Source organism: Musa acuminata, chromosome BXJ2-2 (assembly GCF_036884655.1).
Source record: "Musa acuminata AAA Group cultivar baxijiao chromosome BXJ2-2, Cavendish_Baxijiao_AAA, whole genome shotgun sequence".
NCBI lineage: Eukaryota > Viridiplantae > Streptophyta > Magnoliopsida > Zingiberales > Musaceae > Musa > Musa acuminata.
In genome coordinates this window covers 903,067-1,047,245 of record NC_088339.1, presented here as the reverse complement: position 1 = coordinate 1,047,245, position 144,179 = coordinate 903,067, and the positions used below count along the sequence as shown (strand labels likewise).

The 144,179-nt window shown below is 38.4% G+C and overlaps 6 protein-coding genes and 1 long non-coding RNA gene across 13 annotated transcripts; 1 reads left to right on the top strand and 6 right to left on the bottom strand.

Annotated features, from left to right (window-relative positions):
- Positions 1 to 68,366: 68,366 nt before the first annotated feature.
- LOC103968793 (cytokinin riboside 5'-monophosphate phosphoribohydrolase LOG1) lies at positions 68,367 to 70,220 on the bottom strand. Its single transcript, XM_009382112.3, has 7 exons — positions 69,863 to 70,220; positions 69,638 to 69,735; positions 69,526 to 69,556; positions 69,320 to 69,419; positions 69,119 to 69,189; positions 68,886 to 69,029; positions 68,367 to 68,760 (listed from the first exon to the last, which is right to left on the bottom strand). The coding sequence occupies exons 1-7, from the start codon at positions 69,998 to 70,000 to the stop codon at positions 68,668 to 68,670; spliced, it is 675 nt and encodes a 224-aa protein (XP_009380387.2). The 5' UTR covers positions 70,001 to 70,220; the 3' UTR covers positions 68,367 to 68,667.
- A 2,135-nt stretch (positions 70,221 to 72,355) lies between these two features.
- LOC135604879 (uncharacterized) lies at positions 72,356 to 76,394 on the bottom strand. The gene is made up of 4 exons (XR_010484257.1): positions 76,226 to 76,394; positions 75,966 to 76,091; positions 73,700 to 74,194; positions 72,356 to 72,755 (listed from the first exon to the last, which is right to left on the bottom strand). It is a non-coding gene; the product is annotated as an uncharacterized LOC135604879 (long non-coding RNA).
- Positions 76,395 to 76,682: 288 nt separating this feature from the next.
- Positions 76,683 to 97,406, top strand: LOC135605110 (proteasome subunit beta type-1-like). Of its 2 annotated transcripts, none has more exons than XM_065094816.1 (7): positions 76,683 to 76,841; positions 76,923 to 77,030; positions 77,139 to 77,220; positions 96,556 to 96,685; positions 96,770 to 96,912; positions 97,005 to 97,091; positions 97,197 to 97,406. In XM_065094816.1, the coding sequence occupies exons 1-7, from the start codon at positions 76,801 to 76,803 to the stop codon at positions 97,269 to 97,271; spliced, it is 666 nt and encodes a 221-aa protein (XP_064950888.1). In that variant the 5' UTR covers positions 76,683 to 76,800; the 3' UTR covers positions 97,272 to 97,406. The 2 variants fall into 2 exon arrangements, with proteins under 2 accessions (XP_064950888.1, XP_064950889.1); XM_065094817.1 differs by having other exon boundaries at positions 97,005 to 97,145; positions 97,234 to 97,406.
- A 219-nt stretch (positions 97,407 to 97,625) lies between these two features.
- Positions 97,626 to 102,093, bottom strand: LOC135605109 (protein CDI-like). The gene is made up of 2 exons (XM_065094815.1): positions 101,156 to 102,093; positions 97,626 to 97,877 (listed from the first exon to the last, which is right to left on the bottom strand). The coding sequence occupies exon 1, from the start codon at positions 101,975 to 101,977 to the stop codon at positions 101,204 to 101,206; it is 774 nt and encodes a 257-aa protein (XP_064950887.1). The 5' UTR covers positions 101,978 to 102,093; the 3' UTR covers positions 97,626 to 97,877; positions 101,156 to 101,203.
- A 291-nt stretch (positions 102,094 to 102,384) lies between these two features.
- Positions 102,385 to 113,298, bottom strand: LOC135605108 (uncharacterized). 2 transcript variants are annotated; one of them, XM_065094813.1, is made up of 13 exons: positions 113,048 to 113,297; positions 112,831 to 112,927; positions 111,936 to 111,987; positions 111,596 to 111,678; positions 111,033 to 111,473; positions 110,466 to 110,910; positions 110,239 to 110,317; positions 110,011 to 110,141; positions 108,017 to 108,248; positions 106,975 to 107,110; positions 105,384 to 105,478; positions 105,167 to 105,290; positions 102,385 to 102,639 (listed from the first exon to the last, which is right to left on the bottom strand). In XM_065094813.1, the coding sequence occupies exons 1-13, from the start codon at positions 113,131 to 113,133 to the stop codon at positions 102,574 to 102,576; spliced, it is 2,067 nt and encodes a 688-aa protein (XP_064950885.1). In that variant the 5' UTR covers positions 113,134 to 113,297; the 3' UTR covers positions 102,385 to 102,573. The 2 variants fall into 2 exon arrangements, with proteins under 2 accessions (XP_064950885.1, XP_064950886.1); XM_065094814.1 differs by lacking the exons at positions 102,385 to 102,639; positions 105,167 to 105,290; positions 105,384 to 105,478 and having other exon boundaries at positions 107,022 to 107,110; positions 108,013 to 108,248; positions 113,048 to 113,298.
- Positions 113,299 to 114,576: 1,278 nt separating this feature from the next.
- On the bottom strand, positions 114,577 to 127,848 carry LOC103968748 (DNA-directed RNA polymerases II and IV subunit 5A). 3 transcript variants are annotated; one of them, XM_065094810.1, is made up of 5 exons: positions 127,821 to 127,838; positions 127,502 to 127,750; positions 120,500 to 120,679; positions 120,246 to 120,359; positions 114,577 to 114,994 (listed from the first exon to the last, which is right to left on the bottom strand). In XM_065094810.1, the coding sequence occupies exons 2-5, from the start codon at positions 127,694 to 127,696 to the stop codon at positions 114,767 to 114,769; spliced, it is 717 nt and encodes a 238-aa protein (XP_064950882.1). In that variant the 5' UTR covers positions 127,697 to 127,750; positions 127,821 to 127,838; the 3' UTR covers positions 114,577 to 114,766. The 3 variants fall into 3 exon arrangements, with proteins under 3 accessions (XP_064950882.1, XP_009380333.1, XP_064950884.1); XM_009382058.3 differs by having other exon boundaries at positions 114,577 to 114,892; positions 127,821 to 127,837; XM_065094812.1 differs by lacking the exon at positions 120,500 to 120,679 and having other exon boundaries at positions 127,821 to 127,848.
- A 1,716-nt stretch (positions 127,849 to 129,564) lies between these two features.
- LOC135605107 (probable auxin efflux carrier component 1b) lies at positions 129,565 to 132,964 on the bottom strand. 3 transcript variants are annotated; one of them, XM_065094807.1, is made up of 6 exons: positions 131,061 to 132,771; positions 130,512 to 130,809; positions 130,358 to 130,443; positions 130,121 to 130,278; positions 129,961 to 130,037; positions 129,566 to 129,864 (listed from the first exon to the last, which is right to left on the bottom strand). In XM_065094807.1, exons 1-6 carry the CDS (start codon positions 132,181 to 132,183, stop codon positions 129,798 to 129,800), a joined length of 1,809 nt encoding a protein of 602 aa, XP_064950879.1. In that variant the 5' UTR covers positions 132,184 to 132,771; the 3' UTR covers positions 129,566 to 129,797. The 3 variants fall into 3 exon arrangements, with proteins under 3 accessions (XP_064950880.1, XP_064950879.1, XP_064950881.1); XM_065094808.1 differs by lacking the exon at positions 130,358 to 130,443 and having other exon boundaries at positions 129,565 to 129,864; positions 131,061 to 132,963; XM_065094809.1 differs by lacking the exons at positions 129,566 to 129,864; positions 129,961 to 130,037 and having other exon boundaries at positions 130,139 to 130,278; positions 130,358 to 130,432; positions 131,061 to 132,964.
- Between the last annotated feature and the right edge of the window lie 11,215 nt (positions 132,965 to 144,179).

Below are 144,179 nucleotides of genomic sequence, written 5' to 3'. Positions count from 1 at the left end.
AGACATTCATCAACCAATTGACAAATCGATTCTCCCTTAAAGATCTAGGAACCTTGAGCTACTTTTTGGGAGTAGAAGCAACATATACATCTTCAGGTCTCTTCTTATCATAAAGAAAGTACATTCAAGATTTATTATCAAAGACAAACATATAGGACGTAAAACAGGTTACAACTCCCCTCTCTACTAGTGAATCACTCAAATTATATGATGGAAGTTTTGCTATGAAATCCACTTAATACTAACAAGTAGTTGGCTCCTTATAGTACTTATCTCTCACCTGCCTAGACATCTTATTTGTGGTCAATAAATTATCATAATTTATGCATCGACCATCTACTATGTATTGGTCTACAATTAAACGAATCCTGTGATATCTTAAAGGGACCCTCAATCATGGTCTCTTTTTCCGCAAACACTCTCCACTTCATTTTTATGCCTTTGCTGATGCTGATTGGGCATGAAACTTTCATGATAGAACATCCATGTCGGGATATATTATCTTCCTTGGAGCTAATCCAATCAGTTGGAGTTCTGAGAACCAAAAGACAATCACACAGTCTACAACTGAAGCTAAATACCGTGCCATTGCCATCGTTGCTGCAGAACTCAATTGGGTCATGAATCTGCTCAAGAAATTCAACATTGACTCCACTCTTACTTCTATAATCTATTATGATAATGTGAGAGCTACCTACCTACGCGCCAATCCAGTGTTTCACTCCACCATGAAACATATTGCCATTGACTTCCACTTTGTGCGAAATCAATTTATCCGACATCAACTATGTATTTCTCACATACATATAACTGATCAACTAGTAGACTCACTCATTAAGCTTCTTGCTTATAAACTATTTTCATTGCATCGGTCCAAAATCGACATCGTTGATAGGAGTACCATCTTATGGGGGCATGATAGCAGATAAGATTTTTTCAACTATACAAGAAAATCTCGTTACTTTGTTGAGGAAAATTCTTCCTCCTAACCTATATAAATAGGGAGAACATATCAATAAACTTCAATAAAAAACATATCTTTTATCAATATTATGGTGTATATATTATAAGAAGAACTACTCGACTTTAGATAGGTCATGGTCAACTACCATAACGATGTTAAAAGCAAATGGAAGACAACTTTGAACATTTTTTGAAATCAAGCTCTAAATCAAAACCCAACACCTACATTATGTTTCGAGAGCTTTGACAAAAGGTCTACTATAAGCAAGAAACATCAATTGACAACATCAACCTAAAATAACATAATTCACACTAAGAACTACTTTCTCTATTCCAAATATCTAATTTACAAAGAAGGTTGACGGTGTTGTCGCTAGTCATAGGTGCCCTGCAAGCCAATCACGTGAGTGATGGTATATGTGACATGATACATATTCTTTTTGCTTATTATATTTTGACAATTTATTTCTTTATATTGCTTGTTGCATATATGCAAATATATTATGATGTCCATGGATCTATACAATGGGAATCGGATCGTGATAAGATCACGATAATTAGATTGATTCACCTTTAAACATAAACCCTAAATAATTCTAGTCATAGATTACTCGAAAGGGACATCGAGATAATCGAACAGATTGGTGTGCTGTATACCTATCCATATGATGAAGGTAGTTGGTCTCATAGTTGCTCGTGTGGGGACACTAGGGCTACAGTGCAGATGCTCATTGGAGAATGAGTTCACTGATTGATCCGCTCATGGAATATTAGATAGTTAATGATAATACCATGCCTAGCATACAGTCTCTGAGATATTAGATGGATGAGGGATTATAGGTATATAGTAACTGAGGACAAACAAGTCCAAAGGATTAGATTCCCTTATATCATTTGGGGACTATGGCGTAGTGGCCTAGTACGTTCGCAGTTGATGAGTCAAGTAAATTATTATAATTCACTGAGCCAGAAGGAGTTCTGACATATATGACTCACAGATAGCTTGATATTGGGCCTAGAATGTCACATACATATGGTAGGCCAATAAGCCCTTGAAATATTTCGACGAGTAGAGGTTCGAATATGAGATATCCGTTGGAACCCCTATCTTATTGGATACCCAATAAGCCCTTGAAATATTTGATCCCATGGATGAGAATCCAATAAGAGCCAATGAGAGATTATTGAATAGAGATCCACTAATCTAAGAGGTTTGGGTAGTTGGATGGAGATCCAATATCCAATAGGGTAGGATTCATTAGGGTTAAGTTGACAAGGAAAAGTATTAGAGTTAGTTGAATGTATTTTCCAAAATTACCTAATCCTTTTTTGCTAAAACCCGCATAAAAATATGTGACTGACGTTAGTAAAGCTAAAGCAACAGTAGTATTTATATCATTCGTGGGCACAACTAACTCCCCATGAGGTAACTATATAATTTTTCAAGGTAAAAGAGCACCTGACCAGTTAGAAACAAAAATAAATACGAATATAGTTCCAATAAAGGGAACCCAAGAACCATATTCTTCTCCAATCTAGGTTTTGCTCAAGTCTCGAATAAATTCAAGGATATATTCGAAGAAATTCTGATCGCTAGTCGGAATGGTTTGTGGATTCTGACCAGCTAGGATCACCGAACCTAATAAGATATTAATTACTATCCAAGAAGTGATAAATACTTGGGCATAGGGGGCCTCTATAAATAGGAGGGAACTAAACACCCATAGGCCAGAGGTTTTTGGCTGCTACCTCCTATTCTCCTCTCCCCTTCTCTTCCTCATAAAGCAGGTGTGGAGTTTTGGGCAACGATTTGAAAAGCATAGTCACAACCCTGCTATGTGGATCACCATTCGAGAGGAGGGTGCTTGACATCCTTCATCCTCTCCTATAAATCTGTAGGGATTCAGGGATATACGATCTCCCTAGGTAAAACACAATCTTTTATATACGTAGTTTTCATTTATAGATTTTGCACACCAATCTTCGCACGATGACGAACACCTTTTTGGGAAATATGAAAATTTTGTCCATGGTACATTCTGGGGATATGCCCTAGAGATCGCAGCTTAACTACTAAACAGAGTTTCTAGAAAGTTGATAGTGTCTATACCATATGAGATATGGAAAGGAAAGCCTGATCTTATGGTTATTAAGATTTGAGGCTACCCTGCCCACATTAAAAGACATAACTATAATAAGTTGGAATTGAGGATGAAGCAGTGCAAGTTTGGTGGATACCCCAAGGAATCTTATGGGTATTATTTCTATCATTCCGAGGACCAAAATATCTTTATAGCTAATAGAGTAGTGTTCTTTGAGAATGAATACATTCTTGGTAGAGACAATGGGAGCGTGATAGAGTTAAGGAAGGTTAGAGAACCTAGTTCAAGCACCACTCCATAGCCTGAGTCTATTCAGGTACCTAGCACATAAGTTTTGACTTTACATAGGTCCGATAGAGTATTACATCTTCTTGAGAGATATGTGGGACATATTAGAGGAGAGGATATTAAGTATATTAATCCTCAGACTGATGAGGAGACTGTTAGGACCAAGTCATCACTAAGAGGGGGGGTGGAGTGAATTAGTGCAGTGACAAATTCGTCGGTTTTGGAAAATATTCATTCGTTAAAACTAATCTCGAAAAAGAGTGTTTAAACTTGACTTAGAGTAAATGAACTAAGCAATTAACTTAGAGAGTAATGACAATGATAATAAAAGCAGAATGGAAATGAGCACACCAGATTTATAGTGGTTCGGTCATCGTGACCTACATCCACTCCTGATTCCTCCTTGTTGAGGCCACTGGCGTCCACTAGTGGTCTTCCTTCAATGGGCGAAGACCAACCACCATTTTATAACTCTCTTCTCCTTTTCACGGGTTTAGAAGATAACCTTTACAAGCCTCATATCTCTCTTGAATGATCACAACACTAGAAAGGGAGGAGAAGGACTCTTTGCACTTTTATAATATTTTCACACTCTAAGACTACAATATTTTGTTCACACTTTCGTGCCCTTTCATCAGAAAAGGGTGGGATATTTATAGGCCCCAATGACTTTAAAATTGGAGCTAAAAAGTATCTCATCCCATATTTCTAGGGTACTGGTGGTACCACCGCCTGCAGATTGACACTAGGCGATACCATCACTCATTCTAGGCGGTACGACTACTTGATAGAGCTCGGAGACCGAGCTCTGGTGGTACCACCATCTGATAGGGTGGTACCACTGCTTGGCAACATTAACTACCGACGGTACCACTGCCCAGACCACCTGGGAGACTAAATCCTAGGCAGTGCCACCATTGGCCCTGGAGGTGCCACCACCAGCCATGACTCAGATGCTGAATGAGCTATTCAATCAGCCCAATTTAGCCCTGTTAAGGGCCTAGTTGACCCTTAACTAAGTTAGTGGGATTATCTCCCAATCCTAACTCAACTTACAGTCTAACTACGATAATTAAGACATTCAACTAAGTAATCTCTGTTTGGTATGTCAATTGTTCTCTCGACGAACTTCCAACGAACTTCTCGGCAAACTTTCGGTGAACTTCTCGGTGAACTTCCGACGAACTTCTGGCGAACTCCCGACGAACTCTCAGTTAACTCTCGATGAACTCTCGGTGAGGTTTCGATGAACTTCCGATGAACTCCTAACGAACTCTCAGCGAACTCCCGATGAACTCTCAGCGAACTCCCGATGGACCCTCAACGAGCTTCAGATGAACTCTTGGTGAGCTTCCGACAAACTTCTGGTACATTGACTGAATCTTCGACGTATCGTCTGATCTTTGACTTTGGCCCAACATCTTCTTTATGCCTTACTGCTATCGTAGTTAATCCTACACACTTATCTCAACATATAGATTAGATCAAACAATTTACCAATTGATTTCATCATCAAAATATGAGATTCAACAATGTCTCCCTTTTTGATGATGACAATCAATTGATGACAGAGTTAACCTTAACTCCCCCTATCAATATGACATACTTATGAAAAAATACTCTTGAATTCAAGGCCTTTTAATTCGAGCATCAAATTGATAAGATACATGCATTTAAAGCTTATTGGCATACTCATCATGATACTAGTCATGATTTATCATCTCAAAATATGATACTACGTATTTTATTACAATAAAAATGATGTCACATCCATTTTTAGGTCCAATATTTAATGATGATAGATAATCATCATTTTCAATTATGATACAAACTTCAAATATGAAATTTAGCAAGATTCAAATTTCAAGTTTGATAAATGATGATAATTCATCAATCCGAGGCATGATACTAATTGTAACTAGGAAATTAAGTATTATAAGTTCGATACCTTATCATAATGATAGACATTCATCATTTTGATACGAAATCAAGCATGATTTTAAGAATGAAACATTTTTAAGTATCCATGCCATATTACGATGCGTTTCAAGCATTCATGATAAATTCATAATGATTCATGATATATTTCAAATATTCATAATGCCAAGTTGTCATCAATTTATCATATTTCTTCCCCTTTGTTATTAACAAAAAGGAAATGAGCAATCATTTTAAGCAAAAATTTCACTTATTGTAATAGGATTCTTCTTGAAAGGGAAAAAGGAAGGAAAAGCCCATGAATAGTGCATTTATCAAGAAGAATTGAGATATTGAAAGTTGATGAATAATACAAGGAGAGTCAATAAATGATTGAAAATTCATTTCATCAAATGAGATTCACAATAAAAGCTAAAGATGTATCATTTCATGACATAGAATTCGTGAATGTTCTTTTATGAAAGAAAAATTCATGAATAAAATTCGTGAAAGCTGTTTCTGTCAAATGAATTCATGATCTTTGCAAAGATGACAATGATTCTGTTGTCCCCAATGGTATACACGATCCTTAGATTTAACATACCAAGGATGTCCTGTATGAGTACTTCATTCATTGATACTGGACTTATAAGCCTGGAAGTTCCAAATCTAGCACAACCGGTCATTGGATGTAGCAGTCAACCTTACGAGGACTATTGAGTATCGATAGAGGATCATCCACTCTTAGTGTCATGAGAGAAATATTTCATGTGTTCTTGCTTAGACAAATCCCTGGCCAGGGTCATTCGGATTGATAGAGAAAGAGTTCTCCAGGAGAATTCGATTAGAGCGAGACACAAGTAAAAATTGTATGGGTCTGACAGCATCATGTCCGGTATACAATCTCTAAGATATTAGATAGATGATGGACTATAAATACATGATAATTGAGGATAAATAAGTCCAAAGGATTGAATTCCCTTATATCATATGAGGACTACGACGTAGTGGCCTAGTACATCCGCAATTGATGAGTCGAGTGAATTATTATAATTCATTGAGCCAGATAGAGTTCTGACAGGTATACTTATGTCTAGCTCAATATTGGGCCTAGAGGGTCACACACATATAATAGATGTTGCTACGAGTAGAGGTTCAAATATGAGATATCCGCTAGAACCCCTATCTTATTAGATATCCAATAACCCCCTGAATTATTGGATTATATGGATGAGATCCAATAAGAGCTAATGAGAGATTATTGGAAGGAGATCCACTAATCTAAGAGGCTTGGGTAGTTGGATAAAGATCTAATACGCAATAGAGTAGGATCCATTGGGGTTAAGTTGACAGGGGGCCTCTATAAATAGGAGGGAACTAAACACCCATATGCTAGAGGTTTTTGGTTGCCAGCTCCTATTCTCCTCTCCCCTTCTCCTCCTTAGATAGTAGGTGTAGAGTTTTAGGTAATGATTTGAGGAGCCTAGTCGCAGCCCTGTTATGTGGATCATTGCTAGAGAGGAGGGCGCTTGACCTCCTTCTTCCTCTTTTATAGATCTGTAGGGATTCAAGGATATATGATCTCCTTAGGTAAAATATAATATTTTATATACACAGTTTTCAATTTTACGGATTTTGAGCACCAATCTTCGCACGATGATGAACACATTTTTGGGAAATATGAGAATTTTGTTTTCTGTTCTTCCATTGTGCATGTGATGTCGCCCCTAGATTTCCCTATAGTTATTGGAAATTATCTCTTTTATTCTCTCACATCGATGGTGTTGTTCCCTGGTTGTTGTCGACCATGAATTGGCATGGCTTGATTTTGTCCCGAAGGCATAAGAGTGTCCGAGTAACCCATGTGATAATTAAGCGAGGTTATTGGAGTCAAGAAAGGTTCAACTAAAGTAATCTCGAGGTGATAGTTGAGCATCCGAGGCGGCTCCTAAATCGGATCGAGGTTGGTTGCGGCCTTCTCGGGGTTCTAGGGCTAGGCTGAGGTCAACCTTGGTCTCCTTGGGGAACTTGCACAAGCAATAGGGGTGGGTGAAACAGTTGTGGATTTCTCGACTCAGATGCCTCCGATGGTAAAATTTGTTTTTTGTGAAGTGAAACAGTTGCGAATTCGAGTCTGATCCATGTTCAGGCCTTGGGGATCAACTTTTATACCTGAGTGGTCAATGAAGGAGGACTAATGGTTGATGAAGACTAGCATATACGTTCTTCTGTGGTACATTTATATGGATGGCCAATCTATCCATTTCTGTGTGGTGCATTCATGTGGACGACTGATCTATACAACCCCTTGTGGCATGTCATTAGTGAAGGACGCTTATAAGGGCGTCACTTGCCTATCCTGATAAATATTGGGGATAGCTGAATGACTATCATCTATGCAAGCCAACTAGGGGGGAGGAGGCGTCGGCAAGTTCGGTCACTAGGGGGCTATTGCCATCGGCAGTCGACTCGTATTGCCTTCTCCTAAGTTACGGTCTGCTTAGGACAGCAGGTTGACCACCCTACCATTTGCTACTGGGAAAGGATAATCCAGGCTTTACTTTGCCCACATTAGTGCCTTGGTGGTATCCAGTTGGTAGGTCAAGACTAACGCCAGCATATTTCTTATCATTCATCCCCTCGGAAGGCATGCTTCAAGACTCCGATGAGGGGGCTTGAGGTACGTCATTTGGCTTTTTTGTTAGTCGGGTTCTTTGATTCACATGGTTTGGTTATGCCTCGTTTGGTGGGCCTATCTTAATAGAGCATTTTGACATGGGTCAGGTTTCTCGACTCACACATTTTGAGCATGTCATGCTTGGCATCCTTCCGTAGCTAGCGTTGTGGTGTAGGTCGGATTTCTCGACCTGTATGCCTCGAGCACATCGTGCCTAATTTGCCCATTGTGTTGGGTGTTCATCCCTATCACCATGGGTTAGGGGCTTTTGCCATACTGCGCTTTCATCCCCACTACAGTGGGTCTTCATCCCCACCGTAGCAAGTTTTCATTTCTGTCATAGTGGGCCTTCATCCCCACCATAGTGGGTTAAGGGCTTCTACTATAGGGGTCTTTGTCCTTACCATAGCAAGTTTTCATTTCTATCATAATGGGTCTTTGTTCCTATCGTAGCAGGTTTTCATTTCCACCGTAGCGACCGATCAAGATGGGGCCTCCTCACCAAGCGAACCCTCCTACCGCTGGTCTATGTGTCGGTCCTTATGTCCTGGCCTACCATTCCATCACATCATGGTAGGCCTAATCAGCCAACAGGGGGGACATCCTGGTGGATTTTTCCTGCCTCAGATTATGGCAAGCTTTTTCTTGCCTTATCAAGGCTTCAACAGGCCTCAAGGCCCATGCCCTTCCCCTGGGTCTCGAAGCTTCACCCCTTTATAGCAGGGCTCAAGTTCCACTACTATCGAGAGCTCCCTCGAGGTGCTATCATGAAGGGAGCTTCCCACCCTTAGGAATCTTCCAAGCTGGGGCCACCTATCCCAATTATGGGAGGTGAGGGGGCAGTGGCTCCCTTTATATCTCTTTTGCTTGCTTAGAGGAAAGGTTTATCTTGTGCCTTAGCCCTTTTCTTTAGCTTCAGCATTCTTGGATTTCAAGAGCCTTAGCCTAGCCCTTCACCGTTGGTCAATCTCTCCTCATATCTCTTGGTAATCCTTCAATGTCCACAAACCAGGTCGAGATGTCTTTGCCCTCTCAAGCTAGCTTTGATTCGTCAAGTTGGTAGTTTGTTGAGGTCCATGTTCCATCCTCGAGTAATCTAAGGGTGGAGCGGGTTGATTTGCCCTCCTCAACGAACGAATCTCTAATGGACTCGAAAGTATTGAATCTCAATTTTTGATGATGAAATCAATTGATAAAATTATAATCTAATATATGTTTAAGTGACGCAGGACTAACCTCAATCAAGGAAAGGCAATTCAATTAAAGCAGGAAGAATCAGACATTAGGCCGGAGTGGAACATGTTAGAAGATTAGACATCGGTTCGGAGGAATGATCGACCTGTCGGAAGGACTTCGTGCCATGAGTTCGGGCGTTAGGCTGAAGAATCGGACATTGCGCCAAGGAGATCAGAAGTTACGGGAGTCAACATGCAGATTAGGCAATACACCAAAGGAGAGGATGATGCGCCGAAGGATCGAACGAAGCATCAGATAAACCAATGACATGCCAGACAACATAGTATTCAAGCTTGTAATCATGTGTCTAGATTGAGTTAGTTTAGGTCTAATTAAGTCAGTTTTGGGATGAAACAATGTCAACTCAATTAAGAGCCAATTTATTACGGACAAAACTATAAACAGGGTGTTTAATATAATGCTCATGTATGTTCATGTTTTTGGTTTGTTCATGCTTTGCACAATATGTAGAGGGATAGTAAAAGGCTTAACAATCCCAATTTAGTTGAGTTTGGTGGCTATTTTAGTCTTATAAATAAAGATTGTGTCATGTGGACACTTGTGTGAGATTTCGGTCTGTAGTTGATCATTTTGGATTCTTTGTTGTGTGACCGTTCAAAGCTTGTAAAGTCTGTTTGTAATTTACATTGGTTATGAAGTGTTTTCTAAAATGTTTGCTTGTAGATCCTGAGTGAGGCACTTTCTTTAACCCATTTTATCTTTTGTAGGTCCTAAGGGACCATGGGAGGTTTCAAGGAGGCTGACCTTTACGGACGGACATGAAAGAGTGCCGTACAACATAGACAAAACCATCTAAGTCCATGATAGATGGTATCAGAGTGGGACAAGCACTCATATAAATACTTGGTATGCAAACGTCGGGGACCTAGCGGGGCTGTGTTGAGGGCAACTAGCACACGTGACCGTTTGGGAGAAAAAGGGGCATGGAGAAGTAGGGAAAAGGAGTCGCCTAGAGGAGCGGGCATTTGAGATTGGCATTTAGAGGAATGACTAACCCTTTACACAAGAGGCACCACGAGAACAAGTAAGTTGGGAAGAATACGTAGCGCACAAAGGTTGGGATGGTTGAGTTTGAGTTATAGCTCAACGTTGGCAACTATACTTGATGGTGCTCAAGGCAAGCGAGGCGCTTGATAAAGGATGAGACAATGTAAGGTAGAATGGGTTGTTCAGCGACCGAAAGAGTTGTGCAAAGCTTACAAAGGTGAGGGGAATTGCCAACTTAAAGAATTCAGTACTCATGCAAAGGCTTGTATGTGAACGATGGAGTGTTTGTGGCCATCCCAAGGTGACCGAAACTTGGTGCAATGGAGCATTGAAACTTTCTCTTTAGCATAAGAAGGATACATTTATAGGAGGCTGAAGTGTGCAACAAGTTTAGCATATTGCTAGGCCTTAAGAGATGCAATAGGGACTATATTGACATGGAGTCGCGATCTAGCAAGTGCGTTTATGAGAGGTAGAACAATGCATAGTTTGTTCAGCAAGATGGAGTAGTCCAAGGGGATGGTGGTCTCCAAAACTTTCAAAGAGATGTAAGCGAAGAGAGAAGTTGCTTCAACGGGATAGATATCCAAGAGGGATAAATCCCGACTCTCTAAAGAGAGAACCATGTGCAACGGACTACACATGTTGAGGAGAAGTACCTCAAAAATAATTTCGCAAAGCTCAATGGACTGAGCGAGCGACGATGAGTCATCATATGATCTCACTTGAGATAATGCATTAGGGAATGCATTGCGAGATCAAGTGGGGGAGCGATCCAAGTAAACACAAATGACGACACACTTATAGTCAATATGGAGATCAGACTCAATGAAGGGCTAACCTGTAGAATGGTGGGCACAAGGGCCACCATCATCTCAATGCAAAACGAGAAGCAGAACAACTTGGGTATAACTTGGCGAAGTACCCAACCCGCATGAAAGCATGAAGGGAGCCAACATAGAAGATGGAATGTGGAGCGGAGGCACAGAGGTCAAGGACATGAACTCTTGCAAAGGCAAGAGCGGGTTCATGTCGTTCCATGTTGTCACGGACTTAGCTGGTTTTGCCTAAGTCGTGCGGCACCCTTGCGTATCCGTCTGCAAAGGTTAGCCTCTCCGAAGCCTCCCACAGTCCCTTAGGACCCACAAAAGAGAGAACGAGTTAGAGAAAATGCCTTATTCGGGATCCACAAGCAAACATTTCTGAAAACGTTTCATAGACAATGTAAATTACAAACAGACTTTACAAGCTCTTAATAGTTGCACAATAAAGGGTCAAAATGGTCTACTACAGATCGAAAATCTCTCACAAGTGTTCACATGACACAACCTTTATTTACAAGCTTAAAGTAGCTACCAACCCAACTAAAATGGGACTATTAAGCCTTCGGTCGTCCCTCTACATGTTGTTCAAAGCATGAACATACCAAAAGACACGGACATACATAAGCATTACATCAAACATCCTGTTTAGAAGTTTGTCCGTGACATTCTCCCCCACTTATTCCTTCGATGTCCTATTAGAACCCTTGCAGATTCTAAACTTGGGGTTGATCTCTTTAGGGGATCGGCCTCCTTAGAACTCTATAGGGGTTCCTCCCTCCAAGTTGCTGCTCAAAGGTTGCAGAAAAGATTCATCTATTGCTTATGAAAAGAGGAGGAATACATGACTATTTATAGGGCTTCTAAACCCTAACTCCTAATAGGACTCCTACTCAAGACTCATACTTCTAACCATCTCCTAATAGGACTCCTACTCAAGACTCCTATTCCTTTACAACTCCTAATTTTTCTCTAAGAAACAACCTCCTAACCCTAGCCGACCTTTTCATCTCTTTAATAGGGGTTGGCTTAGGTAGATTTTACATGAATGTCCCTCTCAATTAGGACTCTCCAAGCTAGAGGTCTAACATGTCCTCGTCGAAGCCTTTGCCGACACTATAACTCCTTGCCTTTACTGAGTCTTCAATCTTCTACTCTAGTTGCAATGCGCCTCCTGGCTCCCAGCTACTCTCTGTTGCTGTTTTTGAGTAGTCGAACCTTTGATCTGCCAAGCTGCTTCAACTCACCAATGACTTTGACTCTAGTGTGAGGTTGGGTGAGTTGTGTTGATCCCTATTGGTTCCTGTGGATCCTCCAGATGAAGAAAAAGACCATCCTTACTATACGCCAATCTCTCAAATGCCTCATGCTGCTTGAATTGGGTGTATGCTTGTTGGAGCTTTAACGAGCATCGCCTCACAAACTTCTGAAGTTTTGGATCCTTCCTCTATAAAATTTGCCCATTGACTCTTTTTTAACTTAGTTGTCACTTCCAAGTAGATTCACATCACTTCCGCTTTCAATTGGCATTTCGTTGGGAAATGAAGCGGACAATCTACTCTCAGTAGCACTGATCACCGTTGGTGAGGATTTGACAACTATTGTCTTCTATTATCTTTGAAGGGTCTTTGAACCTATGCAGAGCTCCTCTGGATAGGTAAGAGAATTAAGGTACTCAGTTTCGACCATTCTCTTAAGAGTTGAGAAGGCAAAGGTTACTTGATTTCGCTTGCTTCCTCGAGATTGTACTCCATGCATCGAGTTAGTTACTGGCCTTCGCCTGCTCCTTGCTCACACTTCTAAAGCACTTGAAGTGTTTGCACTCTTTGCCTTGAGTTAGTTACTGTGATTCACCTTCTCAATGCCATCGAACTTCTGGAATGCAAGAAGCTTTCACCCCAACTTGGAGTAATTCTCTTATAGATTTGGTCACCTCTAGGATTGTATTGTCTTCTCCATCAACCCTGCCACCTACTCCACTGAGTAGCAAAGGTATAGCACCATGTACTGCCTGCTTCATTTCTTGGTCGTGCACTCTTGCATGACCTGAAGTACTTCACTTTTGGCTATCTTGACGAGAAGCTCGTTGACATAGGTCTTACGAAGTTCCTTGGCCTCTGCCCTTCAACCTTGTCTCGGTACTTGGAGTTTGCCTCTGCATGCTCCACCTCCTTGGCCCCTTTCACGACCAAGCGCTCTCCCTCCATGAGAGCAAGGGATCAATGACTTTCACGGAAGTCCAACCTCTGTAGTACCATGGCGCTGCCATGCCCATGGCCCTACTATTCGTCGCCTCGCATCTGCATTCCTTTTCTTCACGATCAGTAGATATGTCTCTATGGCATTCCTCCGAGTCCACCTCCATTCTAACTGATGCTTGATTTTGGGTAGCTAAGTCCCTCTGGACTCGTTGTCACTTCCTTGCCCCTTTCAACCTCCTACTTTAACATCTCTGTGCTCTCCAAGTAGCTCCCTTTGGTCGATGGAAAGACATATTACAACTCCCATGCATGACCTCTACCATCGCATTATACGTTCGCTTACTCGACCTTGTCCTCTGACTTTCCAGGCTCCCTTAAGCGAATATAGGCCCTGGAGCAGTCCAACTCTCCAGCTGCTTCGATCATACCTTTGCATGATCAAGTCACTCCCATGGGACTCACTGGTACTTGCATTTAAACTTTTCCCTTGGTGGAACACAACCCCCATATGCTGATGACCAAGGCTTTCATCCGATGCAAAATTCAATGCACGAACGGAAGACTCGCCTCTGTGGTACCATGGTCTTCACTCATTGAATCCATAGCCCTTCTTGCCATCGTGTTGTTCACCAAAGTGGAGCTTCCAGTAGGTCCCGATTATACCTCCGTATGATCTAGTCCCTCACGGGACTATGTCGTGTGTATCGCATTGCCACGAACTGTTCCACTACGATCCGCTGCACCATGTCGCCTCCTGGTGACATCTCTATTGCATTCTGATCCTTGTGGGATGAACTTGAATTGTGATTCCTCCATGTGTGGCCTTTGCTAATACATCGCAGGGTTTCTTCTACCTTCGATTTTGTTCGCTCCTTTGGCAATCGACCTTCATCCACCCACTCTTGGGTCACACCTAGATGAAGCACCACTCTAGGATAGTCCGTCGCCTAGTAGCTCCCGAAGTCCCCCGACTTCGCTGCAATTAGTGCACCATTGTCAGGATCCTGGGCCTCTACCCCTACCAGCATAATCTTCACTGCGCACCGCTTCCTTCATGGCAACTTGAATGGCAATACTATGGCATATTCTTCAAGAGTACCCGCCTCCGCGTCCTCTTGCCTCGTGCCAAGGCCTTCTGAACCCAACTTCACCTCTGCAAGTTGAGTCGCCCTTAGTTCCTCCATCAAATGCTTCTTTGAGATAAGGTGCATGTGCCCAAAAGCTCCCTTCGTCTTTGACACCATGCAAGATGAGTCTGCTCCGTCAGAATGAAGGACCCATGGAACAACATGATCCTGCTCTTGCCTCTACAAGAGTTCATGTCCTTGACCTCTGTCCAAGGAAAGCACTGTGCCTCCGCTCCATGTTCCATCTTCTATGCTGGCTCCCTTCATGTGGCTTGGGTACTTCGCCAAATTACACCCAAGTTGCTCCGCTCCTTATTTTTGCATTGAGTTGATGGTGGCCCTTGCGCCCACCATTCCACGGGTCAGCCCTCCCTTGAGTTCGATCTCCATATCGACTCCAAGTATGCCTTCATTTGTGTTGCTTTGGGTCGCTCTCCCACTTGATCTCGCAATGCATTCACCAATGCATTCTCTAAAGCGAGATCCGTCCCACATGATTCTCCCTCTAGAGAGCCGGGACTTATCCATCCTGCATAACTATCCCGTTAGAGCAACATCTCTCTTCGTTTCGGAGACCACTATCCCCTTGGACTACTCCGATTTGCTGAACAAATTGTGCATTGTTTTGCCTCTTACAAACGCACTTGCTAGATTGTGACTCCATGTCAATACAGCCCCCGCTGCACTACTCAAGGCCTAGCAACATGCTGAACTCATTGCACACTTCAGCCTCCTACGGATGTATCTTTCACATGCCGAAGAGAAAGTTTCAATGCTCCATGGCGCTGAATTTCGGTCGCCTTGGGATGGCCGTGAACATTCCATCGTCCGTATATAAGCCCATGTATGAGTACCAAATTCTTTGAGTTAGCAATTCCCCTCACCTTTGTGATCTTTGCATAACTTTTTCAGTCGCTGAGCAACTCATTCCACCTTGCATGGTCTCATCCTTTACCAAGCGCCTCACTTGCCTTGAGCACCATCAAGTATAGTTGTCAACGTTGAGCCGTAGCTCAAACTCGGCTATCCCAACCTTTGTGCGTTCCTCATTCTTCCAAGCTTGCTTGTTCTCGTGGTGCCTCTTGCGTGAAGGGTTGGTCATTCCTCTGAATGCCAATCTCAGATGCTCGCTCCTCTGAGCGACTCCTTTTCCCTACATCTCCATGCCCGTTTTCCCCCAAACGATCGCACGTGTGCTGACTGCCCTCAACGCAGCCCCGCTAGGTCCCCCACGTTTGCATGCTAAGTGTTTTTATGAGTGCTTGTCCCGCTTTGATACCATCTATCATGGACTTAGCTGGTTTTGCCTAAGTCGTGCGGCACCCTTGTGTGTCCGTCCGCAAAGGTCAGCCTCCCCGAAGCCTCCCACGGTCCCTTAGGACCCACAAAAGAGAGAACGGGTTAGAGAAAATGCCTCATTCAGGATCCACAAGCAAACATTTTCAAAAATGCTTTATAGACAATGCAAATTACAAACAAACTTTACAAACTCTGAACAGTTGCACAACAAAGGGTCAAAATAGTCCACTATAGACTGAAAATCTTTCATAAGTGTCCACATGACACAATCTTTATTTACAAGCCTAAAGCGGCCACCAACCCAACTAAAATGGGACTATTAAGCCTTTGGCCATCCCTCTATATGTTGTTCAAAGCATGAACATACCAAAAGATACGGACATACATAAGCATTACATCAAACATCCTGTTTAGAAGTTTGTCTGTGATAATGTGTCCCTCATTCTGATGGAGCGGGCTCATCCTGCATTGTGCCAAAGATGAAGGGAGCTTTGAGGTACATGCACCTTACCTTAGAGAAGCATTTGACGGAGGAACTAAAGTGACTCAACTTGCGGAGGCGAAGCTGGGTTCAAAAAGCCTTGTCATGGGGCAAGAGGACGTAGAGGCAGGTACTCTTGAAGAATATGCCATAGTGCTATCATTCAAGTTACCATGAAGGGAGCAGTGCACAGTGGAGATTGTGCTGGTAGAGGTAGAGGCCTAGGATTTAGACAATGGTGCACCAATTTCAACAAAGTCAGTGGACTTTGGGAGCTACTAGGCGACGGACTGTCCTAGAGCGGGTGAACGAAGGTCGATTGCCAAAGGAGCAAACACAATCGAAAGTGGAAAAGGCCCTGCAACGTGTTGGCATAGGCCACACATAGAGGGATCACAATTCGAGTTCATCCCACAAGGATTAGAATGCAATGGAGATGTCACTAGGAGGCGACATGGTACAGCGGATCATGGTGGAACAGTTCATGGTAATGCAATACACACAAATATAATCCCGTGCGGGACTATATCATACAGAGGTATGATCAAGAGCTACTTGGAGCTCCACTTTGGTGAACAACACGATGATAAGAAGGGCTATGGATTCAAGGAGTGAAGGCCATGGTACCGCAGAAGCGGGTCTTCTGTGTGTGCATCAAATTTTGTATTGGATGAAAGCATTAGTCATCAGCATATGGGGGTTGTGTACTACCAAGGGAAAAGTTCAAATACAAGTACTAGCGAGTCCCATGGGAGGGACTTGATCATGCAGAGGTATGATTGGAGCGATTGGAGAGTTGGACTGCTTCAGAGCTCATATTTGCTTAAGGGAGCCGAACAAGTCAGAGGACAAGGTCGAGTAAGTGAACGTTACTACCAAGGAAGCTAAGGAGAATAGAATCGATGTGAACCCTGCAACATGATACTAGAGACCATGCATAAGAGTTGCAGTCTATCTTTCCATCGACCAAGGAGAACTACTTGGAGAACACAGAGGTGTTGAAGTAGAGGGTCAAACGGAGCGAGGAAGTGACGATGAGTCTAGAGGGACTTAGCTACCCAAAAAATAAGCATAAATTAAAATGGAGGTGGACTTAGAGGAGTGCCACAGTACCACAGAGGCAGATCTACCGATCATGAAGAAAGGGACGCAGATGCGAGGTGACGGATAGTAGAGCCATGGGCATGGTAGCGCCATGGTACAGTAGAGGCGGGACTTCTGTGGAGTCATCAATCCATTGCTCTCATGGGGGGGAGAGCGCTTGGTCGTGAAAGGGGCCATGGAGGTGGAGAATGCAAAGGCAAACTCCAAGTATCGAGACAAGGCTGAAGGGCAGAGGCCAGGGAACTTCGTAAGACTAGTGTCAATGAGCTTCTCATCAAGATAACCGAAAGTAAAGGACTTCGGGTTGATGCAAGAGTCCATGATTAAGGAACGAAGCAGGTAGTGCGTAGTGTTGTACCTTTGCTACTCTGTAGAGTAGGCGACATAGTTGATGGAGAAGATGGTACAATCCCAGAGGTTACCAAAACTATTAGAGACTTACTCCAAGTTAGGGTGAAAACTTCTTGTATTACAGAAATTCGATGGCATTGAGAAGGTGAATCACAATAACTAACTCAACGTAAAGAGTGCAAACACTACAAATGCTTCAGAAGTGTGAGCAAAGAGTAGGTAAAAGCTAGTAATCAACTCGATATATAGAGTGATAGGTATATAAAGCGGAATAACCTTTGTATATGAACAAATACTAGTAGGCCATGATATGCAGTAGAATTAAATGAAATCACAATTAAATAGAACACCAAGATATACGTGAAAAACCCCTCCAATATGAAGGGTAAAAACCACGGGGCAAACTAGAGATAATCCACTATGAGAATATTAAATATACAAATCTCAATCTCTTGCCCTAAACTCTAGCAACAATCACAAGAGAACAACTAGGATACAAGGATCACGTCATTGTCCACGATATCTAAAACCTCCCCAAGTAATCACAGCAAGAGTCTACTGTAGATTTGATCTAACCTGATATGAGAATACTGCTAGATGATTGAGAATAGTCTCTTTGCGTTGTCCTTGTTTTTTTCCCTTTCTTTCTCTTATTTTTTTGCCTTTTTCTTCTCCTCTTTGCTGTTGCGAAGATCACCACGGTGCTACCCTTTTCTGCCCAAAAAACGCAGCCACTTTCCTATCAAAACGTAGCCACCACACCCCCCTTATATTGATCTAGGGTTAGGTTAAGAGGGGGTGTGGGCTGTGGGCTAATAAAGCCCACATGGGCTGAATATGGGCTGTCAGCCCAACATAGAGTACAACCCTCGAGGAGGCGGACAAAGTTAAGTAACCTTTGCCTTCTCAACTCTTAAGAGAATGGGTAAAATCGAGTACCATAATTCTCTTATCTATCTAGTAGAGGAGCTTTGCACATATTCAAAGACCCTTTGAAGAAACCAAATGGAAGACAATAGTTATTAAATCATCACCAATGGTGATCAGTGCTACTGAGAGTAGATTATTTGCTTCATTTCCTAATAGAATGTTAATCAAAAGCGAAAGTGATGTGAATCTATTTGAAAGTGACAACTAATTGAAAGAAGAGTCGATGGGTAAATTTTGTGGAGGAAGGATCCAAAACTTCAAAAGTTTACAAGACAATGCTCGTTAAAGCTCCAACAAGCATCCACCCAATTCAAGCAGCAGGAGGCATTTGAGAGATTGGCGCATAGTAAGGATGGTCTTTTCTTTCATTCGAAGGATCCGTAAGAACCAACAGGGATCAACATAACTCAGCTAACCCCACACTAGAGTCAGAGTTATTGACGAGTTGAAGCAGTATGGTGGATCAAAAATTCGACTACTCAACAATAGCATTGGAGAACAGTTGAGAGCCAAGAGGCGCATTGTAGTTAGAGCAGAAGATTGAAGACTCAGCAAAGGCGAGGAGTTGTAGTGTCGGCAAAGGCTTCAACAAGGACGTCGAAGGAATAAGTGGGGGAGAATGTCACGAACAAAACTGTAAACAGGGTGTTTAATATAATGCTCACATATGTTTGTGTCTTTTGGTTTATTCATGCTTTACACAATATGTAGAGAGACGGTCGAAGGCTTAACAGTCCCAATTTAGTTTGGTTTGGTAGCCATTTTAGGCTTGTAAATAAAGGTTGTGTCATGAGGACACTTATGTGAGATTTTGATTTGTAATTAACCATTTTGGATCCTTTATTGTGCAACCGTTCAAAGCTTATGAAGTCTATTTATAATTTGTATTGGTTATGAAGTATTTTCTAAAATATTTGCTTATAGATCCTAAGTGAGGTGCTTTCTCTAAGTCGTTTTCTCTTTTATAAGTCCTAAGGGGCCATGAGAGGTTTCGGAGAGGTTGACCTTTGTGGATGGAAATGCAAGGGTGCCGCATGACTTAGGCAAAACCAGCTAAGTCCATGATAAATTTAGCATATATCAGGGCTGAATTGTGCCTACTATTATGCTCATTCAGCAACTTGTAGCAGGGTATGGCGATGGTACCGCCCATACACAATCTCCGAGATTATGTCAGGCGGTGGTACCGCCAGATTAGGTAGTGGCACTTCCTAGACATAGTCTTCTAGACTGTGTTAGACGGTGATACTACTAGACTGAGCGGTGGTACCGCCCAATGTTAGTGCCATATTGGGTGGTGGTACTGCTTACTATCAGACTAACAGGCAATGTACCACTAGTTTTCAATCTAGCAGATGGTGGTACCACCCAATAATAACGATGGTATTGTCAGGACCCGGGAAACCCAAGATGAGATTTTTTTTTTTGCTTTATTTTTTAATTCATTTAGGATCTATAAATACCCTTAGCTATTTGTACTTTGATAAGCAAAAAAAGTGAATGAAAACTTGGGGTTTAGAGTGTGAAAACTCTGTGAAAAAGTTGAGTCCCTCGTTGAATTTAGATGTTGTTCTAAGGGAGGTGTGTGAGGGATACCTTATAAAAGAGGGGTGTAAAGGTTCTCTCCTGAGTCTATCAAAAGGAGAAAGAGTTTTAAGGGTAGTTAATCTTCGCCTATTGGAAAGATGATCGGTAGTGGAAGTCGATGGCCTCAAGTGAAGAGGAATCAGGAGTTGATGTAGGTCATGATGACCAAACCATAATAAATCTAGTTTACATTTACTTTATACTTTTTATTTATATTACAAACTGATTTCTTACTTTCACTACATTTATGAATGTGTTTTTAAATTAACATCTTTCCGATACGGGCTTTATCGAACAAAGTTTTTCTAAATCATCGAAGTTCTACGAAAGCACTAATTCAACACCCCCCCCCCTAGTGCCGAAATGGTAGTAACATAAAGCCCTTTAGGACCTAGAGTCCATGCAGGGCACTCACGATTATGACTCGATCGTGACTGCGCGTCAATTGGATCGATTGCGGTCTCACTATTGCATCTCGGCTGAGTACGAGTTTCTTATCCCTCGACCTCGGCAACATCCCTTTGACTAAATCCCTAAGGGCTTCTACTTGTCTTATGAAACCCTCGAGGCAGGGCTCCATCTTCTTTTCAGTCGGTCATCCAATTAGGAAAAAATATTTTTAAATAAAATTTTATTTTATTTATTATAATTTTGAATTCTTTTATATCTTACTAATTAATGAGCCAAGTGGAAGATTGTTAAATTATTTGATCATATTTAATTGGATAGGATATATTATAGTTTTTATTAGATTCTGATTAGTATTATCAATCAATAAAAAAGTCTAATTATAATAGGATTGTGTTAGGACTCTAACTAGGAGAGTCCTGATTGAGTTTCATTGAAAGGGCATTTATGTAAAACCTACCTAATCGACCCCTATTAAAGAGGTGAAGAGGCTGGCTAAAGTTAGGATTAGTTTGAAGGTTACTTCTTAGAGAAGCATTAAGAGTTGGTTAGAAGTAGGAGTCTTGAGTAGGAGTCCTATTATGAGTTGGTTAAAAGTAGGAGTCTTGAGTATGAGTCCTATTAGAAGTTGAGGTTTAGAAGCCCTATAAATAGTCATATATTCATATTCTTTTCTTAATGAATAGAAGAATCCTTTTAGTAGCCTTTGAGTAGCAACCTAGAGGAAGGAACCCCTGTAGAGTTCCAAGGAGGCCGATCCTCTAAAGAGATCAACCCCAAGCTTAGAATCTGCAAGGGTTCTAACACTTGGTATCAGAGTAGTGTTCTTGGCATATCACTGCCCTTCCATAGCCATCTATCAGCCCTCCACAGTCGCCCAAAGCAATTCCCACAATTGCTTAAAAGATCATCGTTGAATTCTACCGTCATCTCCACCACCATGGATCATCATTTGATCTCCCCATGAATTGTAACAGGTTTTGGTTTCCTACCTTATTGCTGCTGGAATTTAGTTATCCTTATTCAAAAATCTAAAAAAAAAAATGTTCCTATATTACTGCATAAACTTTTCGTCGTAAAGTTTTCATCTCTACGACGAAAGATGCACTTGCAGAATTCCAACCACATAGTACTGTTTGATTAATCTTGCTACTATAATTTTTTCTGCCTAAATCTCTATGAAATTTTTACAATAGCTTTGACACTTACTAACAACAGATTTTCTTTTATTTTTGTCAAAAAATTCTTAATATAAACCACTGATCTTTTATGTCCAATCTACTACACTTTAGATGTAAAAATATGTTGCAGTACCTTTCCTTGATCCTCAATTTTTCTGAACCTTCTACCACGCTACGCCATTAACCCATCAATAGAAAAAAGATAGGGATATCTGTAATCTATAGGCATATGCTATGGCTTCTCAAGATCCAATTGATACCAAATTTGAAGCATTGGAATCTTGGATTGAATCACGCTTGGAGGACAAATTGTGCGCTTTGTTTATAGAATTTAAAATTGGAGAACCGTCGAGTCCAACAAAATTTTAGAGAGGAGAGAGTTCAGAGAGGCCTCTAGAGAAGGAGGGACAATCCTCGGATATGCTTTACCCATGCATGAGGGTGGACTTCCCATAATAGGAAGAAGGAGACCTGGCGGGGTGGATTTTGCGCGTCAAAGGTTTCTTTCGCTACTACCGAACATCGGATGATGCTATAGTGGAAATTACTGGCATCCACCTTGAAGGAGATGCTATTCAATGGTACAATTGGCTGGAATACAATCATGGGGCTCCAGCATAGAATCAATTTAAGAATGTACTATTGAATCATTTCGTACCTATGGAGTATGAAAATATCGATGGCCAACTCGCCAAGATTCGATAAGCCTCTACGATTCAAGAGTACCAAACCAGGTTTGAAAAACTATCCTACCTTGCTCATGATTGGACTGACCATCAATTGTTAGGAATATTCATCAAAGGACTCAAGCCAGAGATAAAAGTGGAGGCTAAGGTGCGACAGCTCCGTACCGTGATAATTATGATTTCTTTCGCCCGAATACAAGAAGAACGGCTCAACCAAGATGCTCGGAGGATGAGAACCTCTCCTAGGCCTATGGAATATAAACATCTTTCTGCTCCTAGCCATCCTTCGCAACTAAAAAAATGGACAAGAGAAGAACTACGTGACCGATCAGCAAAGAGTCTTTGTTGGCATTGCGACGAGCTGTGAAACTGTGATCATCGTTGCAAAAGGGGCCGCCTCCTACTAATTAAACCTCTTGATAACATAGAGGAGGAGGTCTAGGAGCATAAGAAAGAGGTCATGGATGAAGAATAGTAGCTGGTTGATATTATGATGCATGCCCTTGCCGGTTACGTGAACCCACAAACGATGAAAGTGGGAGGATTTCTGAAGCAACAACCTATCACTGTTCTTATTGACACTAGGAGCACTAATAATTTTATGAACCGCAAAGTTGCTGTCCAGATGGCCTTACCTATCGAGAATTGCAGTAGGTTTGACGTTAAGGTCGCCGATGGACGAATTTTGAAGTGTGATCGTAGGTGCCCGTGGGTGAAACTATTGCTGCAGGACCAAGAGATAATTGCATATTTCTTCCTCCTCCCTCTTGATTATTATGAGGCCATGCTCGGCATTAAATAGCTAACAATATTAGGTGATATTTTCTAAAATTTTGTGAAACTAATTATGAAATTTTACAGTAAGGGAAAATAGGTGATATTGCACGGGAAACGTGGGGGCGACGTAACAATGATTTGCACACAACAAATGGAAAAGGTTTTACATAAAGCATCCAACGGCTTTTTGGTATAACTTGAGCAGCAAACTAAGGGAGAGCTAACAAAATTTGAAGATCCAAACCTATTTCTTTTGCTTACTGAATTTTCAGATATATTTGATGAATCGTGCAACCTACCTTCTACCCGTCAATATGATCATTATATATCGATTCTTCTGGGCAAACCTCCAGAAAATACTCAGCCATATCAGTATCCACATCTCCAGAAGAATGAAATAGAAAGGATTATAAAAGAGATGCTCAAAACAGGAGTTATTCGGCCAAGTTGCGGCCCCTACTCTTCATCGGTGCTCCTCGTACGATAGAAGGATGGAACATGACGAATGTGCATTGATTACCGAACTCTCAATGGCATAACCGTCAAGGATAAATACCCTATTCTAGTAGTAGATGAATTGCTTGATGAATTAAAGGGAGCATGAGTTTTCACAAAGCTGGACCTTCGATCCAAGTACCATCAAATACGTATGTGCAAAGAAGACATACTGAAAATTGCTTTTTGAACACACAATGGCCATTACGAATTTTTGGTAATGTCCTTTAGTCTCACCAATGCTCTCTCCACCTTCCAGAGCCTTATGAATGATATTTTCTAGAATTATCTTCATAAGTTTGTGCTGGTTTTCTTCGACAATATCCTTATTTACAACCCTTCTTTTGAAAGTCATTTTCAGCACTTATGACTTGTTTTGACGATTTCGCGAGAACATGTTCCTTTTGTCAAAAAATTAAAGTATAACTTTCTTCAACAGAAGGTGAAATATCTTGGGCATATCATATTAGAGGAAGATGTGACGGTGGACCCCTCCAAAATTAAAGCAATGTAGAATTGGTCGACCCCAAGGAACATAAAATCGCTACGTGGCTTTCTCAGTTTAACAGGCTACTATCATAAGTTTGTGAAAAACTATAGAAAGATCAGTGCACCCCTTACTTTCTTGTTGAAAAAAGATACTTTCCAATATCAAACAAAGCCACCATTGCCTTCAACAAATTTAAAGTCGCAATGACGACAACACCCGTACTAGCGCTACCCGACTTCGATAAGACTTTTGTTATTGAAGCCGATTCTTCCGGAGTCTGAATTGGTGCCGCACTCATGCAAGATGGCTGCCCCCTCGCTTATACCAATAAGGCATTATCTCCTTCCCATCTTAAGATGACTATTTACGACAAGGAGATGCTCGCGATTGTGCATGCGGTGGCCAAATGGAGACCATACTTGATCAGGCGATGCTTTCAAATCAAGACCGACCATAAAAGCCTAAAATATTTCTTGGAGCAGAAGATATCTTCCTCGGAGCAGCAAAAATGGGTAACAAAGCTTCCTGGATATTATTATGAAGTAATTTATAAAAAGGGGAAAGAGAATGTTGTTGTAGATGCACTTTCACGGCTACCCAAGCAAGCTGAATTTTTGGCCATTTCACTTCCGACCAGTGACTTCCCTGAGATATTAAGAGGGAACGACAAGAAGATCCGGAGACCAGTAAAAAATTGGATGAAGCACCAAGCTCTGTGGCTTATTATAGTTGGAACTCAAAAGAATTACGCTATAAGGGACACATTGTGCTTGTGCCAAATTTTACTTGCATAAAGACTATCCTTCAAGAGATGCATTCCACACCTACGACCGAGCACTCCGAGTTCCTTAGAACCTATAAGAGAATTAAACAAAATTTTTATTGGGTATGGATGAAAAATATTATTGCTAAATTTGTGGCACAATGTGATGTATATCAATGACATAAAGGCGAGACAGTGGCAAGTCCCGGAAAGCTGCAACCTTTACCCGTCCCAAACTCAATATGGACTGATATATTAATGGACTTCATCGAATGACTTCCCTTATCACAAGAAAAAGAGTTATTCCAGATGCGTGGCACTAAATTGAAAATGAGTACGGTGTATCACCCACAAACCGATGGCCAGACTAAAGTGGTGAACATGTGCTTGGAGACATACCTCAGATGCTTCACCAATGACCGACCAAAAGAGTGGACAAAGTGGCTTCCCTGGGTCGAATGGTGGTATAATATAACTTATCATTTATCCACAAAATATACTCTCTATGAGGCTATGTATGGCCAACCTCCCCCTGTGATCCCAAAATATGTGTTGGGCACCTCTATAGTAGAATAAATAGACAGGGAAGTACAAGACAAAGATAAAATGCTGAAGTTGCTAAAAGATAATCTCACTGCAGCTCAAGAAAAGATGAAACAACAATATGATCAACATAAAGGCGAAAGAGAATTTTCAGTAGGAGATTGGGTCTTCTTATGACTCCAGCCAAACAAGCAAATATTAATCCAGACCAGAGCATCTATGAACCCTACCAAATTTTGGAGCGTATTGGAGCGGTAGTATACAGATTGGACCTACCCGACAACTCCCGAATCCATCCAATCTTCCATGTGTGTGTTTAAAGCTCAAGTTGGGACAAAACGAGACAGCCTAAAGCCATCTATCAAATATGACAACCCAAGGAGAACTCCAGGCCTAGTTGAGTGCCATTATTGATCGACGGATCGTGACTCGACGATGATGACCCACTATTGAAGTGCTAATACAGTGGATGAACCTACCAGTAGAAGATGCTACTTGGGAGAACTATGATGACTTGAAGATCAAATTCTCATAATTCATGGAGCGTCAGCCTCGAAAACAAGGCTGATTTGAAGAGGGTGAGTATGTTAGGACTCTAGCTAGGAGAGTCCTAATTGGGTTTCATTGAAAGGGGCATTCATGTAAACCTACTTAGTCAACCCCTATTAAAGAGGTGAATAGGCCGGCTAAGGTTTGTTGAATCTCGGATTTTGATGATAAAATCAATTAGTGAATTATTTAACCTAATCTATGTGTTGAGATAAGTGTGCAGGATTAACTATGATAGCAATAAGGCATAAAGCAGATGATAGGCCGGAGTCGAAGATTCGGACGATGTACCAGAAGTGTGTCAGGAGCTTGCTGAAAGTTCATCAGATGTTCGTCGAAGGCTTATCGGAAGATGGTTGAGAGCTCGTCGGAAGATCACCGAGAGTTCGTCAGAAGATCGCCGAGAGTTCATCAGGAGTTCGTTAGAAGCTCATCGAAAGTTTCACCAAGAAGTTCACTAGAGGTTCGCCGAAGAAAAATCGACATACCGAACTAATTGCTTACCTTAATCGTAGTTAGAACCGTAAGTTGAGTTAGGATTAGAAGGTAATCCCACTAACTCAATCAGGGGCCAAGTGAGCCCTTAACAGGGCTAATTTAGGCTGGATTGAATAGCTCATTCAACACCTAAAATCACGACCGACGATGGCACCGCTTAGCAGACCCGATCTCCCAAGTGTTCTAGGTGGTGTTACTGTCGGCAGTTAATGCTACCAATGGTAGTACCACCCCTGTCAAGTAGTGGTATCACCATAGCTTGGTCTCTGAGCTCTGTCAAGCGGTGGTACTGCCTAGACTGGGCGGTGTTACCACTCAGTGTCAGGTGTCAAGCGGTGGTACCGCCCAGTAATAGCGGTGGTACCGCCAGTACCCCGAAAAACTGGGATGAGACACTTTCTGGCTCCAATTTTGAAACCATTAGGGCCTATAAATACCCCACCCTTTTCTACATAAACGAGCATGAAAGTATTGGCATAATCTTGAGTCTTTGAAGTACTAAAGTGTTATAAAAGTGCTAGAGTACTCCTCCCTTTCTAAGTGTTGAGATCATTCAAGAGAGGTGTGAGACTTGTAAGGGTTATCTCCTAAATCCGTGAAAAAGAGAAAGTATTGTAAAATGGTGGTTGGTCTTCGCTTATTGAAAGAAGGCCATTAGTGGACACCAGTGACCTCGACGGAGGAGGAATCGGAAGTGGATGTATGCCACAACGACCGAACCACTCTAAATTCTAGTTTGCTTTTCTATTTGTGTAATTTACATTACTGCAAACTTCCTTAACCTTCTCTTTGCACTCTTATGAAAGCTTTCAAGTTTAGTTTCTTTCCAAAATGGATTGAATCGAAACAAATATTTTTTTCATTGCACTAATTCACCCACACCCCTCTCCCCCCCCCCCCCCCCCCCCCCTCCCTCTTAGTGCCGCTCTTGATCCTAACAATTGGTATCAAAGCCCGGTCACTCTCATTTGGTTTGAAACCTAAGACAGATGACATTTTTCGACAACTAAGTGGGTCATTCAATTACACGTCCGCCCATGTTCAATGGAACGGATTACACCTATTGGAAGACTAGAATGAGGATTTTTCTAATTTCTATGGATTTTAAGCTATGGAACATTGTCAAAAATGGTTTTCAAAAGTCTTCTCTTCGAATGAACAATTGGAATGAGTTGGAGAAGAAGACTTTGGCTTTAAACGCTAAGGCTATGAATGCCTTGTTTTGTGCTTTAGATAAAAACGAGTTCAATCAAGTGTCTATTTGTGAAATGATTTTTGATATTTGGCACACACTCGAAGTTACTCACGAAGACACTAGTAGAGTAAAGGAGTCGAAAATTAATCTTTTAGTCCATACTCATGAGTTGTTTCGGATGAAACCGAGTGAGACCATTGGAGACATGTACACCCGATTTACGGATGTCGTCAATGGTCTAAAAGGACTTGGTAAAAGTTTCTCGGATTTTAAACTTGTTAATAAAATTTTAAGATCCATTCTAAAGAGTTGGAACCCTAAAGTAACGGTCATTCAAGAGGCCAAGGACTTAAGTAACTTTCCTCTCGAAGAACTAATCGGGTCACTAATGACCTATGAGATGACTTGTAATGCTCATGAAGAGCTTGAGAACAATCTTCCAAAGAATATGAAGGATATGACACTAAGAACTCAAGAAGACTACTTGAAAGAAAATTCAAGTGATGAGGACTGTGATGATGATTTGGCACTCTTGACAAGAAAGTTCAAAAAATTCATCAAAAGGAACAAATTTAAAAATGACTCTAAAACTAAATTTGAATTCAAGAAAGAACAACTTATATGCTATGAATGCAAGAAGCCGGGATATTTTAAAAGCGAATGTTCTCGAGTAAAGAAGAAGCAACCAAAGAAGAAGAAGGCTCTTAAAGCAACTTGGGATGATTCAAATGCATCCGAAGAAGAGGAGCCAACCAACACTAAGCAAGTTGCTCACTATGCACTAATGACTATTGGAGATGAGGTAAGCAGTTCATTAGATGCAAATTTATGTTTTGATGAGCTTTTAAGTGCTTTTTATGATTTATTTGATGAATGTAAATTAGTTAGTAAAAAATATGAAGTGTTAAAAAGGAGCATGCTTCTCTTGTTAGTGATTTTGATAGACAAAAAATTGAGCATGATAATAGTTTAGCTCATTACACAAAATAAAACGAATTAGAAATGCTTAAAAAGGAAAACTTGCTACTCAAAGAAACCTTAGAAAAGTTTGAGGTTGGTAGCAAATCCTTGAATATGATCCTTGCCAATAAGGGTCACGTTCATAGAAAAGGCAGAATCGAATTTGTGAGTAGCTCTCACCAAAATCTAACCACATTTGTTAAAGGCCCTACCTTGCATGCATCACCCCACATCAAATGCAACTTTTATTGCAAACTTGGACATGTTGCTTATAAATGTCCACTTAAGAGATATAGTCCACAAAAATTGATTTGGGTTCCTAAAGGAACCATAAATAACTCTATGCAAACTGATAAGTTGAGTAGATCAATTTTTTAGATATCCAAGGTCAAAAGGCTACCTAAAAATCACCCTCTTTTGTAGAAATGTTTACCATGATAAGCTAGGAGCAAGAGATGGTACCTTGATAGTGGATGCTCAAGGCACATGACCAGAGATTCATCTCAATTCTCGAAGCTCACTAGCCTAAACGAAGGATATGTCACCTTCGAAGACAACAACAAGGATAAAATCATTGGCAAAAGAACCATAGGTAACAAATCCAATTTTTTGATTGAAGTGTTGTTGGTTAATGGTTTAAAGCATAATCTTTTGAGCATTAGTCAATTGTGTGATAAAGGATACATCATTATATTTGAATCCAATGCTTGCATTATTGAAAAACCACATCAAAACACATCTATGATTGCCCTAAAACAAAATAATATATATACTATTGACATTGATGATCCTTGTAATGAAATGTATTTTTTGGTTTTGAATGATGATGCTTGGTTTTGGCATAGGAGATTAGGTCATGCTAGTATGAAACTAATCTCTCAAATCTCATCTAAAGAACTTGTTAGAGGTATTCCAAACATTAAGTTCGTCAAAGACAATGTGTGTGATGTATGTCAACTAGGAAAATAAAAAAAAAGAGTAGTTTCAAACCAAATAACCAAATAAGCACCTCTAGATCATTGTAATTGATCCATATGGACTTATTCGGACTAATTGCTACATCAAGCCTAGGAGATAGCAAATACGCCTTTGTCATCGTAGACAATTATAGTAGATAAACTTGGACATACTTCTTGGCAAACAAAAGTGATTACTTTAGGTATTTTTCAAAGTTTTGTAAACTTGTTCAAAATGAAAAAGGCTTTATAATTTCATCAATTAGGAGTGATCACGGTAGCGAATTTCAAATCATGATTTTCAAAATTTTTGTGAATCTAATGGATACAACCACAATTTCTCTACTCCGAGAAATCCTCAATAAAATGGAGTAGTAGAAAGAAAAAAATAAAAATTTACAAGAAATGGCAAGAACCATGTTAAACGAACATAGTTTTCCCAAATATTTTTGGGCCGAAGCCGTAAATATGACATGCTATGTCATGAATAGGTAAGGTCGATACCACATTATTTATTAAAAATTTTAAAAATAATTTTTTTGTTGTTCAAATTTATGTTGATGTTATTATTTTTGGTTCTACAAATGAATCTTTATACGAATCGTTTGCCAAGAATATGAGCCTAAAATTTGAAATGAGTTTAATGAGGGAACTAACTTTCTTTTTAGGCTTACAAATCAAACAACTTAGCGATGGTATTTTCTTAGTCAAACAAAATATGTTGAATCTTGTATTTTGATGATGAAATCAATTGATAAGTGTTTATGATTTAATCTGCATTTTGAGTGACGCAGGATGCTTCGATCAGGGAGAGATAATTAAAGCAAGAAAAATTATGTTGGGTTGGGGGAAAACATATCAGAAGATTAGACGTCGAGCCGGTGGATCGGTCGACGTATTGATAGAAGGCTTCAAACCATGGATTCGGGCATCGGGCCAAGAAGAGCAGATATTGCACTAAGGATATCAGAGTTGTGGAGTCAATTGGCCGATTGGGCAATAGGCCGCAAGAGAGGATGATGCGCCGAAGAATCGGACGAAGCGTCGAGGGACCAATGACATGCCAAACAACATGATTAATGCTTAGTATTAATTGTCTAGATCGAAGTATATTTTTACATGTGCAGGATTAACTACAATAGCAAGGCATAAAGCAAAATGAAGTCTCGGAGTTAAGAATGCGATTTTGTTAGGAGTTCGAGAGTTCATCGGAAGTCCGGACGTTCGTCGAAAGTCCGGACATTCGTCGAAAGTTCTGTAGGAACCAGCCGAGAAGTCTCGAAGCTTGCCAGAGAAGCTCGTCAAAACTCGCCAAGAAGATTGTCGTGAAGTCCAGGAGCTTGCTGGGAGTCTGCTAGAACATTATCGAGAGATCGTCGGAAGTTCATCGGAAGCTCGTCGGAAGAAACTAGACTAACGAACTTGTTTAGCTTAGGAAATATCTTAGAATTCATAGTTAGCACATAATTGGGATTGGATTTGGGCCAACCCAATTATGGGCCAGTTGGGCCCATGTAAGGACTGTGTTGGGCCCAATGAAAGACCCAAACAATGACCCAAGAAGTGACACCGTCGTGGCATAGTCTTTGAGATTGTGTCAGGCGATGGTACCACCCATGGCAGGGTGTCAGGCGGTGGTACCGCCAAACTGGGCAGTGCTACCGCCCAGTGTAGAGTCAGTGTCAGACTAACACTGGCGGTGGTACCGCCCGAACCCAGGAAACCTAGGATGATATGTTTTTAGGCTCCAAGTTTGAATTAACTTGAGGCCTATAAATACCCCTCTTATCTTTGGTTAAACTACATAAGCACAGAGAGTTTTAAAGTGAGAAAACGCTATATAAATCACTTGAGAAATCCCTCATCTAGCTTAAACTTAGAATTTTGTTTAGAGATGAGTGTGTGTGCTTGTAAGGGTTGTCTCCTAAACCTAATAAAAGGAGAAGAGGGGTGTAAGAAGGAGGTTGATCTTCGCCTATTAAAGGAAGATCGATAGCAGATGTCGGTGGCCTCGACGGAAGAGGAATTGGTATAGTGGATGTAGGTCACGACGATAGAACCACTATAAAATCGGCGTGTTCTCTGGTTTGCATTTACTTCTTGCAATTTAAATTAACTGCAAACTGCCTTCAATATGCTCTTACTTTGCTTTCAAAGTTAAGCATTTCCAAGTTTGGTTTTATCGTATGAAAGGATTTTCCAAAACTGATATTTTATCTACTACACTAATTCAGCCCCCCCCCCCTCTCCCCTTAGTGTCGACCTCGTTCCTAACAGTCGGTATCAGAGCCTCATTTTCTCATTTGGTTTAACACCCAAAGAGAAATGGTTCATTTCGGCTTTCAAGAGGGTCACTCTCTCATTCGTTCTCCCTTTTTCAATGAGACGGACTATACTTATTGGAAAACTTGAATGAGAGTTTTCTTGCTTTCATTGAATCTCAATTTATGGCACATAGTCGAATTTGGTTTTTAAAGGTCTTCTCTTCCAATGAACCAATAGAATGATTTGGAGAAGAAAACTTTTCTCTAAATGCAAAGGCTATAAATGCCTTTTTTTACGCCTTAGATAAAACTGAGTTTAATCGGGTTTCTATGTGCGAAACGGCTTTTGACACTCTTGAAATCACACATGAAGGCACTAGTAAAGTTAAAATTTTGAAAATCAACTTTTTAATGCATGATTTTAAACTTTTTTGAATGAAGTCAAGCGAAACTACTATTGACATGTATATCCATTTTACGGATGTCGTCAATGGTTTAAAAGCTCTTGGTAAAAGTTTTTCGAATCTTGAACTTGTGAATAAAGTTTTACGCTCTCTCTAAAACTTGGGATTCAAAAGTAACGGTTATTCAAGAATAAAAAAACTTAAACTATTTTCCTCTCCAAGAACTTATAGTGTCTTTGATAACATATAAAATGACATACAATGCACATGAAGAACTCAAGAACAACCTTCCAAAGAACAGGAAGGATTTGACACTTAGAACATATGAAGACCACTCGAGCATAAGCTCAAGTGATGGTGAACATGAACTCTTCACTATAAAATTTAAAAGGTTCATGAAACAAGAGTTAAAGAACAAAAATAAACTTAAAAAGAATGCAACTACTTGCTATGACCGTAAGAAGAAGGAAGCTCTTTGGGATGAATCAAGCTCATCCGAAGACGAGAAGAAAATCAACAAAGGCGAGGTGGCAAACTATGCCTTAATGACTTTCGACGATGAGGTAATCAAAATGCCCTTAGTTTACTTTGAAATTACATAATGCCTTTCATGAGTTATTTTTAATTTAGTTTAGAATAATTATTTTTCTTAAAAATTATATGTTTAAAAATGAAATGAAAATGCAAAAATTATGATCATGTTAGTAATTTTGAAAATGATAATAAAAATTATATATTTTATGTTAATGGAATAAAATATTAGATTTAAATATAATGATCCTATGTTTGTTTTTCAAGAAATAATAATGTGTATCATATTGATTTCCGTATTGATTTCCGCTTTGATTGAAAACGCTCAATGAAATCATGCTTGTTGTTTTTAATAAAAGTTATGGTATAATGCTTGATGACTTTATTCTATGCATGAGATTTTGAAGTTATACATGATAGCCTTTGTATGGAAGGCTTGATGATTTTTGTGATGAATCTTGTCCTTGGTTTTTGATTTTAAATATAATGCATGGTTTTGATATAAGAACAAATATTTGGCCATGCTAATATAAAGTCAATCATACAAATTGAAACTAAAGAAGATTAGATATCTTTAAGAATCATTCAACATTATGTTCAATGAAGCCATACTTAATGTCTTAATGATAATGTTAAGAGATTTGATATCATGCTTAATGAGTTTCTAGTTTAAAATTGTGCATGTTATACCTTGAAATCCTGAAACTATGTTTTGGTATCATGCCCAAAGTAATGATGCATAATGATCATGCTTAATGAGTTTATCTTTCTAAATTATGCATAATGATTCTTACAATTTATGGATTATTGATTTTTACCATAATGAAAGTTACTTTTTCAGTTTTAAAAATAATGCATATTTTTTATTTGACATAAATGAAAAAGGTATGCTTATATGAAATCAATCACTTAAAATAAAACACATAAAAAGGAAAAAATATTATCATTGAAATTAAAATAATGAATCAATTTATGTTATGAATTTTGTGAACCATAAAATTGATTTTGATGAATCTATTTGGATCATTTTTATGAATCTCTTAAAAGTGACTTTGTTGATTTAACAAGTTTAATGATTTGAAGATAAATGATGATTTTTCTCTTGATTATAACTTGTGATTTTTTTTATGAATCATCATCTTAATTTTGAACTCCTATGTTTCATTTTACCATTTATCTAAAAAGGAGAGATTGATGAATCTACCTTTTTTTTTTAATCTCTTGAAAATGATTTTGATTTGACAATTTGAATATGAATGAGTTTTATCTTGATTTTTTTAAATTTATAACTTGAGATTTCTTATGCTTAAATCAAGATTTTATATGCGAAATCTTTTTCTCCTAAGTTTCTTTTACTATTTACTAAAGAGAATATCTTTTTCGAAATTTATGACTTAAAATTTCTTTTGAATATCTTTTATTATTTGATCTCCTAAGATTTTCTTTTGATTATTTAAGAGGAGATTTTTCAAAAGAAATCATGTCTTTTGGTATTCACATAATCTTATCTTTCATAATATGATTTTTATGCAATTCCTTGTATTCATGAAATGTTCATCTCATCACCCAATTAATTTTTCTTGATATTCTTCATATGATGATATGAAATTATGCATGAAATACTCATGATATTATGTTGATGTATACAAATGAGAATTTATGATTTGTATATCGCATAATATGATTGAATCATTGCTGTAAAAGAAAAAGGAAATTGTTAGCTTGCACATTGCAAAAGAGAATAAAAATATATGCTAGCTTGAATGATAAAACATGAGATTGTTTTTAAAATTTATTGTTCTGATATGTAAATTAAAATATTGATAGGGGGACTTAAAGTCAACTCTGTCATCAATTGGTTGTCATTATCAAAAAGGGAGAGATTGTTGAATCTCGTATTTTGATGATAAAACCAATTGATAAGTGTTTATGATTTAATCTATGTTTTGAGTGATGCAGGATGCTTCAATCAGAGAGAGACAATTAAAGCAGAAAAAATCATGTTGGGCCGAGGGAAAACATGTCAGAAAATTGGAGGTTGAGTCGATAGATTGGTCGACATATCGACAGAAGGCTTCGGGCCATGGATTCGGGCATCGGACCAAGAAGAACGGATATTGCGCCAAGGATATCGGAGTTGCGGAGTCAATTGACCGATTGGGCAATAGGCCACAAGAGAGGACGATGCGCCGAAGAATCAGACGAAGCATCGAGGGACCAATAGTATGTCGGACAACATAATTAATGCTTAGTATTAATTGTCTATATCAAAGTGTGTTTTTACATGTGCAGGATTAACTACGATAGGAAGGCATAAAGCAAAATGAAGTCCTGGAGTCAAGAATGCGATTTCATTAGGAGTTTGAGAGTTCATCAGAAGTCCAAACATTCATTAGAAGTTCTACAGGAACTAGCCGAAAAGTCTCAGAGCTTGCCAGAGAAGCTTGTCAGAACTCACCAAGAAGATTGTCGTGAAGTCCAAGAGCTTGCCGAGAGTCCGCTGGTGTTGAATCTCATATTTTGATGATAAAATCAATTATCATTTGGTTATCTAATCCGTATGTTGAGATAAGTGTGCAGGATTAACTATGATGGCAGTAAGACATGTAGCAAGTGTTCAGCCGGAGTTAAGACCAAGATCACGTTGGGGGTTCGAGAGTTCGTCGGAAGTCCGGACGGTCGTCGGAGGTTCTATGGGAACAATCCGAGAAGTCCAGGAGCTTGTCAAAGAAGCTCGTCGGAACTCGCCAAGAGGATCGTCGCAAGTCCAGGAGTTTACCGGGAGTCCACCGGAGCATCGCTGAAGGTTCGTCGGATGTTCACCAGAAGTTCACTAGAAGCTCGTCGGAAGAAGCGATTGACGTACCAGAACACGATCTGTAGTATTGATGTCTTAATTGTCATAGTTAGCATGTAGATTAAGTTAGGATTGGGAGGTGATCCTATGAACTTAATCTGGGGCCAATTAGGCCCTTGATAAACCCAAATTGGGCCATATGGATCAGCCCATTTGGACCCAAAATTCTTGGCCGGCGGTGGCACCGCCCAGGAGACTCGATCTCCCAGGTGTTCTGGGCGGTAGTATCACCCCTATCAGGTGGTGGTATCACCAACAGTTATTATTGTCAGGCGATGGTACCGCCCTTGTCAAGCAATGGTACCGCCTCTATCAAGCGGTGGTACCGCCTAAGCTCGGTCTTCGAGCACTGTCAGGCGATAGTACCGCCCAGACTGAGCGGTAGTACCGCTTAGTGACAGATGACAAGCGATAGTACCGCCCAGTTATGGCGGTGGTACCGCCAAGACCCCGAAAATCTAAGAATGGATACTTTTAAGCTCCGAATTCAAACTGATTGGGGCCTATATAAACCCCACCCTTTCCTGCATGAAAGAAAACCAAAATTTTGCTTTTATTTTGAGTATTTGAGAGCTTAAAAGTGTTGTAAAAGGCTAGAGTTCCTCTCCCTCTTTTCTTTCTAAGTCTTGATCATTCAAGAGAGGAGTAAAAACTTGTAAGGGTTGTCTCCTAAGCCCGTCAAAAGGAGAAAAGCTATAAAAGCATGGTTGGCCTTCGCTTATTGAAGGAAGGCCTCTAGTGGACGTCTATGACCTCGTCAGAGGAGGAAGCCAAAAGTGGATGTAGATCAAGATTGACTGAACCACTCTAAATCACGGTTTGCATTTATATTCTGCTCTTTATCTTAACTGCAAACTGCCTCCGTTGCTTTATATCAATTATACTTCTGTTTGCTCTCAAGTTAAAGAACTTTTGAAATGGTTCTCGTATTAAGTCTTTTTGAACCGATGAAAGTTTTTCGCTTCACTAATTCAACCCTCCCCCCCCTCTCTTAGTACTCTTGATCCTAACAATTGGTATCAGAGCAGGTTCACTCTCGGTTGGATTAAAACCCAAGAGAGATGGCATATGCCGGAAACCAAGAGGGTCACTCTATCACACGTCCGCCCATGTTCAATAGGATGAACTACACCTATTGGAAGACCTGAATGAGGATCTTCCTTATTTCCATGGATTTTGAACTTTGGAATATTGTTGAAAATGGATTTTTCAAAGTCTTCTCTTCCAATGATCAATTGGAATGAATTGGAGAAGAAGACTTTCGCTCTAAATGCAAAGGTTATGAATGCCTTATTTTGTGCACTTGATAAAAATGAGTTCCATTGTGTTTTGAATTGTGAAACTGCATTTGATATTTGGAATACACTCGAAGTGACTCACGAAGGCACGAGTAGAGTGAAAGAGTCAAAAATCAATATTTTAGTACATTCTTATGAACTTTTTTAACTAAAACCGAGCAAGACCATAGGTGACATGTACACCCGTTTCACGGATGTCGTCAATGGTCTAAAAGGACTCGGTAAAAGTTTTTCGGATTTCAAGCTCGTTAATAAAATTCTAAGATCCCTTCCAAAGAGTTGGGACCCTAAAGTCACACTACTATTCAAGAGGCTAAAGATTTAAACAACTTCTCTCTTAAAGAATTAATCGGGTCATTAATGACCTACGAAATGACTTGCAAAGCTAATGAAGAGCATAAGGGCACCCTTCCAAAGAACAGGAAGGATATAGCACTTAGAACTCAAGAAGACCACTTGAGAGAAAACTTAAGTGATGAGGTCTTTGACGATGACTTGGCACTTCTAACAAGGAAATTTAAAAATTTTATTAAAAGAAACAAATTTAAAAATGATACTAAAAATAAATTTGAACCCAAAAAGGACCAAGTTATTTACTATGAATGCAAGAAGCCAGGACACTATAAAAGTGATTGTCCCTAAGCCAAGAAGAGAACACCAAAGAAGAAGGCGCTCAAAGCAACGTGGGATGACTCAAGCGCATCCGAAGAAGAGGAGTCCAATACCAAGCAAGTTGCTCATTATGCACTCATGGTCATTGGAGAGGAGGTATCAAATTTAATTGATGCAGATTTATCATTTGATGAATTGTTAAATGCTTTCCATGATTTATTTGATGAATGCAAAACAATGAGTAGAAAATATAAATTATTAAAAACGGAACATGATATTCTTGTTAGTAATTTTGATAAATTAAAAATTAAACATAATGATAGTTTAGTTCCATGTACGAAATGCCATTACTTAGAAATACTCCAAAAGGAGAACTTGCTACTCAAGGACACCTTGAAGATATTCAAGGTTGGTAGCAAGTCCTTGAACATGATCCTTACCGATAAGGGTCATGTTCCTAAAAAAAGTGGAATCGGATTTATGAGAAGCTCTCACCAAAATCTAACCACTTTCATTAAAGGCCCTATCTTGTATGTTTCGCACCAAAATAAGTGTAATTTTTATTGCAAACATGGACATAGAACTTATTATTGTCCATTCAAGAAGATTAGTCCTAAAGGAACCGTAATAAATTCCATACAATATGACAAACAATTTAGATCGATTTTTGAGGCACCCAAGATTAAATGGGTACCTAAAAATCATCCTTTTTTGTAAAAACATATATCACCACAAGCTAGAAGCAAGAGATGGTACCTTGATAGTGGATGCTCAAGGCCTATGACCAAGAGATCCAAAATGACTCATAACGCTCTCTAGCTAAAATGACAAAAAGAGGATCAATAAAATTGAAACTATCAATTACAAAATGATACTGATACAATCCTGTTTGATCCCTCAAATTTTGAAACTCATGATTTCCCTTTCACACATCCTCTGGAATTCCGAATTCATCGGATACATTTCTTCTTCAAATTTTTTCAAATCCAACTATATCTTACAAGATCACTAACTTACGACTTGCAAGCTAAGTCTGCATACAAATCATGAACTAGCAAGACTTATAAGCTTGCATGACAAGTCATAAACATATTGAAAACTCTATCATAAACACATTTGAGTAGAGTATGCATTTCACAAGATCTATCATGAACATACAAAATTTCTCATCTGGAAACTTTTACATAATTAAGGTTGGCTGCTCCACAAATAAAAACCCTCTTCAAATTGAAAACACCCACATCTACCCACACAGCCCTAAAAGAAGTGCTCATTGCCTATAGGCGGTGGCACTGCCCAGCTGGCGGTAGCACCGCCGGCTGTCATGGGTGGCAGGTGGTTGCACCTCCCAGCTAGTGATGCCACCGCCCGCAACCTGCCCTCTTTTAAACCCAACTAGGGCCAACGGTAGAACCGACCCCAACTCATTTTCTTCTCCTTCTTGCAGCTCTAAACTCTCCTCCAACTCCATTCCTCTCCTTTAGCTACCCAAAACTGCCTATTTCCTGCAAGATCAAGAATCAATCCTACTTCCTCTTGAAGATCTCAACTAAGGTATTTCTAAAACCTTTGATTTCTCTTTTATTTGAAATGCTCTTGCTCATTATTTATCCTCCTAAATAGCAGTATTTATGGGTTCTAGAAGATCCTCTAGAGACAAGGGGAAGAGGAGATTAGAAGAAAACTTTGATTCCATATTTTTTGATTCAAATCTACATGCCCAAAAATTTGCTTCCATAGAATTTAGAAATGTTCATAAGGGAAAGTATGTTGATTTAGATGAACTAAGTGATTTAGAACCAATTCAATGGTTTACAAATATAGATCTTCTCCCAATCCTATAAATAAGTGAACCCATCTACCCTAGGCTTGTTATGTTGTTTTATAACAATCTATATATAGATGAAGAAGAAAGGGTGTCTACCTATCTTTTAGGATATCATATATCCATTATGGATATATCCCTTTGCGATATTATAGGCATCCCTGTAAAAGATAGAGACTGTTATTTTAGAGGATAATGAGATGATGAAACAGTTAGGACCACGTATGTTGATGCCTTATGAATAATTTTCGGTAATCCCAACTTAATGGTATTTCCTAAAAGCTGTGAACATCTATTACCATTAAACATCAAAATACTTCATCGCATTCTAATTAGTATCATTCTCCCTAAATAATATCATCATGATGAAGTAAGTCAAATGGAATTAGAAACCATGTATAGGATCATGAAAGGATATAACAACTGCTTTGGTTACCTTATCCAACAAAACATGATAGAAATATCTAAAAAAGACATGATGCTTCCATATGGTAGCATAATCACTAGAATACTTTAGGCCTACGATATTACAATACCATCCGACGAAGAGATTATAAAGGTAGATAGATTTAGCATCATAAATAAAAATCTACTTCGTCAAATGAGATGTATATTTAGAAATGGTATGTGGGTTAGAATGCCTAGAAGAACTAATCCCCCTCAACCAAAACCAAAACCAGAAACACCAATCTTTAGGGGTAATCAATCTCCTCCAACTGGTCCCTTTGAAGAATCACATCCATTTGAGCAAGCTCCTTCATCATATATCGAAAACATAGGGATTCGGATGGATTGCTTTGAATAAAGATAAGATCAGCTTGAACATCGCCAAGATCAAATCCTATCTGAGCTGCAGTAGATTCATCGACGGTTTTACACTATGTTTAGGCATTTTAATTTTCCATCACCTAAATAAGCATATGTATGTATTTAGAAAAAAGTGGACACAATTCCTTCTTGTTGTAAAACTATGTTGTTGTAAACTCTTTATGCTACTCACCTTGATCACAATACCACTTGCTTTGATATGCTTAAACTATTGGTATCTATGACTTGATGTATTATTTGGTGAGCACTTACAGAGTTAAGAATATTAATGTTGATTGAACTTCGTTTTCATATTTTCCTAATTCTTTGATCACTTAAATTTCATGCTGAAAATTTTATATGAATTTGACATAATTAAATGCTTCGATAATGTGTTTATTTTAAAGTTAAAAATTTTGTGCCTTGGTACTAAAAGTTTCCATGATGAGCATATTATACTCTCATTGTGATTTGAGAATGTTCATTCATATATCAAATTCTTAATCTTTGAGTACTACAAAACACTAATAATTTTGTTTCATAATTGTGATTGAAAGAATTGTCCGAATGCATGAATTTGTTAAATTTCATTTTCGGACTTTCTTGATCCTTGATCAATCACTTAGAAACTCAATGCTGAAAATCTTATTATACAAATTTTACATGATTATATGCTTCAATAACATATTGAAAATTGTGCGTCTTGATTTCCATTATGATAAGCATGTTTTACCTTCATGATTATGATCAAAAAGCTATAACAAAACATTGTCCGAATGCATGATCTTGTATTTCTCTTCCGGACTTAATAAAGCTTTCATGAGCCTATGTCATATTAAGCTTATTTCATATCAATGCTCCATGATTTTTGACATAAGGAATTAATTAACAAATGCGTCTCTCATGGATTTACCTTGTGAAAAATGATTTTTAATCGAGAAATAGATTTGATGAAATGAATTCCTTCTTAATGAAGGAAGACTTTTTTTTTAATGAACACTTACAAGAATTTAATTTCACATGTATATCTTAACTCTTGTAAAAATGAAGCATGATTTAATCTCTTATCATTTTTAACTTCATTCAAAGTTAGTTCACAATGGCTTTCCTCCTTCATGCAAAACGTTAATGACAAATAAGGAAGAAGTAATGAAAGCTATCTCTTTAATGGACTTTGAATGATATCATGTCATGATTGCTTGAAAAATAATTTATATGAATGGTATCTTATGGTTGAAAAATAACATGAATCTTTACCGCACTTATTACTATGCTTGAAATACGCTTGAATAGTTCTCCTTTTTGTTGATGACAAAGGGGGAGAAATATGTGATAAATTGATGATAGAATGAATTGCTATGATTGCCATATTTGCATTAATGATAAGATATCTAGAGGTTACATTGTAATTTTATAATGTTGATATCTTGACATACGATGAATTGCTATGATTGTCATATTTACAGCATGTTAAGATATCTAGAGCTTACATCGCAATCTTACAAATTGATATCTTGCCATGTGATGAATTGCTACGATTGCTATCTTTCACATATGAAATATAAGACTTGAAAATGGATGTCAAGCCTTGACATCATTTTCAGAAAGATACATCATGATAGGAATTATGATGGGGGTATTGATAAGTTTAAATGAACTTAACTTATCAATATGTCTCTTGAATTCAAAGGTTTTGAATTCAAGAATGACTTATCTCAAGTATGGCATATAGATAAGGGGAGTTAAGGTTAACTCCGTCATCAATTGATTGTCATCATCAAAAAGGGAGAGATTGTTGAATCTCATATTTTGATGATGAAGTCAATTATCATGTGGGTTCGAGAGTTCGTCGAAAGTCGGGACGGTCGTCGAAGGTTCTATGGATTGACGTACCGGAACACGATCTGTAGTATTGATGACTTAATATGGGGCCAACTGGGCCCTTGATAGACCCAAATTGGGCCGAATGGATCAGCCCATTTGGACCCAGAATTCCTAGCCGGTGGTGGCACCGCCAGGGTCGTAGTGGCACCGCCCAGGAGACTCGGTCTCCCAGGAGTTCTGGGTGGTAGTACCGCCCCTGTCAAGCAGTGGTACCGCCAGCAGTTATTACTACTAGTGGTGTCATGACCCAAGTCTGATGAGTCAACTGGCCAATAACTCCATTTTGGTCCTTCAACCACAAACAAAAATGCTTAAGCGGGAGTTAACGTAGTACACTCATCAGGCCCTTATAAGCTAATCATACACATTGCCCACTTCCGATGTGGGACTAATGGGATGTTACAATATCCCCAGCCAATAACTCCATTTTGGTCCTTCAACCACAAACAAAAATGCTTAAGCACGAGTTAACGTAGTACACTCATCAGGCCCTTATAAGCTAATCATACACATTGCCCACTTCCGATGTGGGACTAATGGGATGTTACAATATCCCCAAATCAATTAGCTTGACGTCCTCGTCAAGGCCCGACATATCCCAGATCGAACCCTAATATAGTGCATGTGAGGTTTAACTCAGTGGTGGCTCCACGCCGTAATGAGTTCTCGACTCCATCCACGGGTAGCCCTTTCCTACTCGAGCCCACTCACCCTGCCCAAATGCTAGGTCGACTCTGATACCAAATGTCACAACCCAAGTCTGATGAGCCAACTGGCCAATAACTCCATTTTGGTCCTTCAACCATGGACCAAAATGCTTAAGCGGGAGTTAACATAGTACACTCATCAGGCCCTTATAAGCTAATCATACACATTGCCCACTTCCGATGTGGGACTAATGGGATGTTACAAGTGGTGGTACCGCTCCTGTCAGGCGGTGGTACCGCCTGAGCTCGGTCTTCAAGTGCTGTCAGGTGGTAGTATCACCTAGACTGAGTAGTAGTACCGCTTAGTGACAGATGATAGGCGGTAGTACCACCCAGTTATAGCGGTAGTACCGCTAAGACCCCGAAAATCTAAGAATAGACACTTTTGAGCTCCGAATTCAAATTGATTGGGACCTATATAAACCCCACCCTTTCCTGCATGAAAGAAAACCAAAAGCCTACTTTTATTCTGAGTATTTGAGAGCTTAAAAGTGTTGTAAAAGGCTAGAGTTCCTCTCCCTCTTTTCTTTCTAAGTCTTGATCATTCAAAAGAGGATTGAAAACTTATAAAGGTTGTCTCCTAAGCCTGTCAAAAGGAGAAAAGCTGCAAAAGGGTGGTTGGCCTTCGCCTATTGAATGAATGCCTCTAGTGGACGTCAGTGACCTCGTCGGACGAGGAAGCCAAAAGTGGATATAGGTCAAGATTGACTAAACCACTCTAAATCTTGGTTTGCATTTACATTCTGCTCTTTTTCTTAACTGCAAACTGCCTCTATTGCTTTACATCAACTATACTTTTGTTTGCTCTCAAGTTAAAGATCTTTCCGAAACGGTTTTCGTTCGAAGCCTTTTTGAACCAACGAAAGTATTCCACTACACTAATTCACCACCCCCCCCCCCCTAGTGCTCTTGATCTTAACAGTTGGAACATTGTCGAGAGATCGTCGGACGTTCGTCGGAAAATCGTCGGAAGCTCGCCGGAAGAAACTAGACTAACGGACTTGTTTAGCTTAGGAAATGTCTTAGAATTCATAATTAGCACGTAATTAGAATTGGATTTGGGCCAACCCAATTAGGGGCTAGTTGGGCCAATGTAAGGACCGCGTTAGGCCCAATAAAAGGCTCAAACAGTAAGCTAAGAAGTGGCACCTACTAGTCATAGGTGCCCAGCAAGCCAATCACGTGAATGATGACACGTGTGACTTGATACAAAATCTTTTTGCTTATTATATTTTGGCGTATATTACTTTATAACTATTGCATAAATGCATATATATATATTGTGATGTCCTTGGATTTGTGCAATGGGAATCGGATCGTAATGAGATCACGATAATGAGATCGATTCACCATTAAACACATATCCTAAATAATCCCGGTCATAGGTTACTCGAGAGGGACATCGTGATAACCGGACAGACTGGTGTGCTGTATACCCGTCTATATGATGGATGCAGCTGGTCTCATAGCTGCTCGTGTAGGGACACTAGGGATACAGTACAGGTGCTCATTGGAGAATGAGTTCACTGATTGATCCGCTTACGGAATGTTAGATGGTTGATGACGCCTTATTGTAAGACAGTGATTCCGTAGTCCTAGTGGTGTATCTGGTCCTTAGACTTGAGACACCAAGGATGTCCTATATGAGTACTCCACTCTTTGATACCAGACTTATAGGTTTGGTTGTCCCAGATCTAGTACAGCTGGTCATTGGGAGTGGTAGTCGACCTTACGAGGGCTATTGAGTGTCGATAGAGGATCATCCACTCTCGGCGTCATGAGAGGAATATCCCATGTGTTCTTGCTCAGACAAATCCCTAGCCAGGGTCATTCGGGTTGAGAGAGAAAGAGTTCTCCGGGAGAATCCGATTAGAGTGAGACTCGAGTAGAAATTGTATGGGTCTGACAACACTATGCTCGATATACGGTCTCTGGGATATTAGATGGATGAGGGACTATAGGTACACGATAACTGAGGACAGACAGGTCCAATGGATTGGATTCCCCTGTATCATCTGGGGACTACGGCGTAGTGGCCTAGTACGTCTGTAGTCGATGAGTCGAGTGAATTATTACAGAGATAATAATTCACTGAGTTAGAAGGAGTTCTGACAGGTATGACTCACGGCCAGCTCGATATTGGGCCTAGAGGGTCACATACATATGGTAGGCATTACGATGAGTAGAGGTTCGGATATGAGATATCCAACGGAGCCCTTATCTTATCGGATGTAGATCTAATACCCACTAGGGGAGGACCCATTAGGGTTTGACAGGGGGCCTCTATAAATAAGAGGGATTCAGAGCCTCATAGGCTAGAGCCTCATAGGCTAGAGCCTTTGCTTGCCTTTCCTATTCTCCTCTCCCTCTCCACCTCAGAGCAGGCCTGGAGTTTTGAGGAGCGTCGTTGCAACCCTGCTGTGTGGATCACCGCTAGAGAGGAGGACGCTTGGCCTCCTTCACCCTCTCCTAAGGATCTGTAAGGAAACAAGGATATACGATCTCCCTAGGTAACACAATCTACTCTATACGCAGTTTTAAGTTTCGTGGATTTTGCGCACCAATCTTCGCATGACGACGAACATCTCTTTGGGAATCGAGGATTTTGTTTTCTTGTTCTTCCGCTATGCATATGATGTCGCCCCCAAGATTTTCCAACAGTGGTATCAGAGCCAGGTTGTTCGTGCGAATGATTGGTTTTGAACTGCGTGTGTTGTGTTTAGGAAAAACTTTTGACGTCAAAATCGTTGACGCAAAAGCGAGAAAGGGCCGCAACAGTTACTGCCCTCGATCTACGTGCGTGCAGCGCAACCGACGGCAGGCAGCACAGGGGCTGCGTTTGCAGCAGCCGGCCGGCGGCCTGCTTGCAGCAGGCTTGCGTCCGGCGGGGCTGGCAGCCCGCGGGCAGAGGCGCCTGCGGCCGCTTCTCCCGTGGGGTGAGGCGCCGTAGGGCAGCGGCGCCTGCCTCCGCTACTCCCGCGGGCGAAACGCCCCCACAGGGGCGGCCGCCCAGCGAGATAGCACCGCCTGCGGGCGTTGTCCCGTGGGCAGAACCGCCCGCGGAGGCGGCGGCGCCCGTAGGGGTGCCAACCTGCAGGGGCAGCCTGCGGGGGCGCCCACTCGCAACGGCAGCACCGCCAGCGGGCGTGTCGCCTGCAGGCGAGGGCAGCGCCCTCGCCCCGCCGCACAGGCCGCCGCCAGCAGGGTGGCGACGGTGGCAGCAGTAAGCAGGAATTAGGGTTTTGGGCAAAAAGATAGTTTTGGCCCTGTGAATTTGAGAAATTTCAGTTTCCGTCTTTTATCTAAATTATGAAAATACCCTTAGGAATTGAAAAATTCCCTATATGTCCCTGATTTCAGAAAAAATTAATTAATTAAAAGGTTTAGTTGATTATTATTTTTATTATTATCTAGTAGTCCTACATGATGATGATTATTTATACATGTGATGTATGATGTATAGACGGATGATCATGGACCGTGTGATGTGTGTACTTGTGATTATTATTATTGAGGTGTGCGAGCCTCCATTATATTTCTCGTTTATTGTCGGGCCTGCGTGCCTATGATTAAGTTGTAATCACATGAGGAGGCACAGCGGGAGCATGGATGCGATAGCGGGACCCACGAGACGGACGATCGTGATGCATGAAGATGCATCAAGATGTCGACGGAACCGACGAGGATGAGATAGACGATCACAGGGCATGGAGATGCACCGTTGCACACATAGATCTTGATGTGAGTGATTAGGCCTACTGGCTCGGGCCTAATCACATTAGGTTGTGGTCCATGATCATCTTGTGTGATTGCTTATACACATACTAGATATGTATATATATTTGCATGCGATGTAGATATATATTAAATATGTATATGTGTGACATGTCATATTAGGAGACCAAATCATAGAAACATCTCTCTCGATAATATTAAGTCGGTAAACGTGAGGCAATTAGATTGACCCACGTGGCCTTCCATCGTTATAAGTAGGAACCGATTCCCAGTGTATGTTGAGTTGGTCAAGTCCCTCGAGACTCACCTATATCACGATTCGCTATCTTGCTTACGACATAGAGATGTCACCGGTGACCTGAGGGCATGGTATGCTTGGTCGAGTCCCTCGAGGGTATATCATCAAATCAGACTCATCTTGTAACGAAGGTGTTGACTTAACCGAGTATCATGGTTGGTCGAGTCCCTCGAGACCATGGTGATTTGGAGGCCGAATAGGACGGGAATCACAAGGAGTTGTGATCGGCAAGAGTTGCCTACCTTTTAGGCTTAGTGTGATTGGTCGAGTCCCTCGAGGTTACACTAAGACACTGATTGGATCTTGATCCCCACTAAAAGTATGTTGGAGACTTCCGTTTCACGTGCTGAGGGTGTCGCATGACTCGTTAGTAAAATAGTGGGAGCATATTAAGATAGAAGTCCATATCTTGATAGTTTACTTCGTGCAAAATCTATATGTTATTTATTTCTACTGCATCTTTATTTTTAGAAAATGTCGCTTTCAAATCCCTTACGTGGTATACTTGATGTCAACCGCCTCACTGGTCCAAATTATATGGATTGGCTCCGTAACTTGAGAATTGTTCTCACAGCGGAGAAAATCGTGTACGTCCTTGATACAGTGATGCCTACGCCCGAAGAAGGGGCAAGCGAGGATGAGATCGCCCGCTACGTGAAGTACATTGATGACTCCACTCTAGCTCAGTACTATATGTTGGGCTCTATGACTCCTGAGTTACAGAGACAACATGAAAAGATGGATGCCAGATCCATTCTCCTACATGTCCGCAAATTGTTTGAGGAACAGGGAAGGACTCAGCGATATGAGATATCCAAGGGCCTCTTCCGCGTTAGGATGACTAAGGGGACACCGGTTTAGAACCATGTCCTAAAGATGATTGAGTGGATAGAGAAACTCACAGGTCTAGGAATGGTCCTAGAGGATAACTTGTATGTGGACATTATACTTCAGTCCCTACCATATTCCTTTTCATAGTTCATAATGAATTTTAATATGAACAAGCTTGAGGTGACTCTCCGAGAGCTCCTCAATATGTTGAGGGAGGCAGAGAGTACTATTAAGAAAGAGAAGCCAGTTCTCTACACTAGTGAGACTAGAAAGAAAAGGAAAGCAGAAAGGTCTCTTAAGAAGGGAAAGGGCAAGGGCAAACCAGGTAAAGCAAAGGTTGCTAAGAAAGACCCAGCAAAGGACAAAGGCCAGTGCTTCCACTGTGGTAAAGATGGGCACTAGAAGAAGAACGACAAAGAGTACCTTGCAAAAAGGGCGAAACAAAAGCTTGATGAAGCTTCAGGTACATTCATGATCAGTCTCCATTTGTCAGACTCTTATGATAACACATGGGTATTGGATACCGATAGTGCTTATCATATATGCAATTCGTTGTAGGTTCTGGCAAGGCCTAGGAGACTAGAGAGAGGCGAGATGGACCTTAAGATGGGTAATGGAGCAAAAGTTGCTGTAGTAGCTGTTGGCGAGGTCGCCCTACATCTACTTAGTGGAGCTTTTATTGCATTAGATGCATGTTATTTTGTTCCTTCTATTATCAAAAACATTATCTCCATTTCATGTTTAACAGTTAGGGGATATAAATTTATTTTTGAGAATAATGGTTGTTCGATATTATTAGATGATAAGATCATCACGAAAGGAACATTGCGTAATGGTTTATTTATGTTAGACACTACTCCACATATCATGAATGTAAATGTGTCCAAAAGGAAACGAGATGAGATGAACAGTGCATACCTGTGGCATTGTAGGCTAGGTCACATCCATGAAAGAAGGATTCAAAAGTTGCTAAATGATGGATATCTAGATCCATTCGACTATGTGTCATATACAACTTGTGAGCCTTGTATTCGTGGAAAATTGACCAACTCTCCATTTAGTGGAACTAGAGAGAGAGCCACTGAGCTGTTGGAACTCATACATAGTGATGTATGTGGACCCATATCAACTCATGCCATTGGAGGTTACTCCTACTTCATTACATTTACTAATGATTTCTCAAGGTATGGATATGTGTACCTAATGAAGTACAAGTCCGAGGCCTTTGAGAAATTCAGAGAGTATAAGAATGAGGTGGAGAACCAGACTGGAAAGAGTATCAAAACTCTTCGATCAGATCGAGGAGGTGAGTACTTAAGTACAGAGTTTACTCAGTTCTTCAAGGACCATGGGATATTATCCCAATGGATACCTCCTTATACACCTCAGCTCAATGGTGTCTCTGAAAGGAGAAATCGTACGTTATTAGACATGATACAGTCCATGATGAGTTTCGCTGACCTACCCATCTCATTCTGGGGATATGCCCTAGAAACCGCAACTTACCTTCTGAACAGAGTTCCAACTAAGTTGGTAGTGTCTACACCATATGAGATATGAAAAGGGAAGAAGCCTGATCTTAAGGTTGTTAAGATTTGGGGCTGCCCTGCCCACGTTAAAAGACACAATCCCGATAAGTTAGAATCAAGGACAGAGCGATGCAAATTTGTGGGATACCCCAAGGAAACTTGTGGGTATTATTTCTATCATCTCGAGGACCAAAAGGTCTTTGTAGCTAAGAGAGTAGTGTTCTTTGAGAAGGAACACATTCTTGGCGGAGACAGTGGGAGAATGATAGAGTTGAGCGAGGTTGGAGAACCAAGCTCAAGCACCACTCTACAGCCCGAGTCTGTTCAGGTACCTAATACACAAGTTTCAACTTTACGTAGGTCTGATAGAGTATCCCATCCTCCTGAGAGATATGTGGGACATATTAGAGGAGAGGATGTTGAGGATATTGATCCTCAGACCTACGAGGAGGCTATTATGAGTATAGACTCTGGGAAGTGGCAAGAAGCCATGAATTCTGAGATGGATTCTATGTACTCCAATAAGGTTTGGAACCTACTTGATGCGCCCGAATGTATTGTACCCATCGGTTGCAAGTGGATCTTTAAGAAAAAGATCGGAGTAAATGGAAAGGTAGAGACCTATAAAGCAAGGCTAGTGGCTAAGGGGTATCGTCAAAGGCAAGGTGTTGACTACGACGAAACCTTCTCACCCGTAGCAATACTAAAATCCATCAGAATTCTATTGGCTATTATAGCATGTTGAATCTCAGATTTTGATGATATAATCAATTGGTGGGTTAATTGATCTAATCCATATTATTGAGTTAAGTGTGCAGGATTAACTACGATAACCAGAAAACATAAAGCAAGGATACCGGAGTCAAGTTCGATGGAAGTTTAAGAGTCCGAAGAATCGTCGGAGATGCTGCCGGAACCAACCGAGAAGAAATCGGGAACCTGTCGGAATTTTCGGAAGTTCGCCGAAGAGATTATCGGAGGTTCACGGAGATCACCGAGAAGGCTCGGCTACTCGTTAAAGTCATCACAAGTTCGGGAGCTTGATGGGAGTCCGTCGAAAGAAGTTCGTCGAAAAGCTCGCCGGAACAAGACTCGACGTTCGCGGTAGAAAACTTGTTTAGGATGTGTTTTGTTATGTAGTTCACTTGTAATTAGGATTAGAATTAAGAGATAATCCTATGTCCTGGTTAGGGGCCAACTGGGCCCAAAGTCCGATTTGGTTTGGGCTAAAATCAAGCCAAATCAGCGAACCGGAGAGCCAGGCGGTGGCACCGCCCAGCACCCGAGAGCTGGGCGGTGACACCTCCTTGGCTGGGCGGTTGCACCGTCCAGCACCCGAGCGCTGGGCGGTGGCACCGCTTGGCTGGGCCGTGGCACCTCCAGCATTCGGGAACCCAAAGAGAATTCAAATTTTGGAGCCCAAAATTTGAATCCTCTTGAGGATTATAAATACCCCTCAAATCTCAGTTGAGAGAACAACTTTTGAGCAGCAAGTAATTGAGAGAAAAGTCTTAGAAGAGTCTTTGCCTTTCTTGTTTTCATTTGCTAGTGTTCACCTCCTTCTTTCTTGCTGAAAATCTGTAAGAGAGTGAACCGCTTGTAAAAGTTGTAAGAGGGGTATTCACCCTTCCCTTTCAAGAGATTTGCTAGTGGAAGGTGGGAGCCTCATCGAAGAGGGGCCTCGCAAGTGGATGTAGGTCACTCGACCGAACCACTTTAAAAACAGCGTAATCTCTGGTTTGCATTTCATTACTGCTATTTACATTACTGCAAACCCTCTTACTGCTTTATTTCCTCATTACATTTACTGCACAACTTTGCGAATACGCTTTTAAGTTAAGTACTTCCAATTACGATTTCTTATCGTACGAAAGATTTGTCTAAAACTGAAGTTTTAATCCGCTGCACTAATTCACCCCCCCTCTTAGTGCCGCTCCGAACCTAACAAGTGGTATCAGAGCGAGGTTATCTCTCATATTTGGTTTAATACCCAAGAGAGATGGCTTACTCCGGCATGCAAGAGGGCCATTCTATTGCACGACAACCTTTGTTTAATGGGTCGGATTACACATATTGGAAGACTCGCATGAGGATCTTCCTCATTTCTATGGACTTTGAGCTTTGGTCTATTGTCGAGAATGGATTTCAAAAATCTTCTCTTCCGATGAGCGAATGGAATGAATCGGAGAAGAAGGTTTTTGCTTTAAATGCAAAGGCTATGAATGCCTTGTTTTGTGCATTAGACAAAAACAAATTTAATCGTGTTTCAATGTGTGATTCGGCTTTTGATATTTGGAGAACTCTTGAGGTCACTCATGAAGGCACTAGCCGAGTGAAAGAGTCCAAAATCAACATCCTTGTGCACTCTTACGAACTTTTCCGAATGAAACCAAGTGAGTCCATCGGAGACATGTACACCCGGTTTACGGATGTCATCAATGGACTCAAAGCTCTTAGTAAAAATTTTACTAACTTTGAATTAGTAACTAAAATCTTAAGATCCCTCCCTAAAAGTTTGGATCCAAAAGTTACAGCCATTCAAGAGGCCAAAGACCTTAAAGCATTCCCTCTTGAAGAGCTCATTGGGTCTCTAATGACCTACGAAATGACATGTCAAGCTCATAACGAGCTCGAGAACCCCCTTCCAAAGAACAGGAAGGATATGGCACTCAAATCACAAGAAGACCGCTTGAAAGGAACATCAAGTGATGAGGACAGTGACAATGACATTGCACTTTTGACTCAAAAATTTAAAAAATATTTAAGAAAGAACAAATTTAAAAATAATATAAAAAATAAATTTGAACAAAAGAAGGACCAAGTGATTTGCTATGAATGCAAAAAACCAGGACACTACAAGAACGATTGTCCTCAAGCCAAAAAGAGGACATCAAAGAAGAAGGCGCTCAAGGCAACATGGGATTATTCAAGCGCGTCCGAAGAAGAGGAGTCCAACACCGAGCAAGTTGCTCATTACGCGCTAATGGCTTTAGGAGAAGAGGTATGTGATTTACTTAATGAAGATTTATCTTTTGAAGAACTCTCTATCGCTTTTCATGAATTATTTGATGAATGTAGAACTGTTAGCAAGAAGTTAAGTATCTTAAAGAAAGAGCATGCTTTGCTACAAGATAAGTTTGATAGTCTTCAAACTTCTCCATGCTCTAAGTGTGAGCATTTAGAAGCAATAAAAAACGAAAATTTGCTTCTTAAGGAAACCTTAAACAAGTTTAAGGTTGGTAGCAAAGGATTAAATATGATCCTTGCACACAAGGGTCACATCTCAAATAGAAATGGAATTGGATTTGTAAAAGGATTACATCAAAATCCTACCACTTTCATAAAAGGACCTACATTACATGTTTCCTCTTATATGAAATGCAACTTCTGTTGCAAATCCGGACATATTGCCTACAAATGTCCATTTAGGAAAATTAGTTCACAAAAATTAATATGGGTTCCTAAAGGAACTATAAAGGATTCAAAAATAAATAACAAGGTTAGTGGGTCAATTTTTGAGGCACCCAAAATCAAATGGGTACCTAAAAATCATCCTCTTTTGTTGACAAACCCACAAGCTAGGAGCAAGAGATGGTATCTCGATAGTGGATGCTCAAGACATATGACTGGAGATCCATCTCATTTCTCTGTGCTCACTAGCAAAGAAGAAGGGTACGTCACCTTCGGAGACAACAACAAAGGCAAAATCATTGGCAATGGAACTATTGGTAACAAATTTAGTCTTTCCATTGATGATGTTTTACTAGTTGATGGATTGAAACATAATCTCTTGAGTATTAGTCAACTATGCGATAAAGGTTATATCGTTAGATTTGAATCAAATATGTGCATTATTGAAAATCCAAATCATAACATGACTATGATTGCTTTAAAACAAAATAATGTCTATATCATCAATCTTGATGAACTAAGTAATGAAATGTGTTTCTCCGCCGTAAATGATGATGCTTGGCTTTGGCATAAGAGATTAGGTCATGCAAGCATGAAAACAATATCTAAAATCTCATCTCAAGAACTAGTACGAGGGATTCCGAATATGAAGTTTATTAAGGATAAGGTATGCGATGCATGTCAACTAGGCAAACAAATAAAAACAAGCTTCAAACCAAAAAATCAAATTAGCACCACTAGACCATTACAATTGATCCATTTGGACTTATTTAGACCAATTGATACAACAAGTCTTGGTGGAAGCAAATATGCTTTTGTGATTGTGGATGACTACTCTAGATACACTTAGACCTATTTCTTAGCTCACAAAAGTGATTGCTTCAAGTGTTTCTCTAAATTTTGTAAACTCACTCAAAACGAAAAAGGCTTCATGATTTCATCAATTCGGAGTGATCATGGTGGTGAATTCCAAAACCGTGACTTTCAAAATTTTTGCGAAGTTAATAGGTACAATCACAACTTCTCAACTCCAAGAAATCCTCAACAAAATGGAGTAGTTGAAAGGAAAAATAGAAACCTACAAGAAATGGCAAGAACTATGTTAAATGAATATAGTTTACCCAAATATTTTTGGGCCGAAGCCGTAAATACGGCTTGTTACATCATGAATAGAGTCCTAATAAGACCATCTCTATCAAAAACTCCCTATGAATTATGGAATAACAAAAAACCAAACATTTCTTATTTTAAAGTTTTTGGTTGTAAATGCTTCATTTTAAATGAAAAGGATGCCTTAGGTAAATTTGATGCTAAATCCGATGAAAGCATTTTTCTTGGTTACTCCTCCGTTTCTAAGGCCTTTCGTGTCTTTAACAAAAGGACCTTAGTAATAGAAGAGTCTATTCATGTAGTTTTTAATGAAATTTCTGATTTAAAGAAAAATGATTTTGATGATGATCTTGGTTTTGATAATCTGAATTTAAATGAACCCCCTCCTCAAAATAGCCATTTGAATGCATCTTCTTCCGAAATTTCTTTACCCAAAGAATGGAAGTATGTAGATGCTCATCTAAAGGAGCTAATTATAGGAGATACAACAAAAGGGGTTCAAACTCGTTCTTCTTTCAAGAATTTTTGTGCTAACGCCGCTTTCCTTTCTCAAATTGAACCTAAATGCATTGACGAAGCCTTAAAAGATGATTTTTGGGTCATTGCAATGCAAGAAGAATTGAACCAATTTGAGAGGAATAGGTATGGAAGCTTGTTCCTAGACCAAGTGACCACTCAGTCATAGGTACTAAGTGGGTCTTTAGAAACAAGCAAGACGAAAATGGTATCATGGTTAGAAACAAGGCTAGATTAGTGGCCAAAGGTTTCAACCAAGAAGAAGGTATCGATTACGAAGAAACCTTCGCTCCTGTGGCTCGATTAGAAGCAATAAGGATGCTCCTTGCCTATGCTAGTAGTAATAATTTTAAACTATTTCAAATGGATGTCAAAAGTGCTTTCTTGAATGGTTTTATTTCCGAAGAAATATATGTCGAACAACCTCCCGGATTTGAAAATTCTCTTCTTCCTAATCATGTATTCAAATTGACTAAAGCTCTCTATGGCTTGAAACAAGCTCCTAGAGCTTGGTATGAAAGGCTTAGTTCCTTTCTTATTTTAAATAATTTTACCAAAGGCAAGGTTGATACTACATTGTTTATTAAACATTTTGAAAATAATTTTCTTATTGTGCAAATTTATGTTGACGATATTATTTTTGGCTCTTCGGATGAATCACTATGTGAATCATTTGCCAAATGTATGAGTCATGAATTTGAAATGAGTTTAATGGGTGAATTAACTTTCTTTTTAGGATTACAAATCAAACGACTTAGTGATGGTATATTTCTTAACCAATCCAAATATACATTAGAATTGTTAAAATGTTTTAACATGGATAATTCAAAAGCATATATGGATGAAAATAGTGAGTCTACTCTATGAGTACCTCACTGGATGAAAATGTTTTAACATGGATAATTCAAAAGCATATATGGATGAAAATATTTCTTAACCACCCCTATGAGTACTGCGACTAAGTTAGATATGGATGAAAATAGTGAAAATTTCGATCAAAAAACATATAGGGGAATGATAGGTAGTCTACTCTACCTCACCGCGACTAGACCAGATATTATGTTTAGTGTAGGACTTTGCGCTAGATTTCAATCTAATCCTAAATTGTCTCATCTGAAGAGTGTTAAAAGAATATTTAGGTATCTTAAAGGAACTCTAAATTTAGGATTGTGGTATCCAAAATCTGAAAAATTCGATCTAGTAGCTTATGCAGATGCCGATTTTGGCGGATGCAGGATAGATAGAAAAAGTACATCCGGAACATGCCAATTTTTAGGACATGCACTTGTTTCTTGGACTTCCAAGAAACAAAATTCAGTTGCACTATCTACGGCGGAAGCCGAATACATTGCTGCAAGTGCATGTTGTGCACAAGTCATTTGGATGAAAAATACATTAGAAGACTATGGAATTCACTTTAAAAATATTCCCATAAAATGTGATAATACTAGTGCCATATGTCTTACTAAAAATCCAATTCTGCACTCTAGAACTAAGCACATCGACGTTAGGCATCATTTCATATGCGATCATGTCCTTAACAATGATGTTGTTCTAGAATTCATTGACACAAAGCATCAATTAGCAGATATATTTACAAAAGCTTTGAACGAAGATCAATTTGAATTCATTAGAAGGGAATTAGGCATGTTAAATTGTCCCTAAAATGAGCTTCACGAAAAATGACTCGTCCTTTTCCTTTGTGGATTTGATTTCTTCCTTCTTCTTCAATTCAAAATGATCCATTAAAGTATAACTTATAATCTTGAGGGAAGAAGCTAAACAAAAGGGAGGAAGAAAATTTTTTTTTTTCTTTCTTCCTCCGCGGGATGCCAGCGGTGGCACCGCCTGGCACTCTGGCGCCAGGCGGTGACACCGACCGAGCGACCCTTTTAACCCGAGGGGTTAGGGCTGGCGGTGACACCGCCCCCAACCCGAAGAAAAACCTCTCAAAAAAACCTCTCCCATTCCCTCTAACCCTCATTCTAACTCTAAGAAGCATTGGAGAAGGATTCTTGGTGATCCAAGCTTTCCATCTCTCAACATAATCTCCACAAGGTAACACTTGAAATCCCTCTTTTCTTTTCTCTTTCTCTTGCTTATTTTTTCACAATTTCATCATCATCTTGTCTAGAAAATGGCTCCTAAGAGATCAAAAGGAAAAAGGATTGAAGGAGATTCATATAACCATGACCTTTTTAGATCAAAAGAGGTAGCCCTTAGCTTTCCAAAATTTGAAACACGATGTGTCCACAAAGGAAAATACGTTGATCTGGATGAACTAGAGGACTTAGATCCCATTAGGTGGTTTGCACACCTAGAAGCTCTACCTCTACTACAAATAGAGGAACCAATCTATCCACAGTTAGTGAGATTGTTCTATGCCAACCTATATGAAGACAATGATAGCCTAAGCACTTACCTTCTAGGAACACCCATTAGAATATTTGACAGCACCATTTGTGAGCTAATTGGCATAACTGAAAAAGATAGGGGATGCTATTTTAAAGGAAAATGGGACGTCAAAACAATAGGAGCAACCTATACCGAAGCCGTAGAAACAATTTTTGCAAATCCAAACCTAGACTTCCTACCTAAGAGCTGTGAACACTTACTGCCTTTCAACTCTAAAATCCTTCATCACATTATCACAAGCATCATATTCCCAAAACAATTTCATCTTGACGAAATAAGTCAAATAGAGATGAGTACCATGTATTGGATTATGACCGGTCAGCATAATTGTTTTGGGTACTCAATTCGGCAACACATGCAGGATATTATGGCTAAAGATACTATATTGTCATATGGGAGGTTAATCACTAGATTTCTTTATGCCTATGACATTTGCATCCCACCCGATGAAGAATCTATTCAAAATGATCGATATAACATAATAAATAAAAACCTACTGAAAAGACTTAGGTGCACTTTTAGCAATGGCATATGGGTTAGGCAGCCTAGAAGGACTGATCCAATTCCTCCACCAATAGAACACCCCGAAACACCAATTCTTATGGGAAATGAATCTCCTCCTCCTAGTTCCTTTGGCGCAGCACCTTCAGCTCCTATTTCCTCCTCTGAAGATATCATTATGGCGGAACTGTCTCAGATCAAATCACAGCAAGAACAAATTCAGAATCAACAAGTTGAAATTTTGAAGACACTACGACAGATGAATGAAAAAATAGATATCATGTATCAGCACTGTGGATTACCTCCTAAGGATTAAATTGATGTATCTTTTTATTTTGTTCTGTTTGCTTTTAACAACAAGTTCAAGTTTGTCATCGATTGAATGAAAACTGATCCTTCCTTTTAGATAACTACTATTTTAATCTGCATAAATGATGATGTCTTTCGGATAAACTATTTCTGGCAAATTTGAATGATGAACTTTGTTAAATGCTACACCTTTTTTCTATGATCATCAATTAGCTAGCTTGTCTCTTTTTGTTGATGACAAAGGGGGAGAAGTGATGACTAAGTGATGACTAAGTGATGACTTACATCATAACGATAGCATGACTTATATGAATTTCAAAAACTTGTGTGATATGAATGTCTTATCTGCCTTGCAAATCCTTGAAAATATCACAAGATTGATTATATTGAAAGCATGCCTTACATCTATATCATGAAATTTATATGGAAAATCTTTATCTTCTGTCGTAGCAAAATTCGTCCCTTATCATTTAACTTATGATTTTCATCGAAGTTTCGTACTTACTATTGTTTAATGAGGATAACGATAAGCTCTACGATTAGAACTTATCGGGTTATGCTTGAATCCAATGGGATGGAATTCAAGTGTTTTTTTTATCTTCTCATAATATGGCATATAGATAGGGGGAGTTATGTTTAACTCCGTCATCAATTGATTGTCATCATCAAAAAGGGGGAGATTGTTGAATCTCAGATTTTGATGATATAATCAATTGGTGGGTTAATTGATCTAATCCATATTATTGAGTTAAGTGTGCAGGATTAACTACGATAACCAGAAAACATAAAGCAAGGATACCGGAGTCAAGTTCGATGGAAGTTTAAGAGTCCGAAGAATCGTCGGAGATGCTGCCGGAACCAACCGAGAAGAAATCGGGAACCTGTCGGAATTTTCGGAAGTTCGCCGAAGAGATTATCGGAGGTTCACGGAGATCACCGAGAAGGCTCGGCTACTCGTTAAAGTCATCACAAGTTCGGGAGCTTGATGGGAGTCCGTCGGAAGAAGTTCGTCGGAAAGCTCGCTGGAACAAGACTCGACGTTCGCGGTAGAAAACTTGTTTAGGATGTGTTTTGTTATGTAGTTCACTTGTAATTAGGATTAGGATTAAGAGATAATCCTATGTCCTGGTTAGGGGCCAACTGGGCCCAAAGTCCGATTTGGTTTGGGCTAAAATCAAGCCAAATCAGCGAACCGGAGAGCCAGGCGGTGGCACCGCCTGGCTGGGCGGTGACACCTCCTTGGCTGGGCGGTTGCACCGTCCAGCACCCGAGCGCTGGGCGGTGGCACCACTTAGCTAGGCGGTGGCACCTCCAGCATTCGGGAACCCAAAGAGAATTCAAATTTTGGAGCCCAAAATTTGAATTCTCTTGAGGCTTATAAATACCCCTCAAATCTCAGCTGAGAGAACAACTTTTGAGCAGCAAGTAATTGAGAGAAAAGTCTTAGAAGAGTCTTTGCCTTTCTTGTTTTCATTTGCTAGTGTTCACCTCCTTCTTTCTTGCTGAAAATCTGTAAGAGAGTGAACCGCTTGTAAAAGTTGTAAGAGGGGTATTCACCCTTCCCTTTCAAGAGATTTGCTAGTGGAAGGTGGGAGCCTCATCGAAGAGGGGCCTCACAAGTGGATGTAGGTCACTCGACCGAACCACTTTAAAAACAGCGTAATCTCTGGTTTGCATTTCATTACTGCTATTTATATTACTGCAAACCCTCTTACTGCTTTATTTCCTCATTACATTTACTGCACAACTTTGCGAGTACACTTTTAAGTTAAGCACTTCCAATTACGATTTCTTATCGTATGAAAGATTTGTCTAAAACCGAAGTTTTAATCCGCTGCACTAATTCACCCCCCCTCTTAGTGCCGCTCCGAACCTAACACAGCACACTATGATTATGAGATCTAGCAGATGGATGTGAAAACTGCATTCCTCAATGGGAACCTCGAGGAGGAGGTGTATATGATGCAACTTGAGGGATTCGTGTCCAAGAACTGCCCAGATAAGGTGTGTAGGTTTCTTAGATCCATTTATGGACTAAAGGAAGCTTCCCGAAGTTGGAACATAAGATTTGATGAGGTAATCAAATCTTATGACTTTGTTAAGAACGAAGATAAGCCTTGTGTGTACAGGAAGGTAAGTGGGAGCGCTATCACCTTTTTGGTGTTATATGTGGATGACATCCTCATCATTGGGAATGACGTAGGAATGCTATCCACAGTAAAGACTTGGTTATCTAGACACTTCTCCATGAAGGACTTAGGAGAAGCATCCTATATCTTGGGGATTAGAATCTATAGAGATAGATCCAAGAGGATGCTTGGCTTGTCCTAGTCCAGGTACATAGAAACCATTGTCAAAAGGTTTGGCATGAAAAATTCCAAGAGAGGTCTCGTACCGATGAGACATGGGATATCACTTTCTACGAGTATGTCCACAAAAACTCCAAAAGAAAGGGCGAACATGGATATGATACCTTATGCCTCAGCAATAGGGTCTATCATGTATGTCATGCTATGTACTAGGCCTGATATAGCGCATGCTCTGAGTGCCACGAGCAAGTATTAGGCGGATCCAGGCTTGGAGCACTGGAAAGCAGTAAAGTGTATCCTTAAGTACTTGAGAAGGACTAAGGATCTTTTACTAGTATATGGAGGTAGTAGCCTTAAGATTGAAGGCTACACTGACTCAAGTTTTCAGTCTGATGTCAATGATAGCAAGTCGAATTCAGGGACCTTAAATGGAGGAGTAGTGTGGTGGAAGAGTTCCAAGCAAGATACTACTACTGACTCGATCATAGAGGCGGAGTACATTGCTGTATCAGATGTAGCAAAAGAGGGAGTCTGGGTGAAGAAGTTCATCATAGATTTGGGAATCATGCCGAGTAGCGAGGAGCCGACTTCCTTTTATTGCGACAACTATGGGGCGATTACTCAAATAAGGGAACCCGGGTCTCATCAGAAGTGTTCTGAGGAGGTTACAGCTTATCAAAGAGATCATAACTCGAGGAGATGTAGTAGTGGAAAGAGTTCCATTTGAAGGTAACATTGCAGATCTACTAACAAAGTCGTTGTCTCAGATTGTCTTTGAGCATCACAGGGGTCTGATGGGGATCAGACACATAGGTGATTGGCTTTAGGTCAAGTGGGAGATTGCTAGTCATAGGTGCCCAACAAGCCAATCACGTGAGTGATGGCACGTGTGACTTGATACAAAATCTTTTTGCTTATTATATTTTAGCGTATATCACTTTATAACTATTGCATAAATGCATATATATATATTGTGATGTCCTTGGATTTGTGCAATGGGAATCGGATCATGATGAGATCACGATAATGAGATCGATTCACCTTTAAACACATATCCTAAATAATCCCGGTCATAGGTTACTCGAGAGGGACATCGTGATAACCGGACAGACTAGTGTGCTGTATACCCGTCCATATGATGGATGCAGCTGGTCTCATAGCTGCTCATGTAGGGACACTAGGGATACAGTACAGGTGCTCATTGGAGAATGAGTTCACTGATTGATCCGCTTACGGAATGTTAGATGGTTGATGACGCCTTATTGTAAGACAGTGATTCCGTAGTCCTAGTGGTGTATCTGGTCCTTAGACTTGAGACACCAAGGATGTCCTGTATGAGTACTCCACTCTTTGATACCAGACTTATAGGTTTGGTTGTCCCAGATCTAGTACAGCTGGTCATTGGGAGTGGTAGTCGACCTTACAAGGGCTATTGAGTGTCGATAGAGGATCATCCACTCTCGGCGTCATGAGAGGAATATCCCATGTGTTCTTGCTCAAACAAATCCCTGGCCAGGGTCATTCAGGTTGAGAGAGAAAGAGTTCTCCGGGAGAATCCGATTAGAGTGAGACTCGAGTAGAAATTGTATGGGTCTGACAACACTATGCTCGATATACGGTCTCTGGGATATTAGATGGATGAGGGACTATAGGTACACGATAACTAAGGACAGACAGGTCCAATGGATTGGATTCCCCTGTATCATCTGGGGACTACGGCGTAGTGGCCTAGTACGTCTGTAGTCGATGAGTCGAGTGAATTATTACAGAGATAATAATTCACTGAGTTAGAAGGAGTTCTGACAGGTATGACTCACGGCCAGCTCGATATTGGGCCTAGAGGGTCACATACATATGGTAGGCATTACGATGAGTAGAGGTTCGGATATGAGATATCCGACGGAGCCCATATCTTATCGGATGTAGATCCAATACCCACTAGGGGAGGACCCATTAGGGTTTGACAGGGGGCCTCTATAAATAGGAGGGATTCAGAGCCTCATATGCTAGAGCCTTTGCTTGCCTTTCCTATTCTCCTCTCCCTCTCCACCTCAAAGCAGGCCTGGAGGTTTGAGGAGCGTCGTCGCAACCCTGCTGTGTGGATCACCACTAGAGAGGAGGACGCTTGACCTCCTTCACCCTCTCCTAAGGATCTGCAAGGAAACATGGATATATGATCTCCCTAGGTAACACAATATACTCTATACGCAGTTTTAAGTTTCGCGGATTTTGCGCACCAATCTTCGCACGACGATGAACATCTCTTTGGGAATCGAGGATTTTGTTTTCTTGTTCTTCCGCTGTGCATATGATGTCGCCCCTAAGATTTCCCAACAGCACCGTCATGGCACAATCTTCAAAACTATGTCAGGTAGTGGTATCGCCAGTCTGGGCGGTGGTACCGTCAGTCTAGGGGGTGGTACCACTAGTCTGGGTGATGGTACCGCCTAATGGCCCAATGCCAGGTGGTGGTACCGCCCGAACCCAGGAAACCCAAGATGAGATGTTTTTAGGCTCCAAGTTTGAATAAACTTGAGGCCTATAAATATCCCTCTCATCCCTGGATAAACTACACAAGCACAGAGAGTTTTAAAGCTAGAAAACGCTATAGAAATCACTTGAGAAATCCCTCCTCTAGCTTAAACTTAGAATTCTGTTTAGAGAGGAGCGTGTGTGCTTGTAAGGGTTGTCTCCTAAACCCGGTAAAAGGAGAAGAGAGGTGTAAGAAGGAGGTTGTATCTTCACCTATTAAAGGAAGATCGATAGTGGATGTCGGTGGCCTCGACGGAAGAAGAATCGGCGGAGTGGATATAGGTCACGACAACCAAACCACTATAAAATTGGTGTGTTCTCTGGTTTGCATTTACTTCTTATAATTTACATTAACTACAAACTGCCTTCAATACTCTCTTACTTCTCTTTCAAAGTTAAGCATTTTTTAGTTTGGTTTTATCGTACAAAAGGATTTTCCGAAACCGATGTTTTTATCCGCTGCACTAATTCACCCCCCCCCTCTCTTAGTGTCGACCTCGTTCCTAACAAAATATGCATTAGACTTGCTAAAACGGTTTAATATGGATAGTTCAAAGGCTATCAATACTCATATGAGTACCTCCACTAAGTTAGACATTGACGAAAGTGGAGAAAGCTTTGATCAAAAAGCTTATAGGGGTATGATAAATAGTTTATTATACCTCACCGTAACTAGACCAGACATCATATTTAGCGTAGGACTTTGTGCTAGATTTTAATCTAACCCTAAACAATCTCATTTAAAAGCTGTCAAAAGAATCTTTAGATACCTAAAAGGAACTCCTAAACTAGGATTATGGTATCCAAAATCTAAAACTTTTGAATTGCTTGGTTATGCTGATGATGATTTTGCTTACTGCCAAATAGATAGAAAAAGCACATCTAGAACATGTCAATTTTTAGGACACACGCTTGTCTCTTGGACTTCCGAGAAACAAAACTCGGTTGTATTATCCACAACCGAAGCTAAGTATATTACAGTAGGTGCATACTGTGCTCAAGTTATATGGATGAAAAATACTTTAGAGGATTATGGAATTCACTTGAAGAATATACATATAAAGTGTGATAACACAAGTGTAATATGTCTAACGAAAAATTATATTCAGTACTTTAGAGCTAAACATATTGACATTAGACATTACTTTATACGAGATCATGTTAATAATCATGATATAATTTTAGAATTCATTGATACAAAATATCAATTGGCCGATATCTTAACAAAACCTTTAAATGAATGACAATTTGATTTCATTAGAAGGGAGTTAGAAATGTTAAATTGTCCGAATGCATGAGTTTGTTGTATTTCTTTTCCGGACTATCCTTCTCTTAATTTATTTCATGCATGGGGCTTTCATGAATCTATTTCATTTTTATCTTCCTTGGTATCAAGTTTACTTCATACCCTTGCTCCATCACTTAATGATTTTTGATACACTTAATCACTTCATGAATTTCATTGACAAATACATCTCTCACGGGTTTAACTCTTGTGAATTTTTAATGAGAAATGGTTTTGAATTATGAAGTTCTATTCGTGAATTTTTTTTTTTCATGTGATATTCCTCTCCCATGAATTCTTTCTTATTCTTCTCATGAAAGATGAATTTTATGAATTCCAATAAATATCTTGATCCTTGAAAGATGAATATTAGTGTATGATGATTACTTGCAAGAATAACGATATAATTTCACATGATATTTTGAATCAAATTATTTCACAAATTCGATTGGATTCCCTCCTTACCTTCCTTCCTCTTCTTCATGTAAAGTTTTGATGACAAGAGAGAGAATCTATCTCTTTAATGTTGATAACTTTTGATGTTGATATGATCACTTTAATGTTGTTAACTTTTGATGTTAAGAACTTTTGAATGTTACCAGGTAATAATGCAATATCGATTCGATAAATTAGTGAGAAACTTGCTTGAATTTTTATCACACTTGCATTGTTTAATTGTTCTCCTTTTTGTTGATGACAAAGGAGGAGAAATGATACCAAAATATGACAAAATTGATGACCAATTGGCATTGGCATTGTAAATATATGCAATGTATTTTATCGTAAATATGCTTATATCTTATCATAAATACTTGAAATATGATTGGTATCGTCAAATACAAATACTTGAAAAATATCAAATGCTTACTTGAAATATACCATAATGTGGCATAATTACTTATGTGGCATGATTACTTTTAAATGTTTCTTCCTAGTGTCATGCTTGATTTCGTATCAAATTATTATGATGAGGTATCATGAGTTTAACTCGCTATTTACAATTGATACCATGATGAATTGTCATTTGTATCATCTTTCAAATTTTAAAAATAGATACATGATATCATATTTTGAATCGGTGAATCATGATAAGTATCATGTTGTGCATGATTGAATAATAACTTATCAATTTGATGCTTGAATTCAAAAGCCTTGAATACAAAAATGTCTTTTCTCAAAATATGGCATATAAATAAGGGGAGTTAAGATTAACTCCTTCACTAATTGGTTGTCATCATAAAAAAGGGGGAGATTGTTGAATCTTGGATTTTGATGATGAAATCAATTGGTGAATTGTTTGACATAATCTATGTGTTGAGATAAGTGTGCAGGATTAACTACGATAGCAGTAAGGCATAAAGCATATGATGGGCCAGAGTCGAATATTCGAACGATATACCGGAAGTGTATCGGGAGCTCATCGAAAGTTCGTCGGAAGTTCGCCGGAGGCTCATCGGAAGATCGCCGAGAGTTCATAGGAAGATTACCGAAAGTACATCGGGAGTTTGTCGGAAGCTTGCCGGAAGTTTCATCGAGAAGTTCACCGAAAGAAAATTCGACATACCGGACTAATTACTTACCTTAATCATAGTTAGAATCATGAGTTAAGTTAGGATTGAGAGGTAATCTCACTAACTCAATCAAGAGCCAACTGGGCCCTTAACATGTTGAATTGGGCCGGATTGAATAGCCCATTCAGCACCTGAAACCACGGCCGGTGGTAGCACCGCTTGGTAGACCCGATCTCCTAGGTGTTCTAGGCGGTGGTACCGTCGATAGTTAATATTGCCAGCGATGGTACCGCTTCTGTCAAGCGGTGGTACCGCTCCTGTCAAGCGGTGGTACCGCCATAGCTCGATCTTAAAGCTTTGTCAAGTAGTTGTACCATCCAAATTGGGTAGTGGTACCGTCGAGTGTCAGGTGTCAAGCGGTGGTATTGCCCAGTAATGGTGGTGGTACCGCTAGTACCCCGGAAAATCGATATAAGACACTTTTTTATTCCAATTTTGAAGCTATTGGGACCTATAAATTTCCTACCCTTTTCTGCATGAAAAGGCACGAAAGTATTGGCATAATCTTGAGTCTTTGAAGTATTAAAATGTTATAAAAGAGCTGTAAAAAGATGGTTGGTCTTCATCTATTGAAGGAAGACTATTAGTAGATGCCGGTGACCTCGATAGAGGAGAAATCGGAAGTGGATGTAGGTCACATTGACCGAACCACTCTAAATTCTAGTTTGCTTTTCTATTTGTGTAATTTACGTTACTGCAAACTTTCTTTTCTCAATAGATGAATCCTTTTAGCAGCCTTTGAGCAGCAACCTGAAGGAAGGAACCCCTATAGAGTTCCAAGGAAGCTGATCCTCTAAAGAGATCAACCACAAGCTTAAAATCTACCAGGGTTCTAACAGATTGACCTTGATAAAAGACACTATCCTAATTGCTTGATTAGATGATGGAGTGTTTGTATATTAAAATAAAGACATTCATGATATCAAAAGGGATGCTACCTAAATTTAATTTATTATGATTTGATTTATAGTTATAATCTTTATACTTACACAATTGAGAAACGAACTGAAAAATCGTCGCATAAGGCCAGATTGAGAAATCAAACAAGTGAAAATATTGGGAAAGAAACGATATAAAACTAAAGGTAAGAAAGGAAACAAGACAACGTGTAGTTAGTTCACCGATCAAATATCGAGAAAGAAACGATATAAAACTAAAGGTAAGAAAGGAAACAAGACAACGTGTAGTTAGTTCACCGATCAAATATCGAGAAAGAAACGATATAAAACTAAAGGTAAGAAAGGAAACAAGACAACGTGTAGTTAGTTCACCGATCAAATATCGAGAAAGAAACGATATCAAACTAAAGGTAGGAAAAGAAACAAGACAACTGTAGTTAAATGACCGATCAAGAGACGGTGATGCAATGGAGAACCAAAGAGATCCGATCAAAAACCCTACCGCCTTCCCTTAGCAGGGCGAAGTGAGTGGGAAATGAGTGTAACTTAAACCTTGTATGGCAAACAACCTGTGCCGGTTTTGTGGGTAAACGAGGGAGACTGAGAGAGCTAAGTGGAAATGAGGTAGCAATCAATACGCGTCCACCTACAACCGGTCGAATCAATTAATGGTCTGTTTAAACTCCAATTGATCATTATTTAAACAAAAATATATATAATTTATAAAATTCCCCTCATATTGTTATCATCTTTAGAGTTTAAAGAGTATTAAATATCAATCACAATTTTAATAGTAGAGAGAGAGACAGAGAGAGAGAGAGAGAGAGAGAGAGAGAGAGAGAGAGAGAGTCGGCCTAACAAGAATTCTACTAAAATTATAAACAAAAAATATTATTATTATTTTATTTAATTAAAGATATCACTTTGTATAAACTCAAATAAATAAATAAATAAATAAAATTGTTGAAATTTATATTAGTTTAGTCTAATTATATGGTTAGTGAGGACAACCGAAGGATGAAGGGATTAGTTAGTGGTGTTAATGAATTAAATATAGAGATCAAATTAACAAAAGAAATTAGTTTCAAAGTAAATAATATTATTACTAGACAGACGCAGCAATGATCAGAGGCCTTTCGCCGATATGATTATATCACTAATTTAATGGACTAATGACATTATTATTGTGATCCTTTAGGAGTAGCCACTACAAGTTTTTGCTTTTTTTTGTTTCCACAGTAGCAATCGTCAGGTCTTCTCCCTGTTTATTTCATGGAGAGGTACAGTCCCAGTTAGCTGTCCCCGATGAGTAAGGACTAAAGTTGACCTAGTGTTTGTTCCTGGAGGCGTGTAGAAGCATTGTGTTGACAGTTGTGAAAGGTCAAGTTCTATGGCCCATTCTGGATCCGAAACAGCGGTGAATGGCATGGAAGTGTAGACTCGTTCATCGAGTAGGTTTTAATGGATCCTCTGTTGGAGTGCTGTTGTCGCAAGACTCTTGCATGCTCTCATGTTCTCGTTCCATGAAAAGATCTTGTCTCTTATCAAGACTGCAGTGGACTGCCGAGCTATCTCCCGTGAGCACATATGGTGAACCGAGTGCAGGTTTAATCACTGTACATTTAATAATCATGCCTTCCAAACTTGGGACGCCATGATTTTAATTTCTCGTGTCAGCGGACATCATCACTATGCAGGGCTTACATGCCATCGAAGCCGCAAGTGCAGCACAAACGCTAACGCACCGTTGGAAATAGATGAGAAGAAGATTACTATGAATTCTAGTTGCGTTCCGAGCTGGGATGCAATCATGTCTACAAGAAAACGGACCTCTTCTTCTTCTCTGATCCAACTCGCCACATGTAGCTGTGCGAGAAGGTTCCAAACGGAGGGGGAATGATCGATTGGGTTGATCCCTGAGGAGTCATCATCATCTTCTTCTTCCTCCTCCTCCTTCCACCACTGGCACACTCCATTACACAGCTCTAAGCCACAGGATTCCTTCACGCGAGCACAGGTTCCCATCTCCCTCGTCATCCACACCCCTCCTCACCGAGAAGGACATCAATGTCCCCTCCACGTGTCTCTTTGTTGGGTCTACATCAGCTCACATATTTATTTAAATCTCAATCTAATTAGTATTATAATCGATATACTGAGAATACATTTATCATTTATGAATAATTAATAGAAAATAAATATATTATACAATTGATTACTTCATCTAAAGGCTTAAATGGACACAAAATACAATCGATCTTTTTGCTAATATTTTGATTTAAAAATAACTACAATTTAATTGCATGGTACATTCCGACTTCTGAAAAATTAAATTAAAAACAAAAGTGACAATTTTATTCATGCTTTAAGAAGGGAAAGACAAGAAGAAGAAAAAGTTTACCGACACCGAGTGAGTCATTTTCGCTTTATCTGTTCCCCAAGCTTTGAGGTCAAAAGGTCAACCACCAGAAAAGAAGGCGAAGAAGACAAGTCATTAGATTAGAGAAGAAGGAAGGAAGAGAGAGAGAGAGAGAGAGAGAGAGAGAGAGAGAGAGAGAGAAGAAGAAGCAGAAGAAGTGGTTCGAGAATGGAGTGGGAGTGAGGCTTGGTCAACATGCACACAGGGGCAGGTGGTCAACGGGAAATGTCCAGTTTTGGAGAGTGCCCTAACTGCTCCATCTCCCAACTCAGCTTCGGTGCACCTCCATCATGCGTCGGCACGTACTCCTGCTTGAAACCAAACGCTTTCCTTGAACCAGCTTGAATCATGCAGATTACCTTCTGCCACAAATTGGCAGAAGAGCAAGAAGAACAGTAGTGCCAAGAAGACGAGCAAGCAAGCAGTTCCGTACCTCGAGCTTCGACAGTAGCTCATGGGCAGTTTGTGCGGAGATGATGATATGACGCGCGGCGGGCGCAATGAATCCCTCGTCCACGGCCTTGTCGATGAAGGAGAGCAGGGAGTTGTAGTAGCCATCAACGTTCAGCAAGCCTACCTGTGCAGCAGCAACAAATCATATGTATGTATGGATGCATGTTAGCGTTAATGGAATGAAAGTAGATAAAGGAATTAACGGAGGTTTACCGGCTTGTCGTGGATCCCTAGTTGAGCCCAGGTTATGGCTTCGAGGAGTTCTTCCAGGGTTCCATAGCCACCTGTATGGTTAATCACATGAAGAACCAAGCAACTCGAAGACACTCAGCATGAGGTCAAAATTAACGGTAGAACATCTATCTAAAGAAAAGCTACTACAGTAAAGATGATGATCTAGAAGAGATGAATTACCAGGCAATGCTATGAAGGCATCAGCTTGGCGAGCCATTTCGGCCTTCCTTTGGTGCATCCCTGAGACAGGCCTCACCTCTCCTACAGTCTCTCCTGTAATCTGCAGGTCCCCAAACTTATCAGTCATGCTTCCACTAGTAATTAGTTCGTCAAAAGAATCCGAAAACTGTAGATAAGAAGCTTGAGACACAGACAGACAGACATACCTCTCTGGGCATTAGGGTCCTGGGAATAACTCTGCAGCATATCCAAATATCATGGATGAGTATATATGCGAGAGAGAGGGAGAGAGAGAGAGAGAGAGAGAGAGAGAGAGACCCCAAGACATGGCGGCCGCCATCATGAACAGCTCGAGAGACAAGACCCATGAGGCCAATACTTCCCCCACCATAGACCAAGTCTATGTTCCTTTGGACCTGCAGAACAGAGCATTATTCCTCGCATCAGACCCCAAATAGCAAAAAAGAGGAGATGGCCAGCTTCTGCTCTAAGAATCTTCAATTGAGAAGAAGAATCGATCAAGACACAGTTAGGAAGACGCACCAGTTCATGGCCGAGCTGGGTTGCTGCAAGCTGGTAGCTTGCCTTCTTCCCAGGGCTGCTGCCACAGAAGACGCAGACCCTTCCGAACCGAGAGGTGGATGGCCTCTTGGCCATCACATCCTGTGCCTCAGCTTCCATCGAAGCACCGAGGGAAGCTGTGTGTTGTGCTCTGAGAGAAGACAGCCGCAGCTTGTTTGGCAGTGGTTTCTTCCCTTTCCCTCACCCTTTTCTCCATTTAAAGGCTTGAAAAGGGAACGCATGGACACAGTGGAGATAAGAAGGCATGTAATATGGAAATAGTAGCAGATATTGGCCAATGAGAAGCTGGAATATGGTTCTTCCTTGGTTGACAGTCAACAACATGGCTTCTTCCCATTCTCTTCTTCTTTCTTTGCCTTCTTGGTTTCTCATGCAGTCAGAGCTGAGCGAAAACATTACTCAGATGATATTACATAGAAAACATCCAAACGTGGTCTCACCATTGGAACGAGCTCAATCCACGTGAATGGTTAATATAAATCCGGTATCCCATGGCTGATCCCATCCATATGAGTCATGGATATTCTACATTGTATCCTTGACCATCATAACGCAGTTTTATGTTAATAGATATAATAGTATATGTATATAATATATATATATATATATATATATTCAAATGACATTCTAGAGAGAGAGAGAGAGAGAGAGAGAGAGAGGTCAACGATAGAAACCTCAAATAGATTAACCTCCCTATATGGTAATACGAAGGTAGAAAAATACAGGTCCCTCTGTTTTACTCCAAATCAACACACACACACACACACACACAAAAAAAAGTCTCTATGTGCCAGTCTAGATGTAACTTTATTGGGTGATACAGTGTGGCCCTGTCCATGGTTTTGAGACATTAAAATTCTTGCTGTTTGTCTTATACTGTTGCAAAGAGTGAGATTAAAAGAGGTATAATAATGAATAAGCCAACAGTATGTGATAGGATCTCAAGGTCTTTGTGATTTAATAATCACACCCAATTAATTAACTTGTAAAGTATGTGCTAACCATCAAATGTTTTACCTCAAAGCTTTAACAAGACTTGATCATAAAATTTTACTATCAATAGTCAAAATTATTTTACCAATTAAACGGGTTTGATTTCTTCGTTTGTCATGAAGCTAAAAGAACATGTTATGTAATAAATAAATAGTAATAGTAATAGTATATAAAAAGGAAAACACAAATTATATAAGGTGTTAACTTAATATTGGAAAATAGCAACCAGATTCCTCCTATTCCATTTCCCAGCCTCTTCTGACACCTTTTAGTCACCATTCCAAAGTATAAGGGGGCGGCCCTAAAGGCGATGACACATGCACCACTGCATCTTCTCTCCTTTCCAACATTCCTCTGTTGTGCCCCCACCAAAAGTGAGGTGGTGGCCCAGTGATTGGATGGTGGGGATCCGCGGCTGGGTTGTAGGGGTACCTCCATGCACATTTAGGAGTAGTGCTTTTTTGGATCTCCCCGGTTTTCCTTGACTACTGATTAATGTTGGAAAATCTCAATTGGGTTTTCATTTTCAACGTCTTTCCGTGCTTATACTAATATAATATTATTAAAGAAATAATAAAAAAATTCATATATCTTCTACAGATGTTTTACCTTATTTTTTTATTTTATATTGATTATGTTTTATAAATATTGATTGATATGTACCGTTCAACCGATGTTCAGAATATGATTTGATTTGAATATCTCTTGATTTCGAAGAAATTTAGAACATGAGGTACATGCATACGAATCCTCCAAACGAAAAATGGTTGGATTGCATCTGGAACTGCTGATTAGGAAATAAAGTTTTGTTTGCTTTTTCATCTGATTTGTTTACAACATGGAGTTTTAATCAACTAAGACGTATTAGGATAATAAAAATCAATTATAAGAGATTAATCACTCCCATTTTATGTGCGAGACATCAATAATTGTTCTTGCCAAACAACGAGAACACTGAAAAACAAAAATTCCAACTGGAGGTTTTATTTATACCTTTGTCCTATGTTGTTTCCGATCAATTATTGATCATCCATCGTCTTATCGGTATTCATTATTTAGCATCACCATACATCTTAATGGGATGTCAACATAATATGAATATTTGATAGTAAGATTTCGATCAGATCCCACCTTCACACTTACCCCTTTTATCAGAGAAAGATGTAAGAATTCTATTGTGTTTTTTCTTATTCCATTACTCGAAAGCATTTGATTTAACTTGAAAGAATGGATTTGACATACACAAGTCTTTTTAAATCAATTAAATATTAAACAATAAATTACTAATGACGTAAATTATGAGAGATGCAATCCCCATTTTTAATACTAAATTATTCTGAACATTAGCATTCTATTTTAATCTACCAAGAACATCCAAGTAGATTAATTCAAATGAAGTAACTTGTGGTAATTTAGGAGGCAATTGATCCAATAATATTCTCTGAGCCCATGAACACCTTTAAATTCCCTGTCTAAGAATCTAACTAGAAATATTTGACTGCCTCATTTGTACTATTTATTTTCATGATCATATACATGGCAGTCAAACATCCCCCGAGAACAAGCAACCTCGTGTCCCACACGGCAGGCAACTCGGTCATCACTACGTACCTCATGAGGTCACAGCTAAAATTTCCCCACCTCATCAATCTCTATCAATCAAGCACTACATAATTAATCTATGCGATGAGGACAACAAAGGAGTCTAAAGTTCTCATTTTCTGGGTGAAAACATATACTATGTTTTGTTGTTTCTTGGTTCAAAGTCTAAAAATATGGATGGCACATACTTTTTACGGATGAGGAATCACTCACAGTTTTGTGAGGGTAGATACATGGATGGCCCCAATGTCTAGTGGCTCTGTAAAAGAATAACAAGCAACATTTTAGTTCTACCAATTGGAAGTAACAAGCAACACGGATATGTGCTTGTGAAGAAAATAATGGGGGCATAAAAAATGCAAGAATTTTTAGGTCATTTGGTGTTTCTCATGTGTGCATGATATGTAGTCCAAATTTGTGATCAAAATTTATATTTCTATGACCATTCAAACAATAGAAGCCATATAAATGATCCCATTTGGTATTTTCCTACCAAGCCATCTTTAGATAATCACTTCCAAGCAACCAAACTTGGTCAATTCTTGTTTCAGTCTTTTTGACAAATAGACACCATATTTTCTTTCCAAGAAACACATGCTTCCCTATCTACTATTCTTCCGGGAAAAGCATAAATAAATCTAGTTTCATATCTGCCTCTTAACTTCTCTTACCATCTGCTAAACTTTTTTAACACTTTAATTCCGGTGCTTTTTAAATCAGAAGAAACCACCCAATCCAACTTTGTCACCCTTTACCTTTTGTTCTTTGATGGAAGTCATTTAACACAAATTGATGGTTTGTTGAACTACTAGAAAAAAACATGCAGAGACGCCGACACAAACTGTTAAACATGGACTATGTTAAGATTTCTGACAAGAATAACTTATATATCTGTAAATATTCTCTAAATAGAAAAAGGTTTAGATAACTTTGGACTATCAATGATAATATTTTAAACTAACTCAAATTGTGGACAGCCATATCCAGTTTGTTCTTAAACTAACTCGATTTCAAAACAGAAGATTGATCCCATCTATGTGAATGCAAGAAACTTGGATGAGAATGCCTTGTAGGTCAAACTTGAAAAGAAGTATTATTCTTTTTCAGCAGTTGGAAAAGACTAAGCTAGAAGGTTTGTTTGGATACTAATTTAATCAAGCAGTAAGAAAAATGTACACTATAAAATTCTGTCAGGCTCCTCACCTCCTTCATGACGTGATGTAGACTACCGACTTTCTTCTTGCACCAACAGGGTTTTTCCTGCTGATAATGTCATTATGTTGGTAGGTCTCCTTGTTCATCAAATCCTTCATGCATGGGCTTCAAAGCACTGCTTGTTGAAACTGCACCACCTGCCAAAAGATCAAGTGCCACTTTACATGTGCTGGGGATGCATTGGACCGTTTAATTTTTTAACCTTGCATGTGATCTTTCACATGCAAGATTTGTCCTTAATTTGGTCTACAAAGCAACCTTGTTGCGTATCTGATGACATCTTAAGCTTTCACTTTATCCACAGAAGGTGCTTGGAACAGAGAAGGAAAGTTCATGAAGGAATAAAACATTGATATGTATACTTGTAGCCCACCGAAGAAAATAATGAAACTGAGGGTGGTAGGTGTCACCTGTGTAAGTGGTTGGTGGACTAACCAGGAGCACAGGAAACGTGGAAGAATCCTCTCCAGATAATAATCTCAGCTGCATGGAATATAATGTTTCTCATAATCTGCTCACTGGAACATGGAAATGGTGATGCCCCTCATGTCCCTTTTTCCAATGTTAGACTGCTGATCTGTGGTCTATTTAGCAAAAGAAAAAGATCAAGTTTTATGTTCTTGGGTGTCCATCATTGACACACATAGCCGAAGGAGGATTATAATCTCCCTAGCTGACTTGGACTTGTTCTTGTATTTGTTTAATTTTATAGGTTTGCGAGGAGTTGAAGTATTTACTCTTGGCCTTTGCTTGATCAATAAATAAGATATCATGTTTTAAGTCTTTTGCTTAAAAAAAGATTTTTTTTAGAAATTAAGGATCGAATATTGTATAAATATGCACTTTGAGAGACTTCTAATGAGTTTTAAACTGTCTTGCTACTGAGTTTGAACCAAGGACTTCTAAGTCAAGAGAGAATTTATCTTTTACTGTGATTATTCTCACACAATGAATAATATAGTTTTCTATCACTTAAAGTAAGCAAAGTCTATGGAACCACATAAATTTTTTTATTTATTAATACTTTCCTTGATTTGTTTTTTTTCATAATTTGAGCATATCTTCTATCACATATAAGTCATGAACAATTGGTTCTATTGATGACTTGCTGGGGGATGAAGTCCTCACTCTGTTGTTTTGCCTCTGATGGAAGAATAGTTGAATCTTGAGACCTTTGATCTTGTGTAGTCTGTAAATTTTGTATGTTCTTTTGTTTAACTAATAAATTGATAAATAATTCATATTTTCCTCAAAAAAATCATGAAAACTACATGAATGTTTTCTGACAACATCATAATTATGACCTGCTGTCGGGCTAAACAAAGAATAATTAGTCTTCTAAAATTTCTGCAGATTTAAAACAAACATGAAATGACTAAATTTATTTTAATGAGAAATATCTATACCTAAGACATAAAGGCTGCCTAAGAAAAAAAGGATGTTTATGGAATGAGTGGTGCAACAATTTTGCCTGTTGAAAGCCTACTTAGAACATTTTCATGAGCATGAGGTTGTCTTAGCATTGCTGAATGGCAGATCTGGCTCTCTTCCTGCACTGAGAATCCTTAGCAGGTCATTTGTATGTCAAAGTTAATTAAGATTCCAGGGAAAAAAAAATGTATATCAAATAGCATTACAGCTTCCTTTTTAACCATATATATATTCTAGGCAAAATTATATATATCCCTCCAAAGTCAGTGATTTCTATATTAGTTTCACTATTTTAGGTTCAGCATATATATATATATATATATATATATATACACACAAATTTTAATTAGCATATGCGAGGTTAGATAACATTTAATACTTTCCATTAGTGTTCATTGAGAAATCTCATATTATTGGCTAATTATGATTGAAATAAATTGTTTCAGTTAAAAAATGTTTAGGAGTTCATAAAGATTACTCTTGGGTTAAGTTTCAACTAACAATCAAATGAGAGTCAACTAAGGGTATATATATATATATGTATATATATATATATGTATATATATATATATATGTATATGTATATGTATATGTATATGTATATGTATATGTATATATATGTATATGTATATGTATACATACATACATACATATATATATATATATATATATATATATATATATATATATATATATATATATATATATATATATATTTGCAATCTATAATTGCATGTCCATGTATATGCATGTACGGGCGGAATTTCTGCACATTAAGAGAACTATAATTATGTGCCTAGTACAGCGGGGCAAGAAACAGTACCTTTTCACAAACACCTGCGCGGCGTGAGATGAAAGGAACTTCAAGTTGATTTGGGCAGTAATAGAGCACCGAATTTGAGCAGGCTCCGGCTCCGCCGAGAGACGTCGCTACATCGACACCGTTGTCCTGTTCATGACACGAAGTAAATCATCATATGCTCGTCGTATTGATAGTAGTAATAAACAACGAAAAATGAAAAGAAAGTAGAGATGTAGTGACACGCATCAGCACATGAAAACGACGGAAACAAGAATAAAAACCCGAAGCAGAAGCTGAGAAATGTGAGAAAACGTCGAGGATGGATGAGGGAAGCGAAATCGAGGGGAGGCGTCGTCGACATTTGGCGACATGCGCGATGAGAGGTCGATCGTGCAGGGATTTCCGCCCGAACTGCGAATGTCACCGGACCGCCGTCTTCCCGGGCGCGTGCGTTATTAGGCCCATCACGGTCCAGCCCTAATATTATGATCCATTATTGATTGCCCGGGTTACTCTTTCCTAATTTATACTAATAAAATAATAATAATAATAATAACTGATCATATATTTTTTAAAATATATTATTAGTGAGTGTTTGGTTGTAATAATAATAAATAAAATAATAATATGCAACGAAAATGTTCTTGAGGAATCACAAAATAAACCGTGACAACTTTCCACTTCAACCCAACGCGTTCCGGCTCAGTGGAGGATGACTCGGCCCGGCCCGGTTCCGAGCCCATCGTATTCCCATCCCCTGCCTTGAGGAAAAAGAAACGAAGACCCAGAAAAGAAAAATAGCTTCAGAGCCCCCTCGCATTGCATCATCATCAACGACAAGAAGAAGCACATCAAGATGGCTCTGCGCCGCGACTGGGTGTACGAGAACAACGGAGGGTGCGCACCATCTCCCTGTCTCTGCCCTCCTTTCAAATTCTTGATATGTGCGTTTTCATCCTCTCGTTCTCTTTGCTGCAGGACGTGCGTTGCGATCGCGGGAACGGACTACTGCGTGATCGCCGCCGACACGAGGCTTTCCGTCGGCTACAGTATCTACACCCGCGATTACTCCAAGATCTGCAAACTGTACGGTCGAATCCCTTGTGCTGCGTTAGTTTGCTGGGTTTTCCAGCCTGGGTTTTCGGTTCATGCTGACAAGCTATTTGATGTTTTGTCTGTTCGGTTGTTGTGCAGAGCGGACAAGTGCGTGATGGCATCTTCGGGCTTCCAGGGTGATCTAAAGGCTCTGCAGAAGAACTTGGCGGCGAGGCACCTGGTAAGCGATGAAACAGTGATGTTTTTATTACTTTAAGTTGCTTTTGATCGTTAGATCATGTGGATCTTAGGTCTAATTTGCATTCTTATTTCGTTTTGGTGCCCATGGTTGTTGATATGGAAACCTCGCTTAACAAATGACTTGTTTGAAGTCAATTACCTCACTCATAAAAGCGATTGCCACTCTTTAACAAGTCCATTGATTCAAAATGCTTCAAAAGCTTTAGATCGGAACTAAATTTCATAAGATGAAAAGCTACAATTAAAAACTACATAACCCCCTAAAACAGCCAATTAAGATCTATCAAGTAAGTGGTAGATGATCAGCTTTGACCGCACTAGGAACCTCTGATCTGAAAAGAAGGTTAGTTGTACATTACTTTTATAGGGCCTCAAAAAAACGAAAAGTAAATACTCAGTAGATACAAATGGTGGCACTGCCTATATTACAGAAAAAAGTAAGAAATTTATATTTTTGAGAAGGGAAAAATAGAAAAGAGACAGAAGTTAGTCAGATGGGGTTACAAGATGGTTTCTCATAATACACAAAAAATCGTTTTAGTGCTTTCTTTTACTGGTGATGCATAATTTGCATATTATACTATCCCAATTACCTTCTCTTTATATTAATATATCTGGTTAGGTTTCCCATCAACGCTTATTTAAAACCTGCATAGTCCTGCTAGGACTGTTTTCTTAATTACTTTTTCTCATATACTTTCCATGAACAATTTTTTTGATGTAGATTTTGGACAACAGTTCTCCGATGATGCATCACAATAAGTTTTACAGTCCAAATACTACATTTTCACCTTTGGATACTTATAAATGTCATGATGATAGAACCCCAGAGGAATTCTATGTAGATTGATCTTTGAGGGAGATCACTCCTTGGAACGCTATAGGGGTTCCACCCTCGTAGAAGTCGGCCAAATGGCTATAATTGTAGATAGATCTTATTTTCAAAGAGATGGAAGCTACATGCTTATATAGGGCTCCAAACCCTAGCCCTAGTGGCTGCTTCCTAAGTGAGTTACCCTTTTTGCCGTCAACCCTAACCAACCAGCCCAGTAAAAGGGGGCGGCAGTTAGGAAGCCCAAAGACCCAAATATAAACCCTAGCCACTCTTCTTTATAGGATAGAGGTGGCTAGGTGGGGTTTATTACAATCTCATAGGGTTTTATTAGATGCTTCTTGGTTGAGTATGACCCAACCCTGCTAGGGTCCTATCAAGCTCGCCCTCTCCAAATCAGCCTTGTCCTCAAGGCTGAGGTTCCATGAACTCAGGGAACCGGGTCTTCAACTCCACATGTGATTCCTATGTGGCGTCTTCAAGTGGTAAATTATTCTAATGCACTAGTACTTCAATAGAGGGACGTCGGTGATGCATCACAATTCTACGGTCGAGGATGACTTGTGGTTGGGCTTGAATATCTCCATCATCAGTGGTGTTAGGCAGTTGGATCTGGGGTGACTCGTGTTCCCCCAACTTGGGCTTTAAGCATGACACGTGGAAGACAGTGTGAATTTTGGCATCCTCAAACAATTTAAGTCTGTACGCCACAACTCCAATACGCTCTATGATCTGATAGGGCCCATAAAAACGTGGGGATAATTTCATGGAGGCTCGTGTGTTGATGGATAGTTGCTTGTATAGTTGTAGGCGAAGATAAACCCAATCTCCTACTGAAAATTCTCTTTCGCTTCGTCGTGTGTCAGCTTGTTGCTTCATTCTAGCTTGAGCGGTAAAGAGATTATCTTTTAGCGGTTGTAGGAGTTTGTCCCTGTCAATCAATTCTTGGTTGACCTGATCTACCTTGGCCGAGCCAATTATATACTTTGGAATCATAGGGGTCGGCCAACCATACAATGCTTCATAAAAGGCACGTTTTGTAGATGAATGATATGTAGTATTATACCACCATTCAGCCCAGGGAAGCCATTTCGCCACTCCTTTGGCCGGTCACTAGCGAAACACCGAAGGTACGTCTCTAAACACCTGTTTACCACCTCGGTTTGGCCGTCAGTTTGTGGATGATATGTTGTGCTCATCTTGAGTTTGGTGCCCTGTAACTGAAATAATTCGGTCCAAAATTTACTGGTGAGGATCCTGTCACGATCACTTACAATGGACCTTGGCATCCCATGCAATTTAACAATATTTTCTATGAAAATCTAGGCAATGCTAGCAGCAGTGTAGGGATTTTGCACAGCACAAAAATGAGCATATTTCATAAGTTAATCAACTACTACGAGAATTATGCTTTTACCTTTAGAAGGTGGCAACCCTTTGATAAAGTCCATAGAGATGTCAGTCCACACCGAGTCCGGTATGGGTAGTGGTTGTAGCTTCCCTGGACTTGCCACTGTTTCACCCTTGTGCTGTTGACATATACCACATTGTGCCACATATTCAGAAATATTTTTTTCATCCCTCTCCAATAAAAAATTTGCTTCACACTTTTGTAGGTTCTTAAGAATCTGGAGTGCCCTACTGAAGGTGTGGAGTGCATTTCATGCAGGATGATTTTGATGCAAGGGGAGTCGGGTATAAGCACAATACGACCTTTATAGCGTAGATCCCTCGAATCCTAAGTGTAGTGGGCTATTGCACTTGGATCCTCCTCCAATTTTTTTTTTATTGCTAATTTCTTGATCCTTCTTCCATTCTTCCCTAATGTCCTCGAGGAAGCCCGTGGTAAGAAGGGAGATGGCTGAAATTTTAGCTTGCTCAGGTAGCCGTGAGAGTGCATCTGCAACAATGTTTTCTTTTCCCTTTTTGTAAATAATTTCATAATCAAATGCTAGAAGTTTGGTTGCCCATTTTTGCTGCTTAGGGGATGATATCTTCTGCTCCAAAAAGTACTTGAGGCTTCTATGGTCGGTTTTAATTTGAAATCACCGACCGATCAGGTAGGGTCTTCACCTCGTTACTGCATGCACAATGGCGAGCATCTCCTTATCATATATTGACATGTTTTGATGGGAGGGGGACAATGCCTTGCTGGTGTATGCGAGTGGTCAACCATCTTGCATGAGAACGACTCCAATTCCGACTCCAGATGCGTTGGCCTCAATGATGAAGGGTCGGCTGAAATCTGGTAGCGTTAGCACCGGCGTCGTCGTCATGGGTGCCTTAAGTTTGTCGAAGGCAACAGAGGCTTTGTTCGACCATTGGAAGACATTTTTTTTCAGGAGAGAAGTGAGGGGTGCACTGATCTTCCCATAGTCCTTGACAAATTTTCGGTAGTAGCCCGTTAGTCCAAGGAACCCGCGTAGTAATTTCACGTTTGTAGGTTTCGACCAGCCTTGCATTGCTTCAATTTTTGTTGGGTCTACCGTCACTCCTGATATTATGTGCCCAAGGTACTCTACTTTTTGCTGGAGAAAGCTGCACTTTGGTTGCTTAACAAAAAGTGTATTCTCCCGAAGAATCGTCAAAACAACCCGTAAATGCTGAAAGTGAGTCTCAAGAGATGGGCTGTAAATGAGAATATCATTGAAAAATATCAGCACAAATTTATAAAGAAAGCTCCGAAAAATATCGTTCATAAGACTTTGGCAGGTTAAAGGAACATTAGTGAATCCAAAAGGCATTACTAAGAATTCATAATGGTCGTCATATATGCGGAATGCAGTTTTTGGAATATCGTCTTCACATACCCGAATTTGGTGGTAACCGGATCGGAGGTCCAACTTCATGAAGACTCGAGCTCATTTTAACTCATCAAGAAGTTCATCCACCACTGGTATTAGGTACTTGTCCTTTATGGTGATGTCATTTAAAGCTCAGTAGTCGATGCATATCCGTCAAGTTCCGTCTTTCTTGCGTACAAGTAGCATCGATGAGGAATAGGGGCTGTAACTTGGCTAAATCACCCCTGTTTCAAGCGTCTCCTTTACAATTTTTCAATTTCATCCTTCTGGAGGTGAGGATAACGGTACAGCCGAGTGTTCGCTGGTGGTTTGCCCGGAAGGATTGGAATCAGATGGTCATGTTGCCAAGTAAGAGGAAGACCGCGCGACTCAGCAAAAATGTCGATAAATTCAGCAAGCAATTGGACGAGATTTTGATCTTCAATTTATATTTTCTTCCCCTTTGGTTGCTATTGGAGATGCATCAAAAAGCCACCATTTACCTTGTGTAAAACTTTCCCCAATCGTTGGGTCAAAACAGTGGTTACGTTGCTTCCGCGCTTCCCACGTAGGATGATCTGTTTGCCTTTGCAGTAGAATTTCATAATTAATTTGGAAAAGTTCCAAGAGACATCACCCAACGTAGTCAGCCATTCTATGCCAAGCACGGCCTCATAGTCATCAATTGGTAGGAGGAAGAAGTCGGTGATAATTTCTTGGTCTTGCAATAATAGTTTCACTTGCGGGCATCTTTGGTCACATTTTAAGATTCTGCCGTCGACGACCTTTACATCAAACTTGCTGCAACCTTCGATATGGAGCGCCATCCGAGCAACAACCTTACTGTTTAGGAAGTTATTAGTGCTGCCCGTGTCGATGAGAACAATGATTGGTTGTTGTTTGAGAAGGCCTCCAACTTTCATCGTTTGCGGGTTTGAGTAGTCGGCTAGCGCGTGTACTATAAAGTCGGTCGGTTGTGGCTTTTCTTCCGCATCTTCTTCTTCATGTTCAAGGCTCTCTTCTAGATGTTCAATGACCTCTTCTATTGGTTCAATCACAAGTCTTCCTTTTTTACAGCGATGCTCACGACTCCTTGGCTCGTCGCAATGCCAACATAACCCCTTTGCAGATCGCTCCCGAAGCTCTTCTCTTGTCAACCTCTTTGGTGCAAGGGCTCGGTTAACAGTGGGGGGGCTGAGGGCTTCAGTATTGCTAGTCGGGGAGTGACCCTAGTCCTCCGGGCTTCATGATTCAATCGCTCCTCTTGAAGTCGTACGAAAGAGATGGTTGCCAAAAGCGTGTACGGTTGACGCGCTTTAACTTCTCCTCGGATCTCTGGCTTCAAGCCCTCAATGAAGGTCCCCAATAGCTGTTTTTCAGACCAATCACGAGTTTGATTAGATAACCTTTCAAACCTGGTTTGGTACTCCTGAATGGTAAAGGTTTGTCGGATCTTTGCTAGTTGTCCGTCAATGTTCTCGTAATCAGTTGGTCCGAAGCGGATCAGCAGTCCTTCTTTGAATTGTCGCCATGAGAGGACTCCATGAGTGTGTTCGAACCAGTCAAACCAATGTATGTCATCCCCTTCAAGATGTATAGCTGTAATTTCCACCATAGATGCGTCCGCGGTTTTGTGGTACCAAAAATATCGCTCCGCGCGCGAGATCCAACCAATCAGGTCTCCTTCTTCCCATCTAGGGAAGTCCACCCTCATGCGTGGATAGTGGGGATCGATCATAGAGCCTCCCCTCTCTTGGAAGTCATCTCTTCAGGCTTGGTGTGATTGGTCAGAGCTCTCCTCTTGATGTGATTTCTTCGGGCTTGGTGATCGGCCCAAACTAAGTTCGATAAAGAGAGTTCGAATCTTATCCTCCATTCGCGTCTCGAAGGCTTCGAATTTTCCATTGATTGCCTCCTCAGATGCCATAGTATATGCCTCCAAATCTGTAATATTAAGATCTCTCTTTTGTTGTCGGGTTAAAGGCATGTATCGGTTGAGAGAAGTGGTGGTCGAAAGGTTTGGTGGATTGGTGGATGTAGGCTGTGGTTTTAGGCTTGTTTTTCGGCTGTTTTGGGTGCAGTTTGAGGGTGTGGTTTGGTGGAGTTTTAGGGTTGTGATGGTAGTGGATGAAGGTTAGGAAAAAAGTTTTAGATCTGTAGTAGATGACAGCAAAGGTTTGATAGAAATCAGTGAAAGTTGCTGCAGATAGGTGTTGTCTTGTATGAGCAGAATTGTCGTCAAAGAAACATCGGTTTCTCGACGAAATTTCTAGCAAAAACCAAGAGATTTGAGGAGGGAATTTGATAACAAAATGTTAGTTTAGATAACAACAATGATAACAAATTTAATCAAGAAAATTTCGGCAGTACAACAGCAAGGAGATTGGTGCAAGTTGTGATAGCAGAATTCTCGTCGAAAAATTCCAGCGGTTTGCAACGAAAATTTGCAACAACACAAGAACGTTTTTAGAGATGAATTCCTCAATAGATCAATCTTAGATTGAAGCCAAGATGATCTATGAAGCGTATAAGAAATTTCGTTCAAGAAGGAAAGCAAATAGATCGGTTAAAAGCAACAATATGCGGCTGAAATTTTCTGCAGCAATCTTTCGTTCGCAAAGATGATAAATTTTGCGACGAAAGGAATTCGCAGCATGGGATAGATAAGAAGACTTCTTCTTGGTATTTTGAATGAAAAATTATAGCAGCAAAAGGTATTACTGATAGGAGAATACCATATCTCTGATGCAATTGGAGGTGACGACAGTAAATTGATTTGATCTACGACAGAAGATGACGGTAGAGATGGCGACGTCAAGAGCAATTGTGGGAATTGCTTGGCTAGTGGTGGGCGATAGGGATGGCAGCAAAAGCAGCAAGATCGCTGCTTTGATACCAGATGATAGAACCCCAGAGGAATTCTATGTAGATTGTGTTGAATCTTATATTTTGATGATGAAACTACTTGATATATGTTTATGATTTAATCTGCGTTTTGAGTGACGCAGGATGCTTTGATCAGGATGAGACAATTAGAGCAGGAAAATCATGTTGTGCCGGAGAAACATGTCAGAAGATTGGACGTCGGGCCGGTGGATCGGTCGACGTATCGACAGAAGGCTTCGGGCCGTGGACTCGGGCATCGGGCCAAGAAGAGCGGGTATTGTGCCAAGGATATCGGAGTTGCGGAGTCAACTGGCCGATTGGGCAATAGGCTGCAGGAAAGGACGATGCGCCGAAAAATCTGACGAAGCGTCGAGGGACCAATGACATGTCGGACAACTTGGTTAATTGCTTAGGATTAATTGTCTCGATCGAAGTTTTGTTTTAATTGTGCAGGATTATCTACGATGAAAGTTAGACAAGCAGCAGGAGTTGCGCCGGAGTCAAGTTCATGATCACGTTGGGAGTTCGAGAGTTCGACGGAAGTTCGGACGGTCGTCGGAGGTTCTGCGAGAACAGATCCGAGAAGTCCAGAAGCTTGCCAAGCGAAGCTCGTCGGAACTCGCCAAGTGGATCATCGCAAAGTCCAGGAGTTTGCCGGAAGTCCGCAGGAGCATCACCGAGGGTTCATCGGATGATCGACGGAAGTTCGCCGGAAACTCGTCGGAAGAAGCGATTGACGCACCGAAGCAAAGCTGCAGAAATTGTCTTAGATCTAATCGTAGTTAGCACATTGATTAAGTTGGAAAATGGGAGGTGATCCCATTAGCTTAATCTTGGGGCAATTGGGCCCCTGAAAGACTGAAATTGGGCCGAATGGAGCTAACCATTCGGACCCTGATTGCACCAGGAGGTGCAATCGCCTAGGCCAGGAGGTGGCACCGCCTGGGCTAAGCCTCCCAGCGAGACTGGGCGGTGCAACCTCCCCAGCCAGGAGGTGGCACCGCCTGAGCTTAGTCTTCGAGCAAGACTGGGCGGTGCAACCTCCCTGACAGAGAGGTGGCACCGCCTGAGCTCGGTCTTCGAGCTCTGGCAGAGAGGTGCAACCGCCTCAGTCAAGAGGTGGCACCACCTGGGCTCAGTCTTCGAGCTCTGCCAGGCGGTGCAACCTCTCCAGTCAGGAGGTGCAACCGCCTGATCCCGGAATTCCGGGATTTGATCGTTTTGAGCTCCAAATTTGAATTGGGTTGGGGCCTATAAATACCCCACCCATTCAGCACTGAGATAGCAAGAACTTACCCGAAATCTTGATCTTTTCAGTGGTTCTTAGAGCTCAAAACTGCTAGTTTTCCTCCTCCTTCTGTTCTTCAAGTTTGAGTTGTGAAGAGAGGAGAGAAAACATCTGTAAGGGTTGTCTCCTAAGCCCGTCAAAAGGAGTGAATCTATAAGAGGGTAGTTGGCCTTCGCCTATTGAAGGAAGGCCTCTAGTTGACGTCGGTAACCTCATCGGTGGAGGAAGCCAAAAGTGGAGTAGGTCAAGACTGACCGAACCACTCTAAATCTCTGGTTTGCGTTTATTTTGAGCACTTTTTCATTACTGCAAACCTCCTACATAGCTACTGCTCTCTGCGCTTTTACGAACGAGTTCTGTGCAGTTTACGTTCACGTCTTAATTCCATTTACAAACTGCAAACTGCTCTCTGCGCTTTTACGAACGAATTCTGTGCAGTTTACGTTTACGTCTTGATTCCATCTACAAACTGCAAACTGTCTCTCTGCGCTTTTACGAATGAGTTCTGTGCAGTTTACGTTTACGTCTTGATTTCACTTACAACTACAAACTGTCTTCTGCGCTTTTTTTTACGAACAAGGTTCTGTGCAGTTTACGTTTACGTCTTTTGATTTCATTTACAACTGCAAACTGTCTTCTGCGCTTTTATGAACAAGGTTCTGTGCAGTTTACGTTTACATCTTGATTTCATTTAGAACTGCAAACTGTCATCTGCGTTTAGACGCAAACTGCGTTTAGACGCAAACTGCGCTTAGACGCAAACTGCGTTTAGACGTAAACTGCGCTTAGACGCAAACTGTGTTTAGACGCAAACTGCGCTTAGACGCAAACTGTGTTTAGACGCAAACTGTGTTTAGACGCAAACTGCGCTTAGACGCAAACTGCACTTAGATACAAACTGTGAATCAGCTTTTGCATCATAATAGTTTCTATCGAACGAACGCAGCTTTCGGTTTTAATCGCTGTAAAATTTCCGCTGCACTTAGGATCGAGAGCACTAATTCACCCCCCCCCTCTTAGTGCTCTCGATCCTAACAGATTGATCTTTGAGGGAGATCACTCCTTGGAACGCTATAGGGGTTCCACCCTCCTGAAAGTCGATCAAATAGCTGCAATTGTAGATAGATCTTATTTCCAAAGAGATGGAAGCTACATGCTTATATAGGGCTCCAAACCCTAGCCCTAGGGGCTGCTTCCTAAGTGAGTTACCCTTTTTGCCCTCAACCCTAACCAACCAGCCCAGTAAAAGGGGGCGGCAGCTAGGAAGCCCAAAGACCCAAATATAAACCCTAGCCACTCTTCTTTATGGATAGAGGCGGCTAGATGGGGTTTATTACAATCTCATAGGGTTTTATTAGCTGCTTCTTGGTTGAGTAGGACCCAACCCTGCTAGAGTCCTATCACATAAGTGGTAAATGTCATAGAGCCAATTGAAAAAAAAGAAAAATTAAAAATTAGTCCTTCTGTTATTTAACAAACTCATCTCAACTTAGATTGACCAATGTTTTAGTCATTCTTGGAAATCTAGATTTGAACGTATCATAATGAGAAATATATCTTACTGTGTGTTGTATATAAACATAACTTCTAGACAAAAGTCTACCACTCATCTCACAATTTAACCAGCCATGAGAGCATGATTAATTTAAATTCTCACATTTGACCAACTATTGATCTTCAATATTTTGAAGGGGATAATGAACATTTTCAGAGCAAAAATAAGTATGCCCATAGACCTTAAACTCTCTCTCTCTCTTTCTCTCTCTCACACACACACATACATTGTATCCCAGATATGCAGTGATGAGGTGCAGTTTAGGCTGGAAGCATATGACACACACTTAGACCTCAGTGAATGTCATGCCACACTGCCATTGAAAAACTATAATTTTTTAATGGTGATTTATGTCTTGTGCGTCTAATCTTATGTCCATTAGATCTGCAAGACACATCTTTCCTATTCAATTGGCTGAGGGTATGATGGCAGTGGTCATTCACATTTGAAACTCACTGCCTTCACTTTCTTGATTATGCTATCCAAAGTCTTTCCATGCAGGGTGTACTTTTAACAAATTAAGTTGAGCTAATTTGGTTCTGTTAGAAACATGCTGACTCAGGTAGAAGAACTTTAGGTTCTTTTTATTATTATTTTTATTAAATAGTGGTGGCAAAAAGTTGTTTAATTCTCTTGCTTTTGAGAGGGCATCCCTTGGAGTAGGCCAATTGCCCTACATCTCATGCCTTGTGGCTAAACAATTTGCATGCGGTGTTGTACAGTTCCAACTCCTTTTCCAGACATCTGAATACCTCTGTTTCCAGGTAATCATGATCCATATAGCCTTCAAGGTGACGATGGAATTGTACTGTGATAAAATGCTAGAAATCTTGGTATAGAAACAGAGTCACTTTCCCCTTTGTTCTTATTTGTCTTTTATGCTTCATTTAGACATGACCAGAAGCTAATATCTTCATGGTTCCAATTGTTTAAGGGGACATCCAAATCAGAGAAATGCATTTTTTATCATTCATAAAAAATGTCGAAAACAGTTTAGTTGAACTCAAATTTCACTAAATATTTTGTTTTCTCATTGGTCTGCTCCAAGTTTGCTCATCTTAGAAGCTTTAAACAATCTTTTATATGTCATGGTGACATTGACAAACTTAAGGTACATATCATGAGACTTAAATTTAGAATTTTGTTACCAAATATAAGGTATTCTTGGTGTTTTTTCAAAACACTGCAATGGAAATATCAATTTTGTGTCAACAAAAAGATGTGTTGTTGTTTTCAGATATCATGAATGGTCCATGGATCTCATTGATAACTAATCTTTTGTTCCTCTTACTTAATACTGTGAAGGTCCAGGGATTATCTTTGGTTGCTTTTGTAAATGATACAACAAAGATGTTTTGGTAGTCATATTTTGATATGAATGGTTACATCATTACTTCAAATCTTGGGAGCCCATAGAGCGTGCACAAATTTTTTAGTGAGAAGTATAAGAAATAACATGCTCTAAGAAAGCTATAGTAACTGAATGTTATTAGGAGAACTCTATGAGATTGGGCAGTAAAGGCCTTCTATTTGCCAGTGCGTTCTTTTTGTTGTCTAAGAACTCTAAAACCAATGTTTAAAAATTCAGATATTCACAGGTAGGTAATCTAGAGTTCTAAAGCAAAGTAGGATTTAGGATTATATTTGATGGAAAAAAAGATGAAAATAGCCAAGAAAATAAAAAATTCTGTTATATCAACATAATGACAAGTGATACATACACGGAAACTAGGAAGAAGAAACCTGCTGGTTGATTGTGTTGGCCTATCTTTAGTAGTATTTTAGTGCCAACGACTGTCAGTCAACTTGTTCAGTGGTCTCTAACTTCTCTTATTTTAGCTTTTTAAGAATTTCTCTCTCATGAATATAGCATAGAGAAATGAGGACAAGAGTTGCAATGAGAATTTAGCATATTGCAGTTTAAACTATACACGAGCAGTTATATTGTTAGCTACTAATGGACTCTAATTACTGTGATGTATCATACTGGTACTCCCATTCTTATATGTTCATCACTACCTATTTTACTTGGTTGGCTGCATGGATCTTTTCCTACCATTGAATTTTATCTATTAAAGGCAATATCACTACTTTAACTAAGAGCTATCAAATTTATTCTTGTATTCTTATGTCTTTCTATACTGCTTCCCATGCTAATAATTTTAACTGACTCATCTTATCTAGTCAGTGCATTTTGTACATCTCCCTTGGACATGTTCAAACCATGTGAAAGGGCCTTCCTTCTTTTGTTAATTTAAGACTTTATTCATAATATATTGTGCCCATTTGTAGGTCCATTGAATATTTTCTGTCTTAAGTAACAAAATTCAGCTGGAGGATTGTTAAGCAAAGTGGCAATGCATATTTCACCTGTACGGAAACCATGCTTTACATGTGCTACAACTACTTTCTCTAATTTAGACTTAGGATCCATGTCAGCGTTATATGCTCTTCATTCTTTTCTCCTACAAAATGAGTATGCTCCACTGTATCCTTATGCCTTGGAAAAAGTACATAAAAGACTGCCCTAGAGGAGGTATGCTAGTCTGAACAAAGTACCCTCTTAACATATGAGCTCTTTTGATCAAGGTTTCAAGATCAGTACAGGTTTGATAGTACCAACATCAATGCATGGTATGCTGGTGTACAGATCTATCATGGGCAACTTGTAGGGAAGGTGTTTGGTGTAATTTTTTTGTACCAACATCAATTCATGTCTTAGACAGCATGTAAAGGGTTTACAATAGGCTTGATAGCAGTGATTTAAAAAGCGTTAGACACCAAAAGGCGTTAAGGTCCAAAAACACTCGAGGCGTTAGGCGCTCGTCCGAACGAAGCGAGGCGCTAAAATATAAAAATATATAATATACTTAATAAATATAATTATTTAAAATTTTAAATAAAAATATGTTATTAAATTAAGAAAATCTATGATACAAAATCATAAATGAAAATTGGAGACTCTATTGAGTTGCCTTGTTCACTTGCCATTTATCTTGAAACCTAACAATAATTTTAAATAAATAAAAATTAATAGTATTAAAATCAAAATAATATATTATTGATCTATTAACAGTATTAAAAATTAATAATTTTAAATAAACTTAAAAATATTAATAGTATACAGTATACTGTTAATAGTATACAGCAAGGTTCGCAATAACGTACCGTACCGGAGTTTCGACCTGGGCTCGGTACCGGTACGGTACGGTATACTGCTCGGTACACCCAGGTGCTACACTGTTACAGTACTGCTACAGTATCGGAACGGTAACATATGGTCCGCGTACCGGAAGTCTGACGGACCGGTACTGCAAACCATGGTATACAGTATCCTGTTAACAGTATACAGAAGGAGAAGGAAGAGTGTAAGGGGGTGCTGACTAAGAAAAGAGGAAGCGGCAGCGGTAGCGGGAGTCGGAACGGGAGTGTAAGGAGGCAGCGGCAGCGGGAGTGTAAGGAGGCAGCGACAACGGGAGTGTAAGGAGGCAGCGGGAGCGGGAGCGACGACAGCGGCAGCAGCGAGTAGCGGCAACGGCAGCGGGAGCAAGTGCGGGAGCGGCGACAGCGGCAGCGGTTGCGAGCGGCGACAGCGGCAGCGGTTGCAAGCGGCGACAGCGGCAGCGGTTGCGAGCAGCGACAACGGCGAGAAGTGGGCGCGGGAGCGATAGTGGCAACGAGCAGTGTTAACCGATTAGGGTTGGGCAGCGACAGCTGATATCGATTTTAGTTGGTTCGATTGAACCAACTAACCACCGGAGACCGAACCAGACCTAAAATCCTGGTTCGGTCGCCTAGTTTAACACAGGCGCTCGCCCGAAGCGCCCAACGCCTGGGCTCGAGCGAGCGCCTAGGCAACGCCTCTTTGAAGCGCGTCGCCTGGAAGTTTAGCGAGGCGCTCGGGCCTCGCCTCGCCTAGGCGAGTGCCCGAGCGCCTTTTTAAATCACTGCTTGATAGTTCCATTTTGGTTGAGTTTTGTGGTCGTTTTAATATTGCAAACGTAGGTTGTGTACGATCATCGTGTAGCCAAATTTGTTCAAAAACAAAGCCTCCAGCCAGCTTTGAATGTTTTTCATGTGCACTAAGCAGCTAAAAAATGTCAACTATCTAACCACCTTGGGGCGAGGCGAGCGCCCGAGCGCCTTTTTAAATCACTGCTTAATAGTCTCATTTTGGTTGAGTTTTGTGGTCGTTTTAGTATTGTAAACGTAGGTTGTGTACGATCATCGTGCAGCCAAATTTGTTCAAAAACAAAGCCTCCAGCCAGCTTTGAATGTTTTTCATGTGCACTAAGTAGCTAAAAAATGTCAACTATCTAACCACCTACATAGGTGGCATATGATTGCATGGACTTTTGGGTATTGTCTTGGGTTAGTTTATCGTTTGGCTTTGCAGCTGTGTTATATGGGGATTTTTGGACGTTGTGGATTGCCTTTGGTCCTTTTGTTGTATGATCGTTCGAAGTTTGCGAAGTCCATTTTTGTATTTTACATTGCGTATCAAGCGTTTATTAAAATGTCTGCTTGTGGGATTTCGAGATTAACACTTTTAACTCTTAACTAGTCTTATTTGTAGGTCCTTAAGGGACCTTGCGAGGTCATGGGGAGACTGACCCTTTATGGACAAACACGTAAGGGTACCATATGACTTAGACAAAACTAGCTAAGTCCATGACATATGGCATTAGAGTGAGATAAGCACACTAGGAAACACTTGGCCAGTAATATGGGGGACCTAGCAAAGTTGCAATGAGGGCAGATAACACAAGTGACCGTTTGAGGGAAACAAATATAGAGACATAAGGAAAGGAGTCGCTTAGAGAAGCAGGCATCTGAGATTGGCATTCAAATAAATGACCAACCCTTTATACGAGAAGCACGATAAGAACAAGCGAGCTAGAAAGACTATGTAGTATACAAAGGTTGGGATGGCTGAGTTTGAGCTACGACTTGATGTTGCCAATCTAGCTTGATGATGCTCGATGCAAGTGGGGGATGCTTAGCAAAAGATGAGACCGTGTGAGGGTTAAGTTACTCCACGATCGAAAGAGTTTATGCAAATTTATAGAGTTAGGGGAATTGTCGACTTAGAATTTGATACTCATGCAATGGCTTATATGCAGACGACGATCTGTCAATGGTCATCCTAAGACGATTGAAATTCAATGCCATGGAGCATAGGAACTTTTTCTTTGGCGTGAGATGGATGCTTTCATAAGATAGAATTATACAATCGGTTCAGCACGTTGCTAGGCCTTGCAGGGTGTAGGAGAGACTTGCATTGGCAAAGAGTCACAATCTGACAAAGTGTATTCATAGTGGCGGAACAACGCATATTTTGTTCAGTAAGGTGGAGTAGTTCACAGAGATGGTCTCTGAAACTTCTAGTAGGAAGCATGCAAAGGGGAAAGTTGCTCTAATAAGATAGCGGACCATACATGTTGAGAAAGATACCTCAAGACGAAAGCTCCATGGAGCTTAAAGGATCGAGCAAGCGACGAGGAGTTGTCGTAAAATCTCATATGAGGTGATGCTTTGTGAGATTGTGGGGGTGCGATTGAAGGCAAATACCAAACGAAGACACATTTATAGTCGATGAGGAGATTAGGCTTAATGGAGGACTAACCCGTGGAATGGTGAACGTGAAGGCAACCATCATCTTAATGCAAACCGCGGAGCGAAGTAATTTGGGTGAGACTTAGTAAAGTACCTAAGTCGCATGAAGGGAGTCGACTTTGAAGATAGAACATGGAGCATAAGCACTAACTTCGTGGAGCTTTATTTGGACAAAGGTTGAGTACATGAACTCTTGTAGAGGTAAAAGCGAGATCATGTCATTCCTTGGGTTCCTCATTTTGATAGAGCTGACTCTTATTGCATGGTGCCAAAGTTAAAGGGAGCTTCGAAACACATACACCTTATCTCGGCGAGGCTATTGACAAAGGGACTAAGGCATGAAGTCAATTCAACGTGCAGTAGTAAAGTTGGAGTTTGAAGGCCTTATATGCGGCAAGAGGTTGCTAAGGCAAGTGCTTATGAAGAATATGTCATAGTGACACCATTCGAGTTGTCCCAAATGGAAGATGTGGGTAGCAGAGATTATGCTGGGAACAAAGGCCTAAGATCCAAACAATAGTATACTGATTTTCAATGAAGTCTGTGGACTTCGAGAGCTGTTGGGCGATGGATTGACCCAATGATATTGTTTATTTGTGAGTGACTCGAGTGCAAGTGGACGAAGGTCAATTGCCAAATGAGTGAACATAGTCGAAAATAGCGGAGGCCCTGTGATGTTTTGGCAGAGACCATATAGGGAGAGATTATAGTTCGATTTCACCACATAACGATCAGAGTGCAATAAAGACGTCACTAGGAGGTGACGCGGTCCTATGAATCGTGGTGGAACAAGTTCGAGGCAATGCAACACACACGTCCCGTGAGGGACTTAATCATATGGAGGGATGATTAGAGCTACTAGAGCTCCGTTTTGGTGAGCAACACGATTGCAAGAAGGGCTATGGATTTAAGAAATGAATGTCATGGTATCGTAAATATGAGATTTTTGAGTGTAAGTACCAGTAAGTCTCATGAGAGAATTAACCATATGGAGGTATGATCTAAGTTGCTGGAGAGTAGCTGTAGAGCTAATGTTCGCTCGAGGGAGCATAACAAGTCACAGGACAAGGCCGAGTGAGTGAGCATTGCTATAAAGGACGCAAAGAGAACAGAACTGATGCAAGTCATACAATACGATAGTAGAGGCCATATATGGGAGTTATAGTTTGTCTTTCCATCATCTAAGGTGAACTACTTAGAGAACATAAAGGTACTGAAGTAGGGGGTCAAAAGGGGCTTAGCTACTCAAAACCAAGCATCGATCAGAATATGGGTGGTCTCAAAGGAGTGTCACAGTGTTTTAGAGGCGAATCTACCGATCACGAGAAGAAAATGGACACAAATGCAAAGCAACGGATAGTAGGGCTATGGACATGGAAGCATTATGGTAACGTAGAGGCAAGACTTCAGTGGAGTCACCAATCTCTTGCTCTCATGGAGGGAGAGGGTGTGGTCGGGAAGGGAGCTGAGGAGGTTGAGAATGCAATGACAAGCTCTAAGCACTAAGACAAAGTAGAAGGGAAGAGGCTAGGGAACTTCATAAGATCGATGTCTATAAGCTTCTCATCAAGATAGTCGAAAATGGGGGACTCTGGGTGTGGGGAGTGCTTGACCAAGGAACAGAGTAGGCAGCACATGGTGTTGTATCCTTTTCTGCTTAAAGGAGTAAGCGGAGGAAATGATGGATAAGATGGTACAATCCTAGAGGGGATGACTAGATCTAATATAGACTAGCTCTAATCAGGGCAAAATTTTGCTCTTTTGAGTAATACTTTTTGCATTCTGGAAGTTCGATAATATTGCGAAGGGGAATCACAAAATAGCTAGGAGTGCAAACACTTTAAGTTCTTCAAAAGTATGAGCAAAGAGTAGACGAAAACTAATAATCGACTTGATACATGAACTACAACCCTCGAGGAGGTGAGCGAAGTTAAATTACCTTACCCTTCTCAACTCTTTATAGAATTGGCAAAACTGAGTACCCTAGTTTCTTAGTTAGCTGGCAAAGGAGTTTTGCACACTTCCCTTCAGAGAGACTTAGTGACAGACAACGATTATCAAACCCTCATCAATAATGATTGGTTCTACTAAAGGTTGCTTGTCCACTTGATTTTCCAACATAGTAACAATTGAAAGTGGAGGTGGTATGAACCTATTTAAAGGCGATGACTAAGCAAAAGAGAAGTCGATAACCAAATTTTGAGAAGGAAAGGTCTTAAAACTTCAAATTATATGAGGCGAAGCTCATTGAAGCTTCGACATGCATCCATCTAGCTCAGTTGACTCAAGACATCCGAGGGACTAGCGCACAAGGCGGAAGGTATTTTTCTTCATCTGAAGGATCCTAAGTACCAATAAAGATTAGCATAACTCCATCGACTCCGCACCAAAGTCGAAGTCATTAACGAGTTGAAGCAATAATGATGGATCAAAGATCAACTACTCAACAGTAGTGACGAAGAGTGACTGGAAGCCAAGTGGTGCATTATAGCTAAAGTAGAGGATTGAAGATACAACAAAGGCGAGGAGATACAGCATCTGCAAAGGCTTCGACGAGGACGTCGAAGGAATAAGTGGGGGAGAACATCTCGTACAGCTTGTAGAGAAAGTGTTTGATGTAATGTTTCTATATGTTTGTGTTTTTTTTTTATTTTGTTTATGCCATAGACATCATGTAAGGGGTTTGCAGTAGGCTTAACAATCTTATTTTGGTTTAATTTTGTGACCTTTTTAGGCTTGTAAACGTAGGTAGTGTGTGGTTGGTGTGTAAAAGCAAAATTGTCAAACGCAAAGCCTTTAGTCAGTCGTTTTGGGGTTTTTTATTTGCACAGAGTGATGGAAATGTCATCTATCTCAACACCTTGAAGTTACCTAGATGACATATGATTTAATGGGCCTTCGGGGTAGTGTCGGGTTGGCCCATCGCTTGGCTTTGCAGTAGTGTCGTATGACATGTGTGTAGGGACTTTTGGGCGAGGCAGACTGCCTTGGACCCTTTGTTGCGTGATCGTTCAAAGCTTGCAAAGTCCATCTTTGTATTTTGTGTTGTCTATTAAGTGTTTACTAAATGTTTGCTTGGGGGATTTCGAGTTTAATGCTTCTACTAAGCCATATGCTCTTTAGCATGTTCTTAGGGGAACCTACGAGGTTATAGAGAGGTTGATCTTTTGCAAGTGGACAAGAGTGTCGCACAACTTAGGCAAAACTTACTAAGTTTGTAACAGGTTGGCATGTACCAAAGGGACAGAGAGAACCAGGAGGAGTTAGAAGAGAGGAAGAGAGCTAACTGGGGAGAAGCAATAAAGGAGGAAGACATTCTTTTTTTGTTGCTAAAACCGGGTGGTAGTTGATGTTACACCTGATTTGATAGAATTATCTTGCGATAACCCTTGTTTGACCAAACCGAATCACTTAGTCCATGTCCTGTATTCTGGTTGGCCTGGAAAATACTGATTTGAAGGATTGATCGTATCAGTTTTTAAATTCTTGCTTCTCATAATCAATATAGGCTAGTTGTAGTAACTAGTGTTGTTCATGCAACATAAAGATTTGCTTCTGTAAAAGGAGTCCCATCCTGAGAAGAGTTGGTCTTAATTTGTCCATTTACGACCTGAATGGAACAAGATATAGACCACATACAAATCTTGAAAGGCACAAGTGCAGAGAATACTCTTTTGGCAATTTTTAATAATAAACTCATTTGTGGCACGAAAAGCATATATTGAACTTACCTTGAAATATCATTGCAGGAAGCACCATAAAACTTTTTAGAAGCTTATGTCTTGGCAACAGTTTTAAGTTTTTTTTTTTTTTTTACATGCTTTCTAGAAGCTTGTGTCTTGGCTTGCAAGGTATCCTTATGTGAGCATGCTTTATGTCTGTGCACACACGCATTCCTCGAAACATGTTTTATCTTTATTTGAAGATATACATGAACAGTGAGCAGTCACCTTCATCGGCATGGATAAATAAATATTTCAGCAAATAAATTCTCAGCATTTGTAGTCACTAGATAATGGTCATGATTGTATCAACATCATCTGCCTAATCAGTTGCAAAATGTTCCCATCTTCTGAAAGGTGAAAGTTGATCACAAGAGAAAAGGTGGTGGAATTCTCTAATGCAAGGAGTTGATTGTGGCCTATATTAGTATGTTTACTGTTTTCTTAATAAATGGGGATCACTTTCCTTACCAGAAATATATCATATTTGTACATAATGGCATCTGTGGCTAGGAATTTTGAAGTAGAAAGATCCCCAAGTTAAATGGTTAATTTGAATCCTTAGTTACTGTTTAGAAAAGAATCTATCAGCATGATTCCTGGAATTACTTGCTGATATTTCTAACACTGCAGATCTATCAGCATCAGCACAACAAACAAATGAGCTGTCCTGCCATGGCTCAGCTTCTGTCAAATACCCTTTACTACAAGCGGTTTTTCCCCTACTATACTTTCAACATCCTAGGTGGACTTGACAGTGATGGTATGAATTCTCACTTGTGCTTATTTCTTAAAACATGTACCTGAATATATTAGAATCTGACCATCATGGTGATGTTTGTTTCAGGAAAGGGCTGTGTCTACACATATGATGCAGTTGGATCTTACGAGAGAGTCGGATACAGTGCCCAAGGCACGGGCGCAGGACTCATCATTCCTGTTCTGGACAACCAGCTTAAGTCTCCAAGTCCTCTACTATTACCTGCCAAGGTATAGAAAATCTTGCTTAAAAATAGAATTGGTTTGGGTTTCACGACAGGGATCGTCTTCGGTAGCATAACAAGCCTCACATGATTGAGCAGGATGCCGTCACACCTTTGTCGGAAACAGAGGCAGTCGATTTGGTGAAAGATGTTTTTGCATCAGCGACTGAGAGAGACATATATACTGTATGCTTATCAAGTTTTTAGAGGATTTCCCTTGCTCTCCTTGAGCAATTACAGGTCCATCATTTTATTTACACCAATTGTATTTTTTTTTTTTTTTTTTTGCAGGGAGATAAAGTGGAAATCATGGTTATAAATGCATCAGGTATCCGGCAGGAGCTAATGGAGCTGAGGAAGGACTGACCATGCTATCAAGGAAAGACCACCACTATTTAGCCATTGCAGCTACTATTTGTTGTGGGATTCATAACAAATCTGACTTTGTTTAGCAGCTTTATTATCCCATTTAGAGACTCAAAATGTGCTGGATTTATTTTCCTTGGATGTCTTCAACAACTCGGGTAGAATATTAGATCTTTAGGCAAATCTCCAGTTTAGGTTGGATTTTGGTAAGATTGTTTGATTATTGCACCCAAGTTTATCCTTGTTTTTAGGGCATAATAACTTGGTAAACCAAGAAACGTGAAAAGAGGTGAAGAGACAATAATAACATAGGGTTTCCTCTTTTTTGGACAGCTAAATGATATTTGCCAACAATGGAGTCAATAAAATGGATAAAAAGGAAATTTGTCAAACATAAGAGGGCTCTCTAAGGTCTCTTAAAAACATTCTCTGTATTCGAGTACTTAAACGTCCTCTTCGAAGGCTTCTTTGTACGAACTCGAATCTCTTGGTGCCACAATGGATGATTCGAATCCATACGTGGGAGCACAATATATAGTTTAGCTGCCAGTTTATTTATCATTGAATGGAATTTGCCCAACCAATATCGATCGGTCTCCCTATCCCCTATCGACAAAAAAAAGTTAATTTTATCATCAATTCACTATGCAATAACAGATTAAAAAATATATATGTTTGGGTATACAAACGTACAAAGACATGCTACAAAATCGTGCGTATATGGCATTGAGGTAACTTACCATGCACCAATGCTAAAAAGGTGAGCCTCTGACGGAAACTAAGACCACCACCAACGCAATAATGTAGAAACAAGAAAATGAATGAAATCATACTTCATAAAAATAAAAAGACGGCTTGCTGTCTTATTCTTATCCAAAATAAGATTATAGGCATATAGAATTCCCTGATCGATAAAAAAAAAACAATTCATCTTTGTTCGTCAAGATTTAATCTATTTAATCATATCACACGCACATGATCAAAAGAAATCCAATGGTCCCATGTCAAGAATAATTATATCATGCGCCAAACAACTATTACAATTTAATCTTAAAATTATTTGATCAATTGTCTCTTCAGAGACATCCGATAAAATTAAAACGATACAAGAAATCATCGTCCTTTGATCAATCCGTCAAAATTAGCAACATTAATCCAAGTTGAAATCCAATCACCCAATAGATTAATGATTTGTGCCAGCCAGCCAGCCACCAATCCACTACAAATTCAACCCCCCCCTCATCAATTTTTATTATTACTTAATTGTATTCATTCAATTTTTTTTACAATTGGCTTACCCACTCACTCTGTCATCGTAAACCATTTTAAATTTCTTTCCACGCCGGAAACTACAAGTTGATTTACAAGGCCTGTAGAATGCGATTTAATTTAGACTTATGTGTACAGCAGAAACAAACATTAAGATACTAATAAAACAGTAATCCTATCCATCTCAAATTCTTGGGAATTCAATTTTAAAACTAAAATGAATGGGGTCATGGTTGAAATCAGAAACAGAAATTCAAATTATCTTTTATCACCACAATGAATCCAACACCAAGTTTCCAGTTGAAACTTCAAACACTTGCTACTCCTTCACACAGCACCATAATCTATTCAAACTTCACTACCCAAAGTTCCCGAAATACCCTCAAAGATCACCCAATTCCTCGTGTTATAGGCACCAAGTGTGTTTAAAGTCGACACAACACGCAGTAGGACCTGAGCAGTACTACTAATAAACCAAACGATGCTGATAGCAGATAAGATTTCCCCAACTATATGAGGAAATCTTTCTACTCTGTTGAGGAAAATCCTCTATTCTGTTGAGAAAAATTCTTCCTCCTAATATCAGAGCCGAAGCAAGCTCTCTTCTCGCTGCTGACTCATCACTGTTGCTTCTCCACATCCGACGGCAAAAGAAAAAGCTTTCTATTACTGCTTTTCCGTTGTCAAGCTGTCGATGCCAAAAATCGCTTTTCCGTTGTCAAGCTGTCGATGCCAAAAATCTTTCCTCCTCGACGAACGACAACTGTCTTCTCCACTGCCACTCTGCGCCAACGTCCATTCCCTTCTGTGGCGTCTCTAGTGCTGCGCTCACGAGCACTGCCTCACCTTTCCTCCTCTGTTGTAGCTTTATTCTCTATTGTAGCATCACTGCAGCTTCCTCCTCTGTTGTACCTCTATTGCAGCTTCCTCCTCTGCTGCACCTTTGCTGTAGCTTCCTCCTCTGCTATAGCATCGCAGCAACAGCAATAACAGCAGTAGTGATCTACTCTTGCCCTACTTATAAAGCCTCTGGCTCGTAAACTGTTTGCTTTGCATCAATCCAAGATTGGTATCCTTGACAGGAGCACCATCTTACAAGGACATGATAGCAGATAAGATTTTCCCAACTATATGAGGAAATCTTTTTACTCTGTTGAGGGAAATCCTCTATTAAGATTGTAAAAATGAGATACAAATGCAGATGAGCATCAACACAAGCAAGCATGAGAGTTAACACAACGTATCAATGGTGCAGAACGAATGCAAAAAGACCCACCCCCGATGCAGATGCAGATGCAGATGCAGATGCAGCATCAACACGATGCAAGCATGAGAGTTAACACAACGTATCAATGGTGCAGAATGAATGTAAAAAGACCCACCCCGATGCTGGATGCAGAAGCAGATGCAACATCAACACAAGCAAGCATGAGAGTTGACACAACATATCAATGATGCAGCACGAATGTAAAAAGACCCACCCCGATGCTGGATGCAGAAGCAGATGCAGCGTCAACACAAACAAGCATAAGTATTGGCACTCACAAGGCAAATTCCAAAGAAATATGCCACAGAACATGCAGCACATGAAAGGTGGCACCCACTTTGCACTTTGCTGACGCTAACAACCGAGAAAAGGAATTTGTATTCTAACAAACAAAAATCAAAACTTCAATGAACTGAAGGTTAGACCACATAAAGAAATACACTCCTACTACATCTAGAAAGGCAAAACAGAACAGAATTGTTGCATATGAGTAGAACACTTCACATGCAAAAGCTCCCAAATTACATAGGAAAAAAAAGCACCTTCTTTTTGCATTTTTCACAATCATGATTATTAGCATACAGCATGACATTCCAAAGCATGACTCTATGAGATATATATATTACATACATCAAAGCCAATAACAGAATCATCCTAAGGGAAGAGTCATAACAGAGTTGCTTAATTTCTGCCGATTGTAAACTTGGTTCGATAATGCATATTTTAATTTATGTACAATAAGTACATTACATTTTTATACCAGAACAATTAAGAACCAAATTTATACTGAATTTTCAGAAAGGCAATGGTCTAACCCCATCAATTGTGCAGAATTATTATTTCGAGGAATAAGTTGGCATACTCTTCTCAGAGATAGTAAATTACTTCCATTTGCTTTATTCTAAACCTGATAGTTTCAGGTTCACAAGAGCGCCAAAAGACATTCCATCCTAAATTGGCACAGCATTCATTCCATATATGTGTGAGAATATATGACCATCTAAGATAAGGGGGAAACCATGGCAAGTGATTCTTTACCTGCATAAATTGATGACAAGATGCCCAGTTCCCAATTCTTGCATTCAACCAAACAGGAAAGCATCCTAAACCTTGAGGCAAAAACCTTGATCCGGGTGAAACATTTTCATAGAAGAAGGAAACAAATAAAAGATGGAGAATGAAGCACTTCCAATAATGGGATGAAATCATATAAAACGGTCAAATAACACAGCAATTGTCAATATTAGAAGCACAAATTGACATAAAATGAAAGAAATAAGAAAAGAACATGTGAAATGTTGATTAGCAACAAGAAAAAGAATTTAGGAGAATGACCCAAACACAATACCTGAATGCTACTACCTTCCACCAGATCTGGGAGCATCTCCCTTTCCATCTAATTATTCTTTGCGGAACCTTTCTTCTCATCCTCGGCAGCCTTCTCGGCGTTCGATTCCTCCAACTCGTTGATCCAGAGGTCGGCGAACTCGCAGTCCTTGTAGCGCTCGAACCAAGGCCCGCCGGAGGTGTAGTGGATGGCCTTGGGCGCGGTGTTGTCGGGATCGGCGGGGTCGACCTTGTTGTGCCCGACGAGGAAGTTCCATACGAAGGGGATCTCGCCGATCTCGGCATCGTCGAGCCACATGAAGCGGTGGAGGAAGGCGCCGGACTGGGTGCTAACGGCGTCGGGGGTGAGGGCGGCGACGTTCTTGCTGTGGGCGCAGTTATAGAGGACGAGGGAGGACCAGTTTTTGCGGGGGTAAACGGTCTGGACGGCGCCGTCCATCTTGGTGGTCTCGGAAGGGGCGTAGTCGTGGTGGACGCACATGACGGCGAAGCTGGGGTCACGGAGGGCGAAGAGAGCGGCGGGGTCGTGCAGGAAGAGGAAGTCGCAGTCGACGAAGAGGGCCCAGCCGCGGTGGCCGGCGAGGTAGGGGGTGAGGAAGCGGGTGAAGGAGAACTCGGTGCTCTCGGTGGGGCCGCGGGGTCGCCAATAGAGGCAGGCGGCGCGGAGGTCGGCCTGTCGGATGGGGTGGACGGACAGGGGCACGGAGGAGCGGCGGAGGAGAGAGCGGCGGCAGACCTGGTAGGCCACGTCCTCACGGGGGTCGTAACCGATGAACACACAGAAGGGCTCCTCTCCGGCCACGTCGGGGAACTCGGAGCCCATGCTTGCCGAGGTAAACGAGGAAACCAAATGAAGAAGACCGAGGGACACCCACCGACAAGTGTGGGAAATGAGTAGCAGTAGTAGCAAGTGGGAGGAGGCTGAAACGAAGAAGACCGAGGGACACCCACCGACAAGTTTGTTGCGGTTTACGACAGCCGTGGGTAGTCGGCAAGGAAGATGGGCCCCACGCGGAGAACCGCGTGGTAACGTTGATTTGCGTATTGGTATTGGACGACCATACAGTCCATTTCCTTTCCCTTCCCTGATATCAATCGTCGATTTTGATTTGATAAAATCTGTTCTTTAATATTATATTATATTATATTATATTATATTATATTATATATATATATATATATATATATATATATATATATATATATATATTTCCCTAGAAGAGAAGACAGTTTCAGAGAGACCGACCCTGTCATAACATAAAAGGAGAAGTTACAAACAACATACAGAGATCTCACTAGTCTTGATCAGGGGACGGCGGAGATTCTTTCTGACACAATTACAGATAAATAGGAGAAGCAAACATCACCCGCATTTTTAGCAGCGAAATCACAAAACGGAACAGTGTTTAGAGAGTCGAGTCAAGATGTACTAGTGAAATAGGCAGTGACAGCTTTGAGCCTCCCGTTCAATATATTCTTCTCAACCTACAAAAAGGGAATATAATTAGGCAAAATCACTGCCTGTCTGTCTTACTAATTCAAAATGGCACTTTTGTTGTAGCAAAAGAAGAGGAAACAAAAAAAAAACACGAAACAATTGAAGGCCATCATACCAGAAAACATCATAATTTCTCCGGCTTTTTAAGGATTCGAATTTGTGAGAAATAGGTAAATTTGGTTGGATGATGGTGTCTTGAATATTATTAATCTCATCTTATTAAGATCCATAATCTACCTGTCTTGGCTTATTTATTAAACATTAACACGGGGAGATGGGGTATGGATAAAAACATGAGCATACCTCAATTCCTGACATTATATCATATAATGCAACAGGATATGGCAATAATATAGTTACCATACATCAATAACCAAGAAAATCAGAATATGACTTCATAAGCATTTCAAAAAAGTATTAAATGACAATTAATCAGAAGATGAGAGTATGGCTGTCATAAGCATTTTGAAGTGTATCAGAATTAAGAATTAAGAGGCCAGAGAAAGTGGAATGATGTTCATTTATCACTAATATCTTCCAGATTTATCTACAACTCTTCCAAACTCAACATTTAAAATAAACTGCTTATAATCTGTTTATTTCCCCTCATGTTCATACATCATCTTCCCTTTATTTCGGAAATGATAAAATAATAAATAATAAATGTTGAATATGGGTAAAAAAATGACCTACATCAAAAACATACAGGAGTACCATGTTTCCCTATCATGAATAGACTCAAATTATGTAAGGACATTGTAACAAAAAATGATCTACAGAAAAGAGAGAGAGAGAGAGAGAGAGAGAGAGAGAGAGAGAGAGAGAGAGAGAGAGTAGTACCATATTCTCCTATCAAGAATAACCTCAAATCATGTGGGCACATTTTGGCCATTCTGGAATTAATGCTTCTTTAGAAGAAACATCTATAATGTCATTATAAGGAAAAACTGAACTACGAATTAATGAAACCAACATCCCACGAGTTGCCTGACCTATCTTAGAATGCCACCCTTCATTGTAATAAATATAGAAACAAAGAACAGTAGGTCATTTTATTGAACTTAAGACCCAAGTTCAATAAAGCTAAAAAAGCTTACTTGTCCTATGTCAAATTATAGAGTGATAACAGAGTATCACATAGGTTTGAGATTCGGTACATCAAGTTCTATTTCTCAATTCAACTATTTTGTGGAAGGACTTTTAAATACCACCTTGATTTAATACATTGTCACGCTAGAGTAAGCACTAATACTATTAAAGTGCATGGTGCAGCAACATCCAGTTGATGATTTATTGGATTAATTTTTTCTCTTAAGAATAGAATGCCCAGTCAATTGCTTTCTGGATTCCTATGACAGATAGTGACATATCCAGATGAGGCTGCAAATAAGAGAAGCAATCAGCTCTTGAAAATGCAATTATTATGTTGATTTCGAATAACAAAGGTGACTCTTTTTGCTTGTCTCTTTTAGTCATGATCTGGATTAAGTCTTTTCCTAGTTCCTGACTCTGTTGCAACAACTAATAATCAGAATACCAATTCCACAATCATAATTTTGAAAGTTGTCAATTTGTTTAGTCATAAAATTTTCATATTTGTCATTCTTGCTTCGGTAATAGCTTACCATGGAACCTGTTCTCTATCAGTTACCCAACCTCATCTCCTCGTTAACATAAAAAGTTGGAAACTTGCTGCCTCTGCAAGCTGGCAATCTAAACCAACATTTAAACTAAACCATCAAACTAGTGATCCAACCAATCAAGTAAAAAATTTAATGAGTTTTAAATCAGATTTAGATCTACTTAATATGATCTATTTAAGAAGTAAAATCCTAAAATGTGATGTAAATCCACATGGCTTGCTTTCATGTTTGCTTGCATCCAAGGCCTATTTAAAAGTGTCCTAAGGGCAAAACAATATAAGTGAAATATAGCTTAAAAAACCATATATTAGCTTCTTTTATCCTAACAAAGGTTCAGTCTATTCTGCAACCAAACATAAGTTAACAAAAATATCAAAGATAATTATCAACTGCAGGATATTTTTTTCCTCTTAATTCAACAATATTACTCCCTCCTGTTCTCTCTTTTATCTGAAATGTATTATCTTCTATCCTTTTCTACAACCTTGACATCAACAAAATCAGCCCACTTATAAATGTCGATACACTTCCCCTAACTGTGGCAACCAACGTCTGAGTTGGTCACTCCCTCACTCATATCCAGAGATGAAAATGCTAACAATCTGGAATGTTGAGAGTTCCTACATTCCAAATTCTAGTTCTTTAGAGCAACAAAGAATTACAATTAGGCATCCACTACTGAGTTCTACATCTGAACTTTTACACGGATAGCTATCAAAATAAAATAAAAATATTATTCATTATGTTTGAATTAATTATATATGCACATTTTGTTTTATAAAAAAAATCCCATTGTGTCAACAAAAGGCATACATTGTTTGTTATCATTCAAATAAATGCCAAAAGACTGCAGATTTTAAATGAAATATACCTCAAGTGTCCAAGGAGGATCGACTGATAAAGAAAGCTCTGCCAATTGGTTGAAGTCAACATTCCGAGGAAGATATATTACTACTTTGGAGGCAATCCTGCTTGCAATTTTGAAGAGATGGTACCTGATATATTAATAAAAGAAAATAAAATTCATTGATGGTTTACAAATCAGTAAAGAACTATAATTGCATAATAAGTGAAAAAAGAAAACAAACCCATCATGAGGCTTAAGCATGGATCTGATATCATAAGTTTGCACTTTTGCATAATCTGGTCCACCCCAAGGAGGTGATAGAAACACGGAGTCTCCCTACATCAGAATACAATAGACAATGCAGTGTATTAGTTGAATAACTAGATGCAGATTACATCCTTCATAAGTAGAGTCACAATTTTGTAAAGTGGTGGATTCTTATATGGTTCCGTATCTTAGTACTCGTAAATTAGTTCGGATGCATCAAAATCATTTCATTTATGTAACAAAGCCTATGTTCTCTTTTATTAGTTCTTCACATTTCACAATTGAGTCACTTTTCCAAAGTTTGATATGGTTGGCAACTAGTCAAAACTATAGGTCTTTGTCAATCTGTCATATCTTCCATCCAATCTCCTTCACTTTCATTTATGTTCCATATCTAAATTGTTTACACGAAAAGGTTCTGACATGACCAATAGATAAAAAGGTGGTTATTCCATTTATGTTTTCACTTGGGCAGGACATTTCAAGCTAACCTATGTATGTATCATGTACCTGAAAGGCAAGAACCAAATACAAGGTTCCTACCAATGTTGGTTACAAAAGCATAGAGGCTTTTATTATGACTCAAACCACTTGACACCTAGGTTGTAGAGGGCCAATGCTACCATGATCCAAGGTTTTCTGTCATATTCTAATCATAAGCCGATGCAACTTATGTGCTAAAATAGTTTGCAAATATATTGTGTGTAGAAATCCTCTAGTGACAATTTCTAATCTCTCTTCCCATATCAAATGACTCAGAAAGACCCAATCTTCCCATTGTTGCTCTTCTCCTTTGATTACTCTCGGGTTATCACTACCTTTTCAAAAACCGAATCTTATCTACCAAATGGCCTGCATAATAAAACAATTAGAGGAGAAATATAATTAAAGATGCTTGAAGACACAGAAAATAGGGTTTATCAAAGTACTGAAGTATCAGAAAAAGTGAGAGAACTAACCTCGTCGAGTATCAAAACACTTTTATCATATTTTATATTATCGTATTCAACATCAGAGAAAAAGTTCTACTAGAACAGCAAATCAACCAAAAGAGAAAATGAGAAGGCCTTTGGTCATCTTTATAACCATCACTCAAAGCAAACTGCTGAGCTGTCTAAGCAGCCAAGCTAATAAAATGTTTGCAGAGCTCAGTAGCTCTAAATCCTAGAGGATTTCTCAGTGATTAAACCTTAACAAGAAATACATGAGAAAATATAGGATACTGGAAATTTTGTAATTTAGACAAAACTTGAATTTCTTCTCTTATGTTGAATAAGTTATAATCATTATTCTCTTCTATAAGTTGAATATAACTCCTTAAACACAAAGAAGTGATGATTAGCAAAGAACCAAAGGGTCTTGAACCCAAAATCTGCATGTAGTTGATTATTGATGCTATTTTAACTACATATAACAATTTTAGAATGAAAAGAAAACCATGAGCTGTTGGTGCCATTTGTGCTACAGATAACAATTTTAGAATGAATAGTTCATTAATTAGGCAAAACATTCTGCTCATTTATCAAAAGGAAGCCTATTATGTTTATCTGTCATGCAGATTGTACCTTCATGTAAGCTGCCATCTTAAAAAAATCACCTTGAACAAAGTCTATTTTGTCACGAACTCCATAAATAGTAGAATTATGATATGCGAACTCAACCTTTTGAGGATCAATGTCAATGGCAATAACATAATTACTCCTGAAATAAAATGGATACCCACAATCAAGATTTTGAAAATGAAAAATCATATTTTAAATTACATTCAAAGGAGGGACAACAAATACATACAATACAACTTATATAAACAGATTTTCATAAATGACAAAACTGCATCACATGTAACTTCTATGCTAACTTAACCTGTTTCTAGAATCAAGAAGCATCCTCCAAGGGGGGCAATGATATTGGCAACATTATCCCACAAATAAGGTAGTAAATGCACACTGGCAGTAACCAGGGCAATAAGCCCTAGTCAAAATAAGTTTGCACCACTGCATAATCCATTTTTATTAGCAAGGCTGCATGCCAGATTTAGTTGAGAGTCTGCTGAGGGAAAGCTTTGAATTCGTACTACGTGAAAAAGATTGAGCTCCAACAATCATCTAACATAGACTGATAGACCATAGCATTGCTAGCTGGGTCATTTGGACACTGGGGGCTGGGTCTATCCTCATATTAAGAGGCATATGCATCTTTGTTAAGCAGTGAATGTTACTTCATAGCTCCTACCATCACTGAATTTGTTTTTCTTATACGTCCAACAGAACTGTGATGTTAGGAAGACGTGTGATAAACTTGACCTCCAATCGAAGAGAAAAGCAATCAGCTTTAAGGAATTAATTTTTCTTATTCACAGGATCAAACTCATTGATTATAGATAAGTTAGCCAAGCCAGTCATTTATTATGGATAACCTCAATTATGTTGAAGCTTTTATGTGTTTATGAAATACCAGAGAAAAGAACACCTACTATCAAGCTAATAAGAGAAAGAAATAATCAGATTTTTTTCTTTCATCAAAGGGATAGTTCTGATACATAATGCAGAAAATCACTATGGAAATAAAATGCAGAAGATAACTACTGAAATAACATTACTTACGCACTTTATGGCAAATTGGATAGCATTTCCACCAACTCCAGCAAAACAATCAATCACAACACCACCACCACAACGGTTTGCATGATGTCTTGCAATGGGCTCCGGTGTGACAGAAAACCATCCTTCTTCATCCAACTTTATGCCACTATCATATCGGGTAAATAGTGAATATCTCTGGCACCAATACTTGAAAGTACTGGCAGAGACACCTTCATAAACTCCTGGCGATTTAGGCTCTACAATGAAACAGAAGTAGAATCAAAGTTACGACCTCACAACTATGGCTAAATGCCTTAAAAAAAATTTAGAAACGGAATGGTCTCATGCTCTGCACTAAATCCTATAAAGCATCTTAAAGCTCTACACTGAATTATAAACAGATCTTGTTTAGACACAAACATGAAACATTATTAACATTTCAGAGCTACCAATGCTCAGTGATCGTTTTCAAAACAATTCCATGAGATTTTTTTTTGTTGGTGTTATGACTATGGTATGTTAATTCTTTTCTTTCTTCCTTATTTGATAAAGCTCCCTCCCAGTTCTCTAATTATGATCAGAACAGACCTGATAACAAGTACAATTTTATCAATTTATAATAACCAACTACTTGGTCTACCCAGTATGCACAAATGAAAAGGTTTTCTGAAACGTAAAGTCACCCTCTTTTACCCATTCTTCAATTCATAAAACATTTCTTGGGAGGTATACCAAAGAAAAAGAAGACACGTTTCAGTGAGTATCCAGTCCGTTCAAAAGCCACAAAAGAATTTGCCAACAGTATCTAACAAATGTAAATATATTTGTACTTTAAGTTTCCATCTCGAGGTGAGCCTGGGTACAACGGCAAAGTTGCTCCATTGCAAACCAGGAAATCAGAGTTCGAGTCTAGAAAACAATTTCTCTAAATATAGAGGTAAAGTTGAGTACAATGACCCTTCCCAAACCCCACATTGGTGGGAGCCTCGTTTACTGGGATGACCCCTTTCGCCTTTTACGTTCGTATCTCATCTTATTACAAGTTTAAAGTAACTTGAAAGAAACCAAAAGCAACCACATGCATAAGACATGGAACTCCATATCGAAAGACATGAAAAGGTCAAAAAGAATATAAGAGAAAGCTTGTGGAACCACTACAAACAAGAACATTTCACTCAATACACCAATAATTCTATGTAATTTGTAATGTTCCTTTAACATATATTTATAAAACACCAGATGTAAGGTGCAATTCTCCACAAAGAAGTTGCAAGAATCCTAAAATAACTCCCAGCATATTTTTAGTGACTCTAGGACTTCATTACACATTTCTTTAGCCAAAAATAGGACCACAGGTTACCAACACCAAACTGTTGAAAGCTACCAGATACCAATACCCATGACCTAGCATTTGCACTTTGACTAAAACAAGTAAAATCCATGAATTTATTGAAGAAAAATCTCTCGGTACCAGACAAACAAACACTTTCTCTCTCACCAATTTGAATATTCATTTCTCTACCTTAGGTCATTTCGAACTTGAGCATCAAAGAGGTCATGCCGAGAACACCTCCAGAACTAGTTTTATAAGAATTGGACATCGCATCTGAGATCAATTTAGATGAGTCTTCCTGAAGTTCAGGCTTGGTAAGTGGGCTAGGTTGGATTAGATTCAGCTTATTAAACTAATGACCAAATCTGGCCTCATCAATATACAAATTGAACTGTGAAGCAAATGGAAAATGAGAATGTGATAACCACTAATAGGAACTAAATCATATTGATTAAGTGATGCATCTAATAATTCCTCTCAACATGTCCAACTCATCTTAAGCCTTTTTTTTGTGATTTTATCCTTACTAGATACTACACCTACCCCACAAATGCAAACATTTTGTCTCATCTAACCCCATATATACCTCTTGTCATCCTGATCTTGACCTTAATTAAAAAGAGAACTGCAAAAGAATAAGTTACTATATCTAGCATTTGCATATCTTTTTACATAATTTTGTTCACCTGATTTTTGCCTTCTTGCTCTCCTCTTCTTTTTGCCATTAAGAGACACATAATTATTGCCCAGCTCATCTGTCATAGAGCCTTCATTTCCTTCTCCAACATAACCTATCTCATCTGATGAAGTGATCAAACTGCCATAAAATCATATCAACATGAAATTAAAATGACTGTCTTGAGAACAAAACAAATACTTCAACAAAGAGAGAGCATTCATATTTTTCAGTGTACCAGTTTTGTATGGGAATTTCAAGTGATGCCTCATCGTGAGTGACTTTCTCTGCTTGTTTATCCAAAGTTTCAAGCTCATCTGTTTCAGAGATCACAAGTACCAGCTTTGTATTAGTCCTCTACACTTTTCAGAACTGAAACTTTTACTGAAGTTTAACCATTTATGGTAGCTAACATCTAATGTGAGGATCAAAAGAAGCTGTAGGGAGAAGATTGTATAGTGCAACCTCTGGTATTGTCATTGATGCATGTAGGATGGTCTGAAAATAGATACTCTGAAACTTCTTTGGCATTGGTGATCGTGTTGAAACTTTCAGAGCCACGATTTATACCAAGACAATTAACATAGTTGCTTTTATCAGAGGAATCTGATAACATCTGATCTATAACAATTTCGTTTTCCAGGAGTGGATCACTTTCAGCTTGTATTACATTTGCATCCTGATGTCTGTCAGTATCACAATCAATCTCAAAGCCTGAATGCTGTTCAGCTGCATCAGCAGACAAGCCATTAGAAGTAGATTGGTTGGATGCCAGATACGCGAATCCCGGAGGAGCGTACCAAGTTGTCTCCTGTGTTATGGAGTCGTAAAAGTAGTTTCTCCGATAATAATCATCCCATAATACCCTCCAGTCACCAACTTCCAAGCATACAGAAGTATTATCAGACTCCTGCAAGATCACTCGAAGAACAAGTGAGAAGGCTCAACAGAGCATTGCAGAGCCACAGATCTAGTCAATCAAAAATATTTTTCTCTTTTGTACTTGTAAAATCAAATGGTATAGGAGAGAACCTGTTTGTTAGGCAACTCCAAATAATGTCCAGAGCTCAACTCTTCCGAAACATCTTGTGTAAAACTTCCAGTATCTAAATTCTTATTATGGTCTAAAATTTTAACATCTACATTGCCACCAGATGTTTGAAATTCATCAACCACATGTTCCAATGTGATTATTTCATCACAATCTTGACTTTCACCAACCTCACTAGTGGTTACAGCAGTTTCGCATACAAACTGTGCATCAAAGTGCACACTGCTACTAGGACTTTCCTCTAAATCATCAAGATTAGAAGCTACCCATTCTGTACTATTGATGGAAACAGGTAAAATTGTGCCATCACGAAGAACCTTTTCAACTTTAGAAATGCCAGGATCTTGTTCCTCTACATCATTATGAGCATACTTAGATTTCACCAGCATTCCCTTTCTCTTCGCTGAAGTAGACACCTTTCTCTACAATGGATAAACAGGTTAATATAACGCAAACACCAAATAAATAAAAGATGGAAAGCTCATACCATTAGAAAATCCAAAGTTCACGCAAACTGGATTATTGAACTTCAGTGGGCACTTACCTGCTTATTTGTCTTGAAAGAAACTGGGAGTCCAAGAGCAGCCATACTCTGAGCTAGTTCCGTATCTTCCATCAAATAACAATCTGGAAGGTCCAACAATAGGGATGGTCAAATTTTAAACTAACTCAGAAGTTCTAAAAAGGTAAATGAAAATTTGCAAAGTAAAGGTCTATATACAGTGGCAATTTAGTAGATACAGAAAAGCTAGTAGAGACACATTTTTAATGAGCAACAGTATAAAAGTTCAGAAATTTGAAAAAGAACATGAAAGTGAAAAAAAAAAAAGACAAATTTAAAATTAGCCAAAGTACATGAAAGTATAGAAGTTCAGAATTTTTACAATCTGTTTCCTGCTTGCTGCTTATGCTGGCGTCACAAGTGATAGTAGATCTCTGCAACATCCACAAGTTACATAGTAAGAGAAAATCCATTATCTAATAAATATAAGTCCAGCAACTAAATAACTGGAAATGTTGTATTAAACAACTGTTTATAGGACATTGGCATAAGATAAGTATTTAGAAGATAAACTAATTTGAAATAAAGAAAGAATTTTACCAGCTTAAAATTCAGGACAAGATACAGTAAACTTATTTACAAGTTTCCCAGGAACTAGATTCAGACCTCAAAGAGAGAAGCAAATTTCAATAGAAAATATGCATCTCGTATGCTTATTTCTTCGACAAGTTAGATCTTCGATACCCACGAGGACGGGTAGTTAGTTGTGTCCAATTTGTCAATGTGTATAGGATGGGAACAGGACTAGCTAAAACAGCGGAGCAAATAAGATGGTTCAACCGGACATGAACAATAAGAGCTTGCAGATAAACCTCGACGGCTCCAACACAGTAATATATAAATGTTAAGTCCAACCTCTTCCTTTGAGATTGATTTGAATACCCAAAAATCTCTCCAAGGTCTCGATGATTTGACTTTGTAAGAGAAGGAAATACGCCTCCAGAATGCATCTTCCTCGATTGTCCTCCTCACGCATCAAAGTGTCAACCACAGACCGCCATTTAGGAAGGGGCATTCTAATCTAGTCAAGAGACTATTAAGCCATGTATGCTAAACTCCGAACTCAGCGTAGTCAACAGACCAAGATCGTCATGCACCATGTGCAGATGATGCATCATTAGCTCTCAAATAAAGCTTAAGTTCCAACAACTTGGAAGAAAACCGACTCGATCCTAACTAAGAAAGAAATCCTACATAGGAAAACAAAAGATAGTTACCCTGGATTCGCTTTCTTCACCTTCTTCTTCTTCTTCTTCTTCTTCCAGGCTACCAATGCGATCAGAGACCTCCAAGTCGCTAACCCTAGCGTCATCCCTGTCCAGTTAAGACCCCAGCAAAGAGAACAAAACTCAAAAACCCTAAAAGCAAAGAAGAAAAGAGCGATTTCTGTGAAATCAAGAGGATGACGCTGATCATGATGATGAATCGACTCACGAGAGGTAGACAGTCGAGACGGATAACAGGGCGCCCAGGGTTCGGATAGCCGGGCCATCATCCACTTCGGTCTCGGCGGCTGCCATGCGATCGATGAATGGAGAATCCGAGCCTCGAAGAGAATATATAGTATGCCGTCTGTCGGTGGAAAAGAAGGATAAGACAGCGAGAGCCGCGCCGCGGCGAGAGTTACGGAAGCGCCACCGACTCGAGTACTAAAACCCGCCTCCCGTAGCTTCTGCGAGCTGCAAGAAACGAGGTTTAGTTTTTCTTTGGAAATTTTTATTGGTTTTCTTGAGACCACCGATTAAATTTAGATTAATTTATCCAGAAAAATCATCCATAATTAGGTTTTCCCTTTATATTAATCTTTTTAAAATTATTATATGGTTCATAAGATTTGAATATGGATGTACTCAAATTCATCCAAAAAAGAAAAATATTAGAATTACTGTTTATCCATATGTGCTTGCCATACTAAAACAAAATTATTTGGGATGAGTCAGACAAACTTATAAAATCATACAAAAACTAAAACGTGTTATGTCAAATATAAAATTTCACCAAACTATCTATTGTACGAGATGTTGCTGAATGTTACAAGTTAAAAAACAAAATATAGGTTTGTGATAGTCTGGCTTGGGTTATGGGTTTAGGGATATCAAGGTCTATCATACTGAATCGTACCTCTCGATACGGGCGGTACGTACCAATCCGATAGACCAACGATACACGGACCGTCTGGTACCGGTCTATACTGTAACAGTGCACTGTAGCACTGTACTGTAGCACTATAGCAGTGCTACAGTGCTTGGTGAACCTGAGTGTACCGTTCGGTACACCGTACCATACCGGTACCGAGCCCAAGTCGAAATACCGATACAATACGATATTGCAAACCTTGCTTTGTATTATATTTTTCTATCGATAACACTTATTTTTATTGGTAAAAAATAATAATTAAAAAAATATTCGAGTTATGTCTTTTGTGTTGGACATTAGAAAGATGTGCTGTGATGGAGATAATGAATGACATGTAAAAGAAAGGTCTTTTTTTTTTTTTTCAGTTATACTAATTTTGAACTCCACTATACATAACAAGTGTGATACATTTATTTATTTATTAAATAAATATATTATGATATTTATTTACCTTGAATTGAAACTCGAAAGAAAACATATTATTAGAAAAAAAAAAAGGTCTTTTCACTCAGGACATTATTTAAGGTAAAAACAATTTTAGCTTTTACTGTTGTTGGTTGGGACTTCTTTCTTAGGCTACATGCTATTATTCTATTCTCTATCATGAATGATGTGCAATCTATTAAGATGTTCTTGAGGTAAAAACAATTCATGTATAGTCTAATCCTCAAGTTGCTATAGGGTTTCACATTGGTAAATGTTGGATGCTACTCTCTATCATGAATGTTGGATGCTACTTTATTTTCATCATGTCACACATTTTGAGATCCAAAATCCAACTCAACTCATTCTATAGAAACACACACACACACACACACTCCGAGATATCACAGTAAAAGCATTTAATAAATATTTTCCACACAGTCACACAAGGCTTTTATTTATTTGTTTATTCAGTAAAAATACAACATTAACAATGTAGCATTTATGGTTTGCTAGTAAGTTCATTTGGTGGGTAAGACCTTAATCAAACTATTGAAATCGTTTGCCTTACAACATAGGCAATCTCTGGTGCAGCTACACGACGTATCTGTAGGTAACATATCTCCCTGCAGTTTCACTGGGGCGAATGATCTTAACGACTTGTCCGCGCTTAAGACCATAGTATCTTGCAATGGGGTCAGTAACTTGAATACGAGGAAGCTGAGTGACACATCGTTTTAACCCAGGAAAACACACAGGCCATGTAAGAGAACCATTCCAAGAATGGGGATATTTAACTGAAATATACTGCTCCCTACATCCCTGAAAACACACAGGCCATCTACTAATATTAACTTGCATGACAGATAAAGCCAGAGCTTCTGCAGTCCATTAGCACAAGAAACAAAATACATCCCTGAAATAAATGTTCACTTGTGTCATCAAGTAAAACCCAAATCATTTGACTGGTCTTTCTGTTCTAGGCCGCTATTTCCTTTTGCATCTAATCTAAACAGCCACAACAATGTCAGAAGATGATCTTATGTTGTTTGGGTGTGATATTTCTTGACAGAGGCTAATACAACAATAATAATAATATCATAATTTTAAATTATTTGGGATCAGTTGGTTACATGAACATTTTATCATCATTAAATATGTAAAAAGTCATATGTTTAATTGAGTTTAAAATATTTAAATCTTTATTTATAAATTATATTTTTTTTTAGATCTTCGTATATCCCTCCTCGTATCATTAACATTAATCATTTCACCTCTTCTAAATATTATATCCGTAAGTCTCCTAAACATATGTTCATACCATCTTAAGCGATTATCTCTCATCTTATCCTATCTTTTCTTGTAAATAAAAATATTTCTTTTCCTATCTTTCCTTGTAACTCCACACATTCATTTTAGCATTCTTATCTTAGCAACAAAAATTTTTTTAATATATTTTTTCTTAACTGCCTAGCACTTGAATCCATAAAGCATTACTGGTTTAACAAACAACATATAAAATTTTTATTTTAATCTTAAGAGTATCTGATGATCACACAAGACACTTGACACCCCATACAATTTGAACCGTTTTATTTTCTCTATGAATAATATTTTTATCAATCTCTCCATTTTATTGAATAATTAATCTAAGATACCTAAAGCTTATACTTAAAGGAACTTCTTCTCCATTTTACTTGATAATATTTTTTTTTATCTATTTTTAGTATTACTAAAATTACATAACATAAATTTAATTTTAATTCTACTTAATCTAAAACTTTTAGTTTCTAAGGATCGCCTCCGTAACTTAAGTTTACAATTAATTACATTTAAGTTTTCATCAACTAAGACTAATTAGTAAATAACATATACTATGGAGGTCTATTTTGTAAATGATTAGTAAGTTTATTCGCTATAAATGTGAAAAGGTAGGAACTTAATACGGATCCTTGGTGTAATCCTTATACTAATAGGAATCTTACTAGATATACTCTCTATAGTTCTAACAATGACAACTATATTTTCATACGTATCCTTTAATAACATTAATATAATTAGTGGATATACCTTTCTTTTCTAAAACCCATTGTAATAAATATTGAGGAACTCGGTTTTCTCTAAGTCAATAAAAATCATATACAAATCTTTCTTTTTTTTCTCTATACTTTTTCATTAATTATCTTAATAAATAAATAATTTTCATAGTTGATCTTCCCGATATAAAATCAAATTAATTTTTTGAGACATTTATTTCAATCCTTATACTATTTTCAATAACTCTTTTCCAAAATTTCATAATATGACTCATGATTTTGATTCCTTTATAATTCGAATAGTTTTATATGACACCCTTATTCTTGCAAATTAGCATTAAAAAACGTTTTCTCCATTCATCAAATATCTTTTTGAATCTCATAATTTTGTTAAATAAGCTAGATAACCAAACTACTCTCTAGTCTCCTAAGTTTTTCTCAACCTCAATAGCGATGCCATTAGGTCCCACATTCTTAACTATTTTTATTTTTTTAAGGTGTCTTTTACTTCACTAACTTTAATTTTATGAATAAATATATGATTATTAAATCTACCACTATTATTTATTATTAAAACTAAGTCTTGTGTGGAATGTTCATTAAATAATTTTAAAAAATAATTTCTCTATCTTTCCTTAATTTCGTTATCATTAGCAATGGTTTAATGCATATGATAATACCTAAATTCTTACGCTTTCTTTTTCTAACTTTAGTAATTCAATATAATCTTTTTCACGACCTAATTTATTATAAAAATTTTCATAAGCTTTATATCTTGCCATACTAATCACCATTTTAGCCTTTTTTTTATATTCTTTATATCTCTTAAATTTTTCCTCATTTTTATTATTTTATTAATTTTTTAAATATAATCTTTTAGTAATAATTGTTTTTTGAATCTTCTCGCACCATCACCAACTCTCTCTTAAAGCTACACCTCTACCTTTAATTTTATCAAGGATCTCCTTTGTTAAGCTTTTAATTTTATTAGTCATCATATTCTAAATAATATTAATGTTATCGTCGTCTAAGTTTCAAACCGTCACCCTTTCCATCCTATTCTCAAAAATCATTATATTTTCATTTTAAAAATTTCAAATCTAGTCTTAGTAAATTTTTTTACTATCTTTTTTTTCTTTTATTTTCTACAACAAATATCTAATATCATTAACCTATCTTGATTCATCAAACTTTTGACAAATTTAACTTTATAATTCTTACATATAACTTTATATAAGAAATCAAATGTTCATCTTTCTTCTTAAAGCTAATATTTAGAATTATAAGTTCATACGAAGCTACAAAACTTAAAATCATATCACCATCTTCATTTCTTTTCCCATAATCAAAATCATATATCCTTTTATATTCACCATATATTTTCTCTACATAATCATTCAAATCTTCTATAGTTATAAATTTTTTTATTATAATATTCTCTTTGGATCTAATTATCCAATTTAACTCGAAGGGCATCAATATTTATGACATTCAAAATATCTAGTTCTTTGACAAATTTTTATAATATAATTATATCTCTAGATCTTTTCACATCCATAATATTGTTCTTAAGATCTTTATTAACAACAATTCCTACATCATTTTTTATTTAACTTTTTTATTATACCAAATTTTAAATCCAATACTATTAATTTCTCTATAATTTTCTCTTGTCAATTTAGTCTCTTATAAGTAAATAATATTTATTGTTCTTTGATCGTAATGCCTATCAATTCTAACCCATAAGCAGAAAAGTTCTGCTACTCTTATTCTCTTATTGGTCCAAAGCAATGAGAGGCACCGTATTTGAGTAGGCCGCTTCCGAGGTAATAAAAGTTCTGCTACATAAACTTGACAGGTGTTGCAGTTATTAGAAATGCATATGGATGAAAAAAATACATGAGAATTTCTCAAACAAAAAAGCATGCTTTTTATTCTACCATGGGTCGAAGAATTAGTATGCTTGATAACCAATATGCTAGAATGAGAATGATTAGTTAAAATCATGATGGTCTTTTGTAAAGATACATCCATTAGCATTCATATCCAGAAAGGACTGAAGAACTAGAATGTGTGAAAACAAATATGCTTGCGTGAGAACACATGAAATTGTTAGAATCAAGATGTCTTTGGTTAAGATACATATATTAGTATGCCTATCCAGAGAAAGAGAACTGAACAAAAGAATTGAAAGCTAGTACTTATCACCAATAAACATTGGCATATGAAAAAATATACAATATGAAGTTATTTAGAAAATATATTTGCAAACAGAAAATATGTAGGACATCCATGAGAAGCTTTATAGTGCAAGTCATTTTGGATTTTAGCAAGTTAGCAACAAAAGAATTGAAAGCTAGTACTTATCACCAATAAACATTAGCATATGAAAAAATATACAATATGAAGTTATTTAGAAAATATATTTGCAAACAGAAAATATGTAGGACATCCATGAGAAGCTTTATAGTGCAAGTCATTTTGGATTTTAGCAAGTTAGCATCATGATGCTAAACATGATTTCCTTTAGTTTTGAGCAAAAATGAACCTATTGAGCCTTGTTAAAAGTTGATCATGATTGCAAAGCAGAGTTTCTTTTGGAGTATCATGCTCTGGTAAAGTCTTCTTTTCATGTGAGTATGAACATGCCATTTATAAAGTAAAAGGTGGGTGGCTAAAGCAGAGAGTGTTGTTGAATTCTGTGTAATCACTAGGGGCAATTAAATAATAATAATAATATGACAATTGTTAGGGGCAACTATAATTTTGGATCAAATTATTGGGTATTGTTAGGTGCTTAGGGCTAAGGAATTCAATTTTGTCCAGATCGATCCATACCAGCAATATTTACCGATCCACGTTTAAATGGGTTTGCAAACCGTCCTATTTCAGATGATTCGGTCTGTCCAGTCCATAGGTTTTTTTTCCCCTTTAAAGCCTTGTTACCTAGGGCTCATGACTCAGCATTCTCCACTATTTGTCGCTCGACTACCACCATCGTCCACTGCTGCTCGCACGCGTGTTGCTAGCCTCATCTATGGTACATCTCCTCTCCATCTCTTTCTCATCCTCTTTGCTATCTACTCCCTACTTTCTTCTTCCTACTCTCTTTTTATTCTTTCTTCTTCCTTTTCCAGAAAGGTACCGAGGTATGTTCCAACATATTGTTTGTCGGTACAACCGAAACCGACTGGACCCACGCTCATGCTTTGGACTGACATGAGTCCGATGTCCCATTGAAAACCTTGGCTAAGACAACTATAGCTTATAGATCCTAACGAGCAACTAAGAAATATTATGATCCCTACATTTTCAAAAGTTATATTATGATCCTTATACTTACGAAAGTAAAACATCGAGATCCCTATACAAGTTTGAAAAGTTAATTTTATATGATTAAAAAAAAAAAAAAAAAGATTTTTTGAAGCAACGGGATTAAATGTTTCACTTTCGTTAATATAGAAATCGGGATGCTAAAGGTAACTAGTTAAAGAAATAATCTGAATTAATCCGAAATAACATGTACGAAAAGTTTAGATAAGATAAGAATGTTAAACTAGATGTACGAAGTTGCTTGAAAATAATATAAATAATTTCATAGTTTCATTCATGAACAATTAATTAGGCGTAGCCTAGAGAAATAAGCTAAAAATCATGTGTATTCAAGAAATAAAGATTCTTTCGAGTAAAATTCATATAGAAAAGAAATTGAGAGCAAATCATCTAAAGATAGTGCTAAATATATTCAAAGAAACCCTACAGACATAGTGGCCACATGTAGTGAGGCAATTAGTATTGATGTCGTAAAGAGAAAGAAGACCTAAAAACACTTTACTAAAAATAATAAAATGATATCTTTAATGTTCAAGATTTAACCAGATATATTGCCACTAATGCTAAAAGATCATGCACAAAGGTAAATACTTAGGACATTATACCTTGTTAATGTTGTTGTGTATCTAAAACACTCAATTTCCTTAAGTGTCGGTCAAAAAAATGAGACCAAGTCTTGGTAAATTGTGATCATGATGCCATACCTGAGTTTCTTTTAGAGTATAACGCTCTAATAAAGTCTTTTTTTCCTCGTTAGTAAGCATCTGATGCTCTGCAACAAGCACATGGTCTTTAATGTTCACCAGCAGCTCAGCCTCCTATTTTAGTGTCAAAAGTCATTTTCTACAATTTATTTTAGTGCAAAGATAAAAAGGAAATTGACCAACACATCATAAGATGAAAAGTATTCAAGACTCAAGAAATGGAGACACTAATGCAAAAATATTCCATTAATGACCTGAAAAACCTCCAGATGATACTTCGGTGATAGCTCTTGAAGATATGATTTTGCAAATGGAGTCAGATTTTGCTGAAGAACTAATATTGCTCTTGGCACACTCTCTGCTTTCATTAATTCAACATACTTTTTAATGTGCTTCATACCAACCTTCTCATCATTTGGAAAGAAAACATATATCTGGTTCCATGGAAAAGCTAAGAATTATAAGAAGTTGAAAGTTTACATATCAATGAAAAATGAAGAGCCTAAAAGATATACATCATTAAACATATCCAACTATGGTTTTCTAAATATATTAGTGGCTCTTAATAATGAATTAACACATTTTCCTTTATGATATCTGCTTGTAGAATGCACTGGCTTCCCACATGAGAAAGTATAAGATTTATTCAATCACATGCATATTCAGTATATCACAGGTAGTTCAACAATAATAACAAAGGTAACTCAAAACAGAATCCGGAGATTGATACTTCGGGTAATAGGAAAAGAGATGCTTATTGTCCTGCAAATATCTAAGCCCAGTTTCAAACCTCACATGAGAAAGTAGAAGACTTCATATATATATGTATATATATATGTATATATATGTATATATATATATATGTATATAGATATGTATATATATGTATATAGATATATACATATATATATATGTATACATATATATACATATATATACACACATATATATATAACATTCCATAGAATATTCCCCCTCATTAACACACTATAAAAAACAACCTTAGGTGGGATAATTGAGATCAATTATTTTTTATTAAATTTCCTCCACCCTTATTGCGATTGACTTGAGCATCGGAAAGATCAGGTAGAGAAACCCACTTAACCTCGGTCTTCATGCAAGTTAGCTGTGGAACACACACCCAAGTCCACCTCAACCGTCGAAGACTACTTGAGTAGTCCTAACCACAATTGTAAAACCACCGATGTTAGTTCTAGAACCGCTAGTTCTGGTTTCGATTTTGTCAGTTTCAATTCCAGTTTGAACTGATAATTTAAAAAAATAAATAAATAATTTATGATATAAAAAATCATAATTTTATTTTTAAATTTAAAAAGATTGATGTACATCCACAATGACTTAATCAGTGTAAATGTGTAAGGACATAACCAAAAAATGATATAAAATTGAGTAAAATATAAATATTTAATCGTAATTGCTACTAGTGCCAAATGTTTTGGAGCTGATAATCCCTTCAGTTGATATGTCAAATAGGAGATTCTTTTCTTCACGGACGATCTCTTGTTTTTGTTTCGCAGTGTTTATCTAATCGTCAAGGTAGGCTTGAGCTTCTATTGATTTGAGAGGCATGCTCGATCTTGTTTCATCTATGATACGGGGGTAATGCAGAATGGATTTTGAAAGAAAGCCGATAGTATAGTTGTATTTGCTGGAATAAGTTTTTCAGATAGAAAAGGAATGAACTCACGATAATACTTTAATAAAATCGAAAAATAGCTCATCACCAACTTTAAAATCACAAAGGGATACGAAAAGTTCACCACTCACAAGAATAATAAACAAGGATACAGAACTGAAAACAAAAGACTCACCACTCAAGGAAACATCCAAGAGATACAAAGTTTAAAAGAGAACTCAAAGAGAGCTTCTGCCAATATCATCAATTTCTAAACTTCTTTCTAACCCCTAAACATTAAAATAAGTACTAGTGCATGAAACAACCCTTCATGCATAGGGAATTACAAAATTAAGTGTTTTACAGCTGGTAATTAACTCCTTTAATGCATTCTTTGGTCATGAAGAAAAACACCTTGAAACAGTTGTAACTTTGTCCAAGGAATATGCTCATGAGTTGTCATATTTGAGTGGGTTGAGTTAAAGACTATGAGACAACATTATGGGCTGTAGAGAATACCATAGCATCAGCAAGGTCCACACGAGCTGATTGTAGCAAATTAGGTACTCCCGTATCAATCTAGTATCCATCTTCTCATGCTAAAAGTTTACTCGATAGCTACCGTTGAGATTGGAGTCACTAGTATTTCGCGATCTTTGCCAAATTTGAAAATGTTGTCATGTATCGCGCCCACCATTCTAAAATAGGAAACTCTATACCTGTAGCCAAGGTCTTCAATTTCAAATAATACCGCCCGGTACGAGCAGTACATACCGGTCCATCAGTAGACCGGTACACGGACCGCCTGTTATCGGGCGGTATATATATATATATATATATACATACATATATATATATAGTACCGTACAGTACCGAGCGAATGTCGAAACTCCGGTACAGTACGATATTTCAATCTTTGCCTATAGCTATCACCAAACTTAAAAGATTTATTAGATACATATCAAGCTCGGAGTTCGAGCTTGAGGATCCCCTTGATCTTTTTTTACTTTATAATAATAGCTTTTCTTCCTTCAAATTTTACCCTTGCTAACTTAATTAGTAGATTTAGAAGTTTCAAAGGTATCATGTTCTCTACAATAGTTGGCACTATAATAATCATATAAGTTATTGACCAATTGTTTAATATCTCTAATTTTATCACCAATATCAATATGTACTCTTAAACTTTCATAATAAATTGTTAAATAAACACCTAAGTCGTCTAATCTAAAACGAGAATAAAAAACAAATGCAACTAAATAAACTGATGAAATGTCAAGAAAATAATTTGTTCATTTTAATTTCATAGCCATTATTGTTATATTTAAATTATTATCATTTTCATATTCTTTTAATGTACTAATAATATTAATACAAACAACTATAAAAATATATGCAGTAGGATAATAAACACTAGACAAAGTATGTTGCATTATTAAAAACTTTTTGAATTTCTAGAATTCTTTCACACACATTCCAATGCTATGGATAGAAACAAACTTGCTTAATATTATTTGCAATAAAAGTGCATAATGATTCTTTATATTCAAAAGATTTTTTAAGCAAATAATTTGTAGAATTCCATCGAATAGGAACATCCCTAGGAAATTGTTAGGACTCTAGCTAAGAGAGTCCTAATTGAGAGGGACATTCATGTAAAACCTACCTAAGCCGACCCCTATTAAAGAGGTGAAGAGGCCGGCTAGGGTTAAGAGGTTGTTTCTTAGAGAAGAATTAGGAGTCGTAAAAGAATAGGAGTCTTGAGTAGAAGTCCTATTAGGAGTTGGTTAGAAGTACGAGTCTTGAGTAGGAGTCCTATTAGGAGTTAGGGTTTAGAAGCCCTATAAATAGTCATGTATTCCTCCTCTTTTCATAAGCAATAGATGAATCTTTTCTGCAGCCTTTGAGCAGCAACTTGGAGGGAGGAACCCCTATAGAGTTCCAAGGAGGCCGATCCCCTAAAGAAATCAACCCCAAGTTTAGAATCTGCAAGGGTTCTAACACCTGGTATCAGAGCAGCGTTCTTGGCATCTCGTTGCCCTTCCACAGCCATCCATCAACCCTCCATAGCCGCCTAAAGCAATTCTCACAATTGCTTAAAAGATCGTCGCCAAATTCCATCGTCATCTCCACCACCGCGGATCATCCTTTGATCTCCCCGTGAATTGCAACAGGTTCTGGTTTGCTACCTTGCTGCTATTGTAATTTAGTTATCCTTATTCAAAAATCCCAAAAAAATTGTCCCTATATTGCTGCATAAACTTTTCGTCACAAAGTTTTCATCTTTACGACGAAAGATACATTGCAGAATTCCAACCGCATAGCACTATCTGTTTGATCTTGCTACTGTGTTTTTTCTATCCAAATTTCTACGAAATTTTTATGACATCTTTAACACTTCCTAACAGTAGATTTTCCTTTAATTTTGTCAAAAAATTCTCAATATAAAACATTGATCTTTTACGTCTAATCTGCTATACTTGAAAATCTGTATTATAAAATTTCAGCCGCATAGCACTGTTTGTTTGATCTTGACACTATGTTTTTTCTGTCCAAATCTCTACGAAATTTTTATGATAGCTTTAACACTTCCTAACAGTAGATTTCCCTTTAGTTTCGTCGAAAAAATCTCAATATAAACCACTGATCTTTTACGTCTAATCTGATACACTTGAAAATCTGTGCTACAGAAAATTTCAGCCGCATATTGTTGCCTTAACCCATCTATTTGCAATCTTTTCTGAACGAAATTTCTTAGATACTTCATAGATCATCTTGGCTTTCATCTAAGATTGATCTATTGAGGAATTCATCTTTAAAAACAATTTTGTGTTGCTGCAAACTTTTGTCCCAAGCCGCTGAAATTTTTCGACGAGAATTCTGCTATCGCAGCTTACACCAATTTCCTTGCTGTTATACTGCCGAAATTTTCTTGATTAAATTAGACATCCTTGCTGTCATATAAACTGTGATTTTGCTATCAATTCCCTCCTCAATTCTCTTTAAGTTTTTTAGTGGAAATTTCGTCGAAAAACCGTTGTTTCTTCGACGACAATTTTGCTATTACAAGACAGCAAATACTTGCTGCAACTTCCACTGATTTCTATCAAACCTTTGCTGCCATCTACCACAGATCCAAAACTTTCATCCACAGTCCTAAAAATGAGTGCTTAATCAAAGATGTGGGGAAGAGTGAGGGATTTGAGGGATATTTATAGGATTTTTGATTTTTTTCCTAAAATGCCCCCAAAACAAACTGTTATGTGGTTGTTAGAAGGGGCAAATCTATATTTTTTTCAAATTTTTTATATTTTCAATTATAAAATGACCAGAATGGTTCAAACTGGAATCGAAACCGGTGGTTCCGGTTTCACAAAATTGAAAATCGGAACTGAATCGTGCCTAGCCGATTCCGATTGGGTTTGGAACTAGCAAACCACCAGGTTGGTTTAATTCCGATTCCGGCCCGATTAGATTCCCGTTTGAACCAAACCGTGGTCAGGTCTACGCTTGAGCCACCCAGTGACCATCTCACCTCTTTTGAGCACATGAGCTCAAATCGTGTCGAGCTAATTCGAGCATCACCGATATTTCCCCATCTCAATTTTACCCCTTGAATAGGCTATCTTTATAGACCAACAGAGATACTAAAGAGACAATGCCAAAAGCATTGACAAACATAAGAGGTTCTAATTTATTTTGAGTGACATTTCCTAAGAAAATGCTACATGAGTGCTTGAAGATATAGTGATAGGAAGCATTCCCAATCCTCCATCTTAGGGACAAGGTATGCCTAAGGGAAGGTAATTGTTATAATACATATGTTTTGGGCCCCGGATTCAAGATCAAAATCATCAATGACATTAAAAAAATCCCCTCACATCAATGCCAACCATCTACAACTAGGGTAATCCATGCAAATTGGTCAAGTGGTCAAAAATAGAAGTAATACGATGTCACGTCACCAACTGACAGGCCATGGTAGGATTATTTCTGAAGTTTCGATCCTATTTAGTTGCTTATTACTTTCTTTTTTGGTCAATTTCCATCTGGCACTTACATTTTGGATTGTTATACGTTTCCAGTTGGTGGTGAATTTATTTGTTAATTATTTCCTGATTGGGATGGAGCACTAGTTTTTTATATATTTCTAAATTGGCTGGCTTGGATTGCTATTGTTCAGTAACTGGTTGGATTTGATTGTTATTTGTAGTCTAACCAACCTCTATAACAAACAATAAAAAAAAAGCAACCGGACCTAAGGGAGAAGAACAATGGTCAGCTTTTAGCTTCTTTAGAAGCAACGAACCTTGCTTCACAATCTCATCCTAAACTCCTGATAATTTCTTGTCTTTGAAACCTTCACTCTCTTTCCAAATGTTTACTGCTGAGATAAGTTGCCTCTTGCTTTGAAGACGTGCATGCTGGGACTAAGGACATTGGTTTGTAGAGAAAAGTCATTTTGGAAAGCTAGTTTTGTTGTTTATTTCTGGTGGATCTATCAATCTCTGCTTCTTCAACACCAAGATCCTTGGGCTACGATCCTTTGTTTGTCAACTTCAGCCCATTTGCTCAGTTAGAATGATTATTCCTTTATGAGACAACCACAGGCAGAACTATTGCTCATTCCTTGAGATAATATACTTATAATGTAGAGTTACCTTTAATACTGTCAGCGGATAACTTGACTAGTTAATTTAGGATCATCATAGACATCTTTATTTCCTGAAATCTTAGTTTTGCTTCAAGTCTATAGTCTATTTTAGTAGCTACATTGATTTTGTCAAAGTTTTTATCACATTAAAGTTCTTACATTTGGAGATGTTTCCATAATACCACTGCTTCAAAAGTGCAGTTGACACAATCTGTCACTTGCTCGTGTGATTAAGGAGTGTCGATCCTCGTATTAACGTGAGAAAGGCAGCAACTCATCAAGTTATTTATTGGGCCTTTTTAGTACTTAAAGTATCCTCTTGACTCCTTCCTAATTTGGTTCTAATGCTCGGTAGCGCATAAATATTAAATTGCAGACTAACTTCAGTCACTTTATTACAGCAATAAAAACTTCTCTCTTGCTGCGCGCTCAAAATCCATGCATCTCCTGTTCCCCTCGCCAGGCTACTATGCCAACAATAAGCATGGGTAGGAGGACCAGGTCAAATTTGATTCTGTTGTGCCCTCGATGATGCATAATAGTAATAGACACTAAAAATGAATCTAACAAAAGTATCAGCCTGCAATGCTGAACTAAACAGAAACAATCCTAAACTTCACGACACTGGTTCGAGAACAATTTAAATCAACATAAGTCCAGCCACCACTTTTTATGAGCTAAAATATGTAATTTGATGCGTAAAACATTAAGAAAATGAACTATTGAAGCTAGTCACCCCACCCACCATACAATGGATAAAAAATCATGTCCCTTCAGAAAAACCACTCTGAACAATCTCAAGCAAAAAACAAGACAAAGGAAAATAGTGCATATCCGAGGCATTCAGAAAGAAAATTCCAACAAATCCAACACAACCGCCGCAAGAATCGAGCTAATTTACAAATCCGAAGTTAAATCAATCAAGATCCAAAAAGAAGAGAAGAAGCGAAGAACCAAAGAGAGGACCTGGTCAGTGGGGTCATTCTTCCTGGACTTGTTGATGAGGAGATCCTCGCGCTTGACGCCCTCCCCGAACTTGTGGAGGAAGTCGAGCTTGGTCATGTTGATCTCGAAGTCCACCACCAGGTAGCCCCGATCCCTCAACATCTGCATCACCGTCCGCCGGATCCGGAACAGACGGCCAATCGTCTCATCTCCCATGGAAGCCGGCGGCGGCGATGTCTTCTCCTACCACTTACGCCAAGTCGACCAGTTCTGACCACAAAGAAAAAGTACCTTCGCTTAGGGCTGGACATATTAATAGGAAAAGCTCGTCGTCCCCAACTTCACCGACTCCGATACAATGGGCGGAGTCGCGGAATCTCACGGACATACGACCACCCCCAGAGACTAACGAACTAATCGTCAAAAGAATATACGTATTCATATACGTATACGTATAATGGATCAATTACACATAAGGTATACGTATATGTTGTGCGGGAGTTGCCTCACACCTTTTACTGTACGATCATTATAATTTGCGTACATATTTACGTGTCATTAGCTCCTTTGGGATTATAAGTAGATTGATCCTTTACGAAGAAGGCTTAGACGATTAAAGCTAAATCCGCTGGCAATAGAGTGTCCCCATCTTTTGTCTATTTAATAATTATAACTGATCGAAAATGAAAACTTATTAGAGTGTCTAATATATTTTCTATCTCTTTTTTTAATGTAAAAAAGATCCCCATTCTTCTTTTTTATTATCTATAATTATGGAGGTAAATTATATCTTTTTTATCTTCTTGACTAATAATTAATATATGTAAATTAGACTTTTGAGACAATTATAGGTCTTTTTTTTTTTCCATGTGTTTGTGCTAGTTTTATATATAGTATACCTCCTAACTTGTTTTTCTCTTTATAATTAAGGAGAATCATCAAATGTGCCCCCCTTTTTTAATATGATATGTGTATTAAATAGAGACTTCTTTTCAGTATTTTCATTGTTTTATAACTTTTTTTATATTTATTTGAGTGTTGTTATTCATGTGTTCAACCACCCTCCATTAGAACCAAAGGACTAATTGATTTTGTGCTCAAAGAATAATAATATACCAATGTTCCTTTATGAAAAATTATATAGCATAATTTAAATGCCATGATCCGATTCTAGGTAGCTATATCAAATTTATTTTCTTACTTTTTTGTTGTTGATTATGTGAAATATATCACAATTTTAGCTTGTAAACATTTAAATATAAGCAAAATTACATATAGCTATTCTATTATGTTTTAAAATTATCTTATTGCAAGGAACTCCCTCTTCCAAAAAAAAAAGAAAAATAGTTTTTTTTGTTGTTAATTAGATTAATAATCACACTTTTAAAACTTTCTATTCTTCATCTAATAATGTCTTTTCTTACTTTTTTGTTGTTGATTATGTGAAATATATCAACATTTTAGCTTGTATACAATTAAATATAAGAAAAATTATATATAGCAATTCTATTATGTTTTAAAATTATCTTATTATAGGGAACACCCTCTTCCAAAAAAAAAAGAAAAATTGTTTTTTAGGTTGTTAATAAGATTAATAATCACACTTTTAAAACTTTCTATTCTTCTTCTAATGTCTTTTCTTACTCTTTTGTTGTTGATTATGTGAAATATATCACCATTTTAGCTTGTATACATTTAAATATAAGCAAAATTATATACAGCTATTCTATTATGTTTTAAAATTATCTTATTATAGGGAACTCCCTCTTCCAAAAAAAAAAACCGTTTTTTTTGTTATTGTTAATTACATTAATAATCACACTTTTAAAACTTTCTACTCTTCATCAAACGAAAATGAAATTCACTGTCTTGATCAAAAAATTTTTTTCGAAGAAAATAATAAAAACAGTGATATCTTAGAAAACCAATAGGTTGAAGAAAAGAAAAGAGGTGAAATTCAATAGGTTTAATGTTGATTACAAGTAACATCTATACATACAGACATCCAAATAGATTCAAATCTAAAAGTTTGATGGTGCTCTTTGCATAGAAAATATATATCGAAATGAAATATATATGTAACGTATCACAGTGCTAGAATGCAATTCCGATAGATTCTTCTTCAAAAGCGAAGTCTTTCAACTAACATTACAAGGATATGAAGAAGACCGAGGTGTTTAGTATCTATCTAACACTAGTTTCCGAACAGTGCTCTAATCTACTTGCCATGATTGATATATATATATATATATATATTATCTGCCAAAACCTAACTATTTCAGTCAGAACGATGATGATTATAATAGATGGCTGAGCTTCAAAGTCCGAGCAAGATATAGTACACCAAGGTGATGGGTAGAGCAATTAGCATCCCAAAGATAACCCTGCAAGAATTAGGCTGTTTGTGAGAAAAATACAGTGTGAAACTGGCATAAACATTGCATCAATGGTCACACATAAAGAGGTAGAAGACATCATACGCTGTGCTTAAAATATCAGGATACACATTGTATTCTTTTGCAAAGACAAATGGAACAATTCCTTGTGGAAGAGCTGCCTGCAAAGTAAAAGAAACGTGTGTCATCAACATATGAACAATATGCACATCTACTGTAGTTTTTGGTGTCGATTAACCCCAACCTGCACGATAGCAACATGTAGCAGCACTCCACGCAGGCCTACCGCAATGGAAGCTGCAGCCATGACAGCAGGACCAGTGACGAATCTGACAGCCATAGCAAATGCAGCTACAGAATTGCCACAAGCTATAATTCTCGGCTGTAAGGCCATAAATAAACCTGTAAATTGAAACACAAATTTCTTGATTTATAAACTTCAATTTGTCTCCTGCGGAAACATAAATCTGCAGTTACCCACCGAGACTGAACATAGCCATTCCAAGTCCTGCATCAGAGAGTATTGAGATGGAGCGAGCAATAATAGCAGGCATTTCTATGTCCCACCTTGAGAAAGAGGAGTGAGCATGAGATTTACTTCAATATCATACGGATTTGCGCATACTGGAGAGTACCTGTAAGAGACAAGAGACCAGATGACACCAAGAAGGCTGGAATAGGTGTTTGGGTTTCTGATCAGCTTCCGCCAGACCATGCTCAGTATAAGTCTGCTCATCACACTTGCAGGAGGCATTGAATTAGGCTTTGGGTTTCCTGCAGCACCAGCTTTGGGGTGAAGCTCGGCGGTAGAGCTGGAACCTAGTTTGGAGAGGCTTGGACCATCACTCTGCGTCGTTTCAATTCCATGGAAGGGTCTGTTCCTGAAGCTGAAGCCATCTCTGGCGTACACATCGTAAGCATCGTGATGGGCCTCTAAGACCAGAAAAGAACCAAGTTATTAGCGAGATTTACGTAGTTGAGATTTCACTGCGAGAACAAGATCGAAGCATGAGAGGTTCCTGAGCGATAAGGGAAACAGTAGTTTGTGTTTTAGAGGACTCGAAGGAAATCTAAGCTTAAAGAAGTGCAACAAAGGGTCCACGAGACCATGGAGTGCAACATGAACAGCACGAAGCAAAATGTAGGAAGCTGAATCCAACCCAGAGAAAGGAAATGATCGAAACCTCTGTGATGGTGATCGGCTGCGTGAGTTGCCCCACCATTCTCGTTAGCGAAATCTGTGTCTCTGAACACATGCATCCCACCTTCCGACACGGGTGACGCGCTCGAACTCCATACAAACATGTGCAGGTCTTTTCCACCCTCGGCCGCACGTGCCTTCTTCGTCGCCATGACCGGCGAGAATATTCCGGTGGCGGGCGGGGCTGGATAGCCGCAAGGCGCTGCGATGCCACTCGCCCTCAGGTCGCTTTCCTCGTCGAACACCATGGTCCCGGAGTTGGAGTGCCTCGGGCTGACGCTGGCAGTTCCGTTGGCATTCCTCACCATGGAATAGAAATCGGCGTGGTTGAAGCTGGAGCCCCGGGGCGTCGGGTTCCTTGATGACTGCAGGGAGTAAATCTCTGCGTTGGACAAGTTGGAGGGGCGCGGCGTTATCGAGATGCCGCCGGAGTTGAGCCCGTGTGACCTCCTGGAGCAGATCTCGGAACGGGAGCTCGTCGACTTACGCACCGTGACGTGGAGCTTTCCGTCGTCGCCGACCTCCGCGTCCGTCTGGAGCGTCTCCTTGCCATCGAGGGAGATGATGTCGGAGTCCACCCGGAACGAGATGATGGAACCGGCGGTGTCCGGGAACTGATCCATGATAAGGAGCCTGGCACCCCTGTACTCGAAGAGGAAGAGCATGAGGGTGTACCATATGATGCACTGGAGCACGACGATCTGCACCATGAGGCTGCCGGAGTCGGGGCCGTACATGCCCTTGAGGAGGGGGATGCCCATGACGAGGGTGTTTGGGAGTGTGGAGAGGGAGAAGAGGGTGATGGTCCACTCGAGACAGCCACGGGAGCAGACCTTGGTCCACACAGTAAGCACGACGAGCACGATGAGCTTCTGCAGCGTATCTGCGGCGATGAAGCGGTAGTTCATGGCATACGGGTTGTTAGTGGAGATGAAATGGAAGGAGAGGAGGGGGACAGCAAAGAGGGCCACGAAGCGGTTGATGCCGGAGCACTGGTCTGGGGTGAAGATGCACCACCACTTCACGGAAGCGTAGGCCAGGATCATGGCCACGTACAGTGGCACCACGGCCACCAGCACGTGGTAAAGGTCAGCGGCGGAGATCATCTCCTTCGCCGCCGCTGTTGCTTCCGCCGAATGGCAACCGGAGGAGCTCTGCTCTCTTTCGGTTCCGGCTGAAATGAGAGGACGGGAAATGGGATGGGTCTTGAAGCAGGGGGAGCTAAAAGAGCCCCTGTTTCGCTTGAAGACGGGAGCAGTCGTACAGGCTGAGATGGAAAGAAGTAGCTTTTTTATCGCAATGGTGTGACAGTGTTCGAGGAGAAATGATGACAAAACAGTGAGAGGTGCAAAATATGGGCGAAGGTAGTGTGAATGGGGAGGAAGATAGCAACAGCAGAAAGCTCTGAGTAAGCAGACGGAAGAGAAGCGAGGGGAGGCGGTACTTGCTGCCGGCAACGGCAACTGTGCGAAATATTTATGATGCCATTTAATAGCAGGCGAGAAAGGAAGGATGTGTTTGGGAGTAGCGTCGAGGGGAAGCAGCGAAGGGACGTTTAGGAGCAGCAGCAGCGCTGCTGTTGTCTACCAGAGAGGGAGCTTTCTGTCGGTCGGGGGCGGACGACGGAGAGATGTCGCAGACAGTGACAGAGGGATAGGTCCGGTGAGGTGAGGAGCGGAAGGCTGGCTAAAGAGCACAAAGCAGACGTACACAGAATCCAATAAAAACCTGACCTCCTTCTTTCTCTCTCTCTCTCTCTGCTTGGCCACGTCAGTGATTATTTTTTTTTCATTTGAAGTTAACAAAAAAAAAAATTCACCGAATAAATGAATAAATAATTTTTTATTTTTTATTTTTTTCAAGAGGCAATTTTTTTTCATAATTTTCAATTAATACTTTTTTTTGGTCATATTTCCCAATATATCTGATGAGACAATAATAACTCCTGAGTGATTCATACCATCAATTTGAATCGATCTCATTGGGCGTTCCTTAATTATAAGTCTCTTCAAAAGATTATAATTTCATACACATAGAATTAGATAGATTCAGAACAAGTACAATGTCATCAGCACCGTACCAATTATCTTGTCAGAAAAAATTATTTAAAAATATTATGAAAAACAATGATGCTCTTTGGAAATATGAAAAAGGTAGCTATTGGCAAAAGTCCAAAAGTTTTTTTTTCTGAAAATTCACCCTTTATTTAACAGTATTTTTTTTAAATCTATATCTCTTAACCTACCTGTTTGATGATTGAAGACAGCAATTATTTATATATATATATATATATATTATAAATAATTGATGGGTACCACATGACACATTAAATTATAGTCGATTTCTGGAGAACTGTTGTGATTCATTTTATAAAACCTCAATAGTTATGATATAGATTAAAGTAATTAATTATATATATATATATATATATATATATATATATATATATATATATATATGCGCATTTCCACTTGAATTTTAAATTTGACTAGAAAAAGTAAGGAGTTGAGCACTTGATGCTAACTTTACCCACCACATATAACTACGTGATGTTGATTCGGTTTAGGAATGAGAACCTTTGGTCTGAACATATTGACAACAGGCATTAAGAAACATAAAGCTAAAAAAAAAGTTAATTAATAATAAATAACTAAAAAAATGGCCCATAATTATGTCTACTACCAGTACAACGCCATCTGGAGACATCATAGTTTTTTCTTATTTTCATCCTCCACTCTTTGAAACCTAAGTTAGAAGCAAATTATTCTACAAAACCTATCTGCTAGAAATAAATTGAGAATTTTTTTTTAATGTTATTTTGACATTTTATTTGGTTTGGAACCACTTTTTTTTATATATATATACATAAAGTAAGGAAATAATTAATGTTATAAAAAGGTTAAAAAAAATCAAAATGAACAAGGATCCATTAAATTGAATCTTTATTTTTAGAAACTTAAAAAATAGCTTTTTAATAGACATGGATAACAAACTAAAGGATCAGAGTATTAAGTTTGGTAAGTTCGGATCGATTAGATGAAATCGGGTTGAAGTTTAGATTTAAGTTTTCTATAAAATATTCTTTCTCCTTTTTAAAGATATTTTAGAAAAATAAAATAAAGCACAAAGAAATATGTATAAGGTATCAGTTAACTTGGCTAGTAAAAGCTTTGTCAGATCATCACAAATCTCTAAGATCAAGACTTGTCTTCATCATTTATTTTTTTAAAATTAAATAAAATTAATTTTCCATATGAGTTCAGTTATATAGCAATGTTTAGCATAAATTGTTTGGTGATTCAATCTACCAATGAAGCAGTTTGCATTGATAATACTTACACTAAGTATCAAAATACTATTTTATGTGTGGTTTAATCGAATACTTTATTATTATTACTATTATTATATGACTAATAAATCAAAATGATCGTCCGATCACACTTTCTCTTCTTTCCTCTTTCGATCATTCTCATTGTTCAAACGTGCTCATGAATTAACAACAAAAAGGTGATCTTTCAACGCGTACAAGAGACCAAACATAGTGTTCTACAACCGTAGTTATTCTATCAGAGATTGGGGTTTGGGTTGCAATAAATAAATTAACGCTTAAAAATAAAAAAAAAAGTTGAGATGTGTTGTTTGCACGCCATATTTGTTCGCTTGAGGTGACTAATTTGGGGAGGACCATTAGCAAATATATTCCAAATGACTAATTATCAATAATTATCAAGAATATCAGAACTTTGGTTGTCTGCTCAGTTTGATATTCTCGAAGAATATCAATAATTATCCTTTGTTTCTAAAGCAAATGTTGTTAAATTTGCTTTTCAGCGTTTCTTATTTATGATTTCCAAATTTACATTAAGTTATAAATCACTTTTAGTTTTGCAAGGGTCATTAGACTTCTTGTCCCTTCTTTAATCATCTTCAATATATTGAAGGTGGAGATCCTAATATGTAGTAAATTAATTTGACTCATAAAAGATCAAACGAAAATTAAATGTATCTTATAAATTTCTTATTATGCAGTTAAATGTTGTTGGTTCTGATGCTAACCATCAAACAATGTTGTTGTATTGATGTTACTGATCTATAGGTTGAAGCATTTGGGATTACTACTTGAGGTCTACAAAGTCAATAGTTATCTCATTAAATTTCATCATGACAAATGCATTACACATTTGATTCTCACCACACCGGAGTTTGTATTCGACATAATAATGAGTAATAAATAGGAAATGATTACTCGTAGATAAACTAAGAAAAACTCAAGTAATTACTGGATTGAGTCTGAATTGTGTGTGCAACTCGAGAGTTGAGGTAGGAGGAGATGTTTTTTTTGTTTCTCCAACTTAGTTCATATCATGTTGAGTACCCAAGGGAAATTGGACAACGCTTAGACAAAAGCTGAGATGGACTTGCAGCCATGTCTCTGGCACCAGAGTCATAAGCATGCAGGCCGTCCTCTCCTCCTCCTTGCGTTACGTGCATTGCTGACCGACTTTGTCACATGCGAGGATACAAAACCTGAGAAAGAGAAAGAGAGAGAGAGTAGGAGAATCTCCATAATAATCCATCATGTACGCATGCCATGCAGTACTCCCATCGCCCTTTTCATTATTATACTTCTCCACTCTCCACCTTCAGCTTTCTTCTTTGGCTTTTGTTGCTTTGGCCGGAAGGGTTGCTGAGAGAAAGGAAAGCAGCGGTCATGAGACAGCATGATTGGATGCAAGAGATAAAGGTGCTTTTACAGCACATATATGAGGGGATTAGTGTATTCACGTGAGGGATGATCCAAATGGGCGTCTTTCTAACACGCTACATGGGACTTGTCAGGGATTTCATGTAACCCCCATTGACCACAGGCCCATTTTAGGTGCGGGACCCTCGGCCGTCGACCAATTAGATAAGATGGAACATTACGCTATGCATTTGTTGCGTGGAAGAAAGACAAAAGAAAATAATTCTCTTTGTCTTTTTTGGCCTTTTGTTAAGGAAAATAATGTGACATCCATCTTTCATGCTTATTACATTATTTTGTACTCAGACTGATCAAACCAAATTAGATCGCTTTGGTTCAGTTTTTTTTATTCTTTCTTTCTTTCTTCCTTCATCTTTTTTTTCATACCAAGAAATGAAGAAAAGTAGAAAAAAAAATTTTAAAAACTGACTTGAGATGATTCAGACAATTTTTTTTTTTGAAAACTATTTAAAACATCTTAGTTATTTATTTTTTTTAATAAATCGATCCGTAGGATAATATTTTTACATTATGTTATAATTTTTTTTAAAAAATATACTATGTTATTTGTATATTTATTATGTCATAATAATAAGTTCTAAGCTTATAAATCAATAGATCCTTCCACATTCTTACCATGAAAAGGAAAGAGAAAAATCACATTATTCTCTAAACCATGTAAAAAAAAAAAAAAAACTCCCAATTACTAATAGACTGTCATGAGATAGATATTCCACTGAAATGGTAAACATGTTTTTTACTAAATTATTTTATTATTTGAAGAATTTTAGAATAAATGCTCTTTGAATTTTCAATGTACCAGCACGTAACAAACATACAATCGATGCTTTTCTACTTTGATGATATCTACACTGATTGTTAATGGTGTGAGATCCGAGAGTACATCGGAGAGAGGAGTCATCTTCAACCTTAGTAAAAGCTTTTAATTCTCTGATTCTCCTCCGACTCTGACATGAGACGAAATGATCTCTACCCCTATAGTTTTATTCCTTGGAGATGGACCTCAAAAGACTCACATCAATGTAAGGATTAAATATGATATCATCAATAACATGATTAAGCCCTTTTACTCCTACGAAAATAGCCTTTGCTAAACATTCCGATGAGGCTTCATCGTAGCATGCAAAGCCTATAGTGAGGTATTGACATTAGTAAGTTTTATAGTTTTAAGGAAAGTGGTGGTCCATTCCAAACCTATTGTTTCACCATTAGGCATACATAATAGACGACTTTGTAAAGTGGCCTACCGCCGAAAATTCTCCATCATTCCCATATTCTTCGCTCTATAAACATTAGAAGCATCTTTGGTTGACTAAATTAATCTTAGTTTAGCAGAAGTTGAGAAAAAGTATAAGCAGAAAGAAAGCGTCTTTTTCTTTTTCTTTTTCTTTTTTTCCTTTCCGATTACGAATTATTTGTTGGGAACTCGATATAAAAAAAGAAAAATATCATAATTAAGAACATTTCTTTTTTATTTACATTCATGCACAAATGAATAATGACTAATAAATCACTTTTTAAATCAACTTAAACTTTAAGGCTCATCTCTCTTTTACGCTCTGCCCGATGTTTCTAAATCCGCCAAAGAAAATCTATTTTCATCGAAACCTTGAGATCAATAAGATATTTATAGAAACGCAAATTTTAATTTGATGGACCCTATAATCCAAAATATTTAAGCCTAACTTAATAAAATGATAATAATAATAATAATAATAATAATAATAATAATAATAATAATAATAATAATAATAATAATAATAATAATAATAGGTTTATTTATTCATTCATTCATTCATATAAACCAACTCAAATCTTCACCTTATTCCTTGCAGGATTAAATTGAAATACCATTCTATAAATCAACCATTAAGTAAATCAGTGCATAAATATCGACTAATCAAATGAACATTGCAAGATTAGCAGATATTTTTACAAAAAAAAAAGGGGAATAGGAATTAAATTCCTTTTGAAAACTAATGACCTTATTTAAAATTACTTGCCATGAAAAATAAAAGATCCATTATATATAGAATTAGTACAACTGAAAACTGAATATTCAAATAATGAGGATGAACTGTATGCCATATATTTAATGTCATTAATATAACAATTAACCTTTAGGTTTTTTTTTTTTTTTTTATCATTTATCCTTTTACATATTTTGTAAGTGCTAATTTATCTTATCCCTAAATGAACTCATTTTATTATTTTCCTTCGTACCAATATAATATAGAATTAGAAGCAAGTTATATACTTCAGGAAAATGAATTTGCACATAGAGATATTGATAATGTTGACTTCTAAGCGATTGTCGAAGTGGAGGTTACTTACATTCTCTCCCTCCTCTTATTTGATTAATATACAAGTCAAATAATTGTTTCAAATATGAAACGAGTTTTTTGGTTGATTGCTTGGAAAAATAAAATGTCCAAACCATTTATATTCATGAAACTCTTAGTGAGTTATGACTATGCAGTGTTTGGATCATAGACACAAAGATAGATATTGTTTGAAGGTAAATTATACTAGTAGGCCTTAATCTTGACCGCAAATTTTAGCTTAGCGATTGGCATTTCAATCATGTTCTATTACTAGTAGGACTTTACTTTACTGACTTGACAGAAATATAGCCAGAGAAAAATATTTAGCTTGCCAAGTATGGTATAAAAAAGTTTAATTTGGAATATATTTAGGATTGTACTGAAATTGCTAGGTTGAACTATTAGGGTTGGCATATGAAGTCCTACTTATAGCTTTCCATCAAGGTTTATAGAAGAAAATTATTGAGAGAACCTGATTATTAATTACTAATTATATTTTAACTAATTTAAAAGTAAAAAAAAAATTACAATTTAAGGATCCACTTTGCCCAACCAAAGGACTACATGTTTTTGACAATATGGGAGTGGACTAAGTTATTTATCCTTTTTATTTATATAACTCGATTATATCTATTATTTTCCGATTATTGTTTTAATTAATAAGTTCTTAAATAGGGGAAGCAAAAGTTCTAATTATCATAGATCTTGAAAGGTTCCTAATTGAACATACATAGTTGAAATGGTTAAGGGCATTAGGAGTTTTGAGTTATCATTTATCACTTTAATTAAAAGGAGAATTATGCAATACATTTCAGCCATAATATGGATCCAAATGTTGGATATATAGTTAGAAAAGACATGAAAATATTACTGATGTTGAGATGAATGCTTAGATTCATCTATAACTAGGCGGTGTCTTCAATGGAGATGAAACCAAAAAGATATTAACTAGTAAGAAGGAAATCACAAATTCCCCCAACTAGATAATTAGTGTCAATTAAGATCAATGGTGTAAGGAGAGGTAGAGAAATTTAAACCTTTAGGAATATTATGGTCGAAACATTATAATATGATCAATGTAAACAAAACAAATTGCACTATTCTACTGCCTAACAGAAGGGACCAAAAAGAATGTGTATTTATGTAGCAATAGATGGCCACACCATCCACATAGTTAAATTTTCAAATGAAGAAGTAAACCTATCAAATCCTACCAAATTTTTTTTTTCTCAAGAAGATAGAAAACATACAACAAATATTGTGGAAACCCCTATTTGATATATGGTTTTAAATTCTAATATTATTCCAAAATTTTCAAGTACAAATTTACGTTCCATAAATATTCAAAATTTTCATTGATATGAATAATATAGATTCTAGGAATTCTAAAAGTTTTACGAAGTGAGGATTTCTTGGAAGTTTTTATTAAGACATCAAGATATAAAGATGAACCCTAGCAAAACACTAATAAAGAGTTCAAGCCTATATTTTTTAAAAAATAAAATAAATATTTATTATAGTAAAATGGTATAAACAATACTCACATGTTTTTTTTTTTAAGTAAATATCGAAGATGAGATTCGAGTCTAGAATTTTACGATATATTATCAAAGTTTCTATAAGCTATGTTAGCTAACACCTTCAAACATTCACATATTGATTTGAATTGAAAAACTATCATAAGTGTAACAATGCACTAATCAAACGGATATCTCAACAAAGACAATTTCAAGCGTAATTACACAATGCTCTCTCAATACTAGGGGAAATAGTAAAAATTTATGATACTAAAATTATAAGAAAATATTGAGAAATTAAAAAGGAAATATAAAATCTAGACCCCATAAGCAATATGGATTCCTTTCTTATGATCGACTGATCCATGCTCTTCGATAAGAAACTTGAAACTTACCACCTTTTTATTGCTAAGAACATGCAGAATAGCTTATTAAAGATTTTGATGAGTTCATCCTCGCATGCAAAAGCCTAATAGGAGGCGTTGAATTTAGCCTGTATAGTTTAAGGGAATTAGCAGTCCAACCAAAACCCTATTTATCCACCACCATCCTATATTGATAGGGTAGGAAAGTGTAGTGCTATTGTATGTACCTAAAGTGGCCTACTGCCAAAATTCTCCATCATTCAATATTCTTCCTTATTGCTTCATATACTTTGGAAGCATCTCCAATTGACTAGATTGATCCTAGTTCGGCAAAGCTCTTCTTATTTCCTTTTCTAATCAGTGTTGGTATAATTAGATGATTTAGATAGATTTATCTTTTCTAAATAATGATAAGATATACAATTTTATAATTATTTTAGGAGTTTGAGATAGATGAGATTCTCATTTTTATTTATCTTATAAATATAGTTGGTTTTTCAAGATTCTTCTTGTAAACCTGAGATTAATACAATAGATTCATGAGTTTCCTTCTTTTTTTTTTTCTTTCTTTTTCTCAGTTAATAATAGCATCAGAAAATTTAAACTATACAACTTTTTTCTATAACTTTTATTTCACTATGGTAATTATCGATAATTTTTTAATAATGATTATAATTAATTTTTTGAATGATCATTATGTTAGGATTGATAAGTATTTTATAAGTCCTAATCAGATTCAACTATTTGGGAGGAGTTCTAATTAAATTCAAACTCCTTAATGGATTATGATTAGGATTTATATTAAAGATTCTAAGACTCCTTACAGAATTAGGATTTACTTCTATAGATACATATCGAGTCTCAAGAATTTGGTGAGAGGAAGAGGCAAAATAATTTAGGTGCCCTTTATGGTTTATCCTGTTGGATCTAAAGAGAGTTGAGAGAAGAGTTCTTTTGGTTTATATGAGAAAGTATATAAAGAATTATGCTTGAGTGAGGTAATTCAAGAGTTTTATAATTAATCTCATAAAAAATTAATTTTCTTTGTAGACATAAGTAGGGTGTTACAGAACTGTTGGGGATGGAGGAGCAAGAAAAACAGAATACTACGATACGAGTAAAAAGAATCCTTTCGACTCAAGAAAACTGATGTAGTATTATAAGCAGGAGGAATACTTACAAGATACCAAGTGCACACAGACTTTCTATCTATCTGTCTCTTTCTCTCTATCTCTTGCTAGATGAACTACGATCCTATTTATAGGACCTAATGACAACCACCCTATAACTACTAGATCATAAGGTAGTTATTGAAACCACCTTATAACTACTAGATCATGATTGAAGTGGTTATTGAAAACATCATGTAACCACTAGATCATGATAACAATCTAAATAGATAACTATGAATCATATCTCAACACTCCCCCTTGATTCATAGTTGCATACACTAATTCACGACATAAGATAAACATGCTTTCGGACTGGAAGTGATTTGGTGAGGATATCCGCAACTTGCTCATCCGTTCCATAATACTTCATTGTGATGGCTCCACTTGCCTGAAGTACTCTTTAAAGCTCCTGCACACTCACTATCAGTGAAACCAAATAATTTGCATTTAAATTTTGTTTTGAACATCCATTTTAACCCAATCACTTTCTTTTCTTTCGGTAGATCCATTAGCTCCCAAGTTTCATTCTTCTCAATTGACTTGATTTCCTCCTTCATTGCTTTTCTCCATTCCTCTTTTTTAACTGCTTCATCAAAAGTTGTCGGATCTGAAATAAACAAAGCAAATGTTGAGTTATAAATTTCTGTCAGTGATATGAAATTTCTTGGAGGGGTTTCATCTGAGGAATCCGAATTTGAACTGCTATTGGGTGAGGTTGATGATGAATTTGTTAAAGCAGGATCTGTCACTTGATTCTGCGGAGTGTCTAGTTCTGCTGGAATCTGCATTTGTGTTTCACCTTTATTGGTCTCCCAATTCCAACTTGCCCTTTCATCAAACATAACATTTCTGTTAATAATAACTTTGCCACTAACAGGATTATATAATCGATATGCTTTAGATCGTAAAGAATAACCAATTAAAATACATTTCTCTGATTTTTCATCAAGCTTGTGATGATTTTGTGAATTCACCAAAGCATAAGCAATACAACCAAAAATTCTTAGATGTCTAACACTTGGTTTCATACCATACCAAGCCTCAAAAAGAGTTCGATTCATAACAACCTTTGTTGGTGAAATATTCAACAAATAAACTGCTGTTGCAACTGCTTCTGCCCAAAACTGATTCGGAAGATGTTTTCCTTTAAGCAAACTTCTTGCCATTTCAACGACAGTCCGATTCTTACGCTCAGCTACACCATTTTGCTCCGGTGTATATGGTGATGTCAATTCTCTGTGAATACCATTTTCTTCACAAAAAGAACTAAACTCATTAGATAAAAAATTCATCACCTCTATCTGTCCGAAGTGTCTTTATATATCTACCACTTTGCCTTTCTACAAGTGTCTTGAATTTTCAAAAATTATCAAATGTTTCAGATTTCAATTTCAAAAAATATACCCAACTCATGCGACTATAATTATCCGTAAACAATAAAAAATATTGACTTCCACCAAATGATTTTGTATTCATAGGTCCACATAAGTCAGCATGAATTAATTCAAGACAATTAGATGCTCTCCATGCTTTTCCAATAGGAAATTATTTTCTACTTTGTTTGCCATAAATACATCCTTCATATACATCAAGTGTATTAATCTTAGGTAATCCAAAAACCATTCCTTTTTGACTTAACAACCTTAAACATTTAATGTTAAGGTGTCTATATCTTAAATGCCATAAACTAGACTCATTCTTTTGAGTTGTGATAAGCGCATGTCTTTCAATATTTAACACATCAAGTGGAAACATCTTGTTTTGTGTCATGCAAACATTTACTATAATCAAACCAGATTTCTTATCTCTAATAGTGCATGAACTATCATCAAATATTACTGAATATCCATCATTTACTAATTGTCCAATACTCAATAAGTTATGTGATAAAGTAGGAACAAAGAAAACATTATCAATGTATTTTACCTTTCCTTGATTTGTCTTCACCTCAATTGTTCCTTTCCTTTCCACTTGGATCTGCTTGTTATCTCCAAGTCTAACATTCAACTTGTGAGTCTCATCAATATCTCTAAATATTGATTTTATGCCTGACATATGATTAGAACATCCACTATCGAGAAACAAAATATCATTTGAGATGTTATGAACATATGAATGAGTCATAAACAACTTACTATTTTCTTCATTTTTCTCCACATAGCTTGTTTGCTTTTCTCTTTTCTAGCAATCTGCCTTCATGTGACCAAACTTTTTACAATAGTGACATTGAATTCCACTTTTGTAATTTTTTTGATTATAATTTGATTGCCCTTGTTCATCAAAGTGTCCTCTTCCTCTTTCATTTCCTCTACAACGAAATCCTCCTTTGTCACGTCCTCTTTCTGCTGATTTTTTGTCTTCTTTTGAAGTAGAAGACTCCCCCTTAACCTGAAATGCTTTTTCTTCACTTTTTTCAAGTGACCTGTTCAACCTTACTTCATGTGCTTGCAAGGAACCCATTAGTTCATCAAATGAATAAATAGATAAATCTTTTGATTCCTCAATTGCAGCAACAACATGATCAAATTTCGGAGCTAAACTTTTCAAAACTTTTGCAACAATTATATGATCAGGAAGATGTTCACCATAAGATTTCATTTGACTAACAATTTCAGTCACTCGAGAAAGAAAATCTTGCACCGATTCATTGTTTTTCATGAACAAAATTTCAAACTCACGACGGAGGGTTTGAAGTTTTACCGTAATCACCCTTGATGAGCCTTGAAATTCATTTTAAAGTATCAACCAGGCTTGCTTTGAGGTTGTTGCTGCTGCAATTCTTGAGAAGATCGTCTCATGTACAGCTTGTTGAATGAAGAACAATGCCTTTGAGTCCTTATTTCTATTCTCCCTCAGCTTAATTTCGTCATCTGGATCTACATATCCATTCTCTATTAAGTCCGAAAGATCTTGAGACTTGAATAGAGTCTTCATCTTGATACTCCAAAATTCATAACTT

Coding starts and splice junctions, on each gene's coding strand:
- LOC103968793 (XM_009382112.3), bottom strand. CDS start 70,000: ATGGAAGCTGAGGCACAGGATGTGATGGCCAAGAGGCCATCCACCTCT. Junction 69,190..69,319: donor TGCCTTCATAGCATTGCCTG/GTAATTCATCTC, acceptor TTAACCATACAG/GTGGCTATGGAACCCTGGAA. Junction 68,761..68,885: donor AGCTACTGTCGAAGCTCGAG/GTACGGAACTGC, acceptor GGTTTCAAGCAG/GAGTACGTGCCGACGCATGA.
- LOC135605110 (XM_065094816.1), top strand. CDS start 76,801: ATGGCTCTGCGCCGCGACTGGGTGTACGAGAACAACGGAGG. Junction 96,686..96,769: donor AGGTGGACTTGACAGTGATG/GTATGAATTCTC, acceptor TGTTTGTTTCAG/GAAAGGGCTGTGTCTACACA. Junction 96,913..97,004: donor CTCTACTATTACCTGCCAAG/GTATAGAAAATC, acceptor ATGATTGAGCAG/GATGCCGTCACACCTTTGTC.
- LOC135605109 (XM_065094815.1), bottom strand. CDS start 101,977: ATGGGCTCCGAGTTCCCCGACGTGGCCGGAGAGGAGCCCTTCTGTGTG.
- LOC135605108 (XM_065094813.1), bottom strand. CDS start 113,133: ATGGCAGCCGCCGAGACCGAAGTGGATGATGGCCCGGCTATCCGAACC. Junction 111,474..111,595: donor CTTTCAAGACAAATAAGCAG/GTAAGTGCCCAC, acceptor TATCCATTGTAG/AGAAAGGTGTCTACTTCAGC. Junction 110,318..110,465: donor CATCAATGACAATACCAGAG/GTTGCACTATAC, acceptor TCTCTGAAACAG/ATGAGCTTGAAACTTTGGAT.
- LOC103968748 (XM_065094810.1), bottom strand. CDS start 127,696: ATGGGAGATGAGACGATTGGCCGTCTGTTCCGGATCCGGCGGACGGTG. Junction 120,680..127,501: donor AGAATGACCCCACTGACCAG/GTCCTCTCTTTG, acceptor CCATGGAACCAG/ATATATGTTTTCTTTCCAAA. Junction 114,995..120,245: donor ATACTCTAAAAGAAACTCAG/GTATGGCATCAT, acceptor GTGTGTTTTCAG/GGATGTAGGGAGCAGTATAT.
- LOC135605107 (XM_065094807.1), bottom strand. CDS start 132,183: ATGATCTCCGCCGCTGACCTTTACCACGTGCTGGTGGCCGTGGTGCCA. Junction 130,444..130,511: donor TGGTCTCTTGTCTCTTACAG/GTACTCTCCAGT, acceptor CTCTTTCTCAAG/GTGGGACATAGAAATGCCTG. Junction 129,865..129,960: donor CCTGATATTTTAAGCACAGC/GTATGATGTCTT, acceptor TAATTCTTGCAG/GGTTATCTTTGGGATGCTAA.